This window comes from Nelumbo nucifera, chromosome 6 (assembly GCF_055504915.1).
Source record: "Nelumbo nucifera cultivar China Antique chromosome 6, China Antique-T2T, whole genome shotgun sequence".
NCBI classification, from domain to species: domain Eukaryota; kingdom Viridiplantae; phylum Streptophyta; class Magnoliopsida; order Proteales; family Nelumbonaceae; genus Nelumbo; species Nelumbo nucifera.
This window is the reverse complement of record NC_142654.1, coordinates 1147699-1278158: the sequence shown is the minus strand read 5'-3', so window position 1 is coordinate 1278158 and position 130460 is coordinate 1147699. Positions and strand designations below refer to the sequence as shown.

Genomic DNA, 130460 nt, shown 5'->3' with positions numbered 1-130460 from the left:
TCCCACTTATTTCCTTGTGTTTTGATAAATTCCCATCATAAGTCATTGTTCCTCAAATCATAAAAACTTATGAGGTGGGATCATGGGAGAATCAATAAAATCCTTATAATTAATTAAATTTCAGTACGAGTATAAGTGAATTTATGTTTATTCACGCTTCAAACCTAATAGACTTTTACGTGAAGGAACATGTTAGAGAATAAAAACCTATTTAAGTATCTCATTTAACAACTTAAGCTTTTAGACTAAACAGTTCCTCCAACTAAGATAAAAGTTTATAATAGAAAAGATGAATTAATCTGCCCATTCCATCCAGCAAGAAGGAGATTCACAACTATGAACGGTTCAAACTGGTGAGGTTCATAGCTGATCGTGGCTCTGGCTCATGAGGTTAACAGTACAAAGTTTTACAACTTATTTTGAAGATTGGGGTGCCAAGTGCTATCTGTCCTGTTTCAGTTTTAAGCATTGGGTGTGCGCTACTGCTATCAAATCCAACATCATTCATACATGCTTAGATTTTAGCAACCAGTCTAATTCACTGTTGCCTCTGTCAAAACTCAACCACACTTGTTAACTCATCATGCTTCAATTTTGAATAGACCTTGAACTGACTAATATTTGTCTCTTCTGACATCGGTCTAGAGGTTATAAAGCAAGGCAACAAATCAAAGTTGACTGGTCTAATGGAATGGGCCGGGCTTTAGGTCAATAGTTTTGAACTTTACATAGCACTTGAGGGGGCATTCTACAACGAGTTCAGATCTGCACCCCACAACGTTTCACAGCACATACTCTTTATGTATTGGGAACTCTTCCAAAGATGACATCATCATTTCTGGCATATTATCGGGAGATATATCCAATACACAGCAGAGAAGTGCTGTGGGATATTGTGGGGCGCAGATGTGAACTCTTCTACAACATGAATGATTCTGTTTTCATTTATTTTTTGAATCATCACATTAGCACAAAAATAAAAGCATATTCTGTTTTTTTTTTTTGAAAGGAAAAAATAAATTGATTTTGTTTAGAAAAAAGCAATACATGTTTTTTCTAGTATAAAAATTTTATGATTTATGGAACATGAATTGAATAATCACATGAAAACATGTTTTTAAAACCAGATTCAAAAACACATTTTTTGTTTCAGTTTTAAAAACCAAAAGAAACACATAGACAATGAAGAACATGGTTCTTGTGTTTTTCTTTTAAGAAATATTCTGTTTCCAAACAAAATTATTTTGATTTGTTTTTGAAAGGGATAACAAGAAAAACAACTCCACCACCCGATCTGGCCTCTGTAATGATTGATTAGCAATTAGCACATGCCTTTCCAAAATAAAGAATATCTTACAGAATTGGGACCCAAAAATAGAGCTCTGTTTGTGATTTCCCTGTCAGATTTGCAGTAGGGTTGCTGCAAAAGGATTAAATCGAATTGGATAATAGTATATTTAAATTTGATTCATTTATATCCGAATTTGATCCACCCGATATGCAGTGGATTAGAATCAAATTCAAATTATAATCGGATATCAAATAGTATAAATAAATTAGACTAAAATGATCAAAATATCATATATTATTAATAAAATTACTTTAATATTATATTTTATGAACAAAATAATTAAAAATTGAACCTATGACAATTTAGTTAAAATACAACATTTAAATCAACTTTAATGATAGATATAATATAAATTTTAGGCATATTTGAAAGCACAGGCATCTACATACACATTAAGAATATTTCCAGTTTAATATAAATGTACGGGAAAAATTCTCAGTGCGGCTGGATGCCATGTATGCCGAGATTTTGCTTGCAGTTGCAGGAGATCCAAGCTTTGAACTGCAGCGGCTTTTGGCTTTGAAGTCCAGTTCAGCTCTCCCACAAGGGCCTTTAATATGCTTGGCCCGGCCCTAATTTTGGGCTGCATTTCTCCCAAACAGGCCTGCATCTAGCATTGAGTTTAGCGATGTTTTCGAACTGCCATTAATTCAGACGGTCAGATCATTTGGCCCGAGAACTATTCAGACAACCGATTTTGTTTAATCCCAAACTCAGTCCTTGCGCCCTGACAAAAAATCATTGAATCAGTCAGCAACAACCCCCTGCCCCAGGTGGTTGAACTGTTTTTTTTTTTTTTTGTTGGAATGAGTCATCCAACTGTCACCCAAAAACCTGTGGCCAGAATGATTTCAATTCCAAGTCAATTTTTAAAACCTTGGAGTTTAGGTTATACTCAGATTTCCCAAGAGCCTAATCCTAATTTAGTATATTGCAACACTAATTTTTGCATTTTATTTGTCACAATTTTTTTTGGTAATATGAAGACATGTATCCCCCTAATTGCTTTTTTTTTTTTTTTTTTTTTTAATTTGTCACAAATTTGACTCTAGTTTCTTTCTACCCAAGGTACTGTACATAAATCTGAGCTTTGATATTAGGAAAGTTCTGAAACAACTCTTAAGTTTGAATTGTCAACTCTCTTGGTTGGTAAGGTCTCTCTGGTTGGTAGCCTCTGGCTAGTTTGGAGGATGAGATGCCCCCATAATGTAGGCCCATGGAACCTAAAAAAAGTTTGAATTGTCACCAAAAAAACTTTTCCACTTGAGTTCTTAACTTGGAAGCTGTTTGGCATTTCCGGTGCTGGAAGTGTTGGAAAATACTGAAAAAATAGGGAGCAAAAAGAAAAAAGAAAGTTCCAACTTCCAAAGCTTGAGAATTAGTTCAATGATAACTTAAAATTAAATAGTTAAATATGCTCTAATCTGAAAATTCAACATAAATTAAGTCAATTTACTATTCAAGTAATAAGTATTGAGCCTAGAACCTCTTAAACGATAAACAAGGACTTAACCAGCTCAATTTACTAGCAAATATTCATATATCTGTTGTTTTGGAGAACAATATTGTTAACTTAAAAATAATCACCTATTTTTTTTCTGGTAATAATAACCACCTAAGTTTTGAAAAGCAAAGTTTTCAGATAGAAACTATCAACATTACTTGACTCATTTTTACAATCAAAATTGAAATTGAAGGGGGAAAAAAAGAAAATTTTATGTTCAACATGCCCAACGAGTTGTTAAACTTTGATTTTGGTATCTATGATACAATTGAGATCTATTAAGTGGACTTTAATCTACAAAAAAAAAAAAAAAAAATGTAACTTGTAATTTTTGAAAAAACCAAGATTCATAATGGTAGTCTGTCTCTCTCTCTCTTGTAGTGCTGAATATTGGATTAGGTGGTCCCCAAATCTATAGTTGACGTGTATGTCCTCCATTAATTTAGTCTGTCCTCGTGATGGAACCGTTAAATATGAACTTTTTTTTGTATTGGAGAATTTCAATCTAATGGTTGTAAACTTTGTAATCTATGAGGAAAATCCATTATATTCTCACAAGTTGGGCCCTGTCAAGGTTCATTCGCATGAAAGCAATATGTGATGCCCCATCAGAAAGAAAAGGGAAAATCACATAAACGTCCCCTACTTATATCCATATCCATAACCTTTAAAATTAAAAAATATGAATGATATTTGAATTTTCCGATTCTTTGTGACCAAAATCCCCTTATTTGCTAATTTGTCTCTATTTTATTGTGTGTGTTGGGGGGAGGGGGTAATAAAAAAGACATTTTATTATTCATTATAAAATATATTAAGTAATATGGAAAATTCCATATATGTAATGTGCATTTATTATTTAATAATTAGCTTTTCAAATTTCAAACAACATTTAGGTTGTATAACCTATTGGCATCTCAAATTACCATTTATGGTGATTCTAGTGGTATTAGATAGTGGTGTAACTCGTGCTGGTTCAACCAATCTAAACCGACTTAGCCCACATTTATTCATGGGCTGGGCTTCAATTTTCGGTCCTCAGACTGGGTATGGGCTCAAAACCCTATGATTTTTTATTTTTGACTGGCCTAGTTCTAGCCCTTAAGTAGTTTGAATCTGACACAAACCCAACCCTATCTTAGCCAAACCTGAGCCCAGCTCAATTACATACATATACAAAAGTACATAAATACATGCGTGTATGTTTACATACAAAACTGCATAAATGGATGTTTATATTGAAAATATACAAAATTTATATTTAAATATTTAAATTAGTGATACTAAATAGCTTGACGCAACTTTGTTAGTGTATTGGGCCTAATAAGCTTGCTGCAGACCAATTGACCAACCTAAACCCTGCCTTTAGGTTAGACCTAGATTGGGCTTAATCTTGGCCCAGTCTGGGCTTGGGCCAACGTCCAATATTTAGCATTGGGCTTGGGTTGACCTTAAACTTAGCCCAAGTCTAGCCATCGTTGAAATTCAAGGCTAGAAAAAGAACATTGCTAAATTTACTAATTAACTTGTTAAAAATGGCTGTACGTAAGCCCCCTGTATAGCTTAGACCTTTTGTCTTTTTGAGAAGCCTTAGTGCAAATACACAGAGTTGAAATAGTCATTTAGTATTTTAATATGATAAGTCAAAAGTGTGTCATTTAGACTAAAGTATATAGCATTTGAAGTTGGTCAAATATTTTTATTAAATTGACTAGTTTTTTAAAAACAAAACAAAAAAATAGTTTCTTTATAAATGGAATTTATAACTTGGAATTTTCGATAGTTGTGGCAACGCCTCTACTGTATCCACATGAATATTTACATTTTCATTGTGTGAGGTTTTGTTGCCATTTATTTGAAAAATGGTATCAGTTAATCGCTATATAGGTTTTTTGTTTTTCAAAATGCTATTTAGTAAAACGTTTAGTAGATAAACATTTGTCTCAGTTTGTATGAGAGTCAACTACTAGGGAAAGCTTCATTCTAATGTTTCCTTCCGTACCTAGGCATTTATTTACTGTTCAACTTATGTGGTGCCTACTAGAGTCTAATGGAGTTAGCTGTCAAATAACAAAAAATATTTATTAATTACTTTTTCATTTCTTCAAGATAAATTCCATACAAAATGTTTCTTCAATAAACAGTCACAATATCAAATATCACCTTTTTAAATCATATAAATAAATAATGGTTAACAGCAATAGGATTAAAAATAAATAAATTAGTTTTAATATTAATCTATATAATCTTAGTGTGTAGGGGTAGAGCTAGGGGTGGTGGAGAGGAGTAGAGGTGAAAATCGAGTCGTGCCAGGCACACCACAATGGGTTAAGCCGAGCTAGGTTTGGATTTCCGACAAAAAATCTTAGTTCCGGCCATGTTGGTGAGATAGATAAACTAGATTGGATTCTTGATAGCTTACCATGCATGTAACAATATAAATAAAATGTTTGTTGTTCAAAATTCCATATTTTGTGTTCTTTACATTATTATTATTATTATTAGGGTAAATTCCTGAAACCTACCCTGAAATTTCTGGTTGTTACTGAAACCTCCTATGCAAATTGGTAATTGCAATAACCTCCCTTCAACTTTCTAAGATAGTTGTTGCAGCAGACCTCTTCTGTTACTGTTGATATATAAATTTTTGGGCCCAAAAACTGAAATAAATAGGGCCCAATATGAGATTGAATAAAAAAGAGCTATTGGGTCCACTAAGAAAAATAACAAAATTGGGCCCAATGAAGATGTTGAATGGGACCCAATTCATTGGCCCATTAACCCAAGGAAACAATTACAACTTTAATGGGTCATGGGCTTAAGTTTGAAACGTTCGGTGCAATGATCTAAAAAAGGGGGAAAATCCTAAATTTAAATGTCATTCGGTGGATAGATTGGCCAAATCTTGGATTGGGATTACAGAGAATCCCATTTAAAAGGAATTGAGCACATCAAGGAGGCCTGATTGATCAACCAAATTTGAAGATTAAAGATTTACCACCGAATTATGAATTTAGTGGGGCCCATTTGAATGATAATAAATCGAAGTGCATCACAACTAAAAAGGAAAGAAAAGTAAATGATGGTTGGCTATCTTGATCGACCACATGTGGGCTAGCTGATTGCCAAATGGGTTCCAATCACAATGGACCATGATCCAATCAATCTAGTGGGCCCATTGGAATGACAATTGTTACTTGCCATTAAAAAAGAAATCAATGATCGCTGAAGATTGTCTTGCTAAATTACAATAAGTTTTCTTTAGTGAAAGCAATTGGAATGTATGTTGGACGGGCTCTTCAAGTGAGGCCATCCATTACAATGAGACGAACTCTCTCTGATAGGTGACCGGGAGGATGAAGAGAGCTGGTTCGTCTATATAAAAGATAAAAAAAAATAATAATAAGAGAAGAAAGGGAGAAGGTATAAGAATTTGGAAGAAGTCTAGCAATTCCCAAGTTTTGTTTCAACTTTTTTTGTTGCAAGAAAGAACCAAAAATTCAGCTTCTCAACCATTGAAGACTTGAAGCTTTAAAACTGTTGCAGACCCGTGTCACGCAAATCGAAAAATTTGGTCCTTTGAGTTGTTGTAATCAAAGAAAACTCCTATCAAATTACTACAAACAAGAAATCTTCTATCAGATTGTTGTAATCAGGATTTTCATTGAATCATTAAAAGGAACCTCCTACAATTAAAGTCGTCAAACTTTATGGGTAGTTACAAATGCAAGTTCAGTCGTGTCCGTGAAATGAGAATCATAGGGTATTCTTCAAAAAAAAAAAAGATTTGTATTCCACTTTCATTTTCAAAAAAAATTAATTAAATTTTTTTGAACTTGTCTTCATTATTTTTTGTTCTCCAAATTTAGCACGAAATTTGTATCGACAATTACAAATCGATATTATACTATTATTAAGTGTGAATAAGAGTGTGGAACTTTTGTTTGACTAAAATACCCCAAATTTTGAATTTGCTCCCTCTTTAATTGTAGGGCCAAATATGTAATTTGAACAACCACTTTTCCCCTTATTCAAATACCTCTCATTAAGTCTTATATTTAAGGTATCAACTCCCATTAACATTTATGAAATCCTATTCTTGACTAGAATACCCCTTTTTTTGTATTTGGTCCCTCTCTAATTGTAATGCCACAAAATGTAATTTGAATTATTACATTTCTCCTCATTCAATTCTCTCTCATTAAGTCTTATATTTGGGGTCCATTCTTTCATTGAATCCTATATTAATTAATTATATCAAATAAAAACTAAGTATGACAAAGAATAATTATTTTATTAATGATATAAATAAAATACAAATTTAAAACCAACCCACAAATGGAGTTGTTTTCCTATTTTGTTGTGAGTCAACCCTTGTTGTCATGGTTAAATACTAGTGGAAATTAAAAATATGAAAATACAAAAGAATATAAAAATATACAAAAGATATAGAAAACATTTGGGCACTTCTCTAATATCATATATTCATCATTTTAAAGAAAAATAAGTGTGGCAAATACAAATTATTTTTATAAACAGAAATATAAAAAATTACAGAAAAATTTAGAAAACATATTCTTTACTAACATCACTAATTAGGGGTGCAACTTAGGTTGGTCTAACCCAAGTTTTTGCATGTGGTAGGCTTGAGTTTTTGGGCTACAGGCGTGGACCAAAAAACTCAAGCTTGACCTAAAATTGAGTTAGGCTTGGGTTAAGGCCTCAGGTAGCCCGAACCCGAGGCCGAATCCGACCCATGCCCAATCAAACCCAACTTGAGCCTGCCAATGAAAATACACACACCCAAAAACAAACAAACAAACATACATATATGTATATATCCGTATATATATAAAGTATGTAAAGATACTATTGTAAATAAAATTTTTACATATTTTCAATTAATTATACTCTTAATGGGTCATAAAACCTATTAAAAGATGAATACATAAATTATTTCAAACCAACCCACTCAAGCTTGACTAATCCAACCTGACTCAGCCTGAGCTCGAGCCCAAGCCCAACTTGAGTTGCATTGGGTTAAATTTGGATCGAGGGGTTGATAAACTTAAGCTTAACCTCATTTTGGATTAGGTTTAAGTCCAAGATTTGCACCTACCTTCAACTTGACCCAACCGGCCAAGGTGCACTCCTAATCATAGTTCTCTAAAAATAGGGTACTTTAGGCTGAGTGCCAATTTAGTACTCCAAATTTAAAATGCGAGAATATCCAAACTTTCGTTTTGCAACAATCTAGTACCTACCATTAATGGATCGTTGGTTATGTATATCACGTTGCCTCATGTGCATTTAAGACTTTTGAAAATGTCAACATTATCCTTGACACTGTTCATCATCTTCTTTTCCAAGAAAATGCAGTGTTGAAAACGGATGTCCAAGAAAATGCAGCGTTCATGGTTATGATTGCCATGTACCTTAGGTCCTGCTTGTTCAACCTAACCGCACAAGCGGCATGTAGGGCTCGGAGCTCTGAGTGCTCTTGTCCCGTAAATCGAAAACCCTAACGGATCCATCTGCGGAAACCGAAGCGAAAACTCCAATACCTCCCGAGCAGAAGCATAAAAAAAAGAATGTTCAAAGTCCGGCCGAAGTAGGTGAATAGGTGAGCCTTGTCCACTCAGGATTCGGGAATGGCGTTTCACTGTGAGATCCCCCAGCGGCTGTTCTTCTTGCCCACCTTATTGGTTCTGGTTATCTCAAGTCTAAGCAAAAACCTTGCCGGCGATAGTTTTCCTATCAGAGAAGTCAGTGTGCATGACCTCCAGGCGGCCTTCCAGCAGAAGCAGCTAAGTTCGAGAGAACTTGTGGAGTTCTATCTCGGAGACATTCGTAAGCTGAATCCAGTACTTCGTGGAGTAATAGAGGTGAACCCCGATGCACTGGATCAGGCTGACAAGGCCGATTGAGAACAAAAGATGAATGCGCCAGCTGCTGGGTCGTCCCTGTCTGTCCTGCACGGGATTCCGGTTCTTCTCAAGGACAACATTGCCACCAAGGGTAGGTTGAATACAACAGCCGGATCGTTAGCGTTGGAAGGATTGATCGTCCCCGGTGACGCCGATGTGGTGAAGAAGCTGAGAAAAGCAGGAGCTATCATCTTGGGAAAGGCCAGCCTTACCGAGTGGTCACATTTCCGTTCTCTAAATCAACCCAGTGGATGGAAGAGGGAGGAGAGCGGGTGATATTTTCTGGTGTTCTTCGTCTTCGTCTTCTGATGTTCTTCATTGATATACAATGTTTTCAGTTTTCTCTTCTCTTCCTCTTCTTTTGATATTTTTCTGATGTTCTTCGTTGACCTGTTTCTGGTTTATTTGACTTTTTCTGGTATTCTTCGTTTTCTCCGGCAACGGCACTGGATTCTTCGACTTTAACTTTTCCGGCGTGTATTCGAACATCGATTTCAACTTTTACGGGGGTGCATTCACTTGACATCACCGGCGTGAAGGAGCTGGTTTTCGAAATCTAAAAAATGTGAACAGTTCCCACTTGGTCGAAATAGTTGATAGGTTAATTTTGTAATTTCGAATTCATGCGTTAGTCAAAATAGCTTAGGTGTATTTAGGTCTTTTGTTTTTTAACTGACGCTGAATTAACGCCGGCATTAAATCGTTGTAAAATAAAATTTCAGATATTAAATTATCGCGTTTTAAAATTTGAATATTAAATTGACAATCGATGTAAAGTACAAGATACTTATCGAGAATTTTCCCTTGTTTATTTTGCTTTTCACGAAAAGAGTGAATTTTATCAGAAAAGCCCAAAAGCAAATGCAAAAATATGAATTTTAATTTTTATATAAAAATATAATTTATTATCACTAAAAGTTCTATACGATTACGATGGATTACTGATGAAAAACTGAAAAGGGAAAACTGACGGGACTACATCAGGATCAGGTGGAATAGTATTCCAACTCTAACTCTACACTCTTACACCCAGTATTGTCATTTGTCAACCGACAATAGAGCGAGCCCACCCACCTAAGCCCTAGCCCCTACTACGTCAAGAAGATCAAACGGTTGATCTCTCTTGTTCAAATAATTTTAATTTTGCATGTTTCTTTAGCAAACATTGCCGAAAATAACTTTCTGCTTTGACTTGACTGTAGGCCGTGCACTCGCTGTGAGACCGTAAAACTCTCTAATAAGCCCCTGTGATTTCTTCAGAGAATCAAACAAACGGGAACCTTCGTCCAAGAATTCAAAATATTAATTTTATTCATCATTTCTATCTCATCGACATCCATGCCTGAGCGTTCTTTTCCTCCCCAGTCCCCACTTCCTCCCTGAATAATTCTTCTTTTCTTATTGCATTCTGGGAGCTGGTTCTCAAAAGGGGCTTCTCTCGACCGAGTTAGTAATACCTACAGTCAATGATTTTTCTTTGTTCCGAAGATACACTCTTTAACTGCCACATTTCCAAACTTTTATATCAAAGAATATGATTCAAATGGTGAAACCAACTGAAGAAACAAAAGATTCTTCAAGCCCAAATTTGGTAAACCCTTCAAAGCTCCCAACCATGGATATCAGGAGCCCCAAATACTTGCAACCTTCATCTTTGTTTCCTTGTAATAAGGTTAAAGTCCCGTCTTTAATCTACATTTCTTTCTTCTTCTATTGTAATTATCTGCAAAAGGTTTCTGTTAGTGCTGTCCATCTCTCTCTTATTTCCTTTCTTTTGGGTGTTTGTGTTTTAATTAGGAACCACCATTGGAGGGGAATTCGAGGTCATATTACAAGAACAAAAGAAACCCATTTGCAGATACCTTCCCTGACCCACTTTGCAAGCTTAATCTCAAGGAGACATCTGAGTTTGTCAAGGCCTTTCCAATGGCTAACAATGATACTGAAGGCAGAGGCTTTTCGGCTCAGAGTAGGAGAGAAGGAATAAGTTCAGTTGCACAGAGGAGACCAGATGCCCCTCCAACTCCTGGTAGGCCAGTTTTCAGCTTCGCCGTTGGAAATCTCTCCAGAAAGAGCTTCCCTTCCAAGTGGGATGATGCAGAGAAATGGCTAATCAGTAGTTCCTGCCATGATTCCCCTGCCCATGCGATGAAACCTTCCGAAAACTCAAATATATCAAAACAAAATGAGATTTTTCATCAAAATGAGGTCTTCGCAGAAAAATGCAGAGTCACCGAGGAGAAAGTCTCAAGAATGGCATCAAGCTTTCATGGTTCCGTGTCTTTGGACCACCCTAACCTAACTCTCAGTGAGGTCTCAACGGAACTACTTTTAAAAGGTGAAATCTTGCTTTGTCTTTACTTTTCGTCTTCCCCTTTTTTTTAAGCATCCTTCCTGCTCCTAGCTGCAGGAAGGCTAAAGATTTTTCTCTTTTGCATCAATCTTTTGATATTGTTCTTTCTTATGAAAAATACCCAGTTCAGAGTTCAGACAATATACTACCTTGTTTGCGAGATCATTTTGGGAAAAATCAACCGTTTCTTGGTACCCATTTGTGGTTTCTATATGGGGTTCCTCTTGTGCTTAATAAAATTTTTTGAACATAAATAATGTGGTCTTTATACAGTGTCATCTACAACAATTTTGAAACTACCAAACGTTGGTAGTCAAGAACTAGAGAGTATAAATCCACAGGGACGGTAGCCCTTTATTAACTCCCATATTTTTTTGGCTCTTTGATATTGGTTTATTGAATGCCCATATGGATTTCTTCTTCCAGATAAGTTTACAGACAGTGTGGGTGTGGATCCAAGTTTTCCGAATTTTAGGTGCTGTGAACCAACCAAAGAAGGCTTTTTATTCAGTAATACAGTTTGTGAAACGATGAAAAATGCGGCTACGGAAGTGGTTCCCGAGGTTCAACACAGAGACATTGGGACTGAGATGACTCCTCGTGGAAGTTCCACGACCTCAAGATGCCACACACCCTTCAAGAGTTCCTCTCCTGTGAGGCACAACACTCCAGCTGACAGGTCAGGCCCCTTGGCGTTGGGAGATTCAAGATCCACCACCACTACCATTGATATTTCTGAGCTTCAGGAGTACCATTTTGCAAAACTTGAACTTGGAACGCAGTATGATTCGGTTGTATCAAATTGGAGCTCAAGGGAAGAGGAGGAAGAGGAGATATCAAAGAGTTTGAGACATTTTGAAACGGGCACCGGGTTTAGAAAGAGTGCTGCAGAGTCCAGAGCTTCCGCATGGGAAGAAGAGGAGAGGGCCAAGTGCTGTATCAGGTTTAGTAGGATCCACGTTTGGGAGTTTTTGTGTTGTACATTGCAACAATTTCAAGTTTCCTCCTCTACTTATTACCCTCTTATTTAGGTGTTGTTTTTTGTTGTTGTTGCAGATATCAGAGGGAAGAAGCAAAAATTCAAGCCTGGGTGAATCTTCAGAGTGCAAAAGTCGAGGCTCAATCAAGAAAACTAGAGGTAATTGGGGGAGCCATAATTTCCTTTCCATATTCACTGTTTCCAGCTTTTTTTCACTGCAAACAGCACAGTAATTCTTTGAATTCCTTTTACCATTGAGATATGGACGATAGTGAGAAACAGAAATTTGTTGAACTCGGTTCTTAGAATAGGGGCAATGGCTGAAGTGGCTGCTGAACTGAATTGTTCACTGCTTTTGTCTTCTTTCTTCTTTTTTAATCCACTTCTTTTGTCTTGTAGTGGATAAAATATCCAGGACCAGGAGACATCTCAAATCTAACTTTTTTTGGGGGGTAAACATCTCAAATCTAATATGCCTAGTTAATTAATGACTTGTCACTTGTTCACTAAAAAGACAAATTCAGTTCAGCCACTGGGCGGACCTTCTCTTTGCTGCAGGCTTTTCATTATTTTAACTTTTTTCAGAACCCAACTCAGCCCTCACCTCGCTTTAAAACTCTAGAATTAGAACATCCCACAAAGAAATTTTTTGGGTATTCCATGAAAAAAATCGCTATTTCCGTTTTTCACTTTTACAATTTATCTACTACTCCGTTCTTGTTTTACCCTCAGTCTCAGGAAATCGTACTTTTTCATAAAAAAAAAGCATGTGTGAGTGAGGGTGAAGAACCGAGGGGCCATATACAAGTCTTTATGTTATATTATGCTAAAAAGGCAGTTTGGAGGACCATAGCAAACCCAAGTGCATCACCACGTAACATGGATTTCTTGTCTGGATGATCACATGGTGAATAGCTCTGGTGCTCTATCATGGTCCTGTTTACCAGCTTGTTATTCTCCTCCTGTTGGTATTGGTAGTATTTACCTAATTACCTCAGTGAGTTGGTGCTACTGTTATTGTTAAATACACCATTCCTCACAAAAAGGAAAAAAAAAAAAAAGTAGACTACTATTCCTTTCCTTTTTTGAAGCCACTATGACTATTCCTTTTCTCATATCCATGTTTCCTTCACCAGTTTCTTGCATCTTCTCAAATGTTCAAAGAATTTCCAATAGCAAGGGGCTCACTACGTAGCAAATACAGCTCACTTGGTTTCTGTAACCTCCAGTGGGGAGTTAGCTATCAGTTTCATATTGCTTTGTGCTGTGGTGGCTTCCTTTTGCATTTTGTATTTTGTTCCTCTCTGGTTGGTTCTTAATGAAACTTTTCCTTATAAAATAAGCTTCCTTCACCGGTTACAGCAACGCTGCCTGGGGACTGGGGCTGCATGACCTTGTAGCCTGCGTCTTGCTAATGCTATGGGAATTAATTGGGTCAAATATCACCTTGAAGCAATAGGACAGCCTTCCACGCATTTTCTCTCTATAAAGCTTAAAATAATGCATAAATTAGATAATTAAATCCCATTTAGTCAGTCAACAATCATCATATTGGTTTTTAGGTGTCGGCCACTCTTGCCTATCGTTGGTGTTCCCCCTGATCCTGAGCATCAAACACAGGAAAGTTTTTTTTTTTTTTTTTTTCCTTTTTCAGTGGACTCTAAAGTCTAAACTGCACCTGCACCTGGGGTTCCTTTTCTTTCTTTTTTTTTTTTTTTGGGTGGATAACTGCACCTTGGGTTCCCGTGACCCAGACCAGAGACAGAGTCTACAGTCCATTGTTGATGTTGATTAAACAGCAAAGCTTTTCTCAGGTTCTTTGCTTGCTAATGCCTCCTCGAGCCCCGCAAGGCCGTAGCTCTGTAAAAGATTCTTAATTTTTTTGCCATTTCTTTATTGCTTGTTCCTATATCCTTGTATTAACAATTTTTGTGTGATGGCCGGCGATAGCAGGCTACCAGCCTGTGTTCTTGAAGTTGTAAATTGGCCGTGAACAGATGCAGGTCATGAGATCAAAGCCCTCCATGTGAAGGTCTAATAAAGAATCCCTCAGAATTAGCGTTGATGAAACTTCCACGCATAAAAAATTAGCATTAGCTAGACCTAGGAGTAGTGAATTTCTTTCACTAGAATAGTTGACAACTAGCTTTGAAATGGTTGAATAAGATAAAGGGAAACTATAAAGCCATAACCTGTTTCTGTTAATGCCACGGGGAAACCTTTGTCCCACATGCTTTTCTTCCTCTAAAGAAATTGTTTTTTTATGTTGAAAAGAGGAGAAAATCATGATGTACGACAAAAAGTTTTTTTATTCTTTGGGAGGGTGCCGTGGTGGGGAGTAGGGAGAAGGTGAGTTGGGTTGGTTTAATAGGTTTTAAAAGTTTGAAAGGAGTTTGATTGTAGAGATTAGTTGAAATTCATAATGTAGAAAATCCAACTTGCTCCAGAAACTTATGGTTGCAAGAACTGGGTCTATTATTTTTCCAATCGTGGGTGTTTGTCTTTGCGATATATAATGTGATACAACCTCACCTTATCACCGTGTGTCTTTTGATGTTGAAGTTGTGTTTTGATAGGTGAAAATACAGAAGATGAGGTCAAATCTAGAAGAGAAGCTAATGAAGAGGATGGCAGTTGTGCATAGAAAAGCTGAGGAATGGAGAGCAGCAGCCCAACTGCAACACTCACAGCAAAACCAGAGAGTTACTGAACAAGCACAGAAAATGAAGAACCAGGAAAACAGTTCATATTTCTCAGATCGTACCTCCTGTGGTTGTTTTCCTTGCAATAATCACCAGCTCTAAACGAGAGAGAGAGAGAGTCAATTTCTGCAATCTTTTGCACAAGTCATGTAACAAACAGGTAAGAAAGAAAGTGAAGCACTTAATGAGAAGAAAATAAAACAAAGAAAGAAAAGGACTGACCATTCAGAAGTTGTATTTAGAAATCCAAGAAGAAAGTGAACAACCTAACAGTGCAATGTGGTGGGCCTTGTGGGGGGTATTTATGATACTATCATATTAATCACACAAGAATTAAGACAACTGGTTCAATTCCTGCACCTGGATTAGAGTGCTTTTTGACTGAGACTGAGATGAGAGTGCTTATTTGACTGAACAGGTGAGTGGGATCACTGGAGGTGCGCGAGTTGAGCTGTTGAGAGGTTCAGACTTGTCAGCAGGTCATCCCTCATCCACATCCATGATCCATCTAGGGACCGCCAAATATTTCAGAGCATCAATTCAAGCCTTGAATAAGTTGCATCAATTTATATATATATAATCTCGGAAAATCAAAATTGCGGTTTAGCTTGAAGAGGCCTGTGGATGGTGGACCTATTCCCGAATTCTGATTCCTGAGTTTCAAGTTGAGTTCAATTACGACCCGCATCCGCATGGCGGTCCGAGAGCTAAGCTGCGTAACTGTGTTACAGGGAGGGACGCTGTCTCAGTTCCTCTTTGGACCTTGGTGTACAGCAAGCACCGTTATTTATTGCCTTCGGATCTTCTGTCTACGAGAATTTTGTCCACGCAGTCACACATGGAGAATATCTCATCCTCTGCTTAGTATTAAATAAGGGGGAGATGTATTTGTGGATAGACGTGAGCAGGAGATCCGAACTGTATATACAAGTGTACACGCACAAATTACGCGCCAATCCGATTCCGATGGACTCAACCCTAATTTCAGATCCCGGTTTCCTCAAAGTCAAAGCAGAATAAATGCGCAAACACACTGTACACGGGACACGGCATTCAGCCCCCCGTCGGAAGTACCGAGCAAGGTTGAGCTGAATTCTTCGGCTATTTAACGGACTGTGGAATTAATGATATGGTTCAACGCCAGTGATAAATTCATGAGATTTGCATGTTTTACGAATTCAGATTAACTGAAACCTTTGGGATATAGAACCAAACCAATGACGAGGTTTAGCACCAGTAATAAATTTATGGGCTCTCAGTGAGAGCCTATGTATTTTATTAATGATGTGAAACCTTATGATCAGGAGTTATTGCATTGAAAATGCACCTTATACTAGTCATTAGTCATGCATGGTGATTAAATATGTGTTGTGTAATTTCAAGTTTATCCTTAATGTCACTATATTTGTATTCCAAATGCATATAAAAAATATAGTGATGAAGAGAGAGAGAGAGAGATTGACTTTATACCATGATTTTTAAAAACGATTCAGAGACTAAATTGGTCAGAGGTTTGGTTATCGGGTTGAATGATTCGGTTGTTTGAATCGAATGATCGGCCCATTCTAAAGAAAAATAAAAAAATGGTCAAAACCGTTTGAACGATTAACTATCTGGGTCAGTAATTTGTTAACCAAAATCAATGATTTTAAACAAATTTCCAATTTTGAGAAAAACTAAAACCAGTCACTTGACAAATTTCCGATTTTTTTGGTCCGACCATCCGGTCCAGTCCGGTTTTGAAAATCATGCTTCATACTCATCTTTGAAGATTGAGGAGCACAGGCTGGGGCTAACTGACCAGATATAAATATGGGAGATGGTTAGCCGTGTTAACACTTCTTCCGACAAACACTAGTCAGCTTGCAAGTACACCCTCCACTCCGCGTCCAATATATAATACCTTTTCAACAAACAAATTATCACAGTAAAATATAAGAATATCCAACATATATGTGGTGCTTGTGTTTGGGGTGAGAGAAAGTGGTAGGTAATTGGAAAAATCAAGTGAGAGGTCGACTGTAGTGACTTGTAATAAATTCAGATAAGGCTCTATTTGAGAAAAGTGTAAATACAAAGTTTAGAAATACAGGTATGGACCGTATACAGGTTTTGCAGTCAACACATTTATATTTGCTCTCTTTCCAAACGAAGCCTGAAGCACACGTACGTGTAATAGGATATTATTTATCAGACCAAAAGGAAATGCAAGACTATCCCCGAAAAACCTTCCATAGCCATAGGTAGTTGTTTTTTATTTCATATTTACTCTTTGAGGATGATGTCATGTTATTTGGCAAAATTAATTAAGCAGAAGCTGCTAATGTTATTGATTTGTTGAATTCAAGAAATATCAGACTTCTCAGTAAAATTTCAAAATTCAAGAATGTTGTTAGTAAGAATACCCTTTAAAAAGGTGTTAAAATATTGTAGAGGCAATTAAAAATCTCATTTAGATAAGGATCGCAAATATTTAGGGGTCCCTCTGCAATGGACTAAACACAAAGCTAAAGCCTTAGGGTTCATCTTGGGTAAATTCCAGTGTAAATTAAGCAGGTGGAAAGCATCTTCTTTATCTTTTGGTGGCAGACAAGTTTCGCTTCAGTCTATTCTTCAGCCTATTCCTATCCATTTTATGAGTGTGATGAAATTTCCAAAAAAAAAAAAGAAGATTTCGAGTGATTTGGAAAAGTTCCAAAGATCTTTCTGGTGTTATGAATCTAAAAGTTAAAAAAAAAAAACAAATAAAATGGGTTTTAAATTGTGTACTCCTAAATCTGAGAGGTCATCTTCATCTATTTATATGTTTTTGAGAGTAGTTAATAGAGTGAGACGAAATACAAACTGTTAGAAACTCTTGAGTGTGTAATCCATGTAAATTGCTACATGAAGGTCATCCTTAGTTTTCTCAAGGGTTTTCTAATTTTTTCATTAAAAAATATGTGTGCTCTGTATAGTTTGTTCAATGTTTCTTGTCTCTATTTCATTTTATCTTTGCCCTCATTCTCACTGTCTATTTCACAACTTGGAAATTGATGAGGGCGGATTTGGCCCTCGAATGATATTATAACACATGGTACATCGGAACAATTAGGTGACACCCGGAACCACTTACGTAACAACTTGCCTAAGCCAATTTGATGGTGTCCCACCGGGTGGCTTGGCCCAGGCGCGACCTGGCAACCTGCAAGATGTGCTCACCAATAAATTCGACATGCATATCCTAACACTCCCACGATCCTTGGAAGTTGGCCCACGTGCCGAACAATCCGGAGGGTGGTCAACGTGCATGACAGTTACCTCAGGGAATCTCGGACCACTTAGACGACTTCTCGGAAATCTCGGATGCAGTGCGTGAAGCCCACGCCAAACTATGCCTATATAAAGGCACCAACCCCAATAGCATGGGGGGGGGGGGCAAGTAAGCATATTCTAGCTCTCATACTTTGTGATTTTTAGCTCGTAGTCTATTATAAGAGTACTAACTTAAGCATCAGAGCGACCTTGCCGGGTTAGCCACCCCAGGTCCTCAGACATTGATTCCTTGCAGGTCTCTAAAGAACTACGAAGCTCAACAATCAATCCAGCTCGCCACCAGGCAGCTCAACACTCTAGTCAGCTCGACAACTAATAGGCAGCTCGGCACTCTGGTCAGCTCGTCACCTAACCTGCCTAGCTCGACCCAGTCAGCTCGTCCCCCAACATGCCTAGCTCAGCCCAGTTAACTCGGCACCTAATCTGCCCCCAGCTCGGCCTGGTCAGCTCGGCATCTAGGTCTTCATCCAGCAAAAGTTCACTTTGGCCTCTGAGTCATCGGCTACTTGGAAGTAGACCAAATGACGAGGTACTTAGCACAAAAAATTGATACATCACCAAAAAATTGATCCATCAATTGGTGTCGTCTGTGGGAAACGCTGCAAAAAGCTAAGTTCTCATCCTTCAAAAGGCTAAGTCCTCTTCTTCCAGAAAGCTAAGTTCTCACCTTTTAGAAATTAAAAGCTCTCACTTTCTAGTTTCCATTTTTTTTGAACTCAAAGACTATGCAGGAAGTTGATGGCCAACGGACTAAGCAGCTCTACCAACTTTGTTTCAACTCGGATAAAGCCTCATCAGTCATCTTCATGAGGTACCCTCTACAAAGATGAGCTCTTTGTGGCTTCTGCGGGAGTAGGCGGCCAACAGACTACATGGACGCCCCTGCCGATCGAGCCTTTCGAGGCTCCCGTGCGAGCTGGTGACCTAAAGTCAGTAGTGCTGCCCCCGTAGATTCAACTCCTAGTAGTTTCTTGTAGGAGTGGGTAACCGACATCACTAACGAGGCTGATGCAGTGCAGCCATAGCTTTAAGGTGTCGAGTTGATAAAAGACCTCGGCACCACATAAGACCTAGTCGCCTCTTCGGCATGGGCAAAATCAAAGATCAAGGAGAGTGGACTACAAGTCGCTCCCAAAGCCTAAGGGCTAAAGTGCCGAACTGATAAAAGACCTCGACACCACATAAGTCCCAGTAGCCTCCTCGGTATGGGCACATAAGACCCAGTCGCCTCTTTGGCATGGGCAAAATCAAGGGTAAGGAGAGTGGACTGTGAGTCGCTCCCAGAGCCTAAGGAATTGAATCAACGCTTACGAGCTCATCGAATTAGTCATTTCAGGCCAAAAGGAGCAATCTACTCCCTTCGCCGAGTAACTTTCAGCTCGGGAGTGGGGGGCAAATGATGAGAGCGGATTTGGCCTTCCAGTGATATTGTAACACATGGCACCTCAGAACAACTAGGTGACACCTGGAACCACTTAGGCAACAACTTGCCTTAGCCAAGTTGATGGTGTCCCATCGGGCGGCCTAGCTTAGGCGCGACCTAGCGACCTGCGAGACGTGCTCGCCGACAAATTCGGCATGCATATCCTAACACTCCCACGATCCTTGGAAGTTGGCCCACGTGTTGAACAATCCGGAGGGTGGTCAACGTGCATGGCAGTTACCTCAGAGAATCTTGGACCACTTAGACGACTTCTCGGAGATCTCGAATGCGGTGCGTGAAGCCCACGCCAAACTATGCCTATATAAAGGCACCAACCCCAATGGCATGGGAGGGGGGGGGGGCAAGTAAGCATATTCTAGCTCTCATACTTTGTGATTTTTAGCTCACAGTCTACTATGAGAGTACTGACTTCGGAGCGACCTCACCGGGTTAGCCACCCTGGGTCCTTTGACATTGATTCCTTATAGGTCTCCAAAGAACTACGAAGCTCAACAATCAATCCAGCTCGCCACCAAGCAGCTCGACACTCTGGTCAGCTCGGCAACTAATACGCAGCTCGGCACCTAATAGGCAGCTCGGCACTCTGGTCAGCTCGTCACCTAACCTGCCTAGCTCGGCCCGGCCAGCTCGTCATCTAACCTACCTAGCTCGGCCCAGTCAGTTCAGCACCTAACCTGCCTAGCTCGGCCCATTTAACTCGGCACCTAATCTGCCCCTAACTCGGCATCCAGGTCCTCATCCATCAAAAGTTCACTTCGGCCTCTGAATCATCGGTCACTTGGAAGCATACCAAATAACGAGGTACTTAGCACAAAAAATGATACATCACCAAAAATTTATTCATCAAAAATAATACTTTTTTCAAGAGTCTATGAAACCTTTGAATGGCCCCCTTCATTTGAAAGTAAGGATCTTCAAATTCGATGCTTAATCAAGCTTCTGCCGGTAGATGGGATACTGAGAAATTATCTTCTTTATTTTTGCAATAGGAAATGACTTTAATTATGAATATTCATATTTTTAACAAAAGCTTTGACAAATTGGTTTGGATGAAGAATGCTCCTGGAGATCAATGCTGTCTGGAAGAATGGAGAGTGACAAATACCTCTGTTCAGTCTGGTATCCTGGCTTGGATTAGAAGGATTTGAAAATTAAAAATCCCTCCACGATTTAAACTTTTCTTTGGAGATTGTTTTGTAGTTTCATCACCTTAGAATCTGATCTTGTAGAAAAAGGAATTGTAAGTGGTAACAAATGCATGTTTGTTTTTTGTCCCTATGCTTATGCTTTCTTGTTTGCTAGTCCGTAGTCTTTTTTTCTTAGTAATTGGTGATATGTACCACACTAATAACCCCCTCTCCCCAAAGTAGGTGGCTGCAGAAATCGAATCCACGTCTATGCTGAAGCCAACCAGCTAACATACCAACAGAGCCACCTCTCTATGGTCAATGGTGCAGATCCAAATTAATACTTTCTACATCCAATGTGACGGAGCCTTTTGTTCTAGCAACATGGGTAATTATGGTTTTTGCGTATATAATAGTGCTAAAGAATTTGCCATACCTGCATGTGGGTAACCTCGGTTTTGTAAGAGAGACAATATTAGAAAGTAGAAACAGAAATGAAAGCAGTTTTCGAAACCCTCTCTTTAGCATGGTTGCAGGAATGGAGTTCGCTAGTTGTTTTCTCAGACTCTCAGTTAGTGAATTTAGCTTTAAAAGGAAATCAAGAAGGCATTCCTTGGCATTTAGTGGTCTTTTGGACAAGGTTCTGTTGATAGTTTTTCTTTTTCCTTTGTTTTTTTTTTGTTTTGACGGTTCTGTTGATAGTTAAACAATTGAACCCTGTATCTCTTCTCTTCAGGTGATATTAGTCACTACTCAGGCTTTTAAGTTTTAACACAGAGGGATTGTACCTCTAGTCTGTGGGTGGGACTCCACAATTGAACAATTACTATATGCAAGATTACTCCCAAATGCAACCAAGATAAGAGTCTTCAACGCGGACAATGAGCTCATGCTTTAAAATCAACCCCAAGTAACTGTCACTCTGATAGACACGTACAAGCCAAACTGATACAGGGATAACCCAGGGTGAAAAGCCTAAAATTAATTAATAAACCATTTGCAGATGGGGATTCATCGTCTCACTCAAGTTTCAAACATGGACACCAGATACAGGTGTAATATCAACTCGTAGAATGGACAGGACATTCTTCCATTTATTTAGCATAAATGTATTCAACAACTTTTAGTTAGATTTTTATAAAAATAAATTATAAAATTTGCTGACTTATTAAAATCCGTGATATTTAAAGAAATAATGTCTCAATAGAATGTAGTAAAAATTACTCTTTTGAAGCTCCTAAAAGGAGATGTCAGCTAGCTTGCTGATATGCTCTTCTGCATGTTGTAACCAAGGCTTGGGATTGGAGGATGGGCTAACCCCGTTACACAGCCCATTGGCCTAGCATAAAATCTTAAAAAGACGAAAAAAAAAAAACTGATAATTTAGCAAGGTTGTGTTAAGGTGGGTCTCATATGTGTTTTTAATTTATATATAGTGAACCAGTGATCCATAATAATTAATTGTTTTAAACATTCAAGATTAAAGGCTTTCTTCTTGATGCTTATTAGGTATGCATTTTTGGGTAGCTCTCTGCTCTCTTTAGATAGAGAGGCCTTTCACTCACAAGAAGATATTAATAGAATAACTCTATTTTCCTCATACTCTGAGCGTTCATTTAGTCCATTATTTTGCAACAATTTGAAGATGACAACTGACCAGTAAGAGAACATCTACCAATAATTTCTGGGCTGATTTACTTTGTACACCAATTTGCAATTTCCCAGTTAAGAGGCTGACTGATAGCACAACTTAACTCAACCCCGCTCCCGTCTTTTTTTTTTTTTTAAACCCCAAACTTCACCTTTCCCCTAGCCCAGAATACACCATTCTCTCCCTCACCAGCTCAACAAACCCCCTCAAACAGAAAAGATACATAAAATACTTGGTGACCATATCTAAACCTAGGCACAGGGAGATCAATCTTATCTTCATGAATAAGAGATTTAACATGATGAGCTAAATCACTTAGCAAGGTACCCAGGAGATCTTACTGAGAAGATCTTGCAGGTTTTGACAAACATAATTTTTCTTGGTCCTTCATCCCCAGGTCTTAATATTGCATCTTCTAATGTGCTTGATCAATTTCCTCAAGTAAATGGGCAGTTCCCTCTGGGTTTAAGCAAACTCGGTAGACTTGTTAATTTTAATGAAGTTACCCTCCTGAGTTTCAGTACTATTTGGGAAATTAAACCATAAAGCTAGCATTTACCCTACTTGATTGGTTAATTTGAAGAAAATAATGGTATGTATTGATGGATTTTGCGGATAAAGCTTCATTCTTGCCATTGCTGAACACACACAAAAACGATCTATTCCAATGATGTATAATGTTTTATCAGCTCAAGTTGCATTGCTAAATTAGACAGTGAGAATCACATTTGATGCACCCATCCATTATCCAAAATGCTTGGGGTGCGTGAAGAAATTACTGAACAATGTTAAAAAGAACAATATGCCAATAGAATAAGCATAATAATGGTGATGAACAAGTGACGAGATTAGGAAAGATGCTATTAGAAATCAATCCATCTCAAGAGAAAGCAACTGAGATGCTATAGCCTGTCCAAAGAAGATTGCCAGCATGATAGAGGGCTCTATAAGAACCAAGGAAAACCAAAAGAAAGTGATCTCATGAAACAAGATATGAATCCCAAGATTCAATGAAAGATATGGTTCAAAACTAAAAACATGGAGATCTGGGAAGTCGAAATGAAGATTGACGCATTGGTAAAAACAACCACAAATAAACACCACATGAGATGAAGAAAAGGTATATTTCTCTCTCTAATAGCATTTAAAAGAAACTTACATCAGCTCTCCTTGAGATTTAAAAACAAGAATTAAGCTTAAAATCTTCATTAGTTGAACAAAACATTCAAAGGTACTTACATCCATAAAATTTTATGCAACTTTAGTTTGCCATTGTACAATAGGAAGACAGTTACATAAACCTTTCTTGAAATAAAAAGCAAAATAAAAGTACAGAAAAAAGACCATCTTTAATTGGATTCATCGTCTCACATGCTCTTCCTTGTACCTTTCTTCATACATAAACCTCCATCCTGGGCTCGAAACAGAAGGCAGACATGAATTCCTTTGCCTCCCCATCCACAAAACACCTTGGCAATTCAGTCCATTCATTTCTCACCAAATCACATAAGTAACAACTACTAAACTCACCAGAATTCACACATATAAGTATCTGACCTCCAGATCCTACACAATTTATATCTGCTTTCTTGCCATAAAATTCATGTGACATCGATGGAGGCATAACTGCAAGCTGATGCCACGACCGGTCCCCCTCACAGAATTTCCAGACTCTAAGACTCGCGGTTTCTAGGAACTCTGACAATAGCACTACCAACATCTCACCCCTACACTCAACAACATCAATGGAATACTCAAAAAAGACCGGAAGCAACCTTGGATACTCAAAGAAGCATTTGTGGGCTAAATTGCATGAGATAACCGTCCCTGAGGAGCTAAGAAAATAAATAATCTCTTCACCATCTTTGACAGTTATAACAGATGAGTATTGCTTCGATGGGCTCCTTTGCATGTTAGTCATGACAACATCTCCTGCTTTACTGAGAAAGTAAAGAGTCTCATCTCCAGCCATCTCAGATTCTAATGAATTGCTGGTTTTCCTACTAAGCACAATCTCTTCTTGCCACAAGTTTTTCTCTGAATCATAGACTTTGACAGAGAGACTTGGGAATTCACCAGAGACTAATACAAGCTTATACGAGGAGCAGTTAGAAGATGAAACCATTGCAATGGCATGGACAGTCTGACTTTGAGTGGTCTCTCCTACAGGAGGAATTTCTCGGCAGGCACCTGTGACTGGGTTGCAGACAACAAAGTCACCAGAAATAGTGCGGAAACATATCAGACCACCAGAAGCAGCAACTGGAATGAAATTGCAGCTGGGATTTTGTTGGAGAAGTTGGTTATTAAGATTTTTCCATTTCCTTTCAGCAGTGTCAAAGATAATTGATTGGTCAAGATGGGGACCAACCATGAAAAACCAAGGATCCCGATAGGGAACCTGGGAGCAGGCAAGTTGAAAAGTTGCAGAGTTTGCAACAGAACTCCATCTTTTGCACACTGAACGGAGGCGGCAGAAGCTTGATGTTGGTAGCCATGAGAGCACCCTCTCGAGCAGGTCTTGGTTCAACTCGTCAAAGGACAGGCCCAACATCCCAATATCTCTTTCTTCAGGTAGTTTTCTCTTCAAGGTTATCTTTGATACCAAGTTCTGATCCATTTCCATGAACTGGAAATATGTAAAGAAGATCTGCAAGACCAAAGGCAAATGACATGTTATTAGCAAAAGGGAATCTCCCTAGCCTGTAGAAAAAAGAGAGTATGCATGGAGGTGACAAGCTTGTGCAATGTACAAGAAGTTGAGAACACGATATCACAAAAAGAAAATGAAAGAAAGAAAGAAAACCACATCCAAAATTACCAAATATCTCGAAAGGAAAACAAAACTTTGCAGGACAGGTCAGGAAAAATTTTCAAGTAATTGTGCTTTTAGAGGTAAAACCATTAGAGCATAAAATCAGAAAGCTATAACTATTTCAGGAAATCGAGACTCAAGAGTTCTGTTCACTAATTAGATTTTCCTTTTCTTTTTGAAAAGGAATCTAAACAGAAGAGACGACAAGGAAGAGAAACAATTACATAACAATCATATAAAACCAACAAACGAAATTTTGATTTCCTACAAAAACGGCCAAATGTATACGACCAAAATGTTAGAGCTCATTAATGTAATTGCGGTTGACAAAAAACTGAAGAATACAGTACAAAAATATTTCCTATCTTCATACAAAGAGAGCGAAAACACAGAGAAGTTGAAGATTAAATCGAAATTCCAAAATACTAATGACTCTTCTTCTTAACAAGAGAAAACCCAGAGATCTCAAGAACTGTTTAAAAACTGTACAGACAAGCCCCCTACATATTATTTACAATTTTCTTAAATATATATTTACAAATGCATCAGGAAAACCTTTAAGAAAGGGCCAAAGAACAAACAAAGAACGGTCTAAACTGCACAGAAAGGTCAGATAGATATTGCATTCTTGCTTTAACGTCCAAAGGTTAACCAAAAGAGGTTGTTTTCATATAACAATCCAGGATCATTTCCTGCCCTCCACTCCCGTGAGAAGCACAGGAAAGAAATATCTCCAGAACACTGAACAGTCAAGGCACCATCTTTCTTTTAATTAGATATCTTAACACTCTATTGAAATCAGCATTTTGTACAAGCCAGAATAAAACAATTCCATTCTCTAATTTAATCTGAAAGGGAAAGATTACAGGACCAAAGCACTAGGTAATGGCACTAGCTAAGAACATTGAGCAGAAGAAGAGATGAATTTCATTTAGCAGGCCAAGGAGCTTCATTAATCAAACAGGAGCACTTAAAGGCAAAATCAAGAAAAAGAAAATAGGAACTAAATCCAGATAACCCACATTCGACCCTTCTGAGAAGTCAAAGAAATCTCAAGACATAAAAAACGAAAAACTCAAACATTTTATAACAGAAAACAGCTAGAAAACAAATCAAGAAAAAAAAAAAAAAAACTGCTTGCTTTGCTTGAGGCAGCAGACTACATCATTAATTGATGAAACCATCTTCAACTCAAAAAGAAAAACCATAAAATAATGAGAAATAGAGCCAACAGAGATGGAGAATGCACCTGTTATCCGAATTCCTGCCCCTTAACGAACTGTGAATGAAAGACAAGTTTGCTCCTCTTTCCTCAGAGACATATATATGGAGAGAGAGAGAGAGAGAGAGCGAAGCTTCCTGGGGAGCTCTTTTTGTTTGGCGTTGACAGAGGGGGTGGTGGGCCGGAATCCGAAACGGTTGGGGGACCACGCTAACATGCGCCGGCACGCGACAGTAAAACGCAACTAAACGAGTAAAACTTTCTTTGCCTACTGAATGACCATTTTACCCTCGCACGAATCCCTGCCATCTGGCTTCTAATTTTCAAAGGCTATGCTTAGAGTCAAAGGATACAAGTCGGGCTGGTTAGTTGGGTTGAGATCAACCGTCAACCCTAACTCAATCCAAGTACCCGATGACTTGGGAGTTGGATGGATTCTAATTGGTTTACTCACCGGTTGCGTGTGGGATTGCTAAAAAAGAACACTTCAATTAACCCAACCCAAAATCTAAATCAGGTTCATACTTCTCAACCCAACCCTAACTTAAATTTCAAGTTTTTTCAACCCAAGTAATAACCATAGCTAGTAGACAAAAAAGCCTCAGAATGTCATGAGTCATGACTAGCTTTCCTGCTCAATCAAACACTGGTCCGAGCTAGCATAGTACGGAGTTTGGACCAGCGTCGGGTCCAGGTGTTAAATAATTAATGATAAAAAATTTAAAATGGTAATACTTAAAAAGAAGATATTTGACGCCAAGCCACTATTCTTGATCTTCATCTACGAAGAGACTAGAGACCATCAATGGAAGAATGGCCGTAACCATTGCTTTGGCCAAATCAGAATCAGGTTCTTAAAGCTTAAAAGCTCCAACGTTTTCATATATGTATATATATATTACTCAAATAGACCCACTTGGAACGTCAAGTCAGCTTAGAGCCCGTTGGGGAGAGGCTTCTGTGGTGATTGAGCTGCATTCATGAAAGTCTGATTTTTTTGGTTACTTGTCAGATTTTTACCAAATTAAATACAGCTTCTGAATTTCTTTATCTCATGCAATACCATAGACAGCTGCGTGAAAGCCCTTACTCTCAAGGGGCCGGGCTCTCAATCAGCAATTCTTTTTAAAGCTTTTAGAAGGCCCAAATAAAATATACATCGGAAAAAGTCGCAAATATTTAACGTGAGCAACTTAATGGGCAACACATATCTAAATATCTAATCTATCTATCTGAACTCCAAATTAATAAAAGTATATATATATATATATATATATATAGAGGTTGCATTTAGTGGGTTTCTTTGGTTGACATTTGGGAGAGAGAGGATGGATATAACCTTATATAAAACCCAACTGAATTATGTGTAATGCCATGTAGAGAGCCCCAAAATCACTAATATAAAAATCATAGCTATATGCAGTTAACCAAACCCTAATTAATGCATAAATAGGCGCAAGTTAGCAGTTTCATAAAATATGAACAAAAAGAAGAGGAGAGGAAAGCGTTTCTTCAACAACTACAAGGTGTAGATGCAAAAGCGGTGGCTGACCTTTGTAAAGCAAAAGCGACCAGACCTACCCTCCTCCGCCTCGTCGAGGAATCTCTCGCTCTCTCTCTCTCCCCAACTCTTGCGCCCTCGTGCCTCGTGGGTTTATATCTGCATACTTTATTTGTTTCTACCTCGCAAGTCAAATGCCAATAACCCTGGCAGACACATTAAAGAATGGGGAGAATGAGAAGAAAAAGCCGTTAATTACGACCCCTTTCCTCGGGCTGTTTCAGGCGGGATACTGTTACTCTATCTCTCTCTCTCTTGTATGCAGAGATCTCGATGCCACCTTTGTCAGTATCTCTTCTAGCTGTTATCCTTCGTGGATCTCTCCTCTCTCTTCTCTCTCTATCACACTGACTCTCTCTCACACAGTTGACAGTACACACTCTCGTTGAGAGTTGAGTCTTGAGACTGTGTTAGCCATAGCTATGTATCGTAGATCTCTCCCTCACACTCACAGTCACAGAGCTAGAGTGACAGACACACACACACACACGCATTGAGATTTGAGATAGTAAGATGCTTTTTGGTTCCCTCAGCCCTGGTTTTACTTGCCATGGCATGCCATGCCAATTATGCCATGGGGGTGCACATGTTTGTCAATGGCTAACACGTGGGGTCCTCCTGGCACCTGTCAAATAGCTTTACAAACACCCAACAAGTCAGACCCAGACGGACGGGTAGACCCTGGCCTTCCAGTTTTAGATCGTTAGATATGAGTGTAAATTCTGACCCTTTAATGGGACCCAATTTGATAGAGACAGCCCATTGCACAAGGGTCATTCCAACGTCTAATCTTTTGATTTTTCTGGGAGCTGGAGTCTGGAGAATGCAGATTGCAGAGGCAACCCCACTCCTCACAGGCCACAACAATTAAATGGTGCAGTAAGACAGTACCCCAACTCCAATCAAGACCCCTGTCTGTCTATCAGCCAACGGAGTAACAGTACTGGCATACGTCAAATTAAGCTTGAAAGATCTCTTCCCATCAGAGATGCATGAATAATTTAAGGGAACAGTGCCGCATATAGTCAAAAATGAAAATGGCTTCTTTCCGGTCAATCACAAATATATATATATTTATATATGTATGAATTAGAATTAGAGAAGAAAAAGGGACCATATAATATGCATGGTATTGATATGTAGTAGTAATAGTAATAGTAAAGGAATAGCTCAATAGCGGAGTTGTGCATCATCGTCTCTCACTTTTTACTACTACCACTACTGTTACGTTATTTCTTGGAAATTTCCTTAAAATTAAAGGGCCGGCCAACAAGACCTTTTTTTTTTCCAAAGGTATTCAAGTTGTAACCTGACTGAAAATGCCATTTCAAAAACATGCTTCCAAGAACCCCATCCCTCTCCCGACTGGAGAAACATGTGTTAGTGTCCCTGCAGATTAAGAATCAGTATAGATTTTTGTCAAGAATTAATTATTGGGAAAGTTCGTCCTTTCTTCTTTCTTGCTTATTCTAGCTATTTTAAAATACATTTACATTTTTCTATAAAAAAAAATACATTTACATTTAATTAGCATGGATTCTCTACGCAATTCTCTCACTCTTGTAGTTTACGCCTGTTCAGAATACATACATGATATTAAAATAATAATAATAATAATAATAATAAAAGATAAAAAGGGCCAAACCCAACCGTGTTCCAACCCTCATCATTCATAAACAAATAATATTACAAGTTTTCCAAAAAGAGAAAAAGGAAAAAAGCAACACCCCCCGTGGCCGTAAATACTTGTATGTATTGTACACAGTTTTAGGCTTAGGTAATAGGGTTGGGTCCGTTTGTCCATCTCGGTAGTCGAGATTGTTTTTCCAATTAAATAAACGGAAGAAACAACATTCTCCGCCGCACGTGAAAGGGCAGTGTGCCTTACTTATGCATGCTTTCTCTTCCTTTATTACTTAAAAGCTTCTTTTTTAATTTATTTTTCAAGAGAAGAGATTTTCTTTTCTTTTTAATTTTTCCCCACTTCCTCTTCTGTTTGGTCAATGCCCAATGTAGGGAAAAGTAGCATTGTAGCTTCCACTATGCTTAGCAGCGAGGAACATCTTTTCTAGTAAGTAGTATAAATAACAAATAAAACTAATGGGTTGGATGAGAATATATAAATATATATATATATATATATATACTCTTACTCTGTAAAGAAGTTGCCAGTTGGCTGACTAGTGACCTGTGGCTGTGATTGAATCCCAGCAGCCCCACCTAACTAATTATAAGCCAGAGAGCAGAGATTTTGGCATTGTGCTCCCCCCAAGACAAGGAGCAATGAAGACTCCTAACTTTGGAAAGCGCTGTCTTGGGTTTGGGGTCACAGTAAACAAACAAATGCCTGCATCGACATAAAATTTCAGCCAGTGTTTCAAAGTTCAAACTTTTTTTATGGTAGACGATATTATTTATGGCTTATGCTTTATTTATTTTTTGTGAAAATTTCTTAAACTATCTTTACTATTTAATTAATTGAAAAACTCTATCTTTATTTTCTTAAAGTATTCTTATTGCTTTTGTTAATTGTCAAGTGTTAATGGGAAAAATGAAATGTTAAATTTGCCTTTTATATTCTTTAAATTTTTAAAATAAAATCTAATTAATGAAAATTTTCATCAATCTCTCAAAGGTAATCTCTTGGAAAAAAGTGAAGACACTACAATTGATAATCCTGTATAGGATACCCTTCTACAACTGCCATTGATGCACTACAACCCAAGTGGTGGACGTTTTCTTGAATTGGGAAGATAGGGAATGGAAAGGTGAGATTTTGTATTACAACTTTGTTCTCTTTCATCTGCAAGAGGCAAGGCAAAGCACATGTGGTGTTCTCCTTCGCGATTGCAGTTCCAGTCTTGAGAGCTCTCACCGGGGCTTAATTGCTCTTGACACAGTAATTAGATCCTTATTCTCATTGCATAGAGGCAGGTTAAGTATTGCGGTGACACCATTCTCTTGAAGTTGAGAATCAGAACAAGAGTTAGTGAAATTAAAGGCCTTATAGTGCCAATTCGAACGATTTTGAGGCGGTTTTTCTGCTTGGTCTTAGTTAGGAGTCTTAGCTCCGTTGCCACCTGCCTCTGCAGGGAGTCTGCATTCTATATATTCGAGAAAATGGGGTCATTGTAATTTTGGAGGACAAGCTCTGAAGCGCGTCTGAAGACATTGTCTTTAGAACGCTATTTGCCCCCATTCAGTTTTACTGAGTTTGTTGTTGGGTTACAGGCAAATTCGTTCCCAGGATACAACAGAGCCTTGGGCGAGAATCTGCAACCAGCAAAGTTGAAGAGTCTCCAAAGAAACCTTCTGTGAGACTGTAGCAGACCGGACAGAGAGAGAGAGAGAGAGAGAGTGAGTGAGTGAATTTTCAAATTGTGTGTTTTGGAGTCTGATTCATGCTCCTTAAATAATTTGTGAAGAGGTATGAAGAAAAGGTAGGTGCTGGTTTATAGAAAACACCTCGAGCAGTCACAATTTCAAACATTGTGACTGTTTAAAAAGTAGTTGACAATTAGTGACTATTGACTTTGAATTGTGCCTTTTGATCACACCCGATCAAATCATGACCATTGATCTCATCAATAGTGATCAACGGTCAGCAACGCACCAAAACCAAAGCCGCCCATCGCGAGCCACGCGGGTGCGAGCAAAGTGCGCCTCTAAAGCGCCTCATTGCGCCGCACACACGCGTGTGCGCGGTATTGAATCTCCATACTCTCCTCTACTAATTCTAAGAAGTGTAAATCAGCTCCTATTGAAATACTGAAAACAAAACTTATAATTTTCCAATGTGGGACAAGTTCAAAACTGGGTTTTGTAAGAGAAAAACTAATTTTTCAATCAAGTGTGCAGGTGCAATTTCTCATGTAATTGACCAATCAAACCCATTGGATTTAATCTCTTATGAGATTAAAATCCAACACTATACACCCATGGGTGCACTAGACACGTGAACCCGCAAATAGGAGAATAACATGCTGACTATCCCAACGTTAATGGTCAAACACACATTATCGTGGTATGATCGGTTCAATCAGACACGAATCTGTTCCAACTTAACCCACTAGTCATGACAAAAGGGGTGTTGTTAAACCTCATTATTCGATTTTCTTCACTGATTTCCATGGAGCTTTCCTCCTTCCAGCGAACCCTTCTTCCATTGGCGACGACAAGGAGAGCTCCAATGGTTCATCAACAGTAACAAGGAGAAACCTTCCTCCTCTTCTCTTCTTCTTTTCCTATCCATTCTTCTTCTTTGACAAGTGGTAGGGTTCCTCTTCCATTCTTCTCTTCTTCATCTTCTCCTTCTTCTTACAAGTGTTCACTTCTGTTCAATTTTCAACAGAAACAACCCACCTAGAAGGAGGACCGACAACCACAGCATCCACTGGCGGGAATAGGTCCGATTTGAAGTCCAAACAAGTATGGCCGTGTTTTTCATGCTATTTGTAAGTGATAAATTTAGGGCAATATTGTAAGTGAATTTGTGTATTTCTGTATGACCTAAATGTTATCTAACAACTGAAATTTTTTTTTCATACACTTTATAAGTGAATTTTTGAATTCATCTTTCATTTTGAGTTTTATATGGGAAAATCCTAATCCATCTCATGAATTGTTGATGTAAATGATTAATTCATCAGAAAGAGTAGGCTTGTTTTTAGCTGATGTGAATGATTAACATGTCATCTAGCCAAATTTGTCGACCTGTTTTTATTGATAACATGGGCACTGTGACTTGCGTTTTTATTGATGCAAATTCAAGCAACAAACAGAATGAATATTCTGCTATTCTTAATCCCTTTAAGAATGAACCTTTATCAATTTACTTGTCATTTCTTCACTCATCAAATACTTTTCCTCCATCTCCTTGAACAGTTTCCTTGTCATTTCCTCACATTATTTATCAAAATTTTAAACATACCTTTTAGGTTATTGTACATTTGGATTATAGTTCTTTTTACACTGTTGTGCAAGGTTTGAGTTTTCAATCCACTTGTGATCATCCATCATATAGGGACTTGAAAATTGAAATATAATCCAATGTTTTGTAATTGCAGAAGGAGCTGAGTAATTCGAGTATCAAAAACATCTCAAAATCGGCACAAGTTGTTTTGCATTTGTCCCGGGAAAATTGTAAGTGATATAAAACATTTTCATGTTCTATTTATGTTAAAATGACAATTGAAAGATTTGATGACTAGTATGTTATATCTACGTAGGCAAATAAATCAGATGGTAAGCAATGCGATTATTTTGCAAGGGAAGTTCCCGAAGGGCTTGATGATGATGGCATTTCAAACATGCATAATCAAGAAGATCTAGAAAGCCAAATTGATGAGCTTGACAAATTAGTGGCTGATATGGATGGTCATCTGAAGATATTGGAATCATTGCTATCTTCCCACCAAATACATATTGAAGGGATGAAAACGATACATTTTCTAATTATTATTTTTATGATTGCGATTATTTTAGTATATATGCATAAGAATTAATCCCAACATAACCTCCAACCCTACTCGTGTACCATTAATGGTCTATGTGAAACAATTTTTAATTTTTGATTTGGAGCACTAATGCGGATGGACACTAGCAAAATATTGAGACCTGATATCTGATATGTTGTTTATAAAAGATTTGCAATCAATGTTTATTAAAGTCACAATGCCCATGTTATTAATAAAAACAAGTCCACAAATTTGGCTAAGTGACATGTTAATCATTCACATAAACTAAAAACAAGTCTGCTCTTTCTGATGAATTAATCATTCACATCAATAACTATGAAATGAACTAGGATTTTCCCATATAAAACTCAAAATGAAAGATGAATACAAAAATTCACTTATAAAGTGTACGGAAAAAAACTTTGCTGTTAGATAACATTTAGGTCATTCAAAAATACAGAAATTCATTTACAATATTGCCCCAAATTTATCACTTACAAATAGCATGAAGAAGACGGTCATACCTGTTCGGACTTCAGATCGGACCTGTTCCTACCGGTGGTTGTCCAAGTCGGTGGATGTTGTGGTCGCCGGTCCTCCTTCCAAGTGGGTCTCTTCTGTTGAAAACAGAACAGAAGCGGACACTTGTAAGAAGAAGAAGAAGAAGAAGAAGAAGAAGAAGAGAAGAATGGAAGAGGAACCCTACCACCGGAGCTACTTTTCGAAGAAGAAGAATGGAGAGGAAAAGAAGAAGAGAAGAGGAGGAAGGGTTCTCCTTGTTGCCGCTGATTAACCGCTGGAGCTCTTTTTGTTGCCACCGATGGAGGAAGGGTTTGGTGTGTTGGTAGGGTGGAAGGAGGAAAGCTCCAGTGGAAATCAGTGATGAAAATAGAACAATGGGGTTTAACACCTCTTTTGTTACGACCAATGGGTTAAGTTGGAATTGGTTTGTGTAAGATTGAACAGCCCAGACCACGTTAACGCGCATTTAACCATTAACGTTGGGAACTTGGGATGGTCGACGTTTTCTTCTCCTATTCGCGGGTTCACGCGTGCACCCACGGGTGCACAGAACGCGGACTCCTCTGTGGGGGTGAGCAAGCCAAACTTGAGATCGGAGACAAATTGACAGATCAGTTCATCGGAATCCCCAAGGCACACGAGGCCATGGGGATTTCGTCTAATCTGTTACTATTACAGTCACTAAAAGCAGAAGATGAATCTGCGTTCACCGAAGCTCCGCCTCATCATTAATGTTGAGTTCTCTGCATCTCTTCTGAGAAAAGGGTAAAACAAATTCACAATTTCACTTAAAGAAGAGAAGCCTCCCATTAATAATGGTAAACCTTGTATGAATTGCGCGGTGTAGACTCCATACAATCATTACTGATGGCTGAAAATGATAGAGCTCCAAGATTACCTGCACCCCCTCACCCCATGATTGTTCTCCCATCTCACTCCTCGGTCGAGAGTCTCTTCACTGGTGGTGCTGGCACCAGCCCTGGTCCTATGACGCTCGTCAATAATTTATTGACGAAAACGATTATGAGTCAGACTATCACTCTTTCTCGCAGCTTCTTGTTGGGGCCATGGCTTCGAGTTGCTGTTGTCGGTATGAGGCCCAACTTTTCCACGGATAATTCAACCCAGGAGTCCTTTAAGCAGAATGATTTAGGGGATGGAGGTGAAAAGGAATTTCGTTCCTGATAAAATATCAAGAGACTGATCTATTCTTTCTTTGTGGAGTAATAGTGGCAGGGAACTGATTTGTTCGAGACTTCGAGGTAGAGTTCTAACCATTTCAGTTGTGACTCCCAAAGTTAAACATGGTGGGGTTTCAACCGATGAAGATGAAGCGGAAGGACTTCAAATAAGCTTACGATGAATTCTCCGAATTTTCTGTCTGCTCCCTCCCGCCGGAAAGATCAAGAGACTGGTATGAGTTCCATTTCATCTCTCTTTTTTTTTTTTTCCAATGAAATCTTTGTTGAACTCTGGGGATGGAGGTGAAAAGCATTTCCGTCTTAAGCCCTAACGTCCGTTGAATTTGGTGATTGCCCAATCCCCTATCCCGTTGTTTATGATTCACGCTTGGTTTAAGCCCTGCTACCTTGCTCGATTCATCAGGATTCTTTTTGCTTGGTTAGGTAATTGACATGAATATGATGTCATACTAAGCATGTTGTCTTCTTTGCATCCCTTGACAGAGAGAGTCTCAGTCAAATAAGAGAGAAAAAAACTTGGAGTGGTTAATTGGGCACTAGGGGTTTTGTCAAGCACCGACACACCCCCACGTTTCATACGGCAAGCACCGATGTCGGGGTGAAGAGAAGTAAGCACATGGTCCTAAAGTGATAAACACCGGCGTTGGGGTGAAGACAAGGGTATTATTGTTATTTTGTTAAAATATAACAGTCACTTGATGTGGTATGTGAACGGGATACAACGGAACCCTAACGATAAGGGATTAATTAATCAATTGTTAAAAATAGTAAGAATACTTTAAGATAATATATAAATATTAAAGATAAGAGTTTGTCAATTAACTAAACAGTTTATGAAATTTGCCTTTTTTTTTATTTTTAAATTGAATTATAAAGGAGGTTTTTACTTAGTATCAAAATACAGGAAAGGTTTATATGATTATTATAAAATCTTATATTTTATCCTTCTCTTATTTTACTCATGAACCCACGCAACGTCCTCACAAAATTGTGAGGAATGAATACGGTCTCCTTCTCAACCAGCCAATTGACACCTTATTTTGTCAGGATGAATTCGTATTATCGTATCGGGCTTAGATTACCTAATAACTGGGCCGGGCCCATCTGAAAAGTAAAAGGCCGGAGTTCTAGGCCTAGGTCCATAGCGAATCAATATATTTTCTTTCGAGCTGGTCGGTCCGGGCGTGGGTCCAGCCATCGTTCCAGTTTTAGAAAATTGATTAGAAGCATCTAGTATCTTTTCCTTGGCGAACCAACCAGCAACCACACTGTCTTGCTTCGCAAGCTTGAACAATTCTCCAAAAACACACTTGGACGGTTGCACCTAGGTCCAACCGAAGAACCTCTCTTTCACTCTCATAAACGCAGAGGTAAGAAGCCCCTATTCTACAATGTGCCTTATTTCTTCTTGTACTGGAATTTTGTCGGTTTTTTTCTTTATTCAGATCTAAAGTTCGATTCTTTGTCCCATAGTTACATTCAGAGTAGAATAAGGTCTCTGAAATCTCATCTGGTTATATCTTAGATTGCGCAGATTGCAAGGTTCCAGTCGAATCGAAGATGTTTCTTACCAGGTGAAAACATATTGATACCAACTACGGGATTTTTCTTGTCTACATATTCTCAACTTTTGTTTTATTTTTATTGATTTGTTTTGTTTTGGGTAACTGAAGGACTGAATATGATAGAGGTGTCAACACCTTCTCTCCAGAGGGGCGGTTGTTTCAGGTTGAATATGCGATTGAGGCTATCAAGGTAATCGGACTTGTGCTTCTTTGTGTTTTGGTAAAGTAAAGGAGGGTCAATTGTGGAGGAAATGTGTGCTTATTGCAGTTGGGTGTGAATGCATTTGGTTTAAAAGAAGGTGCTTTATGAAGGGTATTTATGTTTCTCGTAGTTGGGTTCAAAGACGGTGCTTTATGGGGTATTTGTGTTCTTTCGGTTGGGTTTCAGCGCAGTTTCCTATTTCCTGTTCTCCTCTTTCTTCCTTAGTGCAATTATTTTTTCGGTGATAATACCCTGTTTCAGTGCAGTTGGGTTGAATTGGGGTCGTTTTACTAAATACTAAGGAAAAATGAGTTCTTTGTAGAAAGAATTTGTGTTCGTTGAAATTGGATTTTTCTGCAGTTGGGTTGAGGCTGTTGAGATTTCTACCGACTACATGCGGTTGTTTATTGAGGGAACTCGCGTTTTTTGCAGTTGGGCTCAACCGCAATTGGGATAAAGACCAAGGAAGGCGTCGTGCTTGCCGTAGAGAAGCGCATAACTTCACCATTGCTGGTTGTTCACCTTTATCTAGTTGATTTATATTTTGTTTTTCAGCCATTGGTCATTATTATTTTATCTAATTCATCTTGTTTGGTGTTGTCCCTTTTGTGTTAAATTAATGCCTTATATATGATAGTAATCTATATACATGCATATAATCCCTCATGCATTGTAATATATATACGCAGACAGTAACTATTTTATCTACTCATTGAGGAAAAAGTTTTTTTTTTTCCTTGGATCTGCTACCCACAAAGACGCCACCCACATGCACCAACATGAGACTACATCCGTGCATATGTAACATCTTTCCATGAATGACAACTGAGATGTTTCCGATGTGTGTGGCTTTAGTGTTTTATGAGTAGGCTTGTAGGTAGTGTTGTGGGATCTGGACTCCAGTTTTGTGTGTAGTTTCTCTAACTCATTATATTTGGAGTATGATAAATATTCCCATGGGATTTTGTAAATGGTCATAAATTCATCAATACATATTACTATATTAATAAGCAACACAACATTTTATGTTAACAAATACAGACTCAAGGAACCTTGTAAAGGGAAAGCAATGCATGTATTAGTCTATTAGATACTAATAGCTAATGAATTTGTTAACAATGCAAATGAACCCTAGTTTGTAACATGGACTTGAAAAACGTTTGAGTGGATCCATAATTCTTGGGATTTTCCTATAAAATATTGAAGCTGAGGAGTGATGGAGAAATTGGACTGAACAATGTATCTATATGGTTTTGTTTCTTCATTGTTGGTAATGTTTACTTGAATGTTTTTCTCTTTCCACTCAAAAAAGGGCTGGGCAAGGTCCAAATGGGAATTCTTTTCTTTTCTATGCACCTTAATGATGTTGATTGGAGGTTTCATGGTATGATGGGAGATTATTCCCCATCTCATATATTCAGTTTGCAAATGATTCCATTATTTCTTGTAAAGATAAGAGTAATTCTGCTTCCACCATGAAGGAAATCATAGATAGCTTGGAATTTCTGATGACTTAGAGTTTACATGAACAAAATATGCATTACAAGTTGATTGCATTGCCTCAATCCTGTATGCAACTTAACAAATTGGTCAATGAGGTTTCTGGGCTTACTTTTGGAGAACACTAGGTAGATGACTTTTGGGATCCCATATTCAAAAGATACAACAAGAAACTAGTCGATTGGAGGAAAAGTTACATCTCATTTGGGGGGCAGGGTATGATGTTTATTATATCTAACTTAATAGCCTCCTCATGTCTATAAGTTATTCTTAAATGCTCTAATTAAAATTGCAAACGGAAATGAGAAAATGATGAGGAACTCTTTTCTTGAGGTCACCAAATAGATCATTTGGTGGATTTTGGAACATGGTATGTAAAAACAAAGAAGAGGGGGACTGAAGACACGATGCATAAGGGAGAGGGATATGTCATTTCTAGGAAAATAACTTTGGAGTTTCCTAGATGAGCAGTATGGCCTATACCACGTGGCAATCAAAAGAAAATATGACCATCAAATTAATGAATGCTAGACTAGGAAATGGAGTCTCCTTATTATTTCCTTAGCAATTGATCTTTTCCATGCTTCATACCTTTGTACACATAACAGAGCATGTTAACTGTCAAGAAAAGAAAGAAAAGGAAAAGAACATTTCTATCTGCATCAGCTATGACACTGCCTGGGGATGGAATTAGGTTCTGCGAGGGTTTGTGATAGGGGAGATCCCGTCTTTACTGGAAGTTTCTTGGATTATGCTCATTATCCGCAATGCATAACTGATTGATTTTTCCTCTTAATTTGAATTCGGTTAGTGTCTAGCTTGGAACCCAGGTTTCAAGACAGGTTTATGGGACCACAATTATGAGAACATCATTTGACTCCTTGATAGCTTCTAAAGTGTATTTCTTTCCAATAAGAGCAGGGATGATTTAATATGGGTTTTGTAACCTGTCTTCTTTTCAAAGTACTTTTATATGGGAACAGCAATCCTGTTTCCTATTCTTATGAAGGACCAAAGAAGATACTGATATTGATTACTATCAGAAAAACTATAGAAGATACTGACTCCCAAAAGGATGCATACATTTTGCTGGAAAGATTGCTCATGGGGAGGATAAACACATATGAAATGCTACAGACAAAAAGAGTTGGTGTTACTTCTTGTATGTGACTGAAATATCACAATGTGGAGACACTTTGCACCCTTTTCACATATCCATTGCTCGTCTATTTTATATTTATGCAATCTTTTGAAAGGCTATTAATCTCATCCACATTAACTTAGTGGCAGAGAAGGATCATGAATTTTCAAGGGCTATTATCTTTATTCATGGTATCTTATCACAAAGAAAAATCATGAAATGTTTGATGCATGCTCTGGTTTGGGATATATGGGAAGAAATGAATGCTTATCTATTCTAGACTAAGAAGAGATCTATCCAAGCAATGATTATTCTTCTGACTATCAATTAGGTTAATAAATTTGGGCCGTTCAACGATACGTCCCGTATCGGGCGTATCATATCGTTGGCTTAACGATACGCCCCTACAGGGGTTGTATCAGGGTGTGACCTGGTTCAGGGGGTAGACCAGCCTTAGACTGACCCCTCTGAACCAGTTTCAAAGAAAGGGGGGGAGGGGGGAGCAAGCTTCGATACAGGCTGATACGCCCCTACCGGAGTATTGGCCTGTATCGATATTTTAATCCTTGCCTGTAATAGAATGCAGTGGTGATCTGGGCTCCCCTATGCCTAGAAAGAACTCTTGGAGGGTTGAAGTAATGCTTAGAAACAACTTCAGTATGGTCATCATAGCATGTTTCGGACTGGCTGATAGAGGTACTCAGCAAGATGCTAAGCTACTGTCTTAGTGTTTCTGATTCACGGAATGAAATTATCGGTTTTGATGGACTACAAAATGACACTCATAGAAGAAGTTTTGCATGTTATCATAGCTTGGATCTGAAAAGTTTATGATGGCCTTTTACCATGAATGCTGGGAGGTGATCAAAGAGGATCTGAAGAGAATATTTGATGAATTTTTAGTTAGAGGCAAAGTGGGAAAGGGAATAAATGCTACTTTTATCTCTTTGATTTGAAAATATGTGGGTGTAACTTCAACAAGTGAATTTAGGCCAATTAGTCTCACCACAAGTTTGTATAAGATTGTGGCTAAGGCATTATTCGTGAGGCTAAAGAATGTGTTTCATCTGGTTGCCACCTAAACAAAGAGCTTTTGTTAAAAACAGAGAAATCCTAGATCATATTCTTATAGCTAACGAGGCAGTGGAAGACTTCAAAAAATTGAGGAAGGGGTTTGTGTTTAAGATCGTGCTGATTGGGAGGGTAGGAGAGGCATTAGACAAGGGGACCCATTATCCCCCTTTTTAATTATCTTGGTGGTGGAAATTTTCAGCAAACTTTTGAGGAGGGTGGATGTGAGAGACATTTTTAGAGGTTTTAGGGTGGAAAGATTGAGCCAAATTGTTTCTCATTTGCAGTTTGCTGATGACACCTTGATTTTGGGTCGAGTTCAGGGAGTTTCATGATGTGAGAGCTCTTAGGAGAATTCTAGAGATACTAGAAAGAGTCACTGGCTTGAGAATCAACTTTGCCAAATGTAGTTTGATGGGTTTACAAATGGAAGATAGAGAATTGGAGGAGTGTGCAACTATCTTGGGTTGTGAGATTAAATAGTTGCCAATTAAGTATTTACTATTTAGGGTTACCTTTAGGGGGTAATCCTTGAGATATATCTTTCTGGGAGGTGGTGATTGAGAGGTTTTCAAAAAAAAAAGGACAATTGAAAGAAAAGCTACGTTTCGAAGGGTGGAAGACTTACCCTCATCAAACCAACTTTGTCTAACCTTCCAATCTACTTTTTGTCTCTTTTAAAGCACCCATGCAAGTTGTGCGAAGAATAGAAAAAATTATTAGGGATTTCTTATGGGATTCAGGAAGTGAAAAAGAAATATCATCTCATGACTGCATGCTAAAGAGGGTGGTGGGCTAGGAATTAGGAGAGTGCAGGAGAAGAATTTGTCTCTTCTAGGCAAATGGTTGTGTAGGTTCCCTAATGAGAAAGGCATTGTGGGATTTAGTAATCAAAAGCATTTATGGGCGGCATCCTAATAGGTGGGACACAGTTTATGCCAAAAATTCCACTCTAAGAAGCCCATGGAAAGCAATCTTGACCCTTCTTCCAACCTACATACAACACATTACACATAAGGTATGATGCTGTCTCTTGAACCAAGGTGAAGTTTCGGGAAGATTCTACCTTCCTACAAGCATTTCCTAGAAATATAATATATCCAACTTCAAAAACAAACCCGTTGCTGGCTTGGTAACATTTGATGGAGAGGGTGGGTTTGGGTCTCGGGCTTAAGGAGCGCTTTGAGGGAATAGGAAATGGATGGAATAACTGCCCTACGTGACATCCTTCAACAGGAACATATGCCCTTTGAGGATAGATGGGAGAGCGTGGGAACCTGATGTTAATGGACTCGTTGCTTGTGCCTCTTTTTTGTTTTGACAAACCTTTTGCCAATGAAACGAAGTGAACCTGAACCCATTCCTAGTGCTAGAGGTGTGGTGTTGCCCTATTCGTCCTAAAGTAAAGGTCTTTTGTTGGGAAGCCGCCAATCAAGTCATTAGCACCTTTGAGAGGCTCCAAAGGAAGTAGGAAAACTGGTGTCTCTCTCCTCATGTCTATCTTTTGTTTGAGGAGAAGGGAAAACACCAACCATCTTGTGTGTTGCACTTTTTTTTTTTTGAAGAATAAATAAAATAAATTTTATTAAAAGAATAAAGGTTATAGAGTAGGAGGTGACAAGAAGGCACCTCCACACTACAAAACAACAAAACACCAATACAAACAAGCAGAAAACTGAATACAAATCTGCAGAACGAACACAATCCACCAAGGCTTCCCCAAAACTAGAGGGACTATGTATTGCACTTTTGCACCCAGGTGTGGGAACATTTCTCTTCTTTGGCTGGTTGTGTTTGGGTAGCACCAAGAGAGGTCAAGGATTTATTTAGTACCAGATGGATGGAAATGTACTACAAAGAGATACAATATTGTACTACAGAGGTTAGGTCTTTTTGCTGGGAAGTGGCTCTTCAAAAGATCAATACTATGAATGTACTTCAAAGAAAAAAGCCAGACTGGAGCCTTTCCCCACATGTTTGTTACCTTCGCTTAAGAAATGGTGAGACGGCGACTCATCTTTTGATTTCTTGTCCTTTTGCTTATTATTTGTGGGATTGGTTCCCTTCTTTGTTTGGTTACAGATGGAACCCCCCCTCAGGTGTTCTGAACTTTTTTGACTCTAGCTTCATCCGAAAACCAAGGAAAAGGGGTAGGGTAATGTGGAGAATAACAAGAGCTGCCATCCTATGGTCAATTTGGGAAGAGAGAAACAATAGGATCTTCCTAGGACAAGAAAAATCCAAGGAAGCACTTGTGGAGGATGTCACCATCAAGGTTATGCACTGGCTGAAAGTACATCATCTTTTCAAGGATTTTTCCTCAGCGGATTTAATTAGAAATTGGAGTGCTATAGCTATATCCTCGCCTTCCTCCCCTGCGGTACAAGATTGTTGGGTACCACCGCCTCAGTTCAAGGTGAAGCTAAACTTTGATGGAAGCTCCTTGGGTAATCCAGGTCAGTCGGGAGTTGGGAGTGTGTACAGAAACGAGGAAGGAAAAGTCTTGGCCCTTTACTCGGGCCCAATTGGGGTGGGAGATTCATTAAGGGCAGAAGTAATGGCCTTACTACAAGGTTTGAAACTGGTGAAACAATGGGGAATGCAACAATTAGAAGTGGAAGGTGACTCCAAGCTAGTAATAGGGTGGATGCAAACTGGAAATCTGGGAGTGTGGTCTCTTAGACAGCCTCTAAGAGAGATTATTAGCTTAGCAAGGGGGATTGGGGTGCACTTTAATTGGGTAAGAAGGTCAGCAAATGGAATGGCTGACACTTTAGCTAAGCAAGGAGTTACTAGGGAGGCTTTGTTTTGGGCCTATTTGTAAGTTTTTTATTTCTTTTCATCCATTTTGTGGGTGGTAAGCCTGTAATCTTTTCAATTGTCTAATGGAAGTTACAGTTTCCTAAAAAAAAAGAGAGAGACAATATTGTGACTGTGTACAGGGAGTTGTTCTATGGGAGCTGTGGAATGAAAGAAATGCCAGAGTTTTTTAGGAAAAGACTAAAGGTTTGGGGGATTTGATTGAGGTCACTATGTTAGGAGTTTCTCATTGGGATTTGGTATGTGAAGAATTCAATGATATTTCCTTAAATGACCTTTTAAGGGGCTGGAAAATCATTGCAGATTTCCAAGTGAGAAAACCAGAAATAATGACTACGTGGAATGCACCAACAGAAGGGAGAATTAAGTTTAATTTTGATGGTACAGCCTAGTTAATCTGGGAGTTTCAGGTATTGAGGGGTGTAGTCAGGGATCACAATGGGCTCATGATACTTTGCTTTTCTGGTCCCGTTGGTGTTGGACATTCCTTAAGGGCTGAATACTGAATACATGCTTTGATTCAGGGGTTAAATTTGATGAGTATGGAAGATTTGAAGAATGTGGAGGTTGAGGGAGACTATCAAACTATAATTTTCTGGATGAGAAATCTATATGATTTCCTCAAAAAAGAAATCAATATATGATTCCTAGGTTGATAGTGAGATAGTCTGCCATATTGAATAGTTCATTCAAGTTAGAGCCTAGATGTGCTAATGGACTTGCAGACTCGTTAACCAGGGCAGGAGTGGCAAGGAAACAGCTTTTAGTGTCACTGCAGAGCTCTAGGTTTGGATTCTATCTTTGTTTGGGTGTAGTTGGGATATGCTAGCAGAAGTAAGCGCAATCTTTAACCCTGCTATGTTCTCTTGGCCCCATAAAATGTGGAGGTTTGCACGGGCAGCCTTGTTATGGACAGTTTGGGAAGAAAGGAATGCCAGGATCTTCCAAGAAAAGGGAAGGAGCAGTCAAGCCTTGAAGGACTGCATTATGTACAGCCGTACAAGTCAATACATTGTTTAAAGACTCTGGAATTGTTTAACCATTTCTCCTTTACTGATTGTTGGAGGGATTGGTTATCAGTAGCAAGCTGTTCCTCCTCCAAGGTAAAGGTATTGACTAGCTGGGTCCCCCCTCCTCTCAGTTCATTGAAGCTGAATTTTGATGGGAGCAGCCAGGGTAACCCGGGTCCCTCTGGGTTGGGAGGTGTACTGAGGAATGAGGCTGGAGAGGTTGTCTTACTCTACTCAGGCCCATTAGGTGTTGGGAACTCTATCCGGGCATTGCTGTTAGCTGAAATACAAGGAATACTTCTTTTTTTGATTGGAATACAAGGAAAACTTCTTGCAAAAGAAATGGGTGTGGAGCAGCTTCTGATTGAAGGGGATTCTAAGACAGTGGTGGACTGGTTAAATAATCCGGAGGATGTCACTTGGGGCTACAAGAGTTAAAGAAATTCAAATGGCTGACAAGGAATATGTCTGTAACAGTACAGTGGGTTGGGAGATTAGCTAATGCATTTGCTGATATCTTGGCAAAACAAGGGACAAATAGGGAGACATTGTTCTGGGCGCAACTGTAACCCTTGTTTTAACATTCATGTACTCTTTGATGTAGTTTTTGTGCTTTCTGTTTGGAGAGGCGGCACCTCACGCCTCTCTAAGGGGATTTTCATGTAACCAATCTTTGAATTAATGGAATATGATTTTTTATTTATAAAAAAAAAGAACAGTTTGAATGGGGATGCCCAAGGTCAGGTTGTAATTTGTAATATCTTTCTATGGGCTAAGTTTGTATTATTTTTTAATCCCTTGTACTAATTTTGACCAGCTGCTTTGTTTTCTGAGCAATGTGGCGGTCTCTTTCTCTTTAATGAAATATTTCTGTTGCTTATAAAAAAAGATTATCATAGCTTGGATTTTAGGCAGGAGCAAATGAGCAATAGCATAGGCCCTTGGGAACTATTCAAATTAGAGGGCTGGGTTTTCCCCTGTATCCTTTGATATATGAGTGGGGTCTTTGTTAGAGGTTACTATATTAGCTAATTGTTTTGCTGGTAGATTGGTGCTTAGTGCTTAAAGAGTTTATCTCCTAAAACGGAGAAGTTTCTTTCTTTTTTTTTTTTTTTCTTTTTTTGGGGGGTACTCATTAAAAAGAAGACATCTTTCAAAGGGGTGTTACCTAGTGAGTGTATATTTTTATTTTATCTGTATGTCTTTGGCTAGTATAATAAACTACAACTAATTTCAACTCATGGGGTGTACTTATGCATTGTTACCTTCATGTTTACACATTAACATAACATTTTGCTGTTATCAACCAGAAAATGAGGTGGGTGTGGGGTATCAGAGCACTCTTGCAATTGTGATAAATCCAGCCTAAAAGAGCAACCATTCAAACATGTACTGCATTATATAAATATATGCTAGAAACTGTTGGCCACAATTAACAGTTTATGAGTATTCACACACATTGTAGAAATACATGTATAAACATAGTTACATATGTGTAAACAACCCAAGGATAATCTTCTTTTCCACTTGAAGCCTGCATCAAGCTCCCTTTTTATATTGGGAATTTCCTGTACGGGATGTTGATACATCATGCTCCCAACTTGCCTGATTGCAGCCAGTCCATTAACAATTTAGAATCTCTTTCTATCTCCACTTGGTGTAATCCCAATTGCTTGGCATATTTTACACCTTGAAGCAGAGCCATCACTTCTGCTCACAATGAGTCTCCCACTGCTATTGGCCCAGAAAACATAGCAACAATTCTCCCATCTCCAATCTATCAAAAAAAAAAAAAAAATCTCCCATCTCCATCTCTGAATACTTCCCCTATACTTGAAGGTCCTGGGTTACCTCTAGATCTCCCATCAAAGTTCAACTTTATTCTTTGTTGTGTTGGAGGGGACCACATTTCCTGCACAATAGGTTTTATACTTGTTCCTGTATTTATACAAGGCCTTTGCATTCCAATGTGATTGTTTATGTTACATTATTGTGTAAAGTCATGTCTCCTGAAGAAGAGAGCTTGTACATATAGAACAGAGTTTGTTTCCTATATAGACAATAACTTTGGTAGAAAGATATACAAGTCTTGGCTAATGAAAAAAAAAAACTTGCATTTAGCTAGTGTTTCCTTGTTTCTGATTGATTTCCAGCCAGACATGATTTTTGCTATTTAAGATGCTTTTCGTGACTCACTTGCTGGCTATTATTATTCTCTATTCTGAAACCTTCTATAGCATTATGCAATGTATGCACTCACATGAATTTATGTCTTTTTGAATCTCTGTTGCAGGAACCCAGTAGTGTGGAGAAAATTATGGAAATTGACGAGCATATAGGGTGCGCTATGAGTGGACTGATTGCTGATGCCCGTACACTTGTTGAACATGCTAGAGTTGAAACTCAGGTGCTGCATTATTCACTTTCTCTCTTAGTAATTGAAACATAGGACAATTACTAATTTTATGTAATTCTGTTTACCAGAATCACAGATTCTCATATGGGGAACCAATGACTGTGGAATCTACTACTCAAGCTCTTTGCGATCTTGCCTTACGGTTTGGTGAAGGAGATGAAGAATCCATGGTTTTAACTTTGTACCATTTAAGTATTAGTATTATTTTGTATTTGGCACATGATAATTTAGTGCAATTTCTGCATGATTTCATCATATTTAGTTCTCATCTGAATTTATTATCCCTTAAAATGAAAAGTTATGTCCAAAGAACCTTCATTTTTGACTTCTTGTCTGTTGGAAACTGATTATGGTATCGAACATCATGGGCACATGGTGGCTTAGTTCAAATAAACTGAATTGATGAGAACTTCTGCACAATTTCATCATATTTAATCTTCATATCAATTTCATCATCTTTAATTTCATCTGTACTTTGATTATCATTTTGCAGTTTTACCAATAAAAAAAATTCAATTTTCAGTTTTCCATGCTTTTTTTTTATTGCTTTGCATTGCTTCAAAATATAAGCCCTTGTAAAGCCTTCTCATTTCACTGGCCATATTCATTAGGCTGGAAGCTTTAACAGTTCCTTTTAGTTGTTAATCCTTAATTGCTATGTCTATGCTCTTTTGATTGGTATTTGTTGATGTATCTCTGTTGCAGCCAGGAGTTAAAATTTATGGCTACAAGCTGATGACATATAAGATATCCTCTTAAGAAACCAATATTTCAATGGATAATTTTAATTACTTGTTTTTCTGAATAAGCATTACTTTTTGGCCTGAGTACTTGCTTTCATCATTCATTTTGCTTTCCTGACTGGTAAAAGAAAATACATTAATTGGAAAAGAAGATGAAAACAAGGTATAAAGAGGGTAATTATCCAAAAAAGAAAGAATCAAAGTATAAAGAGGGGGAATCAAGAAGTAACCACAAAGGTCAAAAGTTCAACAAGACAATATCAAAGCAAAACAAGAAAAATGTATCCAAGACCTGAGAGGCCTTACCCAGGATGGCTGATCCAGTATTATCATTATTCTTTTTTTCTATTTACTTCAAGAATGTATTTATGTCAACTATGATACCTGGATATTGGTACGGGCATGGGCACAGATATAGGACCGGGATATGACACCATTTCCTAAAATCCTGGACATGGATTTGAGTAAGGGTGTCCCATATATGCTTTTCATGAACTTATATCTAGTTTTGAAGCCAAATCTCATTTCTCAAAACTTGTCTTGCCAAATTTAATTAACTTTCTAAGATTTGCAGAACTTTTATAGTATAATTTGTTAAAACATACCATTTACATTTTACATATTTAAAAGTGTCAATGCTAGGCATATACAAATGTCCAGGTATCACAGAATGTCAATCCTGCATTTTAGATATAGGACAAGATTTTCTATGCTAAAATTTATCTATTTAAGTTATTTATAATCAATTGATTGCTTCCAACTGTATGTTGCAGTGCAAGAATATGACCCAGCTCAAGCATAAGTCAAATGGGATTTGCAAGTTCTCCTAGGGGCTGATTATGGGATTTCATAGTTATCTTCATTCTTCACTACTGAATGACCTAAACATATCAACTAAAATAACACCCTTTTCAAAGGACTGTTCCTTGTTTATTTTCTTTGCTCCCTTTTTTTTTGATGAATATTTTCTTTGCTCCCATTTGGCATTCTATTTTATCTTAATTCTTAAGGCTGCTTTTGTTTCTCCATAAAATGGGTGTAAAATTTTTTCAAGGTAAAATATTCTTACTACTATTTTCATCACTTTTACATTGAAAACTTTTCTACCCCTTCTAATTTGTTCCAAACTTTATATGTGAATGATATAGAAAACAAGGTTTTGATTGTAAAAGGGGCAAGAATATAACTCAAGCATTTCAAGCTGAAATTTGTTAAGTCCATTTTATGTTGAAACAAACTCAACTTGAAGTGTTGAAAAGAAATGCAATGTAAAGGAAACTGATTGTATGTTTTTTATGGTTGACATTAAAATGAAACAGAATAAAATTGATGACATTATGGATGTTGAATTGCTTTTATAAGCAAAGATACATAGGGATTATTCTGGATCACAATTTTGTTTTTGTACAGTCTAATGGATGACAATTTCATTTTTGTACAGTCTAATGGATGACAATTTCATTTTTGTACAGTCTCGACCTTTTGGGGTATCTCTTCTCATTGCTGGTCATGACGAGAATGGTCCTAGCCTGTGAGTACTTTCTCCCCATTTAGTTATTGAACTTTTATATTAAATTTTGACATAAATTATGTCTTTTAGTTTCAGTTTGGCACTGCTAAGGTTATATTGATATTAGCAGTGCTACTTAATTTTGAGATCTTTACGAACTTTCCATGCCTTCTATATGACTAACAAATGTGGTGAGCTGGGACTCCCCAAGTACCACAACTAAGTCTTGTCCTAACTAATCAACTATATGGGGTTGGCTCCATGAATCGTGTTCCACCCTTTCACTCTGTCCAGTGCCATTATCTGTTGAAGTTGGAGGCCCCTAAATCATTTCACTACTTCAACCAATGTCCTTTTGGGTCTGCCCCTGGCTCTTCTAGACCTTTCAACTTTGTATCAAATCACTTCTCACTGGTGTTGTAGATGGTTTGCAATCTACTTTGTACATGACTAGAAATCTACTTTCTGTCATGGCTGAAGTTTGTATAATTCTACAATCTACATATGCTAAGGGCTTAGACAAAAGTTTGAGGTCAATGGAACAATATTGATGCATGACTGCTTTAATGCCTTAATGGATGTGAGACAGTTAATTCCTAATTTGAAACACCCAGTTTGTTTAGCTGGACATTTTGAGTATTATCAGAAATGCCTAGAAGAAATGAGGCTATTGCTGAAGCAGTATAACAAATAGACCTTGTTATAATCTCCAAGGACATCATTATCTTTTGGAGTATCAAAACTTTGGCGTTCTTGATAGAATTACAATTGCTCCCACAACAATACTTTGAAGTTGTTTTCTTTTTCTTTCATTGTGTGTTGGGGGAGCAGCCTTAGTAGAATCATAATGCTCCTACAACACTTCGTGGATTTCAAAACTTGGGCATGTATCTTAATTATATACATATTACCTGTACTGTAGGTATTACACAGATCCATCTGGCACATTCTGGCAGTGCAATGCAAAGGCTATAGGTTCGGGTTCTGAAGGAGCAGACAGCTCTTTGCAAGAGCAGTATAATAAGGTATTGATATCTTCTACTTACATAACAAATTACGCACATACATTGCCATCACTCAATGTTGGTCCCAGCTATCTGGTCTCTTAGGAGGGGTGGACTGGATATGGTCCTAACCTTTGGCATTTTTTTGCACAAACATATGTATATATTTTCTTTTGTTCTTCATTCTTGGGGCTTGTTTGGTTGCACTATTTGATATCTGGAAATCTAGACAATAGTGCCACCGAACACCACTTTGGTTGTCTACAAATTTCTTACTTTTAGCTTCGCTGATGTGCAGGACAACTGAAATTCTAGACAATAGTCAGTAGTTTGAAATGGATCAGAACCGTTTTTAAGTTTGGCAAGTTTACCTGCTTAACAGAATTACTAGAAAATAATGAGATAAATAAAACAATAACTAGGTTTTAATACTGAACATCCTTGGTTTACTACTTTGTAAACCTTTCTAAACGAGTTATGTAGTAAAATATCTACTGATATTGGGGTGTTGTAGGCCCAGAAATAACAGTCCATAGCATGAGAAAGGCATGATTTTGGAGGGTATCTGACAAGCCAGTTAAAGAATATTAGTTTTCTATTCTGTTTTCTCCTGCTACTTTTCCTGAAGATGCTTAAAGCGGTGTTTTGTATGGCTTCCGTTTATTTGATAAACGGTGCCATGTCATTGCCAAATCAGCATTTATCCCATCGTGCTGATCCGTATGCATAGGTATTCACAAAAGTAGGTCTTGATTTATGTGCACACCAACCGTTGGAGGAAGTTTCATTTTAACACTTCCCCCAACGGTTCAGCGTTTATTCACTGTTCCACTGATGTGGTGCCTAATGATGTCTAGTGGTGCCTAATTGTCAATAAACAGTTTATCAAGTACTTTTCTCAGTTTTAAAGACAAATTAAGTACAAACATTTATTTAATAAATGGAAGCTATACTGAAGACATACTTAGAAACACAAGGGATGCTAATTTGATCTCAAAAGAAGTTTATGAACAAACTTTTAGATTCAGAAATCTAACCAAGAAATCCAAAATCTATGTCAAACTGAGAAGAAATGATACAAGGAGTATTTGGCCAAAATTTTTAACTTCTAATCTCCTGACAAAATGAGCTTTGACCAATTGTTGAATCTGTGTGCGTGTGTGTGTGTTTTTTTTGTTACGGCCATTTGCATGCAGGATATTACTCTTCAGGAAGCTGAAACAATAGCTCTTTCCATCTTGAAGCAAGTAATGGAGGAAAAGGCAAGTGTTCTAGATACAAAACAAAACGCTTATCTTCTGTTGCTTCCTATATAGCCATTCAAATTGAGTTGTGGTTTTTGTTCTTAGGTGACTCCAAACAATGTCGATATAGCAAAGGTGGCTCCAACTTATCATCTCTACTCTCCTTCTGAGGTGGAAGCTGTCATTAGTCGCTTATGAAAGAGAACAACTACGTCTTCATTTATGCAATGCATCATACATCTTTTACTATTTTATTTGAGGGGTTTTCCTTTTCTTGCAACAGGTATCCTAAGCAGTAAAACAACCTTTACTCTTTTTTTTAATGGCTGAACGTGTTAAAACCAATTCAGTTTTTAGACTATGGGACTGCAAATTTATTTGCATTTGGTTAAGAAGATACAACAACAATGTTCAAACGTTCTTCATTAGAACTTTTAAAATATTGGTTGATCTCGATCCTTGAAAAACTGGGTTTTCTAATTACCATTGCCAAGAAATGGAGATGCCTCGTAAGATATTGGTTAATCATTCGACCCCCATCAAAAGTCATAAAGCAAAGTTTCAAATTGAATGAAAACTTGATATGGAATTCCTTCCTTGGGTTGATTCATTCAACAATTAAGTTTCAATGCCATCATAAGTATGAAGTTATTATCTAGATTTATCGTCATTGGTATGAACTGGAGCTGCCAAAATATTCACATTCGTGCATAAATGAATATATGTGCAGGCATTTATGTTCATGTTTACATAAATGTATATTATTGTTTCAGTAAAAGTAAGATTTACGCAAAAAAAGGTTAGAAATTGATATTTCATGTACTGTATCTTTATCAGTAAATTTCTTGTAGTTTCATTAAGTTGGCCGAATTTATAAAATGTTGTCCGCCTTTTACAGCCTGAATTTAATGTTCTTGATTTCGTTAAGCGCAAATGAAATTAAAATTCTGTGATGAAATTTGTTGTTAGTTGGACCATATCTATTCATTATTCCAGAGCGAATGATCTAGACGTTTGCCTGTCTGACAGTCGTCATCTATTTGACGGGGTGGTACATGTACCCACAAGGATGATTTATACCATGGTTTTTGAACTGCAGTTGACCCGTAAGCTTGGACCATTTGGCCTGTGAACCGTCCAGGCAACTGATTCTGTTTTACCTCGAACTCGGTCACTGACTAAAAACCATTGGGTTCAATGACCCATTGACCTGGGTGGTTGAACCATCGACCCATTTGACCTGTTCAACATTTTGGCAGTTTTTTATTTTATTTATTTTTATTTTTTAAAATTTTGTTAGAATAGGCCGTCTGTTCGAACCAGACAGTCAAATCATCGATCCAAAAACTGATGGCCAGAATGGTTCCAGTGTGGTTCCAATTCCGGGTCATTGTTTAAGCATTGGTTTATACTAGTAGGAATAAATTATAAGTTTCTCTTTAGAAACTCATAGCTTTGGGTGATTATTACAGGTATGGCATAGGGACAGTGAATCCTATTTCCTCATTTGAGCTGAGATGGGCTGGGCTGTTCAAAATCAAATTGGCCATAATGTTCTTCCGTATGCCAAAGATAAGTGAAATAAAATTGACCTACTTAGAACACCTACTCATTGACTTATTTAAAACATCACCCTGGTTGGCATTAACTTTTTTAAACACTCCGCATGGGCTAGATTTTGGTCCACCCAACCCGGTCCAATAAGAATCCATCACAAGCAACCTGGATTCAATCTGATCCGAATCCAAATAAGAGGATCCGATCCAATTCATTTTAAAGAAAATGGATAAATGTTACAACCATACATCCTACTTGCTATTTAGTGTTTCGGGAAGTGAGCTAGGCACCATATAGAATTGGCCCGTTGGATAAATGTTGCCTTCTCTTTACTTAGATTTCTTTGTATCTTTTGTGGGGTGGGGAGCTTTACCAGAAATGATGGTTGATTAGATAGCTATGATGTTTACCAAACCAGGTCATGCAACTGATCAAAATTGTAATTTGTATTATTGTGGTTAAGATTTGCCGGAACTCCTACTGAAATAGCAAAAGATGTGAAATGAAAACCACAAATCAAAATGGTTGGATGATCCTTACCATTAATGTGAAGGCAAAAGAGTTGGTGTTTTCAAGCAATATGATATTATCTGAAAATGGTGAAATACCGACCCAAAGTAATTAGGATTTAAGGTAGATGGAAAAACATGGGCAGATACACCTTATTAGAGGACTAGGTGGTGTCCACTACCAAGCATATTAACTCAGTCACGGAACTCTGCCATGAAAGATTGGTGGAAGGCGGTAAGGCGGGAGACAATAGCTGGAATCTTATCTTCCTGTGGCAGTATCGTGCACCTGATGTGCCAGGTACCCAGAACCTTGAACCAAAGCAGCACACTATCAGGTCAGTCATCCAGAATAAAGGTATAACATACCACAAACTATTCTCCATACTGTGTTATAAGCAGGAGAGTTACTAAACAAAATAACATGCAGATGGGGGAAATTTTGAGCAAGTATGACCGTTCAGTGGATATCTTCCACTTCCAAGATACAGGAATGATTCAACCAAAGGGTCACACTTCTAAACCGACTTTTCTTGTTCTCTGTATTCTTTTTATTCCTCAGACCACTCCACAAAAAAGTAATGTTCTGATGGTTACAGAAATATTGGTTGGTCCCAAGCACGTAAATGATCTAAACTCAAATACTTGAAACCACATGAAATCCATAAATACGAGGGACCATGAACCATACCTGCCCAAAGCCTGATCCAGGTACAACAACGATTCCAGTGGCATCAAGGAGACGGCGAGCATAGAATGCGTCTGGAGCTGTTTTTGCTGCTTCTGCAGCTTCAATTGCTTTTCTAGGCAAGTGAAGGCGAGGAAACAGATACATTGCTCCCTCGGCTTTGTTGCATGTGACACCTTCTAAACTGTTGAAGGCATCTTCTAGTGTCTGCTTTAGGGATAAGCAGAGAATAAATATATCTAAATATATTCAGGTATATGCTATGACTAAAATTATCTGTGAGAACATGCAAGAGTATTGCTGTTGCATAACAGTGAACGAAGCTGCTTTCCAAAAACAAATGCATACTGTTTGCAGTCCTATTTAAAGGTAAAAACAATGGCCCAAGTTTCTGAAAATCAGGAAAGATGCATTTAGCTTGGGTAATCAAAGTTAGTCCACTTCATAAAATTAGATTTATTTGTTTTAACTAACCTTTGCTCGCCTTGCCAGAGATGATAGAATTCCATCTTTCTCCGCACAAAATGATTCAAAGGATTCATCTCCAACCTGCAGATATTCATCTTAGAGCATGTATAAAGTGTGGATGGAATCTGAAGCATTAATTTATTAAACTTTTATTACATTTAACAAATTATGTTATTAATTTTAATATTATATCCAATGAACTAGGGCATAGAAAACCCTCAAATATTTCCATGCAAAATTAGACCCCACATTGGCAGGAGCCTTGTGCACTGGGCTGCCCTTTTTACACCAGGATAAAACCCCATCCATAAAGATCAGAGGACCTTGATCATAGTAATCAGAAACGTCAAATAATATAGCTTTTTTTTTCAATTATGGATATCAACCAGATAGACTTCTGGCCAGATGTTTCAAGGTAAAAGATATTGCATCTGATTATGTTCCAAGTGAAAAGACATGTCTCATGTAGTACCAACCATATTTTGATATTTTATGTCAAAAATAGAAAATAAAGTCAAGAAAAAGTGATGAAGGATGTTACCTTAGGTGGGTTCATAACAAGGCTTGCAAGAATCTGACCAGAGATGTTTGAACAAAGGTTTACAGATGCCACTTTGTAAATTTGTTCCCTTATATCAGCACCGAAGCCAGTAACTTCCATGTATCCCCCCCTTTTTCCACACTCCCCATAATACCCTTAATTCAGCAAAAAACCATGTCTCTTTAGTTCTGATTAAAAAAAAAGTCTACTTCTGCCTAAGTTATATTCTTTAGATCAATCCAAGTCAGATACCTTTTGAAACGGACTGAAAAGATACCAAAGACAAATCTTTCTCTCCATATCCCATTGACCTGGATATCTTCTTGAAAGAGTGAAACTTCTTCTCTGCAACATAAACATTTTCTTGGTATACCTGTATCAAGTCAAGACTCATATTATTGATGAATGCAGTAAAAAACATGTTTATTGTTTCTGGATTTAGTTTGCTTAGACTTGGTTTGATCAAGGCAACAAATACCAAGTCCAAATCCATTAGTCAACCAATTTAAATATTTGACTCAGATAACAAACTCAACAAAAGACTAAGTTGCATTGAAGTTTAGAGGGCAAGACCTCATCTGCAAGGAGAACAAGGCCCTCTCTCTTGCAGAATTCCACTATCTCCCGCTGATTATCTTCAGCAAGAACCTACATCAATGGATCACCATGAAAGAGAAACTTTGTTACCAAACTGTTAACTGATAACAGCGCAAAGCAACTAAACACCAATAGTAGCAAACTAACAGAAGCAGGGTGGCAGTCATCATTATGCTTTCATAATTCCACAAACTAAACTTACATAATAACCAAAAGTAAAACAGTAATTATTACTTACCTGACCAGTTGGGTTGCCTGGATTAATCACTACCAAGGCCCTAACAGTAATACCCTTGGACTGTGCTTCTCCTAATTGTTTCTTAAGTTCCGAAATTTCTAACCCCCATCCTGTTGCTTCATCAAGATAGTATGGAACCTGTAGAGATCAACATGTCTTTTTCGTAATTATTATCACCAATATCACATACGGACTCAAAAAGGAATCATCTTCAGTGTTATGAGCTAGAATTGGATGAACTAAAAGGACACCAACTCATCAAGGTTGGGTAAAAAAAAAAAAACCAATGAAGTTGAGATGGCCAATAAAAGTATTTAAACTGTGATTATATAATAAATATGAACATACAAGGGTACCGCCATGGAGAGCAATCGAGGCAGAGTACAAAGGGTACTGAGGAATGGGGCAAAGGATGCCATCTTTCTCTGACCTTATCAGCAATTGCATCATCATATGGACCTGGGTAGGAAATAGAAAGAAAAAACAGTTGATGGTTCTTTTGCTCCTATCTCTGATCTGACAATTTGAAAAATAAGGGATGAAGTTAGGGTTACCGCAGGGCTTGCACCATCAGTTAAGAAAATATCATTTGGATCAGCAGGAAAACCATCACGAGCTGCAATACCAGCAGCAATTGCATCACGTAAACCCTTGATACCCTGATGTGAGAGGAACAAAAATTAGCATTAATGCAAATTTAACTGATTGGAAGACCAAGTGCAGTGTGATAATTACCTGACTGTGACTATATGCACCTGTTGCCCTTCCTGGTATCTGATCTAGAATCTGCCAAGCTCGCTCTATGGCATCAGCACTGTAACAAAGCATGGGTAAAAATTAAAGAAAATTTTAAAAAGTAATTTTAGAAAAACTAAATTGCAACTTATTAAAAATTTGGAGGTTAGTGCTCCTGATTAGTTCCAATCAAGCTATTGAGAGAGAACACTTGCAATTTAAAATGTGATGGGAAGTGAAGCAGAGATATAGAGACCTCCACAAGGTAACACATATTCAATATGATAGATAATGCTATTCAATCGAGACATAAATCATAAAGTTGAAGGTAAACAAAATGAAAAAGAGAATCTGGGCAATTCAACTTAAAATCCATGATGCCAGATATAAATACTGATAGACATGGATATTAGGATTTTTTTTTATCAATACATGGATAATAGGAAATTGAGGTATCACTTTCTGATGAAGGGAAATTTGGCCCAACCTCGCGATCGCCCGACACGTGGCAAAGGCAAGCAGCTCGGGGCAGTAGAGCGCCCAAAGCGGACATCGGAAGCAAGTCTAAGCTCACCACCGAGCCCGAACTTCAGACCGCTGTACTTAGTCCGAGCTCCTTGTTAAGAGCGAGCTCCCTGTTAAGGGTCCGAGCTCCCTAAGAACCCGAGCTCCCTACTAGGAGCCCGAGCTCCCTGTTAAGGGTCCGAGCTCCCTAAGTAAGAACCCGAGCTCCCTAAGTCCGAGCTCCCTAAAGTCCGAGTTCCCTGTTAAGGGTCCGAGCTCCCTAAGTAAGAACCCGAGCTCCCTAAGTCCGAGCTCCCTAAAGTCCGAGCTCCCTATTAAGAGCGAGCTCCCTGTTAAGGGTCCGAGCTCCCCAAGTCCGAGCTCCCTATTAAGAGCGAACTCCCTACTGAGAACCCGAGCTCCCTGCAAGGAGCACGAACTATACTGGGCCCCAAGCCTCACAAAGCTGACCCGAGCTGGCCCATGGCAGCTCGGAACACTCCAAACCGAACTCAAGACACCTCGCTCGCCACTCCAACACTTCACTCCCAAAGCACCAGGCCAGCCAAACGTACCCGACACCAAAGACGTCCGTATCCAAGGGCGACGTACCTGACTGATTTGGGATCTGACGCCTGACAGCCGCATTTCAAACGACTTCCTGCCACCGCCACCTGCAACCGTCGTCACCAGCCGCAGAGACGGCTCCGACAAAAGGAACAGTGGCGGTTCTGCCCGGCCAGAGGAAATGACATCCGAACTGGCAGGAGTTCAGAAGTAATCATGCCCGACCTGACGGAAGCCTGGAAGTGAGTGCGCGAGGTGGTTATAAAAGGCCTCTACCCCCCAGGAACGAGGTATGCTAACTTTCGCGCTATCTGGTTATTCTTGCCTTTGAAGGATTCTAACTTGAGCTTCGGAGCCCTTACGCCGGGTTTTCCCCGGAGCTTCTCTTCTCCTTCCGTTTCAGGTCCCTGTTACTCAGTTCAGAGGCAAGATCATCGACAGCTAAGACCGGCCAGATCGTGCACCATCAATTGGCGCCGTCTGTGGGAACGCTTCAAAAGGCCTCCCTCCAAAACTTTCATCCCCTTTTCTTCTTCTCTAAGAAACTCAATACTCATGGCCTCATCCAGCAACACCGGACGCGGCACAGAGACGAACACCACCGGGGAACAGCCCCAAGTTCCCGTGGTGTGTGTTGGGCAGTTCACCATCCCCCTCTCGGTGGATAGAATCCCCAATCTGACTACGCCACAAGCAGTGGCGCCTGTAAGCCTACCTTCTGCAAACATCCCCTTCCCTCTTCCCCTCGAGACTACCTTCACTGAACCAACCGCCGTCCCCCTGGCAGCTAGCCAAAATCGGTTGGACGACTTAATGCAGTGCATGCGGGCAATGCAAGCCTAGATGCAGCAGTTTCAGCAACACCAGCTTCACCAGCACCAAGTGTTGCACAACCTCTCCCAATACCACTATCAACAGCAGTTCCCCCAACTGACACTGAACCAACCACTGCTTCCACCTCGCCACCCTGCCCCGAAGCCAGTCAAGGCCTCTCCGCAGGATGGGCGCCTCCACCAAGGAAAGGCCTCTAGGCCCCAGAATCCCCCAAACAGCCAGGCCTCGTCCCCAGGCCGGAGAGAAAGGAAAGTCATCCCCGCCTCGCGCCTCGCAGGCGGATCAGGAACCTCGCCCGCAAGGTCGGCACCTCGGGTCTCCAAACCGGAGTCCCCATTGGTGGAAAACCGATTCGGCGCACTGGCAGCAGCGGACTACTAGCACTCCGAGCCCATCGAGCTCGGCAACACGGAGGCCAGCAGCGCCAGTACAAGGCCCACTCAGCAGCGAAGGCGCCGTCGAAGTCGACGAACCGCCACCCGCGTCTTATCCGAGCTCAGAGGCAAAGGCGAGACGAGCTCGGACGAGGTAGGAGTCGCCCCGATTCTCTCAGTTCCTTCCCCCCTCGCCTTAGAACTCCTGGCAGTCCCCTTGCCCAGAGATTTCAAGCTCCCGCCCCTAGACAAGTATGACGGGTCCTTCGACCCCAACGACCACGTGGACGCTTTCCAGTCCCAAATGCACCTCGCCAGAGCCAACGAATCATGCATGTGCGTGGCCTTCACCACCACCCTCAAGGGGGTAGCCCGCACTTGGTACAGGAACCTGGCCCCCGGATCGATAAAGTGTTGGGCTCAGTTCGTGCAGGTCTTCACCGCACACTTTGTCACCAGCAAACGGTGCCCCAGAGCAGAGGAAAGCATCTTCGCAGTAGTCCAGAGGGAAGGAGAACCCATACGGGGCTACATCAAGCGATTCAATGAGGCATGCTTACAGATACCGCGGTTAGACCCCGCGGTGCAGCTCGCCGCAGCAAAAAGAGGGGTGACGCACAAGGAGTTCAAATGGCACATGGTAGCCAACCAGCCCGCGACCGTGGCCGAGTTCCTCAAGCTCGCGGACAAGTTCATGAGAACGGAGGAGGAAATCAACCAGCGAATCGAGGGCGGAAACGAGAAAAGAAAGAGGGACGGCGAGCCCTCTAGCTCGGCCGACCGAAGAAACCCGGCCCGGGACCCAAAACCGAACTAGTCTTTCCGAGCTCCCCTGCCAGTTCGGACGGATTACACGCCCCTGAACATGAGGCGGACCGAGATCCTAATGACGATCAAGGACGCCCCATATGTGAAATGGCCACCTCGCCTAAAGGGAAATCCGAACGAAAGAAACAAGAATTTGTATTGTAGTTTCCATAGGGATCACGGTCACAGTACCGAGCAGTGCAATAACCTCCGAGACGAGATAGAGGGGCTCATCCGTCGCGGATACTTAAGAAACTTTGTACAGCACAACAATAATAGCAATAAAGCGGATCAGCCGGGCGAACACTTAAAAGACGCCCCGAAGACTAGCAGCAGGCCTGCCGAACCGATGCAGCGACAGCCTCCGGCAGAAAGGCCAGTTCGGGGAACCATCCATGTAATTGTGGGAGGTTCGGTGGTGGCGGGATGCACATCAGCGGCAGCTCGGACCTCAGTTCGCGAAGCGGTTCTCGAGGAGTGGAACCCCCCGAAAAGGCCGAAGACCGAGGAGCCGATCCTCTTCACAGAAGACGATGTGCGGGGAGTTCGCTACCCTCACGACGACGTACTTGTCATTAAACTCAGGATCAGCGACTTCGAGGTTAGGCGCGTGCTCGTAGATTCAGGCAGCTCGGCGGACATCCTCTTCAAATCGGCGTTTGATCAGCTACAGCTGCCAAGGAGCGAACTAAAACCTGCAAGCACTCCCCTGGTGGGCTTCAGCGGGGAGGAAGTCAGGCCCCTTGGAAAAATAACGGTGCCCGTGGAAGTCGGCACGTGGCCTTGTGCGGTCAGACTCAACCACGATTTCCTGGTGGTCGCGACCCCCTCCCCATACAATGCCATAATAGGACGGCCAATCACGCATATCCTGCAGGCGGTGGTCTCCACCTACTATTTGGCCATGAAGTTCCCTACGGACTTCGGTGTGGGGGTAGTGCGGGGCGACCAGCTCGAGTCCCGCAAGTGCTACGTTGCCGCCCTAAAGGGCAAGTCCAAGCCGGCCGACGACCTCGATCTGGAGCGGCCTACGGAGCAAGGCGAAGAACGACCCTCGCCAACAGAAGAAATAGTCGCGATCCCGACCTCACCTACGGACCCAGCTCGCGCACTCCAGATTGGTGCTTCTGTCAAGGAATCTCTTCGGACCGAACTGGTAAGATTTTTACTCCAACATTTAGATATTTTTGCATGGTTCGCGGCCGATATGCCCGGTATTGACCCTAGTCTTATAACTCACAAACTTAACACTGACCCTTTAGTCAGACCCGTTAGACAGAAGAAACGGAACTTAGCCCCGGAGCGCTGGAAAGCGGTCGACGAGGAAGTCGAAAAGCTCCTCGCGGCAGACTTCATAAGGGAAGTCCATTACCCGAGCTGGGTGGCCAACCCTGTGCTGGTGAAAAAGGCGAACGACAAGTGGCGCATGTGCGTCGACTACACCGACCTGAACCGAGCTTGCCCGAAAGACTGCTTCCCCCTTCCTAGGATGGACCGCCTAGTGGACGCGACCTCGGGACATGAATTGCTAAGCTTCCTGGACGCCTACTCAGGTTACAACCAAATCCGGATGGACCAATCCGACGAGGAAAAAACCAGCTTCATAACCGAGTTCGGTCTATACTGTTACAAGGTTATAACCTTCGGGTTAAAAAATGCCGGGGCGACCTTCCAAAGACTTGTAAATAGGCTGTTTCGGCCCCTGATCGGCACAAAGATAGAGTGCTATGTAGACGACATGGTCGTCAAAACACAGTTTTCACAAGAATTAATACAAGACTTAGATTCTGTCTTCCAAATCCTATGTCAGTATAACATGAAATTGAACCCCAACAAATGTGTCTTTGGCGTCACCTCGGGCAAGTTCCTGGGCTACGTTGTCAACCAACACGGCATCGAGGCCAACCCAGACAAAATAAAAGCCATCCTAGATATGAGAACACCTCGGAAAATAAAAGAAGTCCAAAGGCTAAACGGCTGCATAACCGCTCTAAGCCGCTTCATGTCCAAGTCAGCAGATCGCTGCCTACCCTTCTTCAAAGCAATCAAAAGCAAAGGGTTCGAATGGACCCAAGACTGTCAGCTCGCGTTTGACGAGCTAAAAGGCTACCTCGCCAGTGTGCCAACTTTAGCTCGGCCCGAGGAAGGCGAAGTCTTAGAACTGTACCTCTCGGCTAGCGACGAGGTGGTCAGTTCGGTACTAGTAAAGGAGGCAGACCGGGTCCAACGACCCATATATTATGTTAGTAAAATCTTGCAGGGAGCAGAGACAAGGTACCCGCAGATAGAAAAGCTAGCGTATGCCCTGGTGGTAGCAGCACGGAAACTCCGCCCGTACTTCCAGGCCCACACCGTCATCGTCCTGACCGACAAACCTCTGAGACAAGTTTTACTCAAACCCGAGGTTTCCGGCCGACTGACGAAGTGGGCCATCGAACTCAGCGAGTACGATCTCCAGTACAAGCCAAGAACTGCCATCAAGGCCCAAGCCTTGGCAGATTTTATCGCAGAATGCGCGTTTAGCCTCGAAGCCCCTGAGCCGGTCGAGCCCGAGATCCCCAGTTCGGGCGAACTCGGAGCTCCCAAGCCAAACGAGTCCGAACCCCGTGAAGTAGCAGCCAGTGTGGCATCCCTCCTGGTTAGACCAAGCACGAACTGGGAGGAGGAGCCCTAGATCCTTCACGTAGATGGCTCCTCGAACCAACAAGGCAGCGGGGCTGGAATAGTGCTACGCGGCCCGAGCGGAACAAAACTAGAATACGCACTACGCTTTGAGTTCGCGGCATCCAACAACGAGGCGGAGTACGAGGCACTGATTGTCGGGCTAAACCTAGCGCGCGAGGTCGGAGCAAAGCACATGGTTATCTGCAGTGATTCCCAGCTCGTGGTCAACCAAGTTACAGGCGAGTACGAAGCACACGAGCTCACTATGATTGCGTACTTGGCAAAAGTAAAGGAAGCTCTGCTCAACTTCCAGTCACACTTCATCAAGCAAATCCCGAGGTCAGAGAACGCTGAGGCCGACGCCCTGTCCCGACTGGCTAGCACAAGCCACAACACCAGGAGAACCGTGTACGTAGAGGACTTACCTCGGCCCAGCATTCTCGGTGGGGTAGAAGAGGTCTCTCCCGTCACTGAAGCAGAGCCGAGCTGGATCGACCCACTCGCGAGCTTCCTGTTAGACGGAACCCTCCCCGCGGACCGCAACGCAGCCAAGAGGGTGCAGCGCCAGGCAGCCAAATACGTCATGATAGACGAACGGTTGTACCGACGATCCTACACGCTCCCCTATCTGCAATGCTTGCGCCCAGCCGAAGCCGAGCTGGTACTCCGCGACATCCATGAAGGCTTGTGCGGCGGACACCTAGGGGGCAAAGCCCTCGCCCAAAAGGCACTTCGACAAGGATACTACTGGCCAACGATGAAGACAGAGGCAATCGAGCTCGTCAGAAAATGCGATAAGTGTCGGAAGCACGCCAGCATCCACCATCAGCCCGCCGCCGACCTCAAATACCTCACCAGTCCTTGGCCCTTCGCCCAATGGGGGATCGACCTCCTGGGGCCATTCCCACCAGCGACAGGCGAAAGAAAATTCCTAGTGGTGGCAGTAGATTATTTCACTAAGTGGATAGAAGCCGAACCCCTGGCAATAGTTACAGCCCGAAACATACAAAACTTCTTCTGGAAGAACATCGTATGTCGCTTCGGGCTACCTCGGGTACTGATCTCCGATAACGGCAAACAGTTCGAAGATATCAAGTTCCAAGAATGGTGCCGAAGTATGGGAATTAGTCAGAACTTCACATCGGTCGCACACCCACAGGCAAATGGCCAAACATAAGTAATGAATAGAGCCATCCTCCGCGGACTGAAAGCACGGTTGGACCGAGCCAAAGGTTTGTGGGCAGACGAACTACCAAGTGTTCTATGGGCACACCGAACTACGGAAAAAACCGCCACAGGTGAGACCCCCTTTAACCTCACATACGGCACCGAGGCAGTAATCCCGGCGGAAATCGAAGTACCTACGTTGCGACTAGAAGCGTGATTACTAATTTCTCATAAAAACTTTGAATAATAAATTTTGAATATTTTTTAAGTTATTAATAAACTTTGAATAATTTCTCATAAAAAAAATAAATTTTGAATAAATTTGGCAGGTGATTACTCATCTATGATGACAAAGATCATCTACTCAACTTTCTTAGCATGGATAAAAAAAGAATTGATTATGTTCAAAGATTTTATTTTAGGGTACACAAAATTCAACTGTAGCAGGGGAGGTGTTTTGGCATGCCCACTTCCAAATCAATAGTTTATCTATAAGTTTTATCAGTTCTTATTAAGGCTTCACAAATTGACAATTCCGTGAAAATTGTATTTATTAAAGTTTTTAATATTTTAATATACCTGAACAAACCCTGTGTTTCACTTCTGTCCAAAATCGTCGGATGATCACATAATGCAAGAACCTGAGAGAAAAAGGTAACGACAACCATTGAGAATTTCTCTATTTGAGCAAATATGTTAATAGTTTTGTCCAAAAGCTAATATTTACCAACCTCTCGGAAATATGTAATTGGCTGCTGACCAAGAGATTGAGGATTTCCAATATTACAGTAAAGTATCTGCAGAAAAGGATTCAGTATAGAGGTGAAGTGATATTTATTTATTTTTTGATTTACAAATTACAATGAAGAGCTTTATTAGGAATCAAAGAAGAAATACAAGAGCACAACAAAGGAGGCAAAGCCATGCAATCAGGAAAAGAAAACACATGGAGTAACTTTAGACTTGGGATAAACTTAATTATAGGATTCTCAAGGCACTAGTTGGGCACACTATGACAGCTATTATGGATATTTCAATGAAACTCTGTAGCCGAGTCATCTTAACTTAAATATGAAATCCTCAAACTAAAACAGCAGGATTTTTTTCTAGTTCTGTTTTGGGGTTATAACCTAGTTATAAGTTACAATTGTAATCATTACACTAATCTGGGTCTATTAATGTTTCCAGTTCAGTTAGTACAGTAAAAAAATCAAAGATATCACAACATCATGAATAAATCTCTACGTATGTATCTGGCAAGGTCAGTTAAAAGTTTGTCACTTGTACAGAAACTCTAAGGAGGTGATAAGTATATTTAAGGTATGATGTCACTAAGGTTTCTTGCTTATGAAGAAGATCCAAGTAGCTTGCAACTTGCAACCAGGTGCTAAGAAGATGATATATGTAGACTGAATGAGGATTGCTTGTGAAGACATCCAACTCTATATAAGTGGATCTATGGTTGTATTTTGTGAAGGGGATAGAAGAGCTAGGGGTAGACCAAAAATGACTTGGGTAAAAGTAGTAAGAAATGATTTAGGCACTAATGATTTAACAATGGATATGGCTTTAAATCCAGATTTTGGACCCCTTCTAGCTCTGGTACCTTTTTGTGCTTCATTCTTTGAAACCTTAACTCAGCCTCCTATCCCCTTTGGGTTGTCCTTTCCAGTTAAGGAAATTTGGAGCAGGCCTATTCCTCCTCGGGTTGGTTTTTTTTGTTGGGAAATTTTCCTGGAAAGAATCAACACTTTAGACTTACTTCAAAGAAAGAGACCCAACTATTGTCTACTTCCTAATAGATGTGCTCTTTGTAAAGCTGATGGGGAATCTGGCTACCACCTCATGGTCTCTTGTAAGGCTGCTATAACTGTTTGGGAGTGGGTTTTCTCCCGTTTTGGGTGTTCTTGGTATCCTCCGGAGACTGTCCAAGGTTTGTTTTCTCCTTCCTTTTTCAGTTGGCCTAGGAAGCGAGGGAAGACTATGTGGAGGTGTATTAGGGCAGCGGTATGCTGGTCATTGTGGGAAGAAAGAAACTCATGCATTTTTTCCGACAAGGAAAGAACATTGGAAGAATTGTTAGATCAAATCCTTTTAAGGGCTGTCCACTGGCTAAAATCTTTGGAGTTGTTTTCAGATTTTCCTGTGGATGACTTGCTAAGAAACTGGAAAGAGATTGGTTCCATTGCTAGATGCAAGAGGACTCTTTGTCCGTTTTGGTCCCCTCCCCCCTCAGGCTTTATAAAGCTGAATTTTGATGGCAGCAGTGTAAGGAATCTAAGGCCCTCTGGGATTGGAGGAGTCTTCAGGAATGAGGAAGGGTTTGTTATTGCTTTATTCTCTAGCCCTATTGGAGAAGGTGACTCTCTTAGGGCTGAGATCCTTGCAGCGCTTGAAGGAATTCGAAGAGCAAAGGAATTAAATATCAGTCGTTTGATCCTGGAAGGTGATTCGAAGGTGGTGGTTAGTTGGTTGAAGACAGAGGACAGTGGTTTGTGGAACTTTAACAATGAAAAAAAAAAAAAAAAAAAAAACAGTTCTTATGGCTGGGTAGGGACATTGAGATTCAGTACAGCTGGGTGAAGAGGAGTGCCAACTCCTTTGCGGATGGGTTGGCCAAGCAAGGAGTGAATAGGGAGTATGTTTTTTGGGCTAGTTTTTAATCTTTTCTCTTTGCATTCTCTTTGTTTTCTGTTTTTGGGGAGCTAAGATATTTTATCTCCCCTTTTGTATACATATTCCCTCTTTTCTTTTAATTTAATGAAGCTGGTGTTATTGATAAAAAAATGGATATGGCTTTAAATAGAATGGATTGGCAAAAGAGGATTCATGTAGCCAACCCCATATAGTTGGGATAAGGCAGATATTATTAGAGAAATCAAGTTTAGTTTGTTCTCATGTGGAACTAGGATACAACTTCTTTTCTCTTTATGGAGTTCATACGTAGTTGATGAGGCCCCTTAAAGTTTTGAATGATGAAAAGAGGCCTTTTACGTTAAGTCACCAGGGCTTTTATTCTTGTGACAAAAACCCAAGTAGTTATAAGTAGGTAATATGTGTCAACTAAACGAGAATTCCTTACTCATTAAGAAATATTTAAGTCTTCCAGATTAGTCTCTTTTTCTAGAACCAAAAGGGCTCCGACCAGTGTTACATTTTTTTATCAGAAAACTGAGAATTTTATTCAATTAAAAATTAAAATAGAGTTACATCAGAAAAAGTGAATACAATTCAACAGAAAATGTTACGTTAAAGCCCAAAAAAAAGCTGTTGCCTTTGAACACCCTGTTTAGCTAGAGAGTCAGCCATTCCATTTGCAGTTCTCTTGACCCATGTAAATGAGGCATTAAGTTCCCTTGTTATGATTACTATCTCCCTTACTGGATGTCTGTAGTTCCAAGTAACATTACTGCTTGAATTGGTCCAAGATATCACTGTTTTTGAGTCCCCTTCTATCTCCAAGTTCTTAAGATCAGCTTGCTTGGCAATCTTTAGCCCTTGCAGCAGGGCTACCAGTTCAGCTTTTAAGGAGTCTCCTTCCCCTAAAGGTCCCAAGTACAAAGCCAATACTTTGCTTGAGGAATCTCTAATTACACCACCAATGCCTGCCATACCTGGGTTCCCTATAGATCTCCCATCAAAGTTCAGCTTTAACTTGTTGGGGCCTGGGGGCTTCCATTCCATCACTTTTCTTTCTTTCTTCTCAGCAGTGTGTGCTACTTCATTCCAGGCTCTTACAGTATCAGTAATTGAGATATTTTGAAAGAGCTGGAGTGATTTTACCCAGTGAGCAACTTTTATCTTTATGGCCTCCACAATAGCCTCTTTTGGCCTATGCTTCTCATTGAAAAAAAAAAAAAAAAAAAAAAAAAACTGACTTAAGAGTGTCAAGCAAGCAAATAAGAGACTCACATTCATTATCCCTCAAACAGTCAAACCCCTTCTAAAGCCAAAATCCCAACTCAATCCAGAGTGAGAAAAAGGTGACAAAATTTGAGATGGGTTGTAACTTGTAGTTAGAGACTGAATATAGATTAGTGAATAGGGAACAAAAAGGAGTATCACCCAGCCAGAGATCTTCCCAGAAAAGCACCCTAGAGCCACAACCCACATCAAATCTGATGAGATAGACCTGGCAAAATGTTGACCCAACCCGCGAACCCGACCCAACCCAACCTAAAAAAATAGGGTTAGGGTCTCATATTTAGCAACCCGAATGTGAAAATGGCCCGACCCGACCCAACCCGAAAAAACTGGGCTGGGTTGGGTTGGGTCATGGGTCAACCCGCTGACCCGATTGTCAAGTCTAATTGGGATTATTTATGCATTGTTTTTTTTTTTGTTTTTTTTTATAATTGAAATGATTTTATAAATCAGCAATAAAAATTGTACAAAGTCCTCCTGGAAAGGTACGAGTTGCAACCTCTCCGGGCTGGTTAAGTACAGATTTCCGAATTAATAACAACTTACATAGAAGCACAAAAAAAATCTTCCCTAGAAACCCCCTGTTTGGCTAGAGCATCAGCCAAAGAATTAGCAGACCTACTAACCCATTTTACCTCAACTCTCATATTGTTGGTTAACCACTTTACTTTTTTGATGAGATCTTTGTAGCCCCAAATGGTGGTATCCAAGTTTAGGAGCCACCTAGTTACCACCTAAGAGTCCCCTTCAACTAGGAGATGCTCCACCCAAAGCTGGTTGGCGATCTGAATTCCTTGTACTGCAGCAAGTATTTCTGCCCTTGTGGAACCCCCCACTCCCACCGGTCCTGAGAATAGGGAAATTATGTTGCTGTCCTTATTTCTCAGGATACCCCCTATACCTGAAGGCCCGGGATTGCCTTGGCTGCTTCCATCAAAGTTCAGCTTAATGACACCTTCCAAAGGTGGAACCCATTCTGACAGAATTCTCTCCTTTGTTGAAGTGTTGGCTATTACTAGCCAATTTCTCCACAAGTCATCAAAGGAGAAGTCATCAAAGATATCCACAGTTTTCAGCCAAAGGATTGCTCTTGTTAGGATACAATCCTTCATTTCATCTAACCCTCTTTCCTTCTCTAAAAAAAATCTTGCATTCCTTTCCTCCCAAAGAGTCCACAGAGTGGCTGCCCTGACACATCTCCACATGACCTTACCTCTTCTAGTGTGCCAAACAAAGACAGATGGGTTGAATAACAAGCTTAAATCAGAAGGCAAAGACCACCTACCTCCAAATAGACAAAGGCTCCACTTCCATATAGCTGTAGCAAAGGAACAAGAGATCAGCAAATGGACACAGTCCTCATTCTCGGCCTTACACAAGGAACACCAATTTGGGGAAAGACAAAGCGAGGGTCTCTTTTTCTGCAAGTTTTCCAAAGTATTGATCTTCCCATAGAAGACTTCCCAGCAGAATACAACAATTTTTGAGGGAATAGGTCGCGCCCAGACTTCTTTGACAGGGAATCCTTGGGAAGAGGGGTTAGAACTAAGGGATTTTAGAAAAGAAGAGCAAGTAAAATTACCTTTTGGAAGAGGAGTCCAAATCCGTTGTCAGAAGAAGTGGGGTCCAAGAAAACGGATTCTAGGATTATTTATGCATTGTTAGAAGTTTCCACTCTTTAATTTTTTCTATTTAGTCTTTACCTTTTATTGTTTACTCTTTAAATTGTTAAATCTTCAAGTTTTTATTTTATATTTGAAATTTTAAGGTTAATTCTTTTAATTGACATTTTTCATGTAATTTTTCTTTATTTTTTTTATTTTCAATTGTTTTTTGGGATGACCCGAATGACCCATGGGTCAACCCTAACCCGAACATTTAGGGTTAGGGTCTAGGATTTGACAACCCAACCCGAAATACATTGACCCAACCTGAACCCGACCCACCCAACCCGATTGCCAGGTCTAGATGAGATTAAGAAAGATAGGATATACCTCTTGTATTGCTTTCCACGAAGAGCTCGAGGAAGATGTGGGGGCTATCTTTGCATCTCAGCCATTGTTCATCAACCCGTGAATGCTTTCTATCACCTTGTGCCACAACCTATCTCTTTCCAATGGGAATCTCCAAAGCCACTTTCCTAACAAAGAAGTATTCTTGTGAACTAAGTTCCCCAGTCCTAAACCTCCCTTTTCCTTTGTTTTTCTGACTTGTTCCCACTTTACCAGATGATCCCTCTTTTCCTCCCCAGGTTCCTAGAGAAAACCCCTCATAAATTTTTCTAGATGTCCTGCCACTTTGACTGGGATTCTAAAAGTTGAAAGGAAATAGACTAGTAGATTTGCTAGAGTTGCTCTAGTCAGTGTTATTCTCCCACCTATGGACAAATAATTCCTCTTCCAGAGTGCCAACTTCCTTGTGAACCTCTCCACCACTGGCTTCCAAAAATCTTTTGATCTAGGATTTCCTCCCAACAGTAGCCCTAAGTACTCCAATGGCCACTATTTGACTCCACATACCAAAATCTCAGCTAGCTCTCTCAAACTTACATCTTCCAAATTAATCCCTGCTATACAACTTTTTTCCCAATTAACCTTCAATTTGTAGAGTGATTCAAAGGAGGTGATGAGCTCACGCAAATTTCTTATGTTCTCCTAGTTACCTCCCTCACAAAATAAGATGATGTCATCTGCAAATTGCAAATGCGTGACTGCCACCTCAAGTCTTCCTACCCTCCATCCTCTAAAAAGGTTTCTCTGATTTGCCTCCATGATCGTATTAGAACATCAGCAATTAAAGTGAATAGGAGTGTGGATAGGGGATCCCCTTGTCTCAATCCTCTTTTTGTTGGAAAGTAGTCTCTAGCCACACCATTAATCATGATTGAGTACTACACTAAACTAAGGCATCCCTTTATCCACATCCTCCACCACTCCCCTAGTCCAATTCTCCCCATCGTAATTTCTAGGATAAAAGACCAATCCACAAAGTCATAAGCCTTCTCTAAATCCAACTTGCACACCACACCCCTCCCTCTCCTCCTCTTCTCTGATACACATTCATTTGCTACCAACACCTGGCTGATAATTTGTCTCCCTTCAACAAAGGCACCTTGATGTTGTGAGATGACTAAGGGTAGTACTTTTTTTAGTCTCTCTGCTAAAACCTTAGCTATAATCTTATAAAGGCTCCCCACTAGGCTTATTGGTCTAAATCCTTTCTAGTTTTTGCTTCCTTCTTTTTGGGAATGAGGGCAATAAAAGTTGAGTTTATACCTTGAGAAATTTCCCCATCAGTGTAAAACTCATTGAAAACTTCCATCAAATAGGTCCCAACACTCCTAATAAAAAGCCAAAGAGAAACCATCCGGTCCAAGGGCTTTATACCTTTCCATTGAGAAAATTGCCTCTCTTATTTCTTCTAGAGAAAGCTCTGCCTCTAAGGTTGCAACCATAGCTTCAAGCACTCTAATCCATTCAACATCTGGGGGAAATTGACTTCTCACCCCTTGACTCTGGAAGATACTTTTAAAATGATTCACAAAGACCTTGATAATCTCCCCCTCCCTGGTTATCTCATGTCCTTCCACTTCTAGCCTAACAATTTGATTTTTCCTTCTCCCATTGGCTAAAGAGTGAAAATATTTTGTATTCCCATCCCCCTCCAACAACCACTTACATCTAGACATTTGCTTCCAAGAAATCTCTTCCTTCCTAAGGACCTCTTCTAACTCACACTTTAATTTCCACCTTTCTTCTCTTTCCTCCCTGCTCATAATTCTAAGGGCTTCTTTCTTATCTAGCTCCTCAATCCTTAAAACAACTCTTTCTTTGATCTCCTCCACTTTACCATAAGTTTCCTTGTTCCATGCCTTTATTTTCTCTTTTAGGCCCTTTAGCTTCCTTAAAAAGTTAACCCCTCTCTTCAAGCCTATGCTCACCACCTCCTGCCACCAGCGCTTAACCTTTTCTGTAAATGTATTATCTTCCAAAGCATCCCTAAGTCCTCTACGAAGCCCAAAATCCCAAGTAGGATCTAAGGGTGTTCCCAAAGGTGAAACAAATTTTGAGACCACCTCTTTTTTGTACAAAGAAATAGAAAAAAGCGAAGGGAACAAATCCTTTAACGATGAGTCTCCTACCCAAATATCCTCCCAAAAAAGAACAAAGTTGCCAGAACAAACTTCATACCTGATAAAATTGAGGAATTGAGGAAGGGTGTTGTGAATAACCTTCCACGGTGCTGCTAGGTTAGCTTGCCTCGATACACCAGCATCCCATCCGTTCTCTGACCTCCCATGAATGCTTCCCACCACCTCATGCCACAATCTCTCTCTTTCCAAAGGCCATCTCCACAACCATTTCCCTAACAGAGCTTGATTCTTTCTAATTGCCCTCCCAATTCCCAAGCCCCCCTCTTCTTTACTTCTGCACACAATTTCCCAATTAACCAAGTGATCCTTTTTTTCTTGTCCCGGCTCCCATAAGAAGTCTCTCATCAACTTCTCCAGTTTCCTGGCTTCCCTAACTGGTATCCTAAAGACAGACAATTAATAGGTAGGTAAGTTAGCCAAGGTAGCTCTTATTAGGGTAATTCTCCCTCCTAAAGAGATATAGTTCCTCTTCCATGAGGCTAATCTCTTCTCAAACTTTTCTATCACTGGGGTCCAAAATCTACTCTCCCTAGGATTTGCCCCTAAAGGAAGCCCTAAATATGACATAGGCCAAGCAGAGGTGGAACACTCAAGACACTCCGCAATAGCCTCGACCTCCCCTACCTCCAAATTTATACCCACTATGCAGCTCTTTTCCAGATTTATTCTCAAATTAGAGACACTTTCAAATCCTTTTATTATCTCCTTTAGGTTTGCTACCTTTTCACTAATACCTCCTTCACAAAAAACCATTAGGTCATCTACAAACTGAAGGTGGGTGACGGGGACTTGGTGTCTCCCTATTCTCCAACCCCTAATGGCATCTTCGCTGTCACCCTTAGTAATGAGCCTACTAATCACATCAGCTACTAAGGTAAAAAGGAAGGGTGAAAGTGGATCCCCTTGCCTGACACCCCTGCAAGCTAGAAAAAAGTCTCTCACCGTACCATTTACCAGAATAGAGTAGTGACAAGTACTGATACACCCAAAGATCCAACTACACTACTTGTCCCCAAGACCACAGTTTTGCATAACCTCCAATAGAAACTTCCAGTCCACCAAATCATAGGCCTTTTCAAGATCCAATTTACAAATGAATCCTCTCTTACTAGACCTTTTCATTTCCTCCACACAGTCATTTGCAATTAAGATCTGATCTGTTATTTGTCACCCTTGAATGAAAGCCCCCTGGGTTTCACTAATGATGGTAGGGAGGACTGTTTTGATTCTCAATGAGAGCACTTTAGCCAGAATTTTATACATGCTTGTCACCAGACTAATAGGCATATAATCTTTTGGGTGGTTGGCATCATTCTTCTTAGGTATCAAGGCCAAAAAGGTGGCATTAATTCCAGGGCTTATAGTGTGATTGTCTGCAAATTCCTTAAAGAGTGTGGAAGAGGAGAAGCAGGTTCAGGTCCGCCAAGTCTCTCTTCCTTCTATTCCGGACCCTGCTCCCTTTCGTGTCTTCCAACGTACACGTCGTAGAGATCAGCAATGTGATAGAGATGTGGAGCAGCCAAACATTGAGCAACCGACGCCGTTAGACTCCCAGGAGGTAAGTCCAATCCCTGTTGCACCTATTGATACCCCTACTCCTACTGTGGATGACCTTGACATTCCTATTGCTCAAAGAAAGGGAGTCAGGTCATGCACTACCAAACACCCCATTACCCAGTTTGTCTCCTATGATCACATTTCCCCCTCATACCGAGCCTTTCTATTTGTAGTTGATTGCATCCTTATTCCCAGAAATGTTGCAGAAGCCTTAAAATGCCCTGAATGGACAAATGCCATGAAGGAGGAGATTAATGCTCTTCATAAAAATCAAACTTGGGAATTGGTGGATCTTCCAAAGGGGAAAGACCCCGTGAGGTGTAAGTGGGTGTTTATAGTTAAACACAAGGCAGACAGAACAGTTGAAAGGTACAAAGCAAGATTAGTAGCCAAAGGGTACACTCAAGTGTACGGGGTTGACTATGATGAGACTTTTGCTCCAGTAGCTAAGATGAACTCAATTAGGGTTCTCCTGTCATTAGCTGCTAATTTTGATTGGGAATTGCATCAATTGGACATAAAAAAATGCTTTTTTGAATGGTGACTTAGAGGAGGAAGTATACATGGTTCAACCCCTGGATTCTATGCCAAGGGAAGTAAAAATAAGGTGTGCAAGCTGAGAAAGTCTCTTTATGGTTTAAAACAATTTCTTAGAGCTTGGTTCAGTAAGTTTCACCTGGCAGTTCAGCAGATGGGCTTCAAACAATGTCAGTTTGATCATACACTCTTTGTGAAGAGATGTCAGGAACAGGTTGCTGTATTGATAGTGTATGTGGATGATATCATCATTACAGGAAGTTGGAGTTCAAAAATACAAAAATTGAAACAATTCCTTGCATCTAAATTTGAAGTGAAAGATTTAGGTCCCCTGAAGTATTTCCTTGGAATTGAAGTCACCCACTTAGAAAAGGGTATCTTCATTTCTCAAAGGAAATATACCCTTGATCTATTACAGGGCACAGGCAAATTAGGTGCAAGGCCAGCAGATACTCCCGTGGATGTTGACCACAAGTTGGGTGACTGTGATGGTGAACCTTTGAAAGATGTGAAACATTCCAAAGGTTAGTGGGAAAACTGATTTATTTGTCCATGACCTGTCCAGACATTGCCTATTCAGTTGGGGTTCTAAGCCAATTTGTGCACTCTCCTAAGAAACCACACATGGAGGCAGCAAAGAGAGTTCTTAGATATTTGACCATATATCCCGGAACAGGTCTACTATTCAGTAAACATAATCACTTAAAGGTGGAAGTCTTTACAGATGCTGATTGGGCAGGTGCTGTGGATGAGAAAGTCCACGAGTGGGTATTGCACATTTGTGGGAGGAAACCTAGTGACCTGGAAAAGCAAGAAACAAAGTGTGGTAGCAAGGTCAAGTGCTGAAGCTGAATATAAAGCTATGGCACATGGGGTGGCTGAAGTCCTTTGGCTAAAGAATCTTCTAGGGGAGCTTGGAGTTGTTATTCATAATCCTATGTCTCTTTACTGTGACAACAAGGCAGCCATAAACATCGCCAGCAACCCTGTCCTACATGAGAGGACCAAGCACTTTGAGGTGGACAAACAATTCATAAGGGAGAAATTGGAAAAAAGGGAAATCTGCATCCCTTATGTCAACTCCAAGGAACAACTCGCTGATGTCCTCACAAAAGGACTTCCATACTCGCGGCACAACGAGTTATGTGACAAGCTGGGCATGATAGACATATTCAGCCCAACTTGAGGGGGTGTTGTGAGGATTATTTAATTGTTATTTTATAGTTGCTGTTAGTGGGTTGTCCTCTTAAGATGCTGTCAGTTAGTTATTTTCTTTCTTTCTTATTAGTTTGTTTCTAGGGAGTGCCGCCAGGGGCATACTTGTAATTTCCATTCTTTTTATATTAAGTTAATATAAATAATGAACTGGCGGCAACCAGAAGTAGGTTTTTCTTTTTCTCTCAATCGTATCTTCCTCTTCCTCTTCTTCTCTTTCTCTCTCTCGTCTCTCTCTCTCCATGAATGATTACAATTTGCATTCACTGCTGTCTCCCATGACTGCACAAGGGAAAAAGGGGAGAAATTCTACCACTAGGTTGTCACTCTATTGCACTAATTGGTCACCACACTACACATTAACAACTGAATACTAGGGTTCCTACTATCATAGGTTTCAGCAACAGCACTCACAATTCTTCACCATTGGGAGCAACAACACTACTGCTGCTGTCCACTGTCAGCACCATAAACCCTCACAATACACCTCATGAATAGGACATTTAGTTCTGCAACATATCAATTTTTTTTTTACTGCTACACAACACAATTTGATTCAGAGATCATGTACGTGTTTCACCTAATCTGCACTGTCACCATCCTCACAAAACCAGCCCTCCTCGAACTGCCGAGTAGAGGGTTTTCTACCAACCATACAAAACCACAACAACTGCACTCATTGGAGGCATGAAAACCCCAAGAAGGAGAAAACGGCCAGTCCTTTTTTTTTCTTTCTGGGAAACTCCTAACTATCAATGAGAATTCTGCAAAACCCTAGGAGAGTATTCGCAGAACTGAGAGAAACAAAGGAGACTGGTCTGAACTGATTATCATGGCTCTGATACCATGATAAAATTCAGATATAGTGTCCCTATGATTTCAGATAAGAAGAATGAGAAGAAGAAGGAGAAGAAGAACTGTTCCAGTCGAACTAGAGAGAAAATCTACTTCTCTAGTCGGCCAGCCTTTATTTATACTTTTCTAAATAAACAAGAATTACTCTTATGCCCTCACTTAAGTGAGAGCCACATTAGCTAACTTAATATCTACTCATCAGTACAATTAACATATAACTTAACATAAAAAGCCTATACTACCCTTCTACAGCCGACTCTAACAAACCTCATACAATGAGATTGCAATTTTTCCAAATTTATTTATTTAATTTGTGTATTTTGCTTTCAATTTTTTCTTTGAATCTCTCTATCATAATTTGTTTTGCAAATTATATTATGAATGGAAAAGATACACAAGAAATTCAAACCCCTCCTTCAGACAAGGGCATAAAAGTGATGGAATGCTCTGTGCAAGGGAATTATCCCCAAGGAATCAATCTCATGAGATCTTTTTTAGTAAATTCATTTCAGAAGCTTCTTTTAGACCGATATACACATATTAATTGGAGCCTAGATTAGGAGAAAGCATGAAGCCATTGAAAATGACTCAGTTGAAATGAGAAAAGGAGAAAGAAAGGTTCACTTTCAGAGGTAGTGTCTTTGTTTCAGTTTCAATTTTAGAAGTAAATAATCTGGCAGGAAGATGGAAGTGGTGGAGGAATCTGGAAACAATGAATCTGATTCTGTGAAAGATGTCATAAATAGAGTTATAGTTGTGATCTATCCTTAGAATGCAAATGTAGGAATTATTTTATGGTTTTGTTTATCAGTAAAAACAGGACACTCTTTTATTAAGATATAAAAAGAATTTACATCAGTGGGCAACCTCAGCTACCCCTACAAAACAAAAAAAAACAGCAAAAACCCCAGGAGTTTGCTTTTAATATTACAACTATGCCCAAAAAACCTGTTCTCTTCTAGACCCTTGTTTTGCTAAGCTAGATCCTTTTTCAACACCTCCCAACAGTCTTGATAAAAACCCATTGTAAAGCCATCTGGACCCGGAGCCTTGGATCTATCCATTATAAAGACAGCTTTCTTAATCTCTTCTTCCTCGAAATCCCTTTCCAGCCACCTTGCCACTCCTTCATCAATTCTTGGCCAATCCACCCTTTCCATGACTGTCCTCTCTCTCAAAGGCCTTCTATAAATCGATTTGAAGTGGTCCACAAATTTTCTGGCTATGTCATCCTGGTTGGTAAACACCTCCTCTCCTATCTCTAGCTTGGTCACAAAATTCTTTCTTCGTCTCCCATTTGCCAAATCATGGAAGAATCTAGTGTTCCCATCGCATTCCTTAATCCACTTGTGTCTAGATTTTTGTCTCCAACTGATTTCTTCCCTCAATAACACCTCTTCCAAATCCTTTTTTAATTGTCTCCTTAACACTCTGTCCTCCTCGGTCAGCCCATTGTGAGATTCCTTTACATTCAAGTTCTCTATTCGAGAGATTAGGCCCAATTTTTGCTCCTCAATTCTACCAAACTGATCTCTATTCCACTCTTTTATTTTGGCTCTCAACCTTTTTAATTTCTTGTGGAACCTGATCCCCTTCCATCTTACCCCTCTCTCCTCCTCACCCTACCACTCCTTCACTTTTTTCACAAAATCTGTATGGGTAAGCCACATATTCAAATCTAAAAGGTTTGGGTCCTATAGGAAAAGACTCGGTACCTATTTGGATAGGACAGTGATCGGAGGTGACCCTAGGTAACGCCCTAGCAACCAAGTTTTCCAAACTATTCTCCCAGGCAAGGTTAAAAAGGAATCTATCCAACTTCGAGCACAAAGGGGTTTCCTGAAGGTTGGACCAAGTGTAACTGGCTTGCAGCAGAGGTATTTCCTTCATATCACAATCCTCAATAAAACCATTAAATTTCCTCATGCTTGTTGAGATTACCTGTTGGGGATTACTGATTTCATCAGAGAATCTAATGACGTTAAAATCCCCGCCCAGACACCAAGGACCATCCCATAGCCCCTTGATTGCATATAGTTCCTCCCACATCTCATTCCTCTCTCTATAGGAATTAGGGCCATAAACATTGGTTAAAACCTATACACACCCATTCTCTACATTCTTGCACTTAATGGAAACTGAGAATCTGCCTATCAATTCTTCCACTACTTCCACCACATCCTCCTTCCACAGTGTTACAATCCCCCCCGAGGCTCCCCAAGAAGGAGCCGAGCTCCAACCTAAACCTCTAGACCTCCAAAAACTCCTCACCCATCTCCCATCTAATTCCATCAATTTGGATTCTTGTAACAACACAATATCAGGTTTTTCCCTTCGGAGTAGGTCTTTGATCACCCTTCTCTTCCTTGCACTCCCTAACCCTCTTACATTCCAGCTAATAATTTTCATCGAGACAAAGTAGCAAAAGAACCCAATAAGAGGCCATATTCTCCTTATTTTAGGCCCTTCCTCCTATCCCCTCTACCACTGAATTCTAAATCCCCCTCAATGTCTAAAATTAGCCTTTCCACTTCAGATCTTTTTTTCTTATTTGTTCCTTTTTTCCCCCTCATCCTAATACAGCAATCATCCTCTTTCTTTTCTCCATCCTTTCCAGCCAATGTCTGAGGAAGAATTTTACCCTGCTCACACTTATTTTGGCTACAACATCTTTCTCCAAGTCCTTCCTTTTTATTTTGTTCCTCCATCATTGTACAGATCAACTCCCAAAATCTGTCCGCCTCCCCCTTACTACTTCCTTCCAACACCCTCTCTCCTCCTTCCACTATCACCCTCTTTCTTACATCAGAACCTCCAGGATGGGAAGCTGGGATATCTGTTACAGGCAGAGCAAACAAGTCAGTACCTAAAACAGAATTGACACCCATACCTGATAGAACGGGGGTAGGACTAGAATCACTGGAAATGACTTGCTGACAGGCAGCAACTGGTTTTAAAGCCTTTACCCTTTTTGGACAAGGTTGTGAAGTAGACATGGTGAAAGAATCACTTCCTGACGACCTACCCACTTGTAAGACCTTTCTCTGTGTTTCCGACATTGAAATACCCGCATCCATCCTCACAGCCGATTCTTGTCCCTCTCCACCAACATCCTATAGTTCATTAGACTCAGGGTCAGCTCCCTCGACGAAGGGAGGAGGAGTTTTCACAGCTTTAGAACCATTTTCTTCACCATTTCTAGCCTTCTCGCCACCTGCCTCTTCAATCTCTTCCTCTAGAAACAACAGCTCTGTATGCAAACTTTCTGTTTCAAAAAAATCATTGTTGCTTTTCAGAGACAGACGTCCCAGACTTAGCGTTTCGTCTCTATCAGAATCGTCATTGCTGTTTTGTTCACTCGACCAGTCTTCAATCCCTATTATGTTCTCATCACTAGGCTTGAGGTATCTCAGGTTGCGCCTATCTGGTGAGAGACGGTTCGCTAGGTTGGATGGGACCCACTATAGAGAGCCTCGCGACTGCGAATCTGGATATTTTTTTACGCCTGAACTGTTCGAACGAGAGGAGGGGTTCGGGGTAGAAGAAGATAGACGCTTAATTTCGTCTATCAGCTCGTCCCTCCTCCCAGTCACGTGCTTACTTAAAGTACCCCTTGGCCCATCTATCTTGTAATGGGCCTTGGGCTGAAGCCTATGGGAGCCCACCTTTACAGCCTTTATTGAGATGCCTTCTCCGGCCCTTCATCAAGTGGATCCACTCGATTGAGCCCTTCATTTCGTCCCACGTAACCACTTAAAAGGTCACGCCCCCCTGATTTAATGGTCGAACCAGCAACCTTCCCTGTCTGAGGTTGCTTGTTCAGCCCTCTCCCTTTCGAAACTAGTGAATTTTTGTTTGTTTCCCCTGACACCACCTGCGCAAATGATCTGCCATTTGTCATAATTTTTTCTTGCTTTCTCCAGGTTTGACCTTCCAACTGCCCCATAACTTTTTGGCTTCCCAGAATTTGTTGGCCCTTTTTAGTGCAACATCCCTTCCCATTTGAATTAACCACTCTCACAAGTCCACGTAGTGCTTCTTCTTCCTCCTTCTCCCCTCCAACCATACGAGCCTCCTTTCACAGCACTGCTTCAATGGAGGAAGCTAACCATACAGAGACAAAGCTCCCCTCTGTTCGTACCTCTACCTTTCGTGGAATGTCTTCTGGCTTCACACCACTTAGCAAGATTGCTACTGAGTAAAGATCTCCCCAGAAAACACCTTTCAAGATTCCTCCACACAACACAGCTATAGATTCTGCTATTTCTTGTTTCCATAGATGGAATGGCAAGCCTATTACACGCACCACCACACCATCTTCGACAAAAAAATCCTTGGAGTTAGATGTTGGATTCCATTTGAAGACTGTGAATGATCCGAACTCAGCCTGAACATTGATAGCTGATATTTCCAAATCATTCTTTAATGGATCTAGGATGGCTTTACAGTTATCGAAGGGGGTTACTATGAAGACACTCTTCAGCTTCAACCTGGTTGCCAGTAAGTCAGCTACCCTCCTCCAATCATTAACCTTTTCCTTGGCTTGTATCACAAGCTTACTATCCCACTCCTCTCTCTCTCTAGACCTCCCACCATTCTGCAATGGCCTTTTGTTTTTGCCATGACCACTGGCCCTTGTTCTACCCTGCTGTTGCTGAGATATACCTTCTCCTCCCTTATGGAGGCTTTTTTCTCATTTGCTACTCTTTGAGCTAAGAATTCTTTGAGCAACCAGTCAACTTCCCCCCAACCTTGGTTCTGTTTTCCTGCTGGTAGACACACCAGTTGCCTTTGTCCCTTACCAAAGAATTCAGCCAAAGCTATGAAGAACCCCTTTCTATTCCTCTTACATTCAACAACATATCTTCTCCCTTCTAATGTACTAAAATCCTGCCAGTTTATCTGCTTACCTTTTGAACAGGCTCCAGCTATGAACTCTCTTAGCCACTCGATCACTTCTAATCCTTCCAGCAGTATTGTACCCTTTTTCGCTTCCCTTACCTTCAGGCTTACCTTCCCCTTAATTCTCATCTCTTCGAACAGGAGATTTTTTGCTTCTATCTTCAAGGATCTCCTCCACTGACCTGCTTGCACGAACTCCATCCCCTCCATTTTCCCCCCCATCTTAGTTCCTCACCCTCTCACCAATCCTAGTGATGCTTCAGACGACCTCTTTTCTTGCTCCTCTTTCTTCAAAGTATTTTGGCCCCTATCAAATTTTCTTGAGCTAGGCAAATAGGGCAATGGTCTGAAGTCACTCTCACTAAAGCTCGTGAAGTTAAATTTTCCCACAAAACTTATCAATCCACCGAAAAAAGGAATTTGTCTAGTATAGAGCAAATCGACGAATCTTGAAAGTTCGACCAAGTATAGTCAGCTTGTAGAAATGGTATCTCTTTTAGTTAAAATAATTCTACAAACTCATTAAACTTCCTCATACTTGTTGTGATTCTTTGACTTGGATTGATTGTCTCTAATGTAAATCGGATTATGTTGAAATCACCACCCAAACACCAAGATCCCTCCCACAACCCTCTAATGGCACTCAACTCCTCCCAAAAATGAATCCTCTCCTTATAGGAATTCGGACTGTAAACATTTGTCAAAGCCCAATCCTTGCCATCGGTTAGCCTTCTAAATTTGATTGAAACTGAAAACTGTCCCCTATTAGCGCTTCCAGACCTTCCAACTCTCCATTCCTCCACATGGTGAGCATACCTCCATAAGCTCCCCAAGAAGGTGCAAAAGCCCAACTTAAACCTCTAGCTCCCTAGATGCTCCTAATCCATCTCCTATCTATTTCCTGAAGTTTTGTTTCTTGTAACATCACCACATCCAGTCTTTCCTTTCTGAAGGCTTCTCTAATAAGCCGCTCCGACTAGTGTTACATTACAAGGATGAAGCACCTTGAAAGGAAGCCTCATACAGGTAGAAATGAAACACCTTGGTATAAAATCTAATTTCTTGAAACTTCATTTAGTTAAGAAAACCTGAAAATTTTCCTTCTGATGCAAATACTATAAGATTTTCTGCATATGAACCATGGAGGGAATGTTAAACATTTCATAGCACGCATGCAAGCTTGTATTTACGGTGATAATAATTTGTTCTCTTTTCTGCTTCCAATAAAGGTCATTACTCATAATAAGCAATACTAACTTGCTTTTTTCTGTTTTAATTGATAAGTGTTCATTGTATTAATTCATTAATTGATGATAAAAAAAAATATGAAATATGTACAACAGAAGGTATGCCAAGCACCCCCAAGCCCCAAGATAGAAGTTGCTATATTTTCCACTACTATTTAATATTACAAGCCTAGGGATCAAGAGTCCCTAATGTAACCCGCTGTACAATTCTTCCCCACCCATTCCTTGCTTCACTAGAACATAGAGTTCACCAAACTGTGTGTTTCCCATTGGCAGTACAAACTTGCTTTAGCTGAGTCCAGTTGCCAGACCTCCATGCAAATTCTGGGGTATGACATATTACATTTGACATGGAAATCAATAAAGACTAGGGATAGGAAAAGGATATACGATATTCAGCATAAAGTTATACAAATATGGCAAATGTTCCAAATTTGAGCAATAAGATAATCATATAGTTAATTCAGAATGACCCTCAAGTTGTAGGAAAAAAAAGAAATATACCTCTTTGAAGGGATGAGAACCTGGCTTTTCTTGTAGTTCTTGTTGTAGATGCTGCAAGTAGAGAAAAGGAAAAAAAATCCTTGTGAGAAATATGTCATCATACAAAGATCAGTGTTTTAAAAAATCCCATCAGGCTTAGACTTTGAGGCTCATTTCAAGAAGAAAAGCACCTCAAGGTTCAACCTTGAGACTTATGCCCGAAGATATAAAGTACATTCCTCATACTGATGCTATATGTGTGTACATACATGTATTAATGTATAATTGTATGTGTGCGCCTACGTCTATGCTTTAACATGTTAAAAGCCATTTTAATGTATTAAATAGCATACAGTCAGATTTTTGTAATGGTAACCCCTAAAACTTCCAATATTCTCAAATCCAATGTTTATCTGATCATTTATTCTTACATGATTTTTTTTATGAATTTTATTCTTATTCTTACATGATTTTCCTACATAAAGTATACATCTCATGCATATTTCTATACTCATGTTTTTTTTCCTCCTTAAAAATCAGTTAACTATGAGGCCTGAGTGTAATCCCTTGAGGCCTACACCTGATGCATCTAAAGGTCCTGGAGCCTTGCTTCCCACGTTTGTGCTTTTAAACATTGATGAAGTCCATAATCTCAAATTCAATACATTCATCCCATTAATCTAAAACACCCACAGTCCTATGTTACTCCTTCAGAAAAAACTGTTTCTTGAGGGATGTTATACCCATTTGTATGATAAAATCATGAGTTGAACAGAACTATCTGCTACCTGTGTCTCACATGCATCCATTTCAGGGATTCTTCCATTTAAAATACTCTCTATTATGAAAAGACAAAAACACCTCTAAAAGTATGCTAATAAATCTCTCCATTTCATTGTGCGACCAAGCATAGCATTCCACAGATTTATTTGATTGCATTATCATGTGGACAAGCATATCCAAATGTAGGAGCATGAATTCACCCATAGATAAATAGCATTTAACATTAGTATGCAGAATAACAGTCTTAATTTCAGCATTAGTTGTTGGGCTCCTTTATTAAATTCAACAGTTTTTGATTTACCATGCCATTTTTAAACTGAGGCCATACGATTTTCTTATGAACTATTCATTTATTCTTGATCTACCTGAAAGAGTATGATAGGTTAATATTTTGGTGCACAGGCTGAAAGGCCTAGAAATGAGTGGCCACCCAACACAACCATTTCCCAGCCTGCATATATGTGTACCTACATTTCGGTAGATAATTCATTTCTTTTTCTTTTTCTTTTTTGGATTGATCATCAAAACACAAAAATTGTCTATCAGATGGTACAACACAATATAGCAAATTAGCAATAATGATTTCAACTATGAGAATAATTCCAAGAGAAATTGTTATGCAATTTGCAGACTAGTATTTGATATACTACCTGGGCATGTGTAACGATTTCTCCACGGACAGCATATTCACAATTTAGTACCTAGAAAAGGGGAAAAGTCAATCTTAAGAGCACAAGTATAAATGAATAAACTAAATGGCAATGAGAAATAATGAAATGCAGAACATCCCTAGAAAACACAACATGATTACCAGCTATAACCATAACTCCACAATTGGCAATCAAAAGTTGAGGGAGAAGGCAAGTGGAGAAGGTGAAACAGTTAAGCATTAAATGATATTTACTTGATCATATGGTTGAAACTTGAAAGCTCAGTAGACCTCATCTACTGAACCAATTCAAAACTTGGATGGTTCAATGGCTTATAAATTGGAGAATATTGAAACGTGTCAATGAACAGGTGTAATACACAAGAGAAGTTATAAGATCCATTTAACATAATTGAGTGTTGTGTCTCAAGGGGTATTAATCACATGTTGGCACAACTCTGGCTGCATCCAGTGTTATGATAATTTACAACACCACTGTTTTATCTTACAATACCATACAGGTTATCAGTATTGCATAACACCTAATAGGACATAATGAAAATATTGAAATCCTTGAAGGCTGAAAAAGGTCATGAGTTTCAATGTCAATGTCCAGGAAATTAGAGAAATATTGAGGGATGTATTAGAAGGGCATGCTTACATATACAGAGCTTAAGAAAAATAGCAACAAAGAAAGAAAGAAAGAAAGATAACATGTATAAGAAGAGCACATAGGGGATGAAGGTAGTCGTTGGTGAAATAATAAAATTCACTTTTGAAGGTATAAAAAAATGTAGCAGCACGGCCAATAAGAAAATAAAGATAAAGAAAACTCAAATAGGTTCACATAACGCACATGCAACTGAGCAAAGAGTAACACAGTCCAGAAAAAGAAGCGTCATATGTACAATGATACACTTGGGGAGCACAGTGTAAAACACATATTGTCTGTTGCTTATTGCTTTAATGGAATAATTAAGAGAGATTAACAACGGAGCTCTATTTTTTATTTAAGACATAATATACACACATTCCGATTTTATTTAATCTTTTATTCAAGTTATAAAAACAAAATTTTTATTGTAAAATGATATCAGTCAAAACTATTCTATGGTGAAATGAAACATAACTTGATCAAGATGTTATAATAAATTCACAAGTAAAACATCAAGCATTCCCATTATCTTTTTTTTTTTTTTGATAAATGAACATTCCCATTATCTTTGCGTAAATGGAATTTGTACAACTAAACATATATAGATGTAGTTAACCATCTTTTTAGGATTTAGTAGTGGAAAAATTTACTAATAAATCAGTGTCCTGGGAAAAAAAATTGTATCTTCGTTGGGGTAAGGATCATCACCGTCATTAGATCTACCTTTCCCAATCTCCCTATTTACTTTCTCTCAAGCTTTAGGGCTCCAATGAAAGTTGCGCATAAAAAAAGATTGCTGGTGATCTTTTGTGGAAGACTAGTGATTCAAAAAAGGATCATCTTATAAATTAGGCCAGTGTGTGCATGAGAAGTACATTTGCAAAATTCAACATATTAATCCATGCCAAAATACAGAATCATACAAAGATGAAACTTGATTGATATAGGATAAATACACCAATATTTTTTTAAGCCAGCTAAATACACCACATTAGTCTATATAAAGCTACCGGAATAACAAATAAACAGCAAGAAGTTAATAAAGGAAAGAACTAAAAGCATAATATCCAGCATGCCAAACTACTCAAATGGTCCTTCCCCGCCCCATCCCTGGTCCCCCCTAAAGAAAAAGTTCAACAGTAAGAGAAATGCAAACGCAAAATAACTCATGCCCATACACGCAAACAATATATAATACCCATTTATGTGAATACCCCAAACCAACAAATAAGCAGCAAAGAAGATGAACCCAGGTGCAGAGTAAGAATTAAACATATCCACCCACGAGAAGAACCCAAAGCAACGAATAAACAGAAACGAAATGAACCAAGTTGCAGAAAATGAAAATTCAAACATACTCATCAACATTAACTCTTATTCTCCTTTTTGGAAATAATATATCAATTAACTCGAACAGGTTAAGAAGAAGAAGAAAGAGCTACCTTTGGATTGATAGTTTCGCTAGTAACAGTAGCAGAAGAAGAAGACATGGTCGAAGGATCAGCAGCGGAAGTAGAGGAAAGGAAGTAAGATTGAGAGGACAGTGGGCGCTGCAATGATCCGATCAGATGTTTCGCTCGGTTCGCGACGAATCTCCGCATCGTACTTAGCGGGCTTTTAAGGGGACTTCCCGAGATATCAAAGGACTGCACGACCGAACACGAGTCGCCTTCAGAATGTTGCGTCTCAGACGTGCTCTTTCCTCCGTCGTTCTTTTCACTGTTCGCGTTTTGGAATCTAACACCGATCGGGGCAATAGACAATCAAACGAGTAGGAAACGAGTGCCGCTGACAATGAGTCTGGAACTCTGGATCTGTGTTGGGACCGTCTGTTATTGGGACCTTCACAGCGAGTTTTGTGGTTTTCGAATCGTCGTTTATCCAAACGGTCGGACCGTTCGGTCCGATAATCATCTAGGCAACCGGTTCAGTTTCACCCATGAATCGGAATTTTGACAAAAACCCGTTGATTTGATCAGCGACCCGCTGATCCAACAGTCAAACTATCAATTTATTCTTCTCGGACAATGGTTTTTTGTTGTTTTATTTTAGTAAAAATTCCTTATCAGTTATTTTAGGGATTGTGTCAAGTCAGTGCCTAAACCTCAAAACGTGTATTTGCAGCACTTTGAACTTTCAAATTGTGCCTGATCCCTATCTATTAATGTCGTGAGTGAAATAATAGAAATATCCATCAGGTATCATCTAATTTTTTTTATCTGCTACTTCCACATAAGCCAATTCAAGAGTGGAGCAACTTGAAATAGTAAAGCTTCAGACGTGGCGACTTCAGCGGAGAATTGTCACGTTTGTTAATTTTGAGTTTTTACAGTCTTCTTTTACATGTTCAAGTATTACGTTCTTATTTCATCCATATCTGGCAATGGGAAGTGCAAAATTGTACTGGTTCTTGCAAAACTCAACAAGTTGTTTTGTGGATGACGAAAATACGTGAATCTTCACTCTCGATTTCTCGATTGAGTTTACCAATTTCTCATATTTCTTCCTCATCTCCATGTTATGACATCTAAAAAGCTCGTCAGTGATTAATAAGGTTTGGATAGCCATCAGCTTATGTGTAATTCCAACATGCTTGGTCCCATAACAGATCAGACGAAATGGATAAAATGGTCAAAAAACCCATAAAGGATAATTTTGCTATTTCAAAATTGTTTAATATGCACCTGATATCACGTGATGATATTGACTGACAATCAACTTATAATAGAGACCTATTAGACACAATTTAAAAGTTCAAGGTATTGCAAATACACATTTTAAAGTGTAGGGGCTGACTTGACACCCCCCAAAATATAGGGCATTGATCATAAAATTTTCCTCTATTTTAAGGGAAAATTCCACTATAGTTCCCTGAACTTCGGGGATATTGTCAAGTTAGTATTTGAACTTCCAAACGTGTCACTATAATACCTAAACTTTCAAAAAGCGTCAAGTTGGTCCCTTTCGTTAACCAACCATTAGTTATTTATTGAAAATGTCAAAACTACCCTTCAAAAGAAGACACTGTTCATTGTCTTCTACCTTGATATTGAATCGGTTATCTTCAAAGAAAATGAGAGAAAAAAACATGAAATATGATAGAGAGAAACAATAACTAAAAACAAAGAAATAACTAAACAAGAATGTATTTCAGCTCTAAAGGTAGAAGACAATGACTTCATTAGTCTAGAATCTCAAACACCTCAACCAGTTCAGTCTCAAACAATGTCTTCTTTTGAAGGGTAGTTATGACATTTTCAACAAATGCCTGGCAGTCAGTTAACGGCGGGAGTCAACTTGACACTTTTTGAAAGTTTAGATGCTGTAGTGACATATTTAAAAATTTGGGTACTAACTTGATACTACCAACAAAGTTTATGATACTAAAGTGAAACTTTCCCTTATTTTAATTAATTTTTCACATTTTAAAATTGCAACTGGCCATCATTCCAATCAAACGGTCAAACTGCTGACCCATAAATTAATAGCTAAAGTGGGATTGATTTCAAATCAGTTTTCAAAACATTGAGGTGTATTGTCCCTGAAGCCGATGTTAAGATATGATGAATCACTCAGTATATGTTTGGCATCGATGCTGAAGTTGCAGCACCATTTTCTGATGATTGTGCCTTTATTTTTGTTTTGAATCATTGCTGTCAAGTAGGACGTTTCCTAGAGCAACAACTTTTTCTGTTTGGTACCATTGCTCCAGGAAACGTTTTCAGACAAGTACCCATTATCCAGTGCCGTATCACTACCCTGTTGGTAGCAACGAACTGTAAATTCAAAAAATGCCAAATTTGGCATTGCTCCAAGTCATGACTTCCCGATTTCCGAGGTATGGCTTAAAACACCATTTTTTATAAAAAAAAAAACAGTTATAAACAAATGTCCATTTCCTAGAACACCGTTTTTTCAGATGTGACACTGATATGATGCCATTGCTCCAAAAAATGGCAACGATGCCAAAACAGCCCCTCAGATTCGAACTCGCTACAGTTGCACGAACACGCGGCCGCATGAACAATTGACTCACCTAACTAATAGGGCTGCAAACAAACGGAACGAACAGAATCGAACTTGTTTGTCTATATTCTGATTTATATAAAATAAAGGTCTAAAACAATATTAGGATTTGAATCAAATATTATCCATTGGATTTATGTCAGGTTTGAGTCAAATAATTAAATTAAAAATAATCGAAATATTATATTATTAATAAAATAAATTAAAAATAACTTTAATCATGAAGAAAATATATTAGAAATTGATTTTAGTTGGCCGTCAGCCCGTCACATCCTGTTGTAAGTTGTAACAACCACGTGACACTTCTGTAACTTTTCCAAAACTGAGTTTTGCCCTTTGCTAAACTAATCATCATTGCCCTTATTATATCTAAAACAAACCCAAATTTGTTTCCCAAAATATACACTGCATTTTCGGGCAGATAGACGCATGCTTTGCTCGATATCGATTGCTGATTTTGCAATCATTATCATCGGATATTTTAAGGCCCTGTTTGGTTCGTGGGAATAGGGGTCTGAAATTGGAATCAGAATGAGCTTATTTTGATTCCAACTGTTTTGGTTGGATAGAATCAGAATTTCATTCTCATTCTTATTGGAATGGCATTTCCCATTTGAAGAAATGGCTATTCCTTGTTTCTCCCATGAGAGTAAAATTCTATTCTTACTTATTTCAATTCCATTTCTCAATTCTGTCTGAATCAAAAGACTATGAGATTGAGCCATTCTGATTCTAATTCCGAAGGATTTTAATTCCAATTCTAACTGCAAGCTAAATTACAATTCTAATTCCGGAGGAGCTAAATCATTGTTTATACAAAACAAGACCCTTATGAATTTCAATGGAGCTTTGGTCTTCTCAACAGCGATAGTAACAAGTAACAACTTTTCTAGCAATCATTAAACAGAAATGATTTTCCCTCTTTTCTTTTTTTTTGATAAATAGGATGATAGTATAACATTTTTATACAGTTTCTGTAAATAATATATCTTTGATAAAAACCCAAAAATACCCCAAGTCGCATTTATTTGCTTCAGCCTTCGTGTTTTAGCCTCAGGGCTGAGTTTGGAAAGAATGCATAAAATAAAGCCTTGTATTTTATATTTCTAAACATGTATTTGCATTATACATATTTATATTTGTATTCTTTCCATATTGACACTTGTGGTTGTATTTCTCCCTCAAGGAAAATGGACCTGAAGAAAGAGAATCACATGTTCTCTTCCATTAAAATCCGCTTTTGATGTTTACATCTTTGGCTCATTTTGGAAAGAGTGTAAATACAAATATATACAGTATAAATGCATACAAAATACAAGGTTTTGCATCCTGCATATTTGTATTTGTACTCCTTTCAAACTGAGCGATTAGAATTCTTTTGAACTCGAATTCTTTTCCTGCTTTTTGGTTGGATTGATGGATTTGTTCTCTGCCACTTGATTACCAAATGCCCGATGTACCAATGACAAAAGAAATTTGTCCACTGTTTTGCTTTGTTTATTGGAAGGACAGATCAAACCCTTAAAAAGCTTGATCCTTTGAAAGCATTCAAATGTAGTAATATGTGCATATCTGGTTGTGATTTGTGAAGACGACCATTTTTTAAGTTGATCCTTTGAAAGCTTATTATTTTGAATTCTGTTTCAAATGTTCAAGATTCATTTGGATAGTAAAACTCATTTTTTAAGTCACAACACAGGCCAGAACCCACAAAACTTGATTTCTAAGTAAGGTGTGGAATAGAGCTTGTGGATTAAAACGTGCAGATCCCTTATATTAAATTGATCAACATGAAAAGCAATAAATAGTTTTTCTTAACACTTTTCACATATTAGAATTAATTTAATAATATCAACAGTGAGTAGCAATAGTAGCACTATTCTCCTTGACTCTACTATTGTATGCAGGTGTGGAATAGAGCTTTTTTTTTAACACTTTCACATATTAGAGCCTTACACAAAACATGTACTGAAATCTTAATTCTAGTGGCTATTAACACAACACCAAAGAACAGGGGGAGGAACAAGGAAGAAGAAAGAAGAAGATGAGAGAGAATGGAAAGAGAATAAAAGGGGAGGAAGTGAATGTTTTAAAAATTTGAAGAATAGTTAGGGTAAAAGAGTCTATATCTAACTTAACAACATGACTTAACAGAATTTGAATTTTCCAAACATCATGGATCTTTAAACTAGGTTCTTAAACCTTAGGGATGCTTTAAGTAATTGTGAGATAGTTCAGGGGTACTTTAAGGCTATGTTTGGTTTGAAGGAAAAAGTAGGGAAAGGAATGGAAAGGTATGAAAACATATATAAGGTTTGTAAAGGTTTCCTTGCTTTTCCGTCCCTTTCCCTACTATTTCCTTCAAACCAAACACAGCCTATGTAATTAACTCTTCTTTTTTCCTTTCATTTGTTTGAGAGAGGAAAGAAGTTGAAAGAGGTAGAGCATCCTCATTACTGGACTTAGCCAAATCAAAGAACTCATACACCATTTTGCATCCACAATGGATCCATTAGTTGGTTAGAACCAACTATGGTGGACACTCTACCTTTTTCAACTCTCATTTATTTCTCTCTTAAACACATGAAAAGAAAATTAGGTCCTATTTGGATCAGGGGAATTGGAACCGGAATGGGCTATTCCAGTTCTAACAATTTGGTTGGAAGGAATCAGAATCTCATTCCTATTCCTAGTGGAATGGCATTCCCCCATTTGAGGGAATGACCATTCCCTCCCCATCCCCTGGGAATGAAATCCCATTCTTGCTTATGTCCAATTTTCATTTCCTTTTCTATCTTAACCAAACAAACTATGGGAGTAGACCATTTTGATTCCAATTCAAACTGCAAACCAAACAAACCCTTAATAAATAAGATAGGAAAAGTTATTTTTTTAACCCCCAAACTTCACTCCAAGTGGGTGGAGGGGTGGCCACCTTAATTTTTTTAACCATTTTCAAAACAAAAATTAGAAAGAATAGGGAAGGACTTAGGCCTTCCTTACCCCATAACTCAAGCATACACATAGCTCATCCTAATCATCTTAGGCCCACCTAACCCATAAAAAAAAAGAAAAAGAAAAAGAAAAAAACAAAGCAAGAAGATCCGACAAAAAATACTCTAAGAGTAGGCAAACCCAAATCATCTTCATGTACAAGATGAAGGGTGATTTGGCCCGACCTAGCGAGAAGGGGACACGTGGACGCGACCTGATTAAGGGATGACAGCTCAACCTGGCAAGCATAGTTCACAACATTTAGAGCTCGGGTATTCAGCCACCTGCCCAAAACTCACCGCGGCGTCGAGGCACCTCGGCATCCAATCCAGCTCAAAACTAAAGAATCGAAGTATCAACTCGGAGCTAACAACCTGAATCGCCACGTAACCGACTCTAGAGGTCTCTCCAACGGATCCCAAGTTACTCGAGATCACGATGAGCTAACAGATCCCGACTTTTCCGAGATCACGATGAAGACTCATCCCGGCTCCGCCAGAGTCAGAAGTGAAACGATAAGCCTTATCTACGTACTGCTCCTTTGAAAGCGGAATGAACCCTATCTCCACACCCGGAAAATCCCGGAGCTCTTTCGTGAGACCCACGACTACTCCAATATATAAAGACGGGAACCTCAAGGCAAAGGTACGCATGATTACTCTACTCTCTAGCACTCAAGATCTCAAGCACTCAATTCGCATTTACAGCATACTGACTTAAGCATCGGAGCAACCTCGTCGGGTTAGCCACCTCGGGTTCTTTGATAGATTGTTTTGCAGACCACCGATCCATCTCGCCATCCACCTGGAGTCCGGATCGTCCTCCAGCTAAGAGTAGTCAGATCGCGCACCATCAATTGGCGCCGTCCATGGGAAAACGATCGAAAGGTCATTCCTACCTCTTTGCAACTTCAACTTCAATGGCATCTTCCAACCACACCGGGAAAAGCGTCGAGATGAACACCATCAGGGGGCAAGCCCAGCAGCCAACCTTTTCCCAAGCTCCTACGGTGTGCATCGGACAGTTCACCATTCCGCTCACAACGTATGGAGTCCCATCATTAACTGCATTACCGAGCACTGCACAGGTGAGCGCCCCGGTTCCCCCGGTGATAGGCGCAACTTTCTCTGAGCCCTCCGTGGTTCCTCCCGGAGTGGGGAATTCCCAGTTCCACGACCTCGTTCAGTGCGTCCGGGCCATTCAGATCCAGATGCAGCAAGTCCAACAGTTTCAGCAGTACCAACATTATTACTTCTACCAGCAATATCAACACCAGTTTCCTCCACTGTAGCCAAACCAGCAGCCGGTTCCACCTCGGCATCTAGGGCCCCATCACGGTCAGAACCCGAATCGCCTTGGAGTTAACCAGAACATCAACCGATCCCCCCATCGGGGCAAAGAGACCTCACAAGCACTGATTCCTCTCAGGAGTCAGGTCTCACCCCGAGGGAGGAGAGACGATCAACACACTCCATCGGCCTCGCAAGGAAATCTCATAAATATGTCTGGGGATAGTGATGAGACTTAGAAGAACCTTATTTTGTCCCCTTAATTTCACCCTTTTACACTAATTTAGCACTTAAATGCACTCATTACTCTTGTATTTCGATTCAGGGCAATAAAGAAGGCAATTGGAAGGAAACAGGCCAATTCGGGTGATTTTGCACAGTTTCAGCAACAGTCATTGATCTGGGCCTAACTCACAATTCCGGACTCCGAATTGGGCAATTCAAGAAGCAATATAAAGAAGAAAGAAAGGCCCACAACTTTTATGTTTTGGGATTTGACTGATTCGGTCCGCATCGAGTACGAAACTGGGCCCGAAGTCGGAGTAAGTTCGTAGCCAGGCCCATTTAACAGCTAAAGCCCAACTCGCAGAAGAACCTGGAAGCAACCCAAGTAGCAGAGAAGCCCAACTCAGATGCAAGAGTCTAGAGTCCTAATTCGAATGTAATCTCCCAAGAGAGAGAGAATCTTATTAGATCTAAACTTTGAATGTAATTCTATAAGGACAAGAAGGTTGGGGATTAGATAAGAGATAGGATAGGATTAGTTCAAAGAAGATCAAGACTCCCTAAAGATAAGATGATCTCCTAGAAGGAGTTGGAAAGCAGCCCTCTCCTATGGCTATATAAAGAGGGGGGTGAACTAGCTCTAGCATCACTCACTCTCAAATCCAATAGATCATCAAGAAGACCAAGAAGCTCAAGAAGGCAGTTCAGCTATGGAGAAGAAAAGCATGGAGATTTCGCAGATCATGAGCAGCTAAGCTTCTTTTTCTAGTTCAAGGGGGGAGGTTCGATTGTGTCATTGTGAGGTTCTATAGTTAATTTATTTTCTTGCTTTTTAATTAAAGTATTCATTGATTCTTGTGCATATCTCTATTGGATGTTGATGTTAATTAGTTTGACAAACTGAATTAATGTTGATTTTCCAACTGCTATCCATGATTTCGGTGATCCGTAATTGTCATGAATAATGGTACAAGTAGCAATTAGGTTGATATATTTTTGGGTCAATTGTTTGTGACAGCCTTTGACCAATGTTTTAACATGATTCAACCTAAAGGAATCGATGGAACAAGATTCAGTAATTGCAGCTATCTCAATTATTGTTATTTTGGTTTAACTGTTTTCACAAATCTTAATGCTATCACTGTTTAATATGGACGCTATCGTACCCAGTTAAATGGTGATAAGTGTTGATCGAATGCTGGGTTTGGTCAACTGAATTAGGAAAACACAAGGTTTATTATGGCTATCCTAATAAATCTAAGGTTAAATGCTTGAATTGCAAGAATGCTGAAATGTACCAAGGATCGATGGCCAATCGATTCAACCCGAACCCTTGAACCAGAATTCGGTAAGACAGATTTTCTCTTGTTTAAGTTGCTATTTATTTTATTTTCTTTTAATTTCAGTATTTAAATTCTCTCACTCAATTACATTACCCATTCGGCTAAGAGATTATTGATTTGCTCCCTGTGGGATTCGACCTAGAACCACTTTTACTGCAAATATTTTATCGTGGGACTAGTATTAATTTTGAGGGCTTCGACCAACCCGTCAAAAATTTGGCGCCGTTGCCGGGGAGAAACGTTAATTTCTTAGCTATTACCTTCTTTTGTTAACCTTCTTGTTTATGACTCGTGCTTCTCAACGAGGTGAACTTCAGCACAACCCCAAAATTGAGAGGACCACCCGTCGTTTAAGAAAGGAGGCGAAGCAAAGGAATGATCGTTCACCTAAAAGGGTGAAATCAGATTTCGATCTACCCACTTGTGATTTTCCCATCTTCGAAGAAGTAGAAAGAATGACTGACAGAGAGAGGACATTAAGGGAGTTGGCTGCACCAATTATGAACCAACAGCCCTTATGCATCACGTACCCCACTCTTGAGGTAGCCTTTGAACTCAAATCTGGTTCGATTCAATTATTGCCTCTGTTTCATGGTTTCCCGGTGAGGACCCTCACAAACATCTAAAGGAAATTCATGTCGTCTGTTCAAGCATGAAACCCCACGGTATGACCGAGGACCAGGTAAAACTCATAGCCTCTCCATTTACTTTAAGAGATAAAGCAAATGATTGGTTGTATATTCTCCCTCCCGGTTCAGTACACACATGGGATGAAATGAATAGGATATTTTTAGATAAATATTTTCCTGCATCCCGGGCTGCAAAATAAGAAAAGAAATATGTGGAGTTTGGCAGTTTGGTGGTGAGACATTATATATGAATATTGGGAAAGGTTTAAACAACTTGTTGCTAGTTGTCCCCACCACCAAATTCCTGAACAATTGTTAATCCAATACTTCTATGAAGGGCTTCAGCCCATGGATAGAAGTATGGTCGATGCAGCCAGTGGAGGAGCTCAAGTGAACAAGACACCTGAAGCGGCCAGGGAATTAATCTCCAATATGGCCAAAAATTCTCAGCAATTTGGTACAAGGACAGAAGGTACCATTAGAAGGGTTAACGAGGTAAGCCATGCAAATTTAGAAAACCAGATTTCTGATTTAACTTCTTTGGTTAAGCAGCTCGCAGCAGGACAGTTACAAACTGCTAGGGTGTGTGGTATCTGTTCGATCCCTGGACATCCTACGGACATGTGTCCATCACTACAAGATGGCACGATGCAGCAAGTCAATGCCGTGGGAGGATTCCCGGGCCAGCCCCAATGAAAGTATGATCCTTACTCCAATCATTACAATCCGGGGTGGAGAGATCATCCAAACTTAAGCTACGAGACCCAAGGAGGACAGCAGAAATATCAGCCCCAATTTTTCAGTCGACAGCCCCAGTTTTCAACACCCATCACAGCGCAAGGCCAACCCCCGAATTCAGGTATGTCCTTAGATGATATAGTTAAGGCTCTCGCTACTAATACTCAACAATTTCAACAAGAAACGAGAGCCAGCACAAACGGTAGTTAATCCGAAAGAGAATGCAAGTGCGGTGGTGTTGAGGAGTGGAAGAGAGTTGCAGTCCCAACCAAGTTCACCATCGAAGGCAGCCAAGGAGGAGGAAAAACAAGGGTCAAACGACAGCCCCATTGAGGTAAAATCCGACCCCCATCTCCCTAAGGTTACTAATGTTGTACCACCTTTTCCTAGCAGGTTGGCAAGTTCAAAGAAAGAGGAATATGAACAAGAAGTGTTAGAAACCTTCAGGAAGGTGGAGATCAACATTTCCTTGCTAGATGCAATAAAACAAATCCCTAAATATGCAAAATTTTTGAAACAATTATGCACTAACAAGAGGAGGCTGCGAATTGATGAAAAGGTAAGAGTGGGAGAGAACGTTTCAGTCGCGATCAAGAGGACCCTACCAGAAAAGCGTGCTGATCCAGGTATGTTTACCTTACCCTGTGTAATTGGCAATAAACGAATCGAGCGTGCCATGCTGGACTTAGGTGCATCTATTAATGTCATGCCATACTCGATTTACTGTGCATTGAGACTAGGTCCTTTAAAAGAGACTAGAGTTGTTATACAATTAGTTGATCGTTCTAATGCATACCCAGAAGGGATTGTTGAGGATGTATTAGTGCAGGTTAACGATTTGATCTTTCCAGCTGATTTTTACATCCTGAAGATGGAAGATGACACAACCACGAGTTCAGCCCCACTTCTATTAGGTCGGCCATTCATGAAAACGGACAAGACCAAAATAGATGTGGACGAGGGTACCCTCTCCGTCGAGTTTGACGGAGAGATTGTAAAATTTAATATTTTTGATGCAATGAAATATCCTAATGAGTGTCATTCGATCTGCTCTATTGATACTATTGATTCGATTGTGCAGGAAGTCTTTGGAGAGGAGGACATGCACGATGAGCTGGAGTATAAGGCACAATCGGACAGGGAGGAGATCGATGCATCCTATGATACTCCGGAACCTGAACAGGAGGTAAGTACTTCTGATGTTTAATCGAAAGTTTCTCACACAAGGCTGCCTGATCACCTAAAATATGCCTACTTGGGCGAAAAAGAGACACTGCCGGTGATCATTGCAAAAGGGTTGACTGAGGAGCAAGAGGAGAGGCTCATCAAAGTCCTAAAGGACCATAAGGAGGCTCATCAAAAGGGTTGACTGAAGAATGCCAGCTTGCCTTCGACGAGCTGAAAAGATACTTAGGTACCACCCCGATTTTAACTCGACTCGAGGAAGGGGACGTGTTAAAGCTGTACCTCTCCGCGAGCGACGAGGTGGTCAGTTCGGTACTAATCAAAGAAGTAGATCGGGTCCAACGACCCATCTACTATGTTAGTAAAATTTTGCAGGACGCAGAAACCAGGTACCCGGAGATCGAGAAATTAGCATACGCGCTAATCATAGCAGTTCGCAAGCTCCGCCCGTACTTCTAGGCCCACACTATCGTCGTCCTCACCAACAAACCTCTGAGGCAGATTCTACTCAAACTCGAGGTGTCTGGCAGATTGACAAAGTGGTCTATCGAGCTAAACGAGTACGATATCCGGTATGAGCCTCGGACGGCAATCAAAGCCCAAGCCTTGGCCGATTTTGTAACAGAATGCACGTTCAGTACCGCGACCCCCAAGCCGGTCGAGCTCGAACACACGAAGGGAGCTTCAACCAGTGTGGCGTCAGTCCCGGTCAAAGCCGAACTGACTTGGGACGAGGAGCCCTGGATTCTCCATGTCGACGGCTCGTCCAACCAGCAAGGAAGTGGTGCAGGACTGACTCTATACGGTCCAAGCGAGGTGAAGCTAGTATACGCACTCCGGTTCGGATTTGCGCCATCAAACAACGAAGCAGAATATGAAGCATTGGTCGTCGGGTTAATCCTAGCAAGGGAAATGAAGGCAAAACACCTCGTCATATGCAGTGACTCGCAACTAGTGGTCAACCAAGTTACTGGTGAGTACGAAGCCCGTGACTCCACTATGGCAACTTATTTGGCCAAAGTCAGAGAAATTCTACACAACTTCATTTGACAAATCCCAAGGTCAGAGAACGCTGAGGCCGACGCCTTGTCTCGACTAGCCAGTACGAGCAGTAAGACCATGCGGACCGTGTACATTGAGGATTTACCTCGGCCTATCATTCTCGGGGGGGGGGGGGGGGGGGGGGGGGGGGGGGGGGGGGGGGGGGGGGGGGGGAAGAAGAAGAGGTCGCTCCCGTATCACGAGCGGAACCGAGCTGGATCGACCCATTTGTAAGTTATCTGCTTCACGGGACCCTACCTGCAGAACACAATGTGGTCTGAAGGGTAGAGCGCTAGTCAGCTAAGTACGTCCTTATAGACGGACAGTTGTACAGAAGATCTTTAATGCTCCCTTACCTGCGCTGCTTGCGACCCTCAGAGGCCGAGCATGTACTCCGCGACACCCATGAAGGCTTGTGTGGCAGACACTTGGGGGGCAGAGCTCTCGCACAGAAAGCGTTGCGGCAAGGCTATTACTAGCCCACGATGAAGACAGATGCACTCGAGCTCGTCAAGAAGTGTGACAGGTGTCAGAGGCACGACAACATTCACCATCGACCTGCTGCTGATCCGAAATACCTCACAAGCCCATGGCCCTTCGCCCAGTGGGGAATCGACATCCTTGGTCCTTTCCCGCCAGCGACAGGACAGAGGAGGTTCCTGGTCATAGCAGTAGACTATTTTACGAAGTGGGTGGAAGCCGAACCTTTGGTAACGATCATAGCCAGCAACATACAAAATTTCTTATGAAAAAACATAGTATGTCACTTCGGGCTACATCGGGTACTTATCTCCGACAATGGGAAGCAGCTCGAGGATATCAAGTTTCAAAACTGGTGTGCCGAAATGGGAATTCAACAAAATTTCACCTTGGTGGCACACCCCAAAGCGAACGGGCAAGTAGAAGTCACTAACAGAGCGATACTTCGCGGATTGAAAGATCGCTTAGCTCAAGCCAAGGGGTTTTGGGTGGACGAACTGCCCAGTGTCCTTTGGGCCTACCGAACTACCATTAAGACCGCCACAGGTGAAATTCCCTTCAACCTTACATATGGCACAGAGGCGGTGATCCCGGCAAAAATCGAGGTACCCACGTTACGATTGGGGGCCTAGATGAGGAGGCGAATGATGACGAGCTCCATACCAACCTAGACCTGGTAGAAGAAGTACGAGACCTGGCTTACATCCGAACCACAACTTACCAACAAAGAGTAGCTCGGTACTATAACGCCCGGGTCAGAAAATGACAATCGAAGACCTAGTTCTTTGGTAGGTTATGGTACCTGAGCCTGACGTTGATAAGTTCGGACTGAATTGGGAAGGTCCGTACCGAGTAAGACGGGTGTTCGGGGAAGGCACGTATGAGCTCGAAACTTTGGAAGGGAAGCAAGTACCTCGAGCATGGAATATCGACAACCTAAGAAGGTACTACTTGTGACCACCGAACTAGTTAAAAAGGATTACCGAACTGGAGAGAGGACTGCGAGTCACTCCTAGAAGCCTAAGGGCCATAGTGCCGAGCTGACATAAGACCCCAGCACTACGACAAGTTCTAGTCGCCTCTTTGGCATAGGCAGACAAGTCCTAGTCACGTCTTTGGCATAGGCAGACCAGTTCTCACGCCTGAGGCATAGATAGTTTGGATACAAACCCTACGACGTGTAGCCCACCTCAGCGTATAACAACATGTTAATCCCATTTGAAGTCAAGCCCGTTGGCTCGACACTAAGGGATAACCAACACCTAAGCGAGTAGCCCATGTGCAGACAGGTCAGGTATATACCCTACAATGTCTGCCCACCTCGGCGTACAACGATACGAAGTTATCCCTACTTGGAGTCCAACTCGTTAGCTCGACAATTCGGGGTAACCTACTTTTAGGAAAAAAATTCACTCCTATTTGGTTTAGTTCGTCACTTCGGGAGTAATCTACACTTGGAAAAAATTTTTTTGCACACAAAGATTGCAAAAAACATTTGTATTTCATTGATATTGAATTTTGGGTACAAAAAAAAAAATTCTACAATGGACCGAGCTTGGAGTATTACAGAAGAGGGTCCAAGAAAAGAGGCATCTAGTCACTTCGGGGCTTCTCATCCTTATTGGAGGCTTCGACAGGAGGATCTATCTCCATGCGGCTCTCGCCAGCACCGGTCTCCTCATCTTCGTCGAGCAGGTCACCGTCACTTTCTGCTTTGGAATCCGGATCTTGGGCAGCTTCGACGACCATCTCCTCTGTGATCCTCGAAGTGGTTTTGGCATTGAGGTCGAGTTGGGGAAATTCACGTCAGGTCAACCACCTGCTAAGTTTGAATCCTTTGCGGTAACTCGTCGTCCTTACCTCGACCAGCTCTTTCTGAAACTCCGTTGAGGACTTGTACTCCTCGACAACCTTAGCCTTGGCCTCCTCCATCGCCTAAAGAAGTAGCTCGGTTTGTTCCTTCACATGGGCCTCGAGGTTCTCCACCTCCCTCTTCAATGCCGCCTCATGCTCCTCGAGCTCCTTCTTCTCCGGCATCAACAAAGTGAGCAACTCCTTCTTAGCCCGTGCATCGTTCTTCAGTTGGTTATTTTTGTTGCGAGCTAAGTTCAGTTCGACGTGGGCTTTTTGGGAAGACTCCTCGACTCCGAGGGCTCGCTTCAAGTTCACCTCGGACTGATAAGCCAAGGCGTGGATGGTGGAATTCACCTGCCAAGAGAAGAAAACAAGCGTCAGTATACAAAAATCCAAGTACGAGACAGTTTGAAAAGATAAGTCCGAGAACTTACCACCATGTAGTGAGTAGCCGCTCGGGCCCCGAGCTGAGCAATTGGCAATTCGGCCCAACAAGCGACCTCCTTAGCAAATAGCGTGTCCTTGCTCTTGATAAGGACAAATTTTGGAGTCAAAATACTCCGAACTGCATCATCGTTGCCCGAAGAAGCGGCAGCTGCCGAGACGGGCTCCGAATTCGTAGCCTCCTCGGGCACGCGGGGTGGGGAGGGCTTGCCCGAGTCCTCTTCGACCAGATCTATCACAAGAGGCTGATCAGCAATTGATGGCTGCTCGGGCTTAGGAATGGTAGCTGGTGGGTGCTCAACGCGATTCTTCTTGGAGGCTCTCTTCTTCTTCCCCCTCTTTATGCTCCTGAAGAGCTCGTTGGCGGGGATGTCCATGACAGTTGTGACAAAAAATGAGCTGTCAGATATAGTACCGAAGTAAAACTGATAGGGAAAGTACAACAAACAATGACCTACCAGGAGGACTCAGACCGGCCGGCACGAGCTTCTCCTCGGTTACGAAGTCTTCAAACTTCAGGCCGAGCTCCACCCAAGATCAGAGCGCCTCCCTTTTCTTCAGGTCCAACCTAACACTGGGGTCCTGGATGGCTGCCCTCCAACGAGTCGGGAAAAGGCCACCCCTCAGTGTTGCGGAACACAAAATAGTGCCTCTTCTAGGCCAGGACCTTGTTGGGGAGCTTGTGCAAAAGTTTGAAACCAAGGCGAGGTGATAGATACTAAGTTCGCCTGTGCTCGGGCAGAACACAAGACGAATTCTTCTTTATGGAAAGAATAGAAGAAAAAACGTCGAGGTCAAGGGGAAGGTTGTAATCGTGAAAAAGTGAAATGGTCCCTACGATGTTGCGGATAGAGCTCGGGTGTAACTAATCTATGGTGATGTTGAAAAATTTTACGATCTTGACTATGAGAGGGTGAAGTGGAAGACGAAGACCAGCTGCGAGCTGCTCCTCGAAGATCACGATCTCGTCGTGACTGTGATCCCAAGGGATGTTACCTAAGGGGATGCTATACACAAAGTCGTTGGGAAGTCTGTACCGAGCTACTAAGGTTAGGAGCTTGTCCGCTGTCATTGTTGACGGGCCGAAGTTGTCTGGCAGCCAACCTCGATGTGAGGTGGAAGCCAGGTTACCTGAGGCCTCTCGCTCCCTCCGTGGTGAGTTCACCTCAGGAGGACCGTGAACCACATTCTGATCCAAAGTAACCTCCTTGGTAGGACGAGGATCAACGGTCTGAGCCGAGGTACCCACTTCGGCTCCAGCGGATTCACCACTCCCGTCTAAGAGACTATCGAAGCTAAAGCTAGACATATTAAAAAGACACGGAATTGAAAAGAAAAATCAAAGGGAGACTCACCAAAAGGAAGACCGAAGAAAGGAAAGTGACCTCGGAAAGACTTGAACGTGACCTCAAAGATTGCGAATTTGCGGACTTGTGGCGAGGAAAATGAGCCCCTTGGCCCCTATTTATAGCCAGTATATCCGGGGATCAACATGATCCGGCGGCTCCTAGGGAAACCGGTTGCACGACCCCCGAGGTTGAAATCGATTTAGCGCGTGTTTTGACGTCTGCGGAGTTTATTAAACAACGTGACGTTCGCGCGTAACTCAGACGCGACTTGTGTTATTCCTGGGTTGAGCCGAGCAGTCGAATAGGTCCAACCAACGATTCGCCCGTCAAGGCGCCTTGACCTCGTGCCAAATCCACCTAGACTCGTCATGAACTCCCCGCACCGGGTTGAGACCCCTGACTCGAGGAGTGGGGGGCAATTGATGAAGGGTGATTTGGCCCGACCTAGCGAGAAGGGGACACGTGGATGCGACCTGATTAAGGGATGACAACTCAGCCTAGCAAGCATAGTTCACAACATTTGGAGCTCGGGTATTCAACCACCTCGGCATCCAATCCAGTTTGAAACTATAGAGTCGAAGTATCAGCTCGGAGCTAACAACCCGAATCGCCACGTAACCGACTCCAGAGGTCTCTCCAACGGATCCCAAGTTACTCGAGATCACGATGAGCTAACAGATCCCAACTTTTCCGAGATCACAATGAGGACTCATCCCGGCTTCGCCAGAGTAAGAAGTGAAACGATAAGCCTTATCTACGTACTGTTCCTTTGGAAGCGGAACGAACCCTATCTCCACACCCCGAAGATCCCGGAGCTCTTTCGTGAGACCCACGACTACTCCAGTATAGAAAGACGGGAACCTTAAGGCAAAGGTATGCGTGATTACTCTACTCTCTAGCACTCAAGCTCTCAAGCACTCAGCTCGCGTTTATAGCATACTGACTTAAGCATCGGAGCGACCTCACTGGATTAGTCACCCTGGGTTCTCTGATAGATTGTTTTGCAGACCACCGATCCAGCTTGCCGTCCACCTGGAGTCCGAATCGTCCTCCAACTAGGAGTAGTCAAATCACGCACCATCAATCTTCATGTACAACATGAGCCAAATCTCTAGTAATATGGGGATTACTTTTGATCAACTTTAAGTAAACATCTTTCATTAATTCCTTTGTTAGGTAAGTGATCACTACAAAGAAAAATAATGTATTGTTTTTCTTTTTATGTTTTTTTTGGGCTGGATTGAGATGGTAAGATTGTGGTTTTCGGGCAAGGTGGACTATGTCTCCCCTATTTATCTTCAGGGAGTCATTAAAATATTTCAAAATACCGAATTGCCCCTGCTTGTGTCTTTCTAAATTTTTGTGTATCTTTCATTCTTTCTCTCCCTGTGTCTATTCTTCGTCTCTTACTCGAAGCTCCTGCGATCTTCCATTGTGTCGTCGGAGGGGAAGGGTCAGCCGTTGCCTAAATTCAGCGAGTGGGATTTCAACAATTCTGCATTAGCCGAAGGATTCACTGTTACTATATTTAATAATGCCAGAGATGAGAAGAAGACCAGTGGGACTGTGGGGGGTCAGTGTCACCGGAAAAAGACGACGCCTGCAAGCAAAATGACAAAGATCAGTTTCCCCAAAAGAAAAGATGGTTCTGTTGTGTTTGAACTCTGAAGTCTGAACCCACGCTTGGCGCTTCCTTGGGAGAGCAGAGACGTCAACAACTTTTCTTGTGGTGGTATCAACAACTCTGAAGTCTGAACCCACGTCTGTGAGGCGCCCATTTGTGAGAAGCAGATCCCGTCACCTTGTAGGTTATTGATTTTATTTTCCATTGAATCTAACAAACCCTAAGACGGGTCGTCTGGAACTCTGAACTATCATTACCTCTATCAGTGTGTTCTAAAAGGGGAAGTTTCGATCTGGGGTCTATTGTGATAAGGAAAGTCGTTCTGCTGCATACTAACATTTGATTGCGTCTTGGAGGGTCACTGCAGGGCAGCCGAATTTGTGGTCTAGAGTGCAGGTTTGCGAAGCTTGATATGTTAGATGTGATAATTAATTCTGGTTGAGTGTGGTCTTGTTTTCTAAGTCCCTGTCAAATTCTAATTTTTCTGACAACCACTACCCTATCTTGGATTACTTTTTCAGAGAATGGATTCAAGTGGAGTATCTAACAATGTTCATGATCATGGAACTTCCGTGGACGAACAAAAGAAGAGATTAAGATGTAACAACAGTGCAAAAGTGGGAGAGAAAAGGAGAGAGAGATCTACGAAAGGAAATGTTTCTGAATGTTGGAGATGAGCCTCTCTGGGAGTTGGCTTTCAGGATATAGTTGTCTGAGATTCCGCAAGCAAGACGCTACCCACACAAGCCTTCGACTTCTCTGTATCCTAGTCGAGGGTGGTTCATGCCGAGTTGAGCAGCCTCGGTTTCTTGGTGATAATTCGAATTATCCAGTGGACTTTTGCTCTGAAACTGAACCGTAACACAAGTAAAAGTGTTGCTTGAATGAGAGCAATTCCGATATTTTGAAATAATTTAATGACACTGACGATTATATAGGGGTAATTTTGTAACTTTATGTTTGAATTAGTGAGGAAGAGAGGTTTTTGTCGAGTTCTTCAAACGTTTAGGGAAGATTTTTATTAAAGTGAAATTATATGAGAGGTTTTTATGATGCTAGAAACTTAAAGGGGAGGTTTTTGTATTTTATCCTAATTAATAAAATATAAGGTGACCGCCCTTCTACTTAGAGTAAAATTAGGGGTGGGTTCAAAAAATTTACTTATGTATATGTATATTGTGTATCAATAATTTTAAGTTGGCAATTTTATTTTTTCTAAAATATGTTAATCATGTTCTTTTACACATAACATATAATACTAATATTGAATTAACACGAACCGTGTTAATTTAACAGAAAGAAAATAAGTACATTTAACAGAAAGAAAGTGAGAATTGGACAAAACCGTGACCAACTTGAATCCAACCCGAAGTTTTAGAGTTGGGGGTAAAACAATTCTAGTTGGACCCTTTTATTAGAACTTACACTCCTACCTTAGCCTAGGCTACAAAAGTTGCACCCTTTTATTAGAATATTCAAAGCTATTACTTTTTTTTTTTTAATATTACATATTATATATGATGGTATCAACACCCGATTTTTGCTTGGTTCGCTGTTTGAACCTCCAATATATCCTAAACACCTGATCAAACCAATTCAACCTCTCCTAAAACACCCAAATACCCCAAAAGCTCAACTTCTAGCCTCAAAGTCCTCAAATCCATCATTAAATCTACCCAGTACCAATCTGATGGCCCCAGTCAACACCCATCTGCACCTCAATTCTTAGATCAGAAACCACCATCAGATTCAAGACCATTTAAAATACCTACCCATAAAATTTTAGCTCAAGATTCTTCTGTTTACCTCTTTATCATGTGAATATTCCATTTTGATGCCTCTCGTTCAAGGATTAAAGTATTAGTATCGAGTATCATATTGAACCACTCAAATACGGATACACTTTTGGAAATGCATGTATACAAACAAAAAATATGGATACACCAAAAAATGCATATAAATTCCATATATATATATATATTAATAACATTATATTTAAGATCAAAATAGCCAAAATTAATGTACATATATATATATACATATATATATATATATATATCAAGGTTTTTAAAATCGAATCGGATAATGAACCAGTCAGGGGTCTAGTTCTTGGGTTGAACAGTTCGACCGAACCGAATGGATGACCCATTTTAACAAGAAAATAAAAAAATAAAAAATGACCAAAACTACTTAATGGTCCGAACAGTTCGACTGCCTGGGTCAGTGGTTTGTTGGCCAAATCAACGTTTTTTTTTTTGGCAAAATAACGGTTTTGGGGTAAAATGGAACTGATCACCTGATCGGTTTCTAGTTTTTCCGGTCCGGTTTTAAAAACCATGATAAATATATAGAGAATGTATATTCTAAAGGTATATATGAAGAAATATACTATAGTTAATACAGTGGAATGCATAGAAATCATAAAACATAGAACATGTTATATATATTTTTTACAAATTAATACATGCATAAAGCTATTATTATATTATTTTCTACTAAATTTCAAGACACAAAACATATAAACTATTATACATGAATTAGTATATTAATTATTTTCTATTTTATTATTTTTAATTTTTAATATTAACAAAAAATCGACTAAAAATTAATTCTCAAATGTTTTAGTGGCAACCGAACTTCTCCCTTACTTCCCGCTGTTTCTACCACCAAGCTTCGAGCTGACAGTTGGTTCATGGTGGCGTTTACGGATATCTGTCAATGACATTGATCGAATAGGATCAGACGAGCTATCTGAAACGGACGAAGTCTTTCTTGTGCATCGTTCGGTTTCAAGCCAAAACCCGATCAGGTAACTTTGTCATCGCTCCCCCTTGTTTGATTTTCTCTTTCTTTTGGATTTCATTGTCTTGTATTCTTGCTGTTGTATGGATCTGAGCAGAGCGAAAGCCAACATAGCTGATGATGAGGTTCCACTGAACTGGCTCCGATAAGCTCTGTACTCTCACTCAATTCCGTTATATATAGTTTTGCTTCATGTGTTTTATAATAATAAGTTCGGTCAGCTCGGCGCCGTCTGTGGGAATACGCTACAAAAAGCTAAGTTCTCATCCTACAAAAGCTAAGTCCTCTTCTCCCAGAAAGCTAAGTCCTCACTTTTTAGAAATTGAAGCTCTCGCTTTATAGTTTACATTTTTTATGAACTCAAAGACTATGCAGGGAGCTAACAGACTAAGTAACTTTACTTTCAATTCGGATAAAGCCTCATCGGTCCTCTTCGCAAGGTCCCCCCTACAAAGATGAGCTCTTCGTGGCTTTCGCGGGAGTTGGCGGCCAACAGACTACATAGGCGCCCTTACTGGTCGAGCCTTCCATGGCTCCCGTGTGAATTGGCAACCTAAAGTTAGTAGTGCTGCCCCCGAAGGTCGAGCTCCTAATAGCTTCTTGTAGGAGTGGGTGACCGGCATTACGAAGCTGATGCAGCGCAATCATAGCTCTAAGGCACCTCACTGGTAGCTCGACACCTCACAGGTAGCTCGACACCTCACAGGCAGCTCGGCACCTCACAGGTAGCCTGGCACCTGGTCAGCTCGACACCTCAAAGCCTACGGGCCACATTACTGCTTAAGACCCAGTCACCTCTTCGGCATGGGCAAAGTCAAGAAAGGTGGACTATGAGTTGCTCCCAAAGCCTATGGGCCACATTAATGCTTAAGACCTAGTCGCCTCTTCGGCATGGGCAAAGTCAAGAAGAGTGGACTACGAGTCGCTCCCAAAGCCTACGGGCCACATTACTGCTTAAGACCCAGTCGCCTCTTCGGCATGGGCAAAGTCAAGAAGAGTGGACTACGAGTCGCTCCCAAAGCCTACGGGCCACATTACTGCTTAAGACCCAGTCGTCTCTTCGGCATGGGCAAAGTCAAGAAGAATGGACTACGAGTCGCTCCCAAAGCCTACGGGCCACATTACTACTTAAGACCCAGTCGCCTCTTTGGCATGGGCAAAGTCAAGAAGGGTGGACTATGAGTCGCTCCCAAAGCCTACGGGCCACATTACTGCTTAAGACCCAGTCGCCTCTTCGGCATGGGCAAAGTCAAGAAGAGTGGACTACGAGTCACTCCCACAGCCTACGGGCCACATTGTTGCTAAAAACCCAGTCGCTTCCTCAACATGGGCAAAATCAGCAAAAGTGAACTATAAGTTGCCCCCAGAGCCTAAGGGCTACAGTACTGAACTGGCGGAGACCTCATCACCTTATAGGCAGTTTGCCACATACAGGCATCTCCCAAAACCTAAGGAATTAGATCAACACTTATTAGCTCATCGACTTATGGGCCAAAAGAAGAAATCTACTCCCTTCGCTGAGTTACTCTCAGCTCGAGAGTGGGGGGCAAATGATGAGGGCGGATTTGGCCCTCCAGTGAAATTGTGACACCTGACACCTCATGCAAACCAAGTGCAACCTCTTGACAACTGGGTAGCTCGGCAGAGCTTGCCACAGCTTGCCACTTACAGACAGCTCGGCAGAGCTCACCACAAGCAGCTCGGCATAGCTCGGGGAGCTCGGCATAGCTCTCCCCGAGGCAGCTCACCACTTGCAGGGTAGCTTGGTACAGGGTAGCTCACGGAAGAGCAGTTCGGCATATCGCAGGAAGATCTCCTGCCTGACAACCGTACCTAACAGATCTGGAGACATGTGCCCACGTCTCTCGCCAGGCGGCGCCGTGCCTGCCAGGCCTGAGAGCTGTCCCTTGCCTGGCAAAGCTGTACTCTGCAACATCTGCCTGCACCTGCCACCTCAGCTCTGGTAGTAACGGCTACGGCAGAGAGACAGAGGCGGTTATGCTTGACTTGACAGAGGTTGTTACGCCTGATTTGACAGGACACCACTATATAAGGACTCCGACCCCCAAAGACAAAGGGGGGAGAGAATGAAAAAATGGAGGTAATCCTTGCTCTCTAGCTCTCTCATTTCTCTCTAAGCTCTCTACAATCAGAATGCTAACTTAGGCATCGGAGAGTCCTTGCCGGGTAAATACCCCCGGGTCCTCTGATTCAGTTCTCGCAGGTTCCTCAGCTCCCGCCGCCTACAAAGAGGAGGAAAAGATGGAGTTCTTGCAGGTTCCTCAGCTCCCGTCGCCTACAAAGGAGAGGAGATCACCTCATGCAGAGGGAAGTCGGATTGCGCTACACCAGGGAGCTCCACCATCCTCTGAGTTACAGTCCGTCTAGGAGCAGGTCAAATGACGAGTCCACCAAGGTAGCTCACCATCAGGGAGCTCGGCATAGCTCTCCCCCGGGCAGTTCGCTACTAGGGAGCTCGGCATAGCTCTCCCCCAGGCAGTTCGCCATCAGGGAACTCGGCATAGCTCTCCCCCAGGCAGTTCGGCATTAGGGAGCTCGGCATAGATCTCCCCCAGGCAATCCGCCACCAGGGAGCTCGGCATAGCTCTCCCCCAAGCAGTTCGACACCAGGGAGCACCACCATCCTCTGAATCACAGATCACCTAGGAACAGGTCAAATGACAAGATACTTAACCAAAAAATAAAATAATTGATACGTGACAAAAAACGATTACATCAATAATAATAATAATAATAAAAGAATAAGGACAGAGTAGGTTGCATGTGAGGTTCATTGAACCTACAGCGGAGAGGTTGTAGTTACTACATCTCACGACTCTATATTTAGTAGGTCATCAGCAATCAAGGCCATTTATTGTATAAACCCATTAATGCGCAAAATTCATACCTGAACTGGAATACAGTCAACTATATGATAATTACAAAGCTGAATTTGCTTATTATTTGTAGAATGTCGAAAGTGGGTTTAGAATGGTCTAACCCGCCAGAATAAAAAGCCCTGCAACAAGTCAACAACTATTTGGATCAGCTAAGAGGGTATGGACTTGTTCAAAGTATAAATTGACAAAAAAAAATTAAAAATAAGTAATGTAAACCATCATCATCCATTTGTTAGAATTCTACATTTGATCAAATATTATATTATATGCTGTATCAAAGATGACAAGAAAAGAAATCATAATATGAAAATCACGCTTCTGGAATTGGAAATTCAAGAACAAATTTATGAGTTTCTAGTTTAAAAAATAATGCTTTGTTGAAAGTATATATGAGGCCTGAGAATGAAATCATAATGCTTTCTTAAAATTAGATTAAAGAAAACAATTATTTTTGGTACAAAAACCGAGAATGAAACACTCGCTATTATATATGAGGCCTGAGAGATTACAGGTTCCTAAAAAAGAAGAAGAGGCTAATTAACACGTAGCTAAAACCATCATTGGCAAGCCGTGTTCGATCTGCAACAAGCAACAAGAAACATCCAAAGAGGAAAAGTGGCAGGAAAACAACAGATCCTGCTCCTGCTATTATAATTATGACCTTACCCAGTTACAACGTCCCAAATGAATTGTGAAAGCTAGCTTGGACTGAGAGCTAGCCATAAGCCAGCTACACCAAATAAGATTAGGGAAAGGCTGTTCGGTTGACACGGTCTCACACGTTTTGACCATAGTTTCACACTTTCCGACCATTGATTACGGGGAGAAGGAGGTCTTTATGATTTTCCATTTTCCATTTGACGTAGGCGTTTACTTACTCTTAACAAAAGAAAATCCATATGGCAAATTGGCAATTGTCACAACCCTATGCGCCGCTTGCTTCAAAGTTCAAACCCCGCAGTGACAGCATCGAAAGAATATCAACGGCCACAAGTTTTAAGTTTAAAGTTTAAACAGGAAAGAAAACGCCAGAAGCGGAGATCAGAGTCATCATACTCATACCATATCATCAGGTATTTTCTTTTTTGTTAAATATAAATAATGCCTAATAAAAATTGATAATTGACGGCTTCTTATCGTTTACAAATGTCTACACACGCTTCAATCTTGCTATGCTTCGGAGGCGGCCGGATGATCCGCTGCTCGCCGCGCGTGGTTTGTTAAGTAGCCCGTTTATACTTTATACACAGCGTGGCGACCGCAGCGGATCCTGGGCTGGGTTGGTGTTGGTTGGGTGCCTTCGGAGAAAGTGGGCCTCCACACTCCCCCAGGCCCCCACCCAAAAGCAAGTCACCTCAAAAGAAAAGAAATGATCTTATCTTATTCTATTCAGTATTCACTATTGGTCCTTTTACATTTAAAATGACCAAATACCCCCCCCTCCCCCCCCCCCCCCGCCCCCACAAAAAAAAAAAAAAAAACATAAAATTAAAACCGTGGGTAAAATTATTTACCAGAAAGAAAAACTGAAGGTGAAAAGTAGTGACATGACATCCACTGATCCTCATTCCATGATTTCCGTGCAGGAGCCAGTTTGCATCGGCAGACAACACGAAAGAGATGTTCGGTTCAGGAAAAGGGTGACTGAGGAGAATCTTGATAATTTTTGGACCCAAGTCCCAAGTTCCCAACTCCCAACCGAGTGAAAGAAAACCATTGGCATCTTACAAGTTACAGCAACGGGTTAGGGTAATAAGGGCATTTTTGCCATTTAATAAATGTACGTGGAAACCTCCAAGCTCCAGCTGTAAGCATCCAAATCCAACTCAGCCAAATAAAACTCCATGATTAAATATTAGACAAAAAGGAGCATTCGTCGATAGCACTTCTAACTTAGCTTAGGCTCTTCCTATAAATCATAAAATCCCATCATCTTCCTGCATCTCTTCACTTGAGAAATTGAAACACTGAAACGCCCACCCAAATCATGGACACTGTCAAGTCCTTCAAGGGATACGGCAAGGTCGACGAGCATGAAGATCTCGAATTCCGCCGCAAGACCCGCAAGCGTCTCATCATCATTTCCGTATCGGTGATCCTCCTTCTCACCATCATCGTCGGTGCTGTCGTCGGCACAGTCATACACAAAAGCAAAAACGACGACGACGGCCAGAACGAGCAGACTCCCTCGTCCTCCGAAACCTCCGTGGCTCAGTCTATCAAGGCCGTCTGCAGCGTCACCCAGTACCCCAATTCCTGCTTCTCAAGCCTTTCTTCACTGGCCGCCCAGAAAACCACAGATCCAGAAGAGCTCTTCAAGCTCTCCCTACAAGTCGCCCTTACCGAGCTCTCAAAGCTCGCTTCTTTACCCACGAAGCTTATCCCCAAGGTCAACGGCGATCCTCTTCTCGTATTAACGCTGCGTGATTGCCAAACCCAGTTTGAAGACGCCATAGATCAACTCAACATGTCTATCTCGTCCATGCAAGTGAGCCAGGGTGAGAAGTTGTTATCAGCTTCCAAGATCAGCGACCTCAGGACATGGCTCAGCGCGGCAATCACGAACGAGCAGTCCTGCTTAGACGGGCTACAAGAGTTGAACAGCACCACCGCTGCAAACGTGCTTGAAGAGTTGAGGGTAGCAATGAAGAACTCAACCGAGTTTACAAGTAATAGCTTAGCCATCGTGTCCAAGATACTGACCCTTCTCGAGAACCTCGATATTCCAATCCATCGGAAGCTATTGGATGTGGGGTCTGATTCTGATGAGTTTCCGGCGTGGATGCACCCTGATGACCGGAGACTGCTGCAGGAGACGGGAGTGACGCCGGATGTGGTGGTGGCCAAAGACGGGAGTGGCAAGTACAAAACAATCGAGGAGGCGGTGGTGGTTGTGCCCAAGAAGAGTGTGAAAAGATTCGTGATATACGTTAAGGCGGGTATGTACGTGGAGAATGTGGTGGTGGATAAATCGAAGTGGAACGTTATGATGTACGGTGATGGAATAGGTAAGACGATCGTGTCCGGACGATCGAATGTTAAAGATGGGACCCCCACCTTCTCAACCGCCACATTCGGTAAGTAAGCAGCAAACTTGACGATATAAATAAAATATTTTATGTTTAATTTTTTTCTATTCGAGTATTGTCTTTCCATTTTCTTTGTTTGTTTTTTGCACTGGTATGATGCATCTCACCTTTCATTCTTGCAATCTTGCTTCAATGTTATGCTTCTTCTTTGCTCTTAGAAATCTTAAATATTAGGCTAGTGCTGCAGCTGCTGTTGCTTATTCTTGTGTATTGAATTGAGTCAATTGGTGATATAATGAGGTTGTCCTGTAAAATTTATCTTCTTAGTCAAGGACTCAAAGGGGTGTTGATTGATGATTAGGAGATGTGAATTAATAGAGCAATAGATGGAAACTGACTGACAGAAGGTCTCCTCCACCTCCAACTCTCCTCTCCAAGTGGGAAGATGGAGGAGGAATAGTAGTAATACGTTGGGCGCAGCCCGCAAATTACGTAGGAAGTAGGAACGAGTCAAAGGTAGTGGTAGATAGCTGTACCGTGCGGCGGGGCCTGAGGATGCGAAACTTTACATTGCTGGTTGCTTGCTGCATGTGATAGTTCAGCACTTCAGCTATGACTTTTAAAAGTCCCAACAAGCATGGAGGGCCCACTGAAAATGATAAAGGGAAAAATAAAGGAATAAAAGAGACCTGCTACATATATGTTACATGATATGGCCGGTAGGTATTTAGTTGGGGTATAATATACATATGGGGATTTTAACCGTTAATAAATACATTCTAGGTGAAAAGAATCTTGACCGTGGATCATGTGTGTGGGTGTGCTACCCGCATGTCCATTTATTGACATGTGTGTGGGGCTGTTGCTGTAAGCGGGCCGCGAAACACGGAGCATTAACATCATAACATGGGGGTAGGGGGTGCTTCAGCCTTCAAGATAAGATGTGTGATGCGGACTCGAGAAAAATTAGTCTGATTGATTGCTGGTGAGTGGGGCCTGGGGGAGCGGTGGTGGTGACATTTCCATATTTCCTCGACTCAAGAGAAATGAGAGAGATGTGGTGGTCATCACATGACATCAGGTGGCATTGTACCGGTTAACAACATAACATATGTATGTGTATGTCTGAGATTCCATCGTTTCAAATTTTAAATAACAACTGAGATTCTCCTAGTCATCATACTCCAATTTAAAATTTAAATAAAATGGAAACACTAGTCTCAATTACATTACATATATATATATAACATATCAAGAATGCATAAATTTATTCTATATATAGCTGATTATTGTATACAAGTAATATGTAAATGGAAAAAAATGAATGGAACAGATTTCATCTCCATCTATGATATCTAATCTAATGCTCGCTTTAATTCCGTCTGCATGTACAGCTGTTGCTGGAAAGGGGTTCATTGCTAAGGATATGAGCTTCATCAACACGGCGGGACCGGAGAAGCATCAGGCTGTGGCCTTACGATCCGGATCAGACTTGTCCGTATTCTACCGATGCTCCTTTGATGGCTATCAGGACACGCTATACGCCCACTCCAACCGTCAATTCTACCGGGAATGCGATATCACCGGGACCATTGATTTCATATTTGGGAACGCAGCAGTGGTTTTCCAGAATTGCAATATCAGACCCAGACAGCCCATGTCCAACCAGTTCAACACCATCACAGCACAAGGAAAGACGGATGCCAATCAGAACTCTGGGATCTCCATCCAGAAATGCCAACTCGTGTCGGCAGGTGCTAATTTAACGGCCAAAACCTATCTTGGTAGGCCCTGGAAGCCATATTCAACCACAGTCATCATGCAATCGACCATTGGTGGGTTTCTGGATCCCGCAGGATGGATTTCCTGGGTGTCCAACGTGGATCCACCTACCACAATATACTACGCGGAGTATATGAATACTGGCCCTGGCGCTACTACTGACAATCGAGTGAAATGGGCTGGCTATAAGCCCACTATATCTGCCACTGAGGCTGCGAAATTCACGGTGGATTCTTTTATTCAAGGGAGCCAGTGGTTGCCGGAAACTAAGGTGACATATGGTGCAACCTTATGAGGACCGGACCGGACCGGGCCGGGCCGGTATTTATTGTTTGTTTAGGCCGTTTGTTTTTGTCTTTTCTTCACAACATTGATTCTAGCTTATACTTGGTAATTGATATACAGAGAAGTGTACCTTTTCTATAGTCTGATCTGATCAGAAAAAAAAAAGCAAAAAACTTATAACCCTTGTAATATTCTCATCATGCACTATGTTGAAAACAAAAATCATGTAATAAATATATGAGCATTTGAAATACTGTCCAGTCTTTACTTAGGAAATAGGAATTGCCACATCAGCTTCACATGTAAAGAAGCAACGAAAGCCAAAAGCCTTGTTTTAAAAAAAAAAAAAAAAAAATCTCTTGAGACATTTGATTGTTTTGCTTAATAATGTATCATTTGGGATCTCGACATTTTTGAATTAAATTTTTTTAACCAACCGGTATGAATTGTGATCCCTAAATTTAATTATTTAGTTTAGTTTTAACATAAAAAATTACAGAGCTTACATGGTATCAGATTCAGATCATATGGGCGCAACTACCACTACCACTACCACACAGGCATTTCCTCCAGAGTCCAGTCCTATATATTCCTATGAAAACAAAATATTTGGAAATGCAATCTGATTCCGTCTCCAAATTGATTTATTAAACTCAACCACTTAGAGAGCCAAAGAAGCATACAAGTGGTATTTGGACATGAATGAAACACAAAACGTGACAAGTGGTAAATTAGAAGGATGCATGGGCTAAAATGCTATGTACTGGTAGGTTGCAGTGTCATCGTCATCATCATCATCTTCGAGGTCAATACTTAAATCCATTCTCCAACCTGGAGTGGACTCTCGAGTACAATTCTCTCCATCGGAAATATATATTATATTATATTATATAAAAAAAGGGAGTAGGGAGTTGGGAGTTGGGACAGGGTTCTTTCTATTGTTGCTCTATCACACAAAGAATCATGTTATCTCGCCGGCCACCGCCCCTCCAGGTTCCTGTCCCATATTATTTATCAGACAATGGAGCAGTTGCCTCCTCATAATGTGCTTTTGTTTTTTGATAGATATTATTATGTGCTTAACCCTTAACCCCATCATTTATCTTATCTTACTAACCTGACCTCATCCACTGAGAGAGAGAGATTAGATTCATTCATGGATTTAAGGAGTGTGTACTGGGCCCATAAAATGCGTGGGCTCATGTGAATATGAATGTGATGTTCACATCATCACATGGTGGGGATTCACAATGGCTTTAGCCTTTTTCATGCTTCTTTTTCTTTTTCTTTTATTTTCTTTTTTTTTTTTAAATCAAAATTAGCGGGGACCTGCACGGAATTTATTAAGTGAAAATAAAATAATAGAAATGGTCATTTACTAAAATACCTCTTATAATTTTATGGATTTATTAAAATCTATCATATAATTAGTATTTTACTAAAACATCATTTATAATTTGCAATGGATTTTAATCAATCTTCCATTAGGGACAATATTAAGGGAAAAATAGGTGACAGTATTGTCCCTAATGTTCACTTAAATAAATTTAATCAAAAGAAAATAAAAATAAAAATACCATTTTTCCCTTAATAAGACACGGGCAACCACTCTATTGGCTATATTTTCTCAATTTTGTTTTCTGTACAAAAAAATGTTAAGAGTATTTTTGGAATAAAAAAATCATGGGCCTAATGGCAAAAAATTAATCCTTAATGAAAATTTGATTAAGTAAATAAGTTGTAAAATATATGGGATGTTTTAGTAAAATGAAAACTATAAGGTGGGTTTAGGTAAATATGTAAAACTATAAGGTGTGTTCTAATAAATGAACTTAATATAAACACATACGAGTATACAATTTTTTTATATTTTCAACTTTTTAAATAATTAAAATTATTCATATTTTATATAATACTTTTAATAATTTTTTTATAATACAAAAATTACAATAATTAATTTCAGTTAGGTTTATTCATCAAATTGATGAAACCGATCAACTTGACTTGAGTTGGTCGGTTTTCTAGTATTTTAGGTTGGTGGTTAAAAAATTTCTCAATTCAACCAAGTTGGATTAGTTTCACTTTGGCCATTTGTAAACCGACCAAAATCGAATGACCTAACCATGGATATATATTAATATTTTATATTTTAAATATGGAAAAGCAAGAACTTTTCCATATTTCTTAGTCTAAATTGTTTTAATTTTTTAAGTTTAAATCTTTTGAACTGGCTGACCAAACCAAAAAATTGACCCAAACTTATACAACTTGAGTGGGTCAGTTTTCACAAAAGGTCAGTCAATTTTAGTTGACCAACTCTCCAACCTAACCAGGTCAATTTGGTTGGCCAAATAGCCTATGACCGAACCGAACCAATTCACGAACACTCGTAATTTTAGCTAAATTAATAGTCTTGTCTCTAATAAATAACAATGGTTTAATCTCCAACATATATTGAAAATGTATAGCGAAAATACACATTTATTGAAAATATATTGATAATAAAAAATACAATAATTACAAAAATACAATAAGTACTAAAAATATATTAACTTAGTCAATAAATAGTATAATCTCCAACAATAGTTTAATCTCTAATAAATATTAATCAATAAGTTATAACAAAAATACAATAAATACAATAAGCACAATAAATTAAATTTAATATTTTCAATAATAGTAGTTTAATCTCCATTAATTATTGAAATTCAATAATAGTAGTTCAATAATAGTAGTTTAATCTCCATAAATTCAATGATGCGCAATCTGGAAGCTCCTAGCTGGAAGATGACCTAGACCTTAGTCATATAGCGAGATGGACCAAGCTGCAAGACAGAGGATTAGAGCACCTGGGGCGGTTAACCCGGTGAGGTCGCTCCGATGCTTAAGTTAGTACTGTGTCGTGATTACGAGCTAGAATTTGTGTGCTAGAGAGCTTGGATGGAAGTAATCGCGCGTACCTGAACCATGCCTTTATTTAGCTGAGTTAATGCGGATTTCCTGGAATAGTTTCAAGATTTGTGGCTTGAATGGACGAGATTTGTTTCCGCTTTAGTCGGGGAGTAACGTATCAGTCAATGAACCTCATTATCGCCGCCCATTCGGACGGGGAGAAGATAAGGCTTTCCGTTATAAGGTATGATTCCGTAATATTCGAAGTCTGCTGGGAAGCTATTGGGATTGATTACGTGTCACTTCAGTTTCTGGGCCCCAAACTCGATTAGGTGCCGAGGTGACTTTATGCCGAGCTCCGCATACCGCTGACTAGGCTCCCCTTGCTGAGTTGTCATCCTACAGGCAGATCGCGTCCACGTGACTTTTATTTACTAGGTCGTGCCAAATTACACCTCATCAATTGCCTCCCACTCCTCATGGCAGGGGTCCTAACCTGACGTGGGGAGTTCACAACGAGCTTAGGTGGATTTGGCACGGAATCTAGATGATGTGGACAAGGCAAGGCCAAATTACACCTCATCAAAACACGTGGTAAATCGATTTCAACCTCAAGAGGCGTGCAATTGGTTTTCCTAGGAGCTGTCGGATCGTGTTGATCTTGACCGTTGATTTCCGGATATACTGGTTATAAGTAGGGGCCTAAGGGCCCATTTTCTTCGCCACAAGTCCGCAAGTCCACAATTTTTGAACTCGCGCTCAAGTCTTCCAGTTCGGTATCAGCCTTTTTTGGGTCTGAGGTCGCCTCCCTTTCTTCGGTCTGCCTTTTGGTGAGTCCACCTTTCTTTTCTTTTTCTTTTTCCTTTTGATTCTGTTGTCCTTTCCTTTAATGTCTAGTCTTAACTTAGATAGTCTTCTAGACGGGAGCGGTGAGTCCACTGGGGCCGAGATGGGTACCTCGGCTCAGACTGTGGATCCTCATCCAACCGAGGTGATCACTTCAAGACAGGATGTGGTCCTCAGTCCGCCTGAGGCGGACTCACCTCGGTGGGAGTGAGAAGCTTCTGGTAAATCGGCTTCCACCTCACACCGAGGTCGGCTGCCAGACAACTTCAGCCCGTCGATAATGATGGTGGACAGGGTCCTAGCCTTTGTAGCCCGGTACAGACTCCCTAGCGACCTTGTGTATTGCATCCCCTTAGTCAACTTTCCTTGGGATCATGATCACAATGAGATCGTGGTCTTCGAGGAGGAGCTCGTAGCCGGTTTGCGTCTTCCACTTCACCCTCTTATAATCGAGATCGTTATATTCTTTAACATTACCATAGACCAGCTACACCCGAACTCTATCCGTAATATCGTAGGGACCATTTCTCTTTTCCATGATTACAACCGTCCCCTTAACCTCGACGTCTTCTCTTCGATCCTTTCCATTAAGAAAAAATCATCTTGCGTTCTGCCCGAGCACAGGCGAACTTACTACTTGTCTCCTTGTCTCGGGTACAAACTGTTGCACGAGCTCCCTAACAAGGTCCCGACTTTGAAGAGGCATTACTTCGTGGTCCGCAACACCGATGGGTGCCCCTTCCCGACTCATTGGAGGGCAGCCATCCAGGACCCTGGTGTTAGACTGGACCTGAAGACAAGGGAGGCGGTCCGATTTTGGGTGGAGCTTGGCCTGAAGTTTGAAAAATTTGTGACCGAGGAGAAGCTCGTGCAAGTCGGCCTAAGTCCTCCTGGTAGGTCGCTACTTGTTGTACTTTTTCTATTCGTTTTACCTCGGTACTGTATTTGACTTAGCTCGTTTCTTATCGCAGTTGCCATGGACGATATCCTTGTCGATGAGCTCTTTGGGAGCATGAAAAAGGGGAAGAAGAAGAAGAGAACCTCTAAAAAGGCTCGCGTCATGACTGAAGCAGCCACAACTGAGGTTGCCGTTCTTGAGCCCGAACACCCACCTATTGTCGAGCAGCCTCCCGTAATCAATCTGGTCGAGGAGGACTCGGGCAAGGCCACCCCATCCTACATACCCGAGGAGGCTATGTCTTCAGAGCCTGTTCCAACGACCACCACTTCTTTGGGCAGCAATGCTCCAGCCCGAAGCATTTTGACTCCGAAGTTTGGCCTTCTCAAGAGCAAGGATGAGATGTTTACTGAGGAGATCGCTCGTTGGGCCGACTTGCCAGTTGCTTAGCTCGGGGCCCGAGCGACCACACACTGTATGGTGGTATGTTCTTGAACTTATCTTTCAAATTGTCTTATACTTAGATCTTTTGTATATTGATACTCGTTTTCTTCTCTTTGCAGGTGAACTCCTCTATCCATGCCTTGGCTTACCAGTCCGAGGTGAACCTAAAGCAGGCTCTCGAAGCTGAGGAGTCTTCCCGAAATGCCCATGCCGAATTGAATTTAGCTCGCAATGAAATCAACCAACTAAAGAATGATGCGCGAGCTAAGAAGGAACTCCTAACTCTATTGATGATAGAGAAGAAGGAGCTCGAAGAGCGTGAAACGACATTGAAGAGGGAGATTGAGAACCTCGAGGCCCATGTGAAGAAATGAACCAAACTCCTGTTTTAGGCGATGGAGGAGGCCAATGTTAAGGCAGTTGAGGAGTACAAGTCCTCGGTGGAGCTTCGGGAAAGGTTGGTTGAGGCAGGGACAGCGGACTACCGTAAGGGGTTCAAGCTCAATAGGTGGTTGACCCGGCGTAAATTTCCCCACCTCGATCTCAGTGCCATCACCATGTTGAAGATCACCAAGGAGATGGCCATTGAAGCTGCCAGGGATCCGGACTTCGAAGCGGAGAGTGATGACGACCTGCTTGATGACAAGGGAGAGGAGACCAGTGCTACCGAGGACCATACAAAGACTGATCCTCCTGCTGAAGTCTCCACTAAGGATGAAGAGCCTTGAACAGATTGAAGCCTCTTTTCTTGGACCTCCCCCTTTTGTAATGCTCAATGTTCCGAGCCTCGGAGCTCGGTTAATTGTAATCTTTCTCTTCTCTTTTTTTTTGTACTCAAAGTTTTTATCAATGAAATAAAAGTGTTTTGCAATCTATGTGTGTAAATTTTTCTAAGTGTAGATTACTCCCGATCTGGCGAGCCAAACCAAATAGAAGTAAAAATTTTTTCTAAGTATAGATTACTCCTGAGCTGGCGAGCTAAACCAAATAGGAGTGAAATTTTTTCTAAGTATAGATTACTCCCGAACTGGCAAGCTCGACACTAGTAGGAATAATCTAATCGTCATTGTATGCCAGGGTGAAAAGACACTGTAGGGTACATACCCGACCTGTCTGTGCCTGGGTCACTTTGCTTTGCCCATGACAAAGCGATTGGGTTTTAAGCTGCCTATGCTGAAGAGGCGACTAGGACTTTTATCGTGTCGAGGCCTGTTATCAGCTCGGCACCATAGCCCTTTGGCTTCTAGGAGTGACTTATAGTCCCCTCTCCGGCTCGTCGTCTATTTGACCAGTTTGGTGATCTCATGAGTGACTTATACCTGGAGTTGTGGGCTCATACATAGTACCTTCTTAAGTTGTCGATGTTCCATGCTCGAGGTACCAGCTTCCCTTCCAAAGTCTCGAACTCATACGTGCCTTCCCTGTAAACTTGTCTTATACGGTATGGACCTTCCCAGTTTGATCCGAGCTTATCCACGCCGGGCTCAGGTACCATAACTTTCCGTAGGACTACATCGCCGATACGAAACTGCCGCTTCTTGACCTGGGCGTTATAGTACCGAGCCACTTTCTGCTGGTATGCCGCAGTCCGGATGTAGGCCATGTCTCGTACCTCCTCTGCAAGGTCTAGGTTGGTACGGAGCTCGTCATTATTTTCTTCCTCATCATAAGCCTCAAGTTGCAATGTAGGTACTTCGATTTCTGTCGGGATCATCGCCTCTGTACCATATGTGAGGTTAAAGGGGGTCTCACCCGTCGCTGTCTTGATGGTAGTCCGGTAGGCCCAAAGAACGCTGGGTAGCTCGTCCACCCACAACCCTTTAGCTTGTGCAAGACGAGCTTTCAACCCACGAAGGATAGCTCTGTTCGTTACTTCGGCTTGCTCGTTTGCTTGTGGATGTGCTACTGAAGTAAAGTTCTGCTGAATCCCCATCTCAGTGCACAAGTTTTGGAATTTAATATCTTCAAATTGCTTCCTGTTATCCAAAATCAAGATTTTGGGGAGTCCGAAATGGCACACGATGTTTTTTCCAAAAGAAATTTTGCACGTTCCGGGTTGTAATGCTTACTAGCGGTTCGGCTTCCACCCACTTCGTGAAGTAGTCTACTGCCACGACTAAGAACTTTCTCCGTCCGGTTGCTGGCGGAAATGGACCGACGATGTCTATTCCCCACTGTGCGAAGGGCCACGGGCCAGTAAGATACTTTAAATCGGTAGCAGGTTGATGGAGGATGTTGGCATGCCTCTGACATCTATTGCATTTCTTGACGAGTTGAATGAATTCGTATTGGGCTTAAAAAAATTGAGCTCTTGACCTAATATATTCAATAGTTGGATTGCTGAATGTAATTAATTAATTAATTAATTAAGTAGGTGTTTGGCTTCGATGATGGGAACTAGGGCTATTGACGGGTCGGGTTGGGTCGGTTTACTAGTATTTTTTCAATCGACCTAACCTGGTCGGGTTACCTATAGATCAAACCGGAACCGACCCTCTATTAAATAAAACCGATATGGTCGGTTTGGGTTTCAACCAACTCCAAACTTGCACAATGCACATGAAGTCAAAGTGCTAATATTATATATAATATTTCAGAATATATTTCCTGGAAATATATATTTAAAACCAAAACATATAACAAATATAACAAAATATATATTTTCTTTTTTCTGGAAATATATATCTGATATATTTCAGAATATATATTTTTCAGATGTATATTTATTATTTAAAACTAAAATATCTATATTTAATAGATATTTTTTTCAGAATATATATTTTTTCACATAACTTGGTCCAGTTTTGGTTTTCACATATGAAAACCGAAGCTGAACCGAATAATCGGTTTATTCATCTTTGCAAACCGAAACCGATTAGTAGTGAAGAAAAACCGGACAACTCGGGTTGGGTCAGGCCGGGTTGGTCGGTTTGGATTTATTTGTGAACAACCCTACTAGGAACATTGTTAAATGTAATTAACTAATTAATTAAGTAGCTTTTGACCCAAACAAAAAATGGTGTGCTTATTTTTTGTTTGGAACCGATGCTGCCACAGACATTTTTTGAGAAAACAACACTGGTTTTGTTTGGTAACGGTGCTGGTAGTGACGTTTTCAATATTGATCTATATTATCAAATGTCCGATATGATGCCACATTGATGCCATGTCATTGTATCATTGGCAGCAACGCACTGTTTTCTCAGAAAACATTACATTTGGTGTTGCTCCATGCCACACTTTCCCAATTTCCAAAGCATGGTTTAGAGCAACATTTTTTTTTTTTTTTTTTCTTCTGGACGATACCAAACAAAAGGGTGCTATTTGAAGCAGAAAATGGCATTGATGCCAAACATCGCCTAATTGGGCCCGTGTAATGCTAATGCTGATAAGGAGGTTGATAATGCGATTAGGTATACTACGACATTTTAATTAACTCATGAAGAATTAATCCTGTAGTACAGTAGCTAATCATGTATAGTGCCGAAAATTACTAGCTGAATTGTCAGAAATTTGGAACGTGGGATTTAAGGAGGAAGAGTTAATTATAGGTGGAATGAAAGTTATAATATTTTCTTTTTCTATGCATGATTTAAATAGTAGAACAAGAATAAGAACAAGAACAACAACTAATGTATAGAAAAATACAGAACTAACACCAGCAACACCACCACCATCGATCACTGCTTGAAGTCTTAAACCTATAAATGACTGGCAGAAACTCTCCCGTCCCATTCAACATTGCTAATTAACCCTTGTGAATCAATATTAATTAATTGTTAAAGTTAATCCACCTCGAATGTCGTCGATCGTCCTTTCAGTCATCAATAATTCAGTACAGTATCAATTTTTTTTTTTTCTTCTATTGGGAGCTTGTTTGTTTGTCTGTCTGTTTGTTTGTTTGTTTAAAATGCCACTTAAATTTGTAATAAAAATGGTCAATATTGTACAACACGCTCAGTTATATAAGCCTTGACGAAATGGTGCACCTGAGGCCTGAATCCAGTTTGTTTCTAAGAAAGTTCCGACAGTAAATTTATCGGCTTCATCCTTTTTAATGACCTTAAAACCAGGCCATTTGACACGAGCGGTAAGCTTAGCCCCAGGTCCCCTATTGTTGTACTCTGCATAAAACAATGTGTTGAGGGCAAAGTCACCATCCCAAGGTAACCATCCATCTGGTTGAATCACATCGCTGATGGTTGATTCCATAATAATAGTCCTAGAATACTCCTTCCATGGCCTACCAAGATAACTCTTGATCTTTGTCCTATCAGGTACTAGTTTATCATCGGGCAAGATGCGACTATTTTGTATAACAAGGGCTGTAGTTTCCCGCTTGTCCGCCCTTCCTTGGGCAGTAACAGTGTTCTGCTGGTTGTCTAAGGGCTTTCGGACCATAATCATACAGTTCTGAAGGATTGCTGATGCATCGCCGAAGATGAAGTCGATAGTGCCGGCAATCACACAACTCCGGTAGAACTGTCGGTGGGTTTGTACATATAGCGTATCTTGGTACCCTTCCATCCTGCAGTTGATGAAGACGGAACGGTCAGCTTGGACCCGGAGGGCTACTGCCTGATGCTTTTCTGGACCAGCTGTGTTTCTGAATCCCATGGCCATGGCCGTGAACCCTTCGCCCAGTGCCGCTACGTACCAAAAGAAGAAGAAGAAGAAGAATCAATATAATATAGGATCGACACATATTACCATAAATTAATTAAAACAAACTTACCAAAAGTTGCAGTCTGGAAGGTCCTAATCCCATCTACAAAATTCTTGCTCCCTGTGACAATGCTCTTCATTGATCCATCCCCATACATTGTTACATTTACCATATCCTTGGTCACTATCACCGTCTCATCGTAAACTCCTGCCTTAACGTAAATGACGTACCTGCATGAATTTAAGGGATTGCATCGTCTCGATTCATTCATGGACAAGGCAAGGCCAAAAAAAGAGAAGAAGAAAAATACTTGATGATTATCAGTTTGTTTTGTAAAATAAAGAGGAAGAGTGGAGGAGGTAGCATACCGCCCAGTGTATTTTTTAGGTATTTTAGCCAAAGCATCGGAAATGGTTTTAAAATCTCCACTTCCGTCTTTGGCCACAACGGCATTGGGCTTGAGGTTGACGGAACGTGCCTTCAACATCCTGCGGTCTTCATGGGACATCCAATTAGGGAGGCCGTCCTCACCCAGACTGGTACTGGTACTAGAACTAGTACTAGTACTGGTGGCTTGTAGAAGGCGACGTTTGTTTCCTCCCGATAACTGGAGAGTTGACAAGATGGAGGACACTTCAGCGACAATGGCAAGAGCATTGCTAGTCAAAATTTTTGTATTACCCAAGGTCTTCTGCATTTTGGTTTTGGATTTCCCTTCAGGGAATCCATCAATGCATGTCTGCTGGTATGATATTACAGCACTTAGCCAATTATTCAAGTCATCAGCCTTGGAGGGGAGCATCTCGACGTCCTTGTCACTAACGGTGGAAATTGAATCCTGTAATTCCTCCTTGGCATCTTGAAGCAGCAGCTTACAATCCTCGTAGGCACCTTGCTCTTCTTTGTTTTCGAAACGGAACTTTGATGTTTGGTTGAGCACATTCTCAACCTCATCCAGGGTCACCACAATCGAAGCCCTGAGAGCATCCTTGGGGTTGGTGGAGGAGGCATTATTCTTCAACACCTTCTTCAGGCTTGACTCGCATACGCTTTGGTAGTCTGTAGGGTTACATATCATCTTTATCCTATCGGCGCGCTGCGACTTATCTTTTTTAGGCTTTACTTCTTGCTGAGACGACTTGCTTGAACCTGAACGCTCCGATATGTAAACGATGGCGAAGACGCCTGCGGCAATTATAATAAGGAGAACAACTATAACAACTGCTGCGATGGTTAACCTCTTTCTCAGCTTTTCCTGCCTTTCCGCCCTTCGACGGGCTGACACCTGGCTGAATTCTTGGAATGCCATGCTTTTAGCTTGATTAGCTGAGGCAGAGGCAAGGGGGGGGGGGGGGGGGGAGTCCCTCTGCCTTAGATCCTCCAAGCTAAGGCAGAGAGGACGGGAGGCAAAGGGTATGTTCTTTGTTGTTCCTCTTGCTTCTCCTCCTCCTTCCTCTTACTCTTCCCCTTTTTATTTCTTTTTTCTTCTTCTTCTTCTTCTCCTCCTCAGTTTTCGAATTGTTGGGAGCTGGACAAGTTTGAAGTATTCCATTTAAAAGTTGGTCAAGGGAAATGGGTGATGGGGATGAATCATCTAACCGTCTCACCACTTCCCCCGCTATTTTAAAATTGACTATTCTTTCTACCTGCTAACTTACAATAATACCCCGCCATCCATTCATTCATTCATCTTTCTTATTGTGTTGTTTCTTCTCCGACGAGGGATAATGAAGTAATTTTGCACGAAGCAGCCCTATATACTTTGTGGCTGTGATAGTTTTATTCTATACCCTTTAAAACTTTTAATTTGGTTTTCCTTTTTCTTTTCCTTTTGTGAAACTTTATACAACCCTTAACCGACTCCTAGCAAATTAATTTGTGGTAATGATCGCTAGTTATTATTATTTGTATTTACCTAATCTTGTGTAAATTCTGTTAACTAGGCCAGGCCAACAGTCACAAAATTAATTAAGTAAATTTGTCTCCCACAAATTACGCCAAACATGCAAATACAATTACAAACACCCTTAATTTCATATATGCCTATATATGCATAATACATACATATTACAAACGCATGCATGTCATTTAATCGATTAATTTGATTAAAAGAAGCCAAACTTTAATTGATTATCTCCTCCCAGTTAAGTCCAAACTACTTGCATGTAATCTAGGGATAGCCAACTAAAATGAAATCATTTCATTTGAAGTAGTGGATGGAGTACTTATAATTATTAAATAGTACAAGAGAGCTAGAGGAAGGTGTAACTGTGAAATTAAGTTAATAAAACCTATAAATAGTTACATTTCATTTGATTTTGTACATTTGAATAATGTATCCTAATCGCCAGTTTGCCATTACAATAATCCCCCATTAAACGGTATATCTGTGTAAGGTAACCAAGTATCACCCATGGTGAAGTTATAAACCGTAAAATTCCAAGCTTGTGAAGCATTCATCAAGCTATAACCAGGCCATTGCACTCTCATACTAGTAATAGCACCTGGTCCATAATTCTCAAACTCACCATAGAAAAGGGTACTTAACCCAACCGTTCCATTCCATTCCAACCAACCCACGGGATCGATGAGGCTATCAATATAAGACTGCATGTATACAGTCCGTGAATACTCTTTCCAGGGTCTACCAAGAAAGTTACTAGTTGAGTTCAAGTCCTCAGCCAAGTCTGGAGCAGCTCCAATAGTGCAATTGTGGATTGAGATCCCCGTGTTTTGATTTGGGTCCGTCCGTCCTTGGGCAGTGAACGCATTCTTCTGGTTGGGCATGGGTTTACGAGCATATAGGTTGCAATTCTGCAACACTGCGGCGGCATTCCCGAATATGAAATCTACTGTTCCATAAACATCGCATTCCCTGTAGAACTGTCTTAGACTATGTGCGTAGAGGGTGTCTTGGTAACCTTCAAAACTGCAGCGGTAGAAGGTGGAGACGTCGGCATTGTTCCTTACTGCCACTGCTTGGTGTTTTTCCGGCCCAGCGGTGTTCCTGAAGCTCATATCTACGGCAACAAATCGCTCCCCAGAAACAGCTGCATTGAGAGAGAGAAAGTAGTTTAAATTTGTCAATTTCAAATGGTAAAGAATGATTAGCTCAGCTAATCAGTACTCATCAAGACTACTCCACGAGTCCAGCCAAAAGGAGCTCGATTCATGCCTTACGCCCATGGCCCATGTGCAGCTTTAGGCAAAGAGATGGGCTTGGGCTAAAACTCTAACATATGCCCATGCGCAGGTTAGGCCATGATTTTCATGCCTCAGATATGATATACCCATGCATGTGCAGACTGCAGAATCCGCAGAGAGATGGGCTTGGGCTAAAATTCTTAATATAAAGGCCTGCCCATTGCCCGGTTCAGACCTTTACGTACCCAAGCCAACAATTTTAAACTAATTTTCTTATATTAATTGTGTAATTGTGTGTCTCAAATAGAAATAATTACCCGAGCCAAGTAAGAGTATTCAGTACTGACCAACTGTTGCTGAGTTGAAGGTTGTCCAGCCATCCACCACGCTTCGATTCCCAGTAACCACTGTGCGGTTGATCCCATCACCAAGTAACATTATATTCTTCTTGTTTTTGGCTACAACCACATACTCCTCGTATATTCCTTCCTTGACGTAAATTACAAAGTAGCCATCTTCAACCTTGGAATTATTTGGTGCAAATGCAATTGCATCGCCGATCAAACTGAAATTCCCGCTTCCGTCCTTAGCAACTATAGCAGTGTCGTTCACCAGGATCCTATCACCCAGTCTTTCAGCCAAAGTTTGATTCTGGCCACCACTCTGAAAACCGATAAGACTCCTCCCAGGCTGTTTGGTCCCTAACAGCAGCAAATCTAAGTAACAAATTATTACTTTATTTTTTCCTTCCTTTTGCTATTTTAGTTACTGACAGACAGTGAGACAGCCATGAACATATATATATATATATATATATATATATATATATTATATAAATGCAAAGGAACCCAACCTCTATCATCAGTAGGTCTTGACAATGTCCTTAAAGTATGTATTTTGATTTTTGAACCAGGCAGGCAGCCAACCAGATGGATGGATACACCTTCAAATTTGACATTAAAATTTTCAATACTCATTATTGTGGGATTTCCAAAGAAGGCCTTCAGGCAGAACATTTTATAGTCACCACGAGTATGGGGTTTCTAGATAAATAATGGGATTTCAATACTCATTTAATAACATAATGCTTCACTTTTTAGGTTTCTAAATAATGGGTAATAGCATATTGAGCTACATGAACGAGATGGATGTGTATGTGTGAGGGCAATGAGGTAACTAGGTGATGCATTAACTTTATTAAGGGAAATTCTTACCGAATTTGAATTTGAAATCCCATCTAATTAAGGCAGTTCAAATTCCGCTTCTATTCTACAGACAGCGGGTATCTGGAATTGCACTTTTACTTGAGAACCACATGTTCAAGTCTAATACAAGTTATTTTCAATTCATTCTATTTTTAGTTTAACTTCGTTCAATGATATACCGTGTTCAAATCCATATCCAATCTGAGTCAAATTGGGATCTGGATATTAATGGGTCAAATTTATTCAGATATATCATTGTATCAGTTTGCAGCCCAGATAGCGGGACATCACATACTGATTGTAGCGGGTTTACAACGGCAACTGAGCTGTGAGCTGTCTGGTGCCTGCCAATATCATTGGCGGTCCCATTCACTTTAGGCTCATTTTGGAATATGTACAGTATAAATACATACAAAATAATAAAAAATATAACGCTTAGGAAAATTATTTACTAAGTAAATATAATTATTCGAGTAAATTTTTTACGTTTATCGAAAATAAACTTTTCTAATCCCCACATTAAAAAGCATACTTGCTCTCAGAATCCAAAAAAAATGCCCCCAAGACCAAGTTTGCAAAGAGTACAAATTCAAACATGTAAAAGGCAAAACATTGTATTTTATATTATTTTGTATACTATACATATTTGTATTTATCATTCTTCCAAACTGAGCTCAAGTCAGTCTAGAATGATCTGATTCAACCAAACCAGTTGCAAAGCGGCAAGACAGTGATAGTTGTGTCTCATTTAGCTAAAAAGAAAATGGGCTACTACGTTAGTTTGTCTGGGCTGAGATAGTAGATGGAAGGAATTGGGATCTGTTTCTCGCAAAGCGGGCCTCACACCGTCCTCACGGCCAGGACATGCTGTGAGGCGCGCTCTGTCAGTAGCAGATCCGAACTCATTTGAAAGTCGGAAGGCTCTGAACACTGACCCCACAAAACTGAAACTACAGCACAGGAATTGTTGTCTTTTACTTTTCTTTTTTTTTCTTTCTTTTGATAAATTTGTCTTTTAACTAATTTAAGCTTGGCTGCTCTGTATTTCTGCTATAGTAGTTAGAATTAGAGACCCTAGTCGCTAAGTTAGATGGGCAAGGTCTGCTTCTTTTCTTACCTCGGTCGGATTGGGATTGGTACCCGGCTCTCCATACCCGGTTCACGTCGGACAGAAACCGCTCCACCTCGCTCGTCTTTCGTTTCCTTCCCCGGTGTTTCCGCCGAGCCAGAGCCTGAGTCACCAACCCAAGCGAAACGCTATACAACTGAGTGGCATTACTTAAGGGTGCATACAGAGCACCCATCATGGCACTCCCGGAAGCCTGAAGCCCATCAAAGCATGTTTGCTGGTTCGTCACTATGGCACTCAACAGGGTCTGGACCTGATCAACCAGGTCGCCCGTCAGTGACTCGGCAGAGTTCAGTTCTGTGGTGATGGTCACCAAGTAGTCCACATTGAGATCGGACAACTGTCGGCAGTCGTCTAGCGCACCGGCCTCTATGTGGCTTAGAGTGGAGCGTTGATTGCGGTTGAGGTACCGGCCGATCAGATAGGAGGTCTTCCTGGCTAGCTTGAGGCACTGCTTGACGGAGAAGCGGCCGTAATCGTAGGGGCTGGAGGGAGAGAAGCGGAAGGCCGATAGGATGGAACGGCAGAGCTTGGGGTAAAGAGTGAACTTACAAGCGGCGGAGGGTGACGGAGAGAGTGGCGGAGGTGGAGGGGAAAGGGAAAGCGGTTGGAGGGCAGGCAGGGGAGGTGGAAGTAGTAAGAAGAGAGAG

General features: G+C 40.6%; 8 protein-coding genes across 12 annotated transcripts in view; 3 read left to right on the top strand and 5 right to left on the bottom strand.

Moving 5' to 3' along the window:
- Positions 1 to 9976: 9976 nt before the first annotated feature.
- On the top strand, positions 9977 to 15175 carry LOC104609258 (Remorin family protein). The gene is made up of 5 exons (XM_010275515.3): positions 9977 to 10454; positions 10580 to 11120; positions 11562 to 12078; positions 12192 to 12273; positions 14691 to 15175. Exons 1-5 carry the CDS (start codon positions 10317 to 10319, stop codon positions 14916 to 14918), a joined length of 1506 nt encoding a protein of 501 aa, XP_010273817.1. The 5' UTR covers positions 9977 to 10316; the 3' UTR covers positions 14919 to 15175.
- An 8357-nt stretch (positions 15176 to 23532) lies between these two features.
- Positions 23533 to 28427, bottom strand: LOC104609257 (F-box only protein 13-like). Of its 2 annotated transcripts, none has more exons than XM_010275514.3 (2): positions 27943 to 28427; positions 23533 to 25003 (listed from the first exon to the last, which is right to left on the bottom strand). In XM_010275514.3, the coding sequence occupies exon 2, from the start codon at positions 24977 to 24979 to the stop codon at positions 23747 to 23749; it is 1233 nt and encodes a 410-aa protein (XP_010273816.1). In that variant the 5' UTR covers positions 24980 to 25003; positions 27943 to 28427; the 3' UTR covers positions 23533 to 23746. The 2 variants fall into 2 exon arrangements, with proteins under 2 accessions (XP_010273816.1, XP_010273815.1); XM_010275513.3 differs by lacking the exon at positions 27943 to 28427 and adding an exon at positions 26418 to 27614.
- Positions 28428 to 34811: 6384 nt separating this feature from the next.
- On the top strand, positions 34812 to 51824 carry LOC104609256 (proteasome subunit alpha type-5-like). 3 transcript variants are annotated; one of them, XM_010275508.3, is made up of 10 exons: positions 34812 to 35343; positions 36657 to 36705; positions 36805 to 36886; positions 37331 to 37411; positions 46734 to 46847; positions 46925 to 47026; positions 49072 to 49130; positions 50032 to 50134; positions 51310 to 51375; positions 51463 to 51824. In XM_010275508.3, the coding sequence occupies exons 1-10, from the start codon at positions 35289 to 35291 to the stop codon at positions 51553 to 51555; spliced, it is 804 nt and encodes a 267-aa protein (XP_010273810.1). In that variant the 5' UTR covers positions 34812 to 35288; the 3' UTR covers positions 51556 to 51824. The 3 variants fall into 3 exon arrangements, with proteins under 3 accessions (XP_010273810.1, XP_010273814.1, XP_010273811.1); XM_010275512.3 differs by lacking the exon at positions 34812 to 35343 and adding an exon at positions 36382 to 36501 and having other exon boundaries at positions 36666 to 36705; XM_010275509.3 differs by lacking the exon at positions 34812 to 35343 and adding an exon at positions 36392 to 36501.
- Positions 51825 to 53412: 1588 nt separating this feature from the next.
- Positions 53413 to 86418, bottom strand: LOC104609254 (alanine aminotransferase 2-like). Its single transcript, XM_010275507.2, has 15 exons — positions 86010 to 86418; positions 83914 to 83964; positions 82502 to 82552; positions 64339 to 64404; positions 64187 to 64248; positions 56691 to 56769; positions 56510 to 56614; positions 56304 to 56414; positions 55956 to 56093; positions 55694 to 55768; positions 55373 to 55493; positions 55121 to 55275; positions 54586 to 54660; positions 54115 to 54318; positions 53413 to 53735 (listed from the first exon to the last, which is right to left on the bottom strand). The coding sequence occupies exons 1-15, from the start codon at positions 86166 to 86168 to the stop codon at positions 53619 to 53621; spliced, it is 1569 nt and encodes a 522-aa protein (XP_010273809.1). The 5' UTR covers positions 86169 to 86418; the 3' UTR covers positions 53413 to 53618.
- Positions 86419 to 111359: 24941 nt separating this feature from the next.
- PME1 (pectin methylesterase 1) lies at positions 111360 to 114839 on the top strand. Its single transcript, XM_010275506.3, has 2 exons — positions 111360 to 112567; positions 113914 to 114839. Exons 1-2 carry the CDS (start codon positions 111478 to 111480, stop codon positions 114594 to 114596), a joined length of 1773 nt encoding a protein of 590 aa, XP_010273808.1. The 5' UTR covers positions 111360 to 111477; the 3' UTR covers positions 114597 to 114839.
- Positions 114840 to 120999: 6160 nt separating this feature from the next.
- Positions 121000 to 121380, bottom strand: LOC148790534 (uncharacterized). Its single transcript, XM_088889586.1, has one exon. The coding sequence runs from the start codon at positions 121378 to 121380 to the stop codon at positions 121000 to 121002; it is 381 nt and encodes a 126-aa protein (XP_088745712.1).
- Positions 121381 to 123558: 2178 nt separating this feature from the next.
- LOC104609381 (Plant invertase/pectin methylesterase inhibitor superfamily) lies at positions 123559 to 125858 on the bottom strand. The gene is made up of 3 exons (XM_010275678.2): positions 124701 to 125858; positions 124402 to 124562; positions 123559 to 124315 (listed from the first exon to the last, which is right to left on the bottom strand). Exons 1-3 carry the CDS (start codon positions 125639 to 125641, stop codon positions 123624 to 123626), a joined length of 1794 nt encoding a protein of 597 aa, XP_010273980.2. The 5' UTR covers positions 125642 to 125858; the 3' UTR covers positions 123559 to 123623.
- Positions 125859 to 126509: 651 nt separating this feature from the next.
- LOC104609251 (pectinesterase-like) overlaps positions 126510 to 130460 on the bottom strand; it is a 4046-nt gene continuing 95 nt past the window's right edge. Inside the window, exons 1-3 of one of the 2 annotated variants that reach the window (XM_010275503.3) lie at positions 129799 to 130460; positions 127824 to 128192; positions 126510 to 127382 (exon numbers count right to left, since the gene is read on the bottom strand). The exon at positions 129799 to 130460 is cut by the window's right edge and continues 95 nt beyond it. In XM_010275503.3, the coding sequence (XP_010273805.2) occupies positions 126691 to 127382; positions 127824 to 128192; positions 129799 to 130460 (1723 nt within the window). In that variant the 3' untranslated portion in view covers positions 126510 to 126690. The remainder of the gene's footprint in view (positions 127383 to 127823; positions 128193 to 129798) is intronic. The other variant, XM_010275504.3, reaches the window with a different exon arrangement.

Excerpts from the sequence above, each read along its gene's own strand:
- PME1 (XM_010275506.3), top strand. The coding sequence starts at position 111,478 with ATGGACACTGTCAAGTCCTTCAAGGGATACGGCAAGGTCGACGAGCAT. Across the intron at positions 112,568-113,913 it reads CTTCTCAACCGCCACATTCG|CTGTTGCTGGAAAGGGGTTC; the intron begins GTAAGTAAGCAG and ends CTGCATGTACAG.
- LOC104609256 (XM_010275508.3), top strand. The coding sequence starts at position 35,289 with ATGAATTCTCCGAATTTTCTGTCTGCTCCCTCCCGCCGGAAAGATCAA. Across the intron at positions 47,027-49,071 it reads AAGGAGATGAAGAATCCATG|TCTCGACCTTTTGGGGTATC; the intron begins GTTTTAACTTTG and ends ATTTTTGTACAG. Across the intron at positions 51,376-51,462 it reads AGCAAGTAATGGAGGAAAAG|GTGACTCCAAACAATGTCGA; the intron begins GCAAGTGTTCTA and ends TTTTGTTCTTAG.
- LOC148790534 (XM_088889586.1), bottom strand. The coding sequence starts at position 121,380 with ATGATCCCGACAGAAATCGAAGTACCTACATTGCAACTTGAGGCTTAT.
- LOC104609381 (XM_010275678.2), bottom strand. The coding sequence starts at position 125,641 with ATGGCATTCCAAGAATTCAGCCAGGTGTCAGCCCGTCGAAGGGCGGAA. Across the intron at positions 124,563-124,700 it reads CCTAAAAAATACACTGGGCG|GTACGTCATTTACGTTAAGG; the intron begins GTATGCTACCTC and ends AAATTCATGCAG. Across the intron at positions 124,316-124,401 it reads CTTCCAGACTGCAACTTTTG|CGGCACTGGGCGAAGGGTTC; the intron begins GTAAGTTTGTTT and ends TTTGGTACGTAG.
- LOC104609258 (XM_010275515.3), top strand. The coding sequence starts at position 10,317 with ATGATTCAAATGGTGAAACCAACTGAAGAAACAAAAGATTCTTCAAGC. Across the intron at positions 12,079-12,191 it reads AGGGCCAAGTGCTGTATCAG|ATATCAGAGGGAAGAAGCAA; the intron begins GTTTAGTAGGAT and ends TTGTTGTTGCAG. Across the intron at positions 12,274-14,690 it reads CTCAATCAAGAAAACTAGAG|GTGAAAATACAGAAGATGAG; the intron begins GTAATTGGGGGA and ends GTGTTTTGATAG.
- LOC104609254 (XM_010275507.2), bottom strand. The coding sequence starts at position 86,168 with ATGCGGAGATTCGTCGCGAACCGAGCGAAACATCTGATCGGATCATTG. Across the intron at positions 54,319-54,585 it reads CTCTGGCAAGGCGAGCAAAG|ACACTAGAAGATGCCTTCAA; the intron begins GTTAGTTAAAAC and ends TCCCTAAAGCAG. Across the intron at positions 53,736-54,114 it reads CTGGATCAGGCTTTGGGCAG|GTTCTGGGTACCTGGCACAT; the intron begins GTATGGTTCATG and ends CTTTGGTTCAAG.
- LOC104609257 (XM_010275514.3), bottom strand. The coding sequence starts at position 24,979 with ATGGAAATGGATCAGAACTTGGTATCAAAGATAACCTTGAAGAGAAAA.